Source organism: Nesoenas mayeri (assembly GCF_963082525.1).
Source record: "Nesoenas mayeri genome assembly, chromosome: W".
Classification (NCBI taxonomy): domain Eukaryota; kingdom Metazoa; phylum Chordata; class Aves; order Columbiformes; family Columbidae; genus Nesoenas; species Nesoenas mayeri.
In genome coordinates, this window is record NC_137553.1 from 13179079 (window position 1) to 13323257 (window position 144179).

At 41.7% G+C, this 144179-nt stretch overlaps 1 protein-coding gene across 4 annotated transcripts; it reads right to left on the reverse strand.

Annotated features, from left to right (window-relative positions):
• Positions 1–34288: 34288 nt before the first annotated feature.
• LOC308051387 (chromodomain-helicase-DNA-binding protein 1-like) lies at positions 34289–110396 on the reverse strand (the record flags this gene model as incomplete). 4 transcript variants are annotated; one of them, XM_080361815.1, is made up of 36 exons in its annotated part: positions 34289–34652; positions 34851–35061; positions 36647–36704; positions 36912–37008; positions 39834–40012; positions 47144–47284; positions 47714–47965; positions 50412–50537; positions 50897–51019; positions 52812–52962; positions 53686–53817; positions 54254–54391; positions 55132–55173; positions 56975–57135; positions 57300–57476; positions 58497–58592; positions 58683–58779; positions 59042–59190; positions 59864–60013; positions 63382–63453; positions 63733–63885; positions 65571–65733; positions 65901–66089; positions 67169–67359; positions 68206–68295; positions 68980–69196; positions 69290–69417; positions 69887–70065; positions 70326–70426; positions 71357–71582; positions 77465–77724; positions 78014–78163; positions 80392–80459; positions 81795–81860; positions 84014–84221; positions 110344–110396. In XM_080361815.1, 36 exons carry the CDS (start codon positions 110394–110396, stop codon positions 34289–34291), a joined length of 5358 nt encoding a protein of 1785 aa, XP_080217941.1. The 4 variants fall into 4 exon arrangements, with proteins under 4 accessions (XP_080217941.1, XP_080217940.1, XP_080217939.1 ...); XM_080361814.1 differs by having other exon boundaries at positions 47714–47959; positions 81795–81896; XM_080361813.1 differs by having other exon boundaries at positions 81795–81896.
• Positions 110397–144179: the final 33783 nt, after the last annotated feature.

Sequence of the window (144179 nt, forward strand, 5' to 3'; positions counted from 1 at the left end):
TCGTCATGTAGATGCTCATGTGCCTAAAAGTCGAGCCACCGAGGAACATCTAAACAACCAACAAGCAGATCAAGCTGCTAAGATTAAAGTAGCTGAGGTGGACTTGGACTGGCAACATAAAGGTGAACTTTTCCTAGCTCGGTGGGCCCATGATGCTTCAGGGCATCAAGGTAGAGATGCAACATATAAATGGGCTCGCGATCGAGGGGTGGATTTAACTATGGACACTATTTCACAGGTTATTCATGAATGTGAAACTTGCGCCGAAATCAAATAAGCAAAACGGTTAAAGCCTGTATGGTATGGGGGGCGATGGTTAAAGTATAAGTATGGAGAAGCTTGGCAGATTGATTATATTACACTTCCACAAACACGTCAAGGTAAGCGTTATGTACTTACAATGGTGGAAGCAACTCCTGGATGGTTGGAAACATATGCCGTACCTCATGCTACAAGCCCGAAATACTATCTTGGGCCTTGAAAAGCAAGTCCTTTGGCAACACGGTACGCCAGAAAGAATTGAATCAGACAATGGTACTCATTTCAAAAACAGTCTTATAGACAATTGGGCCAAAGAACATGGTATTGAGTGGGTATATCATATTCCATATCATGCACCAGCCTCTGGGAAGATTGAAAGGTACAATGGTTTGCTAAAAACTACACTAAAGACACTTGGTGGTGGAACCTTTAAAAACTGGGATTCACATTTAGCAAAAGACACTTGGTTGGTCAACACTAGGGGATCAACCAATCGAGCTGGGCCTGCCCAATCAGAAATTCTACAGACTGTAGAAGGAGATAAAGTCCCTGTAGTACACATGAAAAACATGTTAGGAAAGGCAGTCTGGGTTACTCCTGCCTCAGGCAAAGGCAAGCCCATTCGTGGGATTGTTTTTGCCCAGGGACCTGGCAGAACCTGGTGGGTGATGCTTAAGGATGGAGAAGTTCGGTGTGTACCTCAAGGGGATTTGATTTTAGGTGAAAATATTCAATACTGAACTGCAGGATGTGAATTGCCATACTAACAGTATTTAATAAGTGTCTTCCAGATCAAGACAGTGATGATGAAACCAGAGCTAGCTTTTTCGAGTGGCACCTGACAACTTCTTCGAAGTTGATGTTTTTAACCCACAAACAGTGGTCATGAGATGCACTAGTACCATTTTTCCTGCCCTGGGAGACTGTTGTGATAAAATGAACTTAATGAACTTTTCAAAGGATGGTCCACTGATTAAGATTAATTACTTCTGCGTATATATGTACATATGTGTATATATATATAGTAGTAGTGATTAATTAGATTGTGTTGATAGATTGTATTGATAAGGTTTAAGTATTCAGTGAATGGCATATTATAAGGGGTGGAATGTCCTGGTTTTGTTAAAGACAAGTTTCTCTTTCAGTGAATTTTTCCTGTCAGCTAAAGCCTTCATATTAACTGCATTTTCCTGGAGAACCAGACACATGTTTTGGTAAACCTAGCAATGGAATGCAAACTTATTGATAAGCACGGATGGACATCTCGCGAGAGGGGCGACGAGAAACAAGTGACCAAGAAACTGACCAACTGTGTATAACATTCCATTCACGTGAATACTTCATATAAAAGTGGGAGATTACGAGGATCTCGTCCCTTTTCCCTATGGCCGACATTAGGAGAGGACCTTGCTAGTCATCCCTGCGAACTGAGGCCTAGTGAGAGACTGAATCCAACTCCGGTTGGCTGCAGAGTCTAATCCAGGACTTTGGGTGCCGGTTCTGCAGTTGCTGAGACTTTCAAGATTGGTTTTGTATATTTTGTATTATTTTCTCTATTCTTATTAGTAGCATTAGTAAAACATCTTTAATTTTTTCCAACTCTCTTCTCTCTGTCCTTCTTTTTCTCTCCCGATCGCCTGTCCTGAGTGGAAGGGGGGAGAGGGAGGGGCAAAAGGGGGAAGTGGGGGGGGAGAAGGGGTTAACAATACATTTGCCAGGGTTTTATTGTCACCCCGCAATCATAACCCTCGACACAATGGATAGGACATGAGGAGGTGGGATGGGAAATCTACCTTAGTCCTAGAGGCACAGGTACATGAGTTGAAAGGGAAGACAAGCACAAGAGGACATTATGCCAGGAAAAATGCTGCTCCAGTTTCCAGCGTGCAGTTCCCCAGACAGAGTAGAAGAGCTGACCTTGCTTCTGACCCTCTTGAAGGCACTTCTGGTACATTCTTACAAGGAGGAAGCAATGAGTACCATGACTGGGACTAGGGGAGCCCTGCATCCAGCCAGGTGGAGGAGAGGGATAACCGAGTTTATTGGACTGTGGACTTGATGGCCTGGAACATCAGAGCCGCAGGAGTACAGGGCTCTGGTAGATACCGAGGCCCAGTGTACTCTGATTCCAGTGAACTATGAAGGGACAGAACCCATCAGCATTTCTGGGGTGACTGGGGGATCCCAACAGCTAACTGTATTAGATGCTGAGGTGAGCCTGACTGGAAAGGAGTGGCAAAAGCACCCCATTGTGACTGGCCCAGATGCTCCGTGTATTCTTGGTATAGACTACCTCAGAAGAGGGTATTTTAAGGACCCAAAAGGGTACTAATGGGCTTTTGGCATAACTGCCTTGGAAACAGAGGACATTAGACAGCTGTCTACCTTGCCCGGTCTCTGAGGACCCTTCTGTTGTAGGATTGCTGAGGGTTGATGACCAGCGGGTGTCAATTGCTAAAATGACAGTGCACTGGTGGTAATATTGCATTGACTGAGATTCTTCAATTCCCATCCATAACCTGATTTGTCAACTGGAGATCCAATGAGTGATCAGTAAGACTCACTCACCCTTTAGCAGTCCCATATGGCCAGTGAGGAAGCCCAGTGGAGACTAACAGTGGATTATCATGGCCTGATTGAAGTCACACCACCATTGAGTGCTGCTGTGCTGAACATGCTAGAGATGCAATATGAGCTAGAGTCAAAGACAGCCAAATGCTATGCCACAATCAATATTGCTAATGCATTTTTCTCTTTTCCTCTTACAGTAGAGTGGCAGGCCACAGTTTGCTTTCACCTGGAGGGGCATCCAGTACACCTGGAATCGACTGCCCCAGGGGTGGAAGCATAGCTCCACCATTTGCCGTGGACTGATCCAGACTCCACTGGAACAAGGTAAAGCTTCAGAACACCTGCAGTACATTGATGACATCATCCTGTGGGGCGACACAGCAGCAGAAGTTTTTGAGAAAGGTGAGAGGATAATCCAGATTCTCTTGCAAGCTGGTTTTGCTATAAAACAAGGTAAGTTTGAGGGACCTGCACGGGACATCTGGTTTTTAGGTGTAAGATGACAGGACGGATATTGTCAAATTCCGGTGGATGTGGTCAACAAAATAGCTGCTATATGTCTGCACTAACTAGTAAAAAGGAAACACAGACTTTCTTGGGGGTTGTGGGATTTTGGAAAATGCACATTCCAAATTACAGATTGTGAGCCCTCTCTATCAGGTGATCCGGAAGAAGAATGACTTCGAGTGGGACCCTGAGCAGCAGCAGGCTTTTGAACAAATTAAGTGGGAGATAGTCCATGCCACGGCTCTTGGGCCAGTTCGGGCAGGACAAGATGTTAAAAATGTGCTCTACACTGCAGCTGTGGAGAATGGCCCTATCTGGAGCCTTTGGCAGAAAGCACCAGGGGAGACTCAAGGTCATCCCCTGGGATTTTGGAATCAGGGATACAGAGGGTCCGAGGCCCGCTACACTCCAACTGAAAAGGAGATATTAGCAGCATACAAAGGGGTTCAAGCTGCTTCTGAAGTGATTGGTACTAAAGCACTGCTCCTCCTTTCACCTTGACTGCCTGTGTTGGGCTGAAGGTTCAAAGGAAAGGTCTCTTCTACTCATCATGCAGCTGACACCACGTGGAGTAAGTGGGTTGCACTGATCATGCAACGAGCTCGAATGGGAAACTTTGATCACCCGGGGATCTTAGAGGTCATCACGGACTGGCCAGAGGGCAAGGATTTCAGAGTATTGCCAGAAGGGAAGGTGATGCGTGCTGAAGAGGCCCCACTGTATAATAAGCTACCTCAGGATGAGAAGCATTATGCCTTGTTTACTGATGGGTCATGTCATAATGTGGGAAAGCATCGGATGTGAAAATCTGCTGTGTGGAGTCCCACGCAGCGAGTTGCAGAGGCCACTGAGGGACAAGGTGAATGGAGTGAGTTTGCAGAGATAAAAGCGATCCAGTTGGCTTTGGGCATTGCTGAAAGAGAAAAGTGGCCAGTGCTTTATCTCTATACCATTCATGGATGGCGACAAATGCCCTGTGGGGTGGTTGCAGCAATGGAACAGGAACAACTGACAGCGCAGAGGCAAACCCATCTGGGCTGCTGAATTGTGGCAAGATATTGCCGGCCAATTAAAGAATCTGCCTGTAAAGTGCACCACATAGATGCCCATGTGCCTAAAAGTCAGTCCACCAAAGAACATCAAAACAACCATCAGGCAGATTGAGCTGCCAAGATTAAGGTGTCTCAGGTAGATTTGGACTTGAAACACAAAGGTGAATTATTCATAGCTCAGTGGGCCCATGATGCCTCAGGCCGTCAGGGAAGAGATGCAACATATAGGTGGGCTCATGATCAAGGAGTGGACTTGACCATGGACACTATTGCAAAGGCTATTCACCACTGTGAAATGTGCTACAATCAAGCAAGCCAAGCGGTTAAAGGCTGTGTGGTATGGGGGGTGATGGCTGAAGTTTAAATATGGGGACACCTGGCAGATTGACTATGTTACACTCCCACAAATTCGACACAGTAAGCATTATGTGCTTACAATGGTGGAAGCAACTGCTGGATGGCTGGAAACATAGGCTGTGCCCCATGCCACTGCCCAGAACACTATCCTGGACCTTGAAAAGCATGTCCTATGGTGATATAGCACCCCAGAGAGAAATGAGTCAGACAATGGGACTCATTTCTGGAACAACCTCATAGACACTGGGCCAAAGAGTACGGCATTGAGTGGCTATATCACATCCTGTACCATGCACCAGATGCCAGAAAAATTGAGTGGTACAATGGACTATTAAAAACTACACTATGGGTGGTGGAACTTTTAGAAATTGGGATTCAAATTTGGCAAAGGCCACCTGGTTGATTAACACCAGTGTATCTACCAGTTGTGCTGGCCTTGCCCAGTCAAAGCCTCCACACACTGCGGAAAGGGATAAAATCCCTGTGATGCAAATGAAGAGCATGTTGGGGAAAACAGTCTGGGTTACCCCTGCCCTGGGCAAAGGTAAGCCAATCCGTGGGATTGCTTTTCTCAGGGACCTGGGTGCACTTGGTGGGTCATGTTAGAAGATGGAGGAGTCCAGTGTATACCTCAGGGGGATTTGATGCTAGGTGAGAATGCTCCCATTATATGAATTGTATGATGGTAATTACTGCATTATACTGTACATAAGATTAACAATATTCAGTAAGTGTCTTTCAGGTTAATGAAGAATAAACTTCAACAAAACTCAGTGGAATGTGGCAGTGATGGAAACAAAGCTTGCTCCAACAAATGGTGTCCAGCCACCTGCTCGAGGTCAGCGCCTCTGGCACACAGGCCGTGAACATGAAACATTCCAGATGCAGCATGCATCAGTACAACACTCCAACATGACACTCCATCTTTCCTGCCTCTCCTAATGGAATCAAAACTCATGGACTCAATGAAGATTTCAAAGGAATGAGACTACACCATGAACGAAGGGAGAAAATATCCGTGTGTGTGTATATGTATTTAAGGTGGTAGAAATTAGTCAAAATATGTGGGTACATCTGAGACCTCTATATGGTATAGAATAAGGGGTAGAATGTGCTGGATGGTAAGGATGGGGTTAATTTCTACGCTGCCAGGACATCTGGGTATTCTATACTATATCTGGTCTTTCTCTCTCTGGGGGTTCCGGTATGGGGAGGTGGCAAGCCAGGGGGCTTGTTTTCTCCTTGCTGCCCTGTTAAATTGTTTTTTCATCCCAACCCATGAGTTTTTGCCTTTATTTTTGCGGGATTTTTTGGTTTTTTTTGGTTGGTTGGTTGGTTTGGTTTTGTTTGTTTGGTTTTGTTTTGTTCTCCTTTTAATTCTCCTCTTCATCCCACTGGAGGCAGAGGAGGGATGAGTGAGCAGCACATGGTTTTAGCTGCCAGTTGCGGGGAGACTGGGGCTAAACTACAAGAGGCAGAGCAGCAGTTTGAGCGGAATGGCGAGTGGCAAGGGCGAGCAGGGACAACCCTGCCACTTCAGAGGATGCGACTCGCTAGCAAGGAGCTAAGTACAGCAGGAGGCATGGTATCCACCCGGAGAAGAGCAGTGCCTTCAGCTTCCCTCACCGTCCCTCTGGCTGCAAGAACTGATACAGCCATCCAAACTGAGCTTGGGGGGAAGATGCAGCTGTCCAGGTCCCAGGCTGCAGAGTGTGCCCAAGTTTCTGCTCACTCGGGGACTGATGGCAGCAGTGAGTTCACCTGTGGGTGATGTGCCCAAGTGAAGAAGTTGTTCAGCCTGGTGACAGAGCTTTGAGAGGAGGTGTCCAGGCTGAGGAGCATCAAAGAGCAAGAAAAGGAGATTGGCTGGTGGACTCACAGTCTACCATCCCTGATGCGGGAGCAGAAACCAACCATGGCACCAGATACAAAGGACCCCTACCTTCTCACCACCAGGCTGTAAGGGGCGACTCAGAAGATGGAGGAGAATGGAAACAGGTTACTGCTCAAGGCAGCAGGTGAACACACCCTCAGCCTGCCCCACTTTCCCAGGTGCCTGTATACAACAGGTATGAGGCCCTGGAATTGGATGGGCAAGCAGGTGATGCTGCTGTTGAAGACCCTTCTGGGAAGGAGGAGTCCTCTAAGCAACCCACGCCCCACATGAAACCCAGCAAATCCATTAAAAACTTACCATATAAAGAGAAAAAGAAGGGTAATTGTCATAGGCGACTCCCTTCTTTAGGGAGTAGAGGGCCCGATATCCCAACCCACAGTGAAATCTTCTGCCTCCCTGGGGTCAGGGTAAGAGATGTGGCTCAACAACTCCCCAGGCTGGTAAGGTCCTCTGACTATTACTTGCTATTGGTTTTTAATGTTGTGAGAGTCGGTCCGAAGATGGAGCAGTATTTGCCTGAACATCGCCATCAAGAACTTAGAGAACTGAAGCTGAGACTGAAAGAACAGATGGACAATGACTTGGAGAGAGGCCCGACGAGAAGCATTGTGTTGCACTGTTTCTCTGATACAGGGTGGCTCCTGCTAATAATGGCTGTTGTGTGGGCTTTGCCTGCTTCTCCAGCCAAAACAGCCCCCGCCTCCTTAAAGCTATTGTTATGAGGGTCTATTCGACCCAGAAACAATAGCCACCATCCAGAAGAACGTGTTCTCACCTGCTGCCTTAGTTACATGTGTCCCTCACCTGTTCCCTCAAACAATGGCTAACGAAAAGGAGCATGCCCAGAAGCTCACCAAGGGTCCTGAGGTCACCCAATGGACCAGAGAAAGACCCCTGAATGCTGGACATGTAAGCATTGGCAAAAGAAAGCATGAATCTTTCGAGCCTGCGCATTGCGAGCCCGGGCTGCGAAAACAATGGGAACAAGGGGGGGTGAAGAAGCATAAAAGGTGACTCCAGAATGGACACCATTGAAGATCTTCCCACCAGAGGATCCTGAACCATGACAGAGGACCGACCAGACTCCATGGGACCCAGAGACCAGAGGAACGCTTCTGGAACTGGACTGGTGATAAATGCAACCTCTTTTCTCATGTTTTCCTTTACTTTTCCCTGTTTCTTTCCCCTTTCTCTTATTCTCTCTCTCTATCGCATGCCACTTTACGGGCAAATTAATAAAGTAACGCTGCTTGATTGAATCATAACCCCTTGGCATTTTGGTCGCCTTAATTTTGTGCTCTGAGATCAAGTTAAAAGAGCCATCACGAGTCCATCGCTGAACGGACCGTGACATTTAATTGGCGATGAGGATGGGATTCTGGGAAAACAGAGGGGTGTAGGTAGTGTGTGATCTGCACCAGGGGAAGGATGTTTCATCTCAGCCACACCTAAGCCTTACACTGATTTATCAGTGATAAGTCCTTAGAACGCAAGGGAGGCAATTCAGATTTTCCGCACACCATACATGCCTTGGCGTAAAGCACCCCAAACTCGTGTTGAGGGTTCTGTTTCCCGGAATCTAACACAAAAGATCTCAAAGTGCAAAAGGGGTGTTGTTCTCATGATGATGAGTGTTGTCTGCTAGGGAGAGTGAAGGGGCAATCTTGTGTGTCTGTGTGGTTAAGTTTGGTCCTCCCATAGCAGATTTCTAATCCTCTTCAACCACTTGGGAAACAGAAGGGTGACGCAGTTGTTGCTGTGGTTTTCGTAACTAAGTTGTGCCTTCCTAGAGTGTGTACTGCCCCTTCATAGTAAAAATGACCGAAAAAGCTGACAGTCAAGATCTTTGGTTAGCAAAAGACCAGGACTTGTTCTATACGCTTTTAGCAAAGTATGGAGCCCGACCCTCCATACCCAGAGAAGATTGGGCTCATGACAATTGGACTAATTTGCAAAATGTAGTGGACCGAGTGATTTCTTTGCAGACCAAGTCTAAGTTTAGATCAAATAAGGATAAAACTGTTGTCTGTGCTGTTCTAGGAGCCAGCCTAGTAGCAGCGATTGAAGATCGCTTTATGCGATGCAGCAACGAAAGTAAAATAATAGAATCACTTGAAAATCTGGTGCAGGTTTTACAAAAAACAACCTCTAATTTAGAACAACAGTTATTAGAAAAGGAGAGGGAAGAAAACCACTCATTGAAAGCCACTCTGAAGGAAAACACGGGGAGGTGGAGGGAGTGGGAGTTAGAGGAGAAAAATATCCGACACATAAGTCAAATCTACCCTCAGAAAGAATTGAAGGACTCGGGAAAACGTTATGATGAATTCCCACATGTGAGACCCTTAGTTAAAACAGAATACTTTTATGCAAATGAGGAGGACACTGACCCTCACATTACAAGTAAGCAAACACCTTACACTGCCATGGAGCTGGCCAAACTTAAAAAAGAATATGGTCGCCTCCCTAAAGAATCTGAAACCGAATACGTGTGGCATGTATCCCTGACTGGGGGAGACCAAATTCAGTTAAGTGAACAAGAAGCAAATGGATACGGGGGGCATGGAGTCTTCTTAACAACCGGTGACAGACGTGCCCCATGGTCTCTAACCCAGCGAGCTGCTTACTGGGCTGGAGGGCTGAACCCCTTAGATCGCCCTTAGCGATTACTGGCACACCTGATCAATTGCTAGAAAGTGTAGACAAAGCAGCCTGTTTGCAAATGATACATGAAAGGAAATTAATTTCTGAATGTTGTTCCCCAATGATGTTGCCATGATGACTCCCTTAATAAGGGGACTTCCAGAGTCACTAAAATCTACTGGAATCAACCTTCAAAGGACAATCACACTAATGAGCCCAGTAGAGAGACTGGAAAATGCGACTAGGAACCAGGGTAACAGAAGCGGGAGCCAGAGGGAAGGAACTAATACTAACATGGATGCCTCTTTCACCCCTCCCCCGGCTTCCCCCCAACAACCAAATACTCAGAAGGTGTGGACGTGGGGGGAAGTAGCACAAGAATTGATAGATTACAATAGGAAATATGGCCCAGTAAAAATCCTAGAAGAGAGGTTGAGAGGAATCTGTAACATCAAAAAGCTGCTCCTCTCCGCCAATGCTGCTGCTGTTACTGGTATCCCAAAAAAAGAACATCCATGCAATAAAATGACAAAGGGAGAACAGCCTAGAGCCTGACAACAATGATGGGTTTTGGGAATTAAAAAGGAAGTTCCCAGAGACATAATGGAAGGCTTATCCCTTGATAAACTCAGTAAACTAGTATCAAGGTGGCGAAATCCAAAAGAGCCTTCACAGAATGTAAAAGAAATCCTACCTGTTGTGCCTTCAGCTCCCTCCCCTGCCGAGGATAAAAGTCTCTCCCAGAATCAGGAAAACTAGAACCTCCATTCCCTAGTAGTGGGCAGGGGAATGGAGGATGGATTTATATCCGACAGCTCACACATACCAAAGGGGGAGATTTGTTAATCACAGCTTTAGTGGGCCCTAAGCGTGCACCTGTAACTTCTTTAACACCGGTGCACAGATTTCTGCTCTAAGCAAAGTTGATGATGATAGGTGTGGAGTTTTTCTCAAAGCGACGTTTCTGTGTCCTTAACGCTTTAGGGTCAGCAGAAGTTATGAAAGTTGCTTGGGTAAAATTCTTGTTGCCAGGAAATGAGAACACAGTCACTATTAAGATGGTGATTGATGATATTCCCTATAGTTTGCTAGGTATGGATATCCTCAAAGGCAGACAGTGGGAAGATTCAGAAGGATTCTTGTGGACTTTTGGAATGCCGCCATTGTTACATCTAAGGCTATTGCAAGTTGCACCGGCACTCCCGCATAGTCAGGTTACAAATGTAAAACAATACCTGTTGCCCCTTGAGGGCTTGAGGAGATGCTTGGCAGTGAGATTCCTCAGACTGCACCACAAGGTAAAGGGCACAATCAACCACACTTGAAGTGCTTCTACACTAATGCATGCAGCATGAGGAAAAAGCAAGATGAACTAGAAGCCTTGGCCCAGTACCAGGGACATGATATAATTGGCATTAGTGAAACCTGGTGGGATGAATCCTGTGACTGGTGTGCCATAAGTAATGGCTACAGGGTATTCAGAAGGGATAGACAGGGTAGGAGAGGCGAGGGGGTGGCACTGTGTGTAGCGGAGGGACTGGATTGCATGGAGCTGGCAGTTGGCGATGGCAAAGCTGAGAGTCTCTGTGTAGTGGTTAAGGGTCAGACAAATAAAGCAGGTGTCATCCTGGGTGTCTACTATAGGCCACCTGGCCAGGATGATGACACTGATGACTTATTCTTTAAGGAACTAAGTGAAGCCTCCAAACCATCTGCCCTTGTCCTTGTGGGAGACTTCAACTTGCCAGATATCAACTGGGAATATCACACAGCTGGCGCCAACAGGTCCAGAAGATTCCCGAAGCATCTGGAAGATAACTTCTTGGTGCAGGTACTAAGGGAACCAACCAGGAAAGGTGCCTTCCTAGATTTGATTCTTACTAACAGAGCGGATCTCGTGGGAGAAGTGGCGACTGGTGGCTCCCTTGGCCACAGCAACTGTGAAGCAGTCAGTTTCAAGATATTTGCTAATAGGAGGACAACTGCCAGCAAGACCCTAACACTAGATATGAGGACAACAGTCTTCAGGCTGCTCAGAGAACTACTTAGTAAAATTCCCTGGGAAGAAGCTTTGAAGGCATTGGGGACCATCAGTGTTGGTCATCTTTTAAATACCACCTACTAAAAGCACAAGACCAGGCAATTCCAAAATGCCAAAAATCTAGCAGGTGAGGAAAAAAGCCAGCTTGGTTGAGCAGGGATCTTCTTCTTGAAATACAGTGAAAAAAGAAATTACATGGTCAGTAGAAGCAAGGTCAGGCAACATGGGAGGACTACAGATATGCTTCTCATCATTGCAGGGAGGAAATTTGTGCTGCCAAAGCTCAATTAGAATTGAAGCTGGCCAGTACTGTGAAGGACAATAAAAAAGGCTTTTTAAAATATACAAAAGGCAAACTAGAAATACCATTGGCCCATTACTTGATGAGCATGGTCACCTTATTGACAGGGACATAGACAATGAAAAAGGTTATTAGGAAGGCACTGGAGAGAGACTCGAACTCTCGTGGGTTACTCTGAGCAGTATTTATTGTAGAAGATTCACAGGAACAGCAGGGTTGGATCACCTCCTCAGAGAGTGACAACCATACAGTAATACAGCTAGTCATTATATAGGGGTCTAACAGGTATTATGCAACTAAGCAAAATTTATCACTGTCTATCACTGTCGATGTCTTCAGGTTCCTTCTGTCCCAGTGGTCTGCAGGTTTCACTTCTTCTTTCATGTTCCACTTCGGCAAGTACCGAACGAAAAGTCCTCGGGTTGCAGGGCTAGCTTTGAAGTTCTACCTGTCTCATTTGTTATCCATAGTTCATCAGTCTAGTACAGAAATCAGCAAACCTAAGAATAGCATTTATCAATGTCTAAGGGTACAAAGCAAGCATAAGGTAACCACGCTCGTGGTTCTGGGCAAGGGCTATACAGGAGACAAGCTGACTTGCAGCCTTAGCAGTACAGCTTATAACACTGATATAGGCCTAAAATCCTAATTCCCTACTTTCCTACAACAGTCAAAGCTGAGACATTTAATGCTTTCTTTGCCCTGTTCAACACTGATGATGGACTTGGGGGCCCCTATAACCCTGGGCTGGAAAACCATGGCTGTGAGAACGATAAACTCCCAAAAAATCCGGAACTTGTACAGGATTTGCTACTCCAGCCAGATCCCTACAAGTTGATGGGGCCTGATGGGATTCATCCAAGGGTGCTTAAAGATCTGGCTGACATTATAGCAATACCTCTTTCCGTGATCTTTCAGTGCTCCTGGGAATCTGGGGAGGTCCCAGATGACTGGAAGCTGGCAAACAATGTCCCAATCTACAAGAAAGGCAACAGGGATGACCCTGGCAACTACAGGCCTGTCAGCCTCACTTCTGTGTCTGGCAAAATCATGGAGAAGATTGTTCTGGGAGTTATCGAAAAACATCTGAATGACAATGCAGTCATTGGTCCCAGCCAGCACGGGTTCAGGAGGGGAAAGTGATGATTGACAAACTTAATTTTGTTCTACGACAAGGTTACCCACCTAGTTGACCAGGGGAAGCCTGTTGATGTGATCTTTTTGGATTTCAGTAAAGCCTTTGATACTGTGTCTCACAGTATTCTCCTGGACAAGATGTCCAGCATACAGCTGGATAAACACACAATACAGTGGGTGAGCAATTGGCTGACAGGGTGGGCTCAAAGGATTCTTGTAAATTTGGTTATATTGGGCTGGCAACCAGTCACTAGTGGGGTCCCACAGGGATCCATCTTAGGGCCAGGACTTTTCAATGTCTTTATACATGACTTAGACTCAGGACTTGGGGGATTACTTAGTAAGTTTGCTGATGACACTCTCAAGGGCAGAGAGGCCCTGCGGAGGGATCTGGACAAATTGGAGAACTGGGTAATCACCAACCACATGAAGCTCAACAAGGGCAAGTGCTGGATTTTGTACCTGGGACACGGCAAACCTGGCTGTACATACAGACTAGGGGACGAGATGCTGGAAAGCAGTTCTGCAGAGAGGGATCTGGGAGTTCTGGTCAATGGCAAGTTGAACATGAGCCAACAGTGTGCACTGGCAGCCAAGAGGGCCAACCATGTCCTGGGGTGCATCAAGCACAGTATTGTCAGTTGCTCAAGAGAGGTGATTATCCATCTCTAATCTGCACCAGTGCGGCCTCACCTGGAGTATTGTGTACAGTTCAAGGCACCACAGTATTAAAAATATGTTAAACTACTGGAGAGTGTCCAGAAGAGGGTTACAAAGTTGGTAAAGGGTTTGAAGAGGAAGCTGTATGAGGAGCGGCTAAAGTAATTTGGTTTGTTCGGCTTGGAGAAGAGGAGACTGAGAGGAGACCTCATTGTGGTCTACAACTATCTCATAAGGCAAAATTAGCCAATGATATGTTACTATTGCAGCCTGTAACCAATAGCAAAAAGACACATGAGCTGATAAAGACTAAATAAAATGTGTTTGTGGCAGTAAATGCAGACTGCTGTTTGTACATAAGAACTTTGTCTATGTCGTTTGTCTGTCTCAGTCGTGACATATGGTGACTCCAACGTGATTCAAACATGCCATTGTGATATTGAGTGAAGACAAGGACAGCAGCAGAGCCATGATGGCTGGTGTTAAGCCATGGACATGGATCCTGGTGTAGCTGAGAGAGCAGCGGAGAGAGCTGCCATAGATCCAGATCACTGAAGAGTCACCGAGACCTGCAGTGTTAGGTGAACCACTGGTAACATGGGAGGGAACCTCTCTAAAGAAGAGGGTATTATATTATCTACATGGAAGTTGCTTCTGAAAAAGCGAGGTATTAGCTTTCTGGAATTAACATTATGAAAGATGTTACTATGGGGCAAGACACAAGATTTGGAGGCTAAGACGGTGACAGCATTTAGTGGGTCACAATGGATGGACTTGGGAAATAAACTGTTTGATAGCACTACCCAAGAGTCCAAACAAACGACTGAACTGTTAACGACACGGCACTTGTTGCTAGAGACTTTGAGAGGATTAAAAGAGCAATGGGAACAGGCAGAGACAGCAGAGGGGGATGGCTTCCCTGGGCTAGATTTGGAAGAAAAAATGAAAATGTGCACTGTTCCGAACCCCCCTGTTACTAATGATTCTCCAGCACCATTTGAGTCTGCATTATCTGATTACTCGGATAAGGGTCCACAGCATTTTTTTGAAAAGTTAAAAGGAAAAGGAGTATGTGTATGTGTTGCCCCGAGATCAGATAAAAACCATGAAAGACTTAAGCAATATTAGATCTATGCAATTTAACAGCTCTAGATCATTTAGGATGGAACGATGGGGATTCGTTGAAAGGGATGGGTATCCCCCAACTCTTGGAAGAGACACTAATTGGCACACCACAATTACAGGCACGATTAGTTTCTGAAATCCTGAGGCAGTCAGCAGACCCTGCATATCAAGCTATGAGAGAGGTGCCTGAAACCAACAAAGCAGCCAAACGCAGTCATTGATCCCAGCCAGCATGGGTTCAGGAGCGGAAAGTCATGATTGACAAACTTAATTTTGTTCTACAACAAAGTTAGCCACCTAGTTGACCAGGGGAAGCCTGAGAAGCTAAGAGGAGACTGAGAGGAGACCTCATCGTGGTCTACAACTTTCTCATAAGAGCAGGAGGAAGGGTAGGCGCCAAACTCTTCTCTTTAGCGACCAGTAACAGAACCCGAGGAAATGGCAGGAAGATGTGCCAGGGGAAGTTTACGTTAGTGATTAGGAAAAAGTTCTTCACTGTCAAGGTTTGATTGCAGGATAACAGTAAACCGTGGCAGATGTTTAATTAACCCCCTTTCCACCCCCCAGTCCCCCTTTAGCCCCCCCTCTCCCCTCTTCCCACTAAGGACAGTCAATTAGAAGGCAAAAGAAGGACAGAGGAGAAAGAGGTGGAAAAAATTAAAAATTTTTTACTAATGCTACTAATAAAATAGAGAAAATAATGCAAAATATACAAAACCAATCTTGAAAGTCCCAGCAAAGATCAGCACTGCTCCAGCAGCAGCAGAGCCTGCACCCAGAAGTCCTGGACTGGACTCTGCAGCAAACTGGAACTGGATTCAATCTGTCACTAGGCCTCAGTTGGCAGGGACGACTCACAAGGTCCTCTCCTAATGTCGGCCATTGGGACAAAGGGACAAGATCCTCGTGACCTCCCACTTTTATATGATGTATCACATGAATGGGATGGAATACTTGGTCAGTTTCAGTTGGTCAGTTTCAGTCACCTGTTTCAGTTCACTACTCCTCATTGCCTCTCACGGGATGTGCATCTTTATCTGCGACCTTGCATTCCATTGCTATGTCTACCAAAACATGTATCTAGCTTTCAGAAAAGTGCAGTTAGTAAGAAGACTTTAGCTGACAGGAACATTCACTAAAAGAGAAACTTGTTTTTTAACAAAACCAGGGCATTCACCCAGAGGGTGGTGGAGCACTTGAACAAGCTCCCCAGGGAGGTAGTCAGGGCACCAAGCTTGACCATATTCAAGAAGAGACTGGAAAACACTCTCAGATACATGGTGTGAACTGTGGGGTTGTCATATGCAGAGACAGGAGTTGGACTCGATGATCCTTGTGGGTCCCTTCCAACTCAAGACATTCTATGATTCTACATGTTGTCCCCAAAACAGCGTTCTTTCCTGGTGCACAATTGAGCCAAATTTTAGCAAACAGAGGCGAGATATTATTTATTACAGAGATGCTCAAGTCTGGACGCTGGAATAAAGCCAGCACATCAGAAAGAAAAGTTACAGCCAGTATATACAAAATCTTATTACCCTCAAGGCAGTCCTAAAGAGCCAATTGTTTACACGTTTGCATATTGGTTACATAATCATTTTAGTGTATGAGCAACGTTCACCTAAAGGACACTTTATCCAACAGTCTCAAGATATGTGTTAACACAAGACTCAACTAATTGTGCAGGCTCCAGAATGTCTAAAGCTGCAAGGTCATTAGTCTCTGTATTTTCTGATTAGGTGTTTTGCAAGTCACTCTTTGACAGAGGAGTAGACCGACTTAAACTGAGAGGATTTACATATCTTTAGGCTAGCAACTGACAGCAGGATTCATTCTTTTAAGTGGTAATGACAACAATTCCCTTTAGGACTTATTTCTATACATCTATCAAATAAGTCCCACCTTTTCTAAACTCTTCGCAACACCTAGTCACACATTGCAACATAACATACAAACATACAAATATAACAATTGCTGATACAGTCATTACAATCAACTTCTTAATCCACATCTGTAAATCAGGAATCCAGGACATCGATCATGTCCAACTTCTTGAAATCCATAAGAGGTATTGCCTTTCTGTACCTCATGCAAGACTGCAGTATGTTTCCAAATCTCCCCTAGCTCAGTTGTGATTGTTTTAGATTGATAACATTCAAACGAAGCATTTTCCCAAAAGTGGTCCCAAGATATATTAATAGGAAGGGGAATTCCTAATATAGGAACCCCTTTACTCGAATTTTAGAGGAAATGTGTGCATACACAGCAACTGGTCTTGTTAGCTCTTTGCATGGTCTTCTGTATCATCATAAAATGTACATTTTGGGTCTCTGGATTCTCCTGATTTAACAGTCTGTGAACTTATTCTACCATACAACAGGCAAAGACTTATGTAACTGTAATAGATGTTTAAACAGAAATCTACAAAGAAAATAGGCTAATATTAACGCTACAGTCAATACTAATAAACCTCTTTGAATACAATTAAATTCTGTATAAGATTCTATTTCAGTCCAAGTGCAGTTCAATAAGTTTTTTTTAAGTTTTGGTGTTAAAGGAATGATGCTTCAGGGCATCAAGGTAGAGATGCAACATATAAATGGGCTCGCGATCAAGGGGTGGATTTAACTATGGACACTATTTCACAGGTTATTCATGAATGTGAAACTTGCACTGAAATCAAACAAGCTAAAAGGTTAAAGCCTGTATGATATGGGCGGGGCAACGGTTAAAGTATAATTATGGAGAGGCTTGGCAGATTGATTATATTACACTTCCACAAACACGTCAAGGTAAGTACTATGTACTTACAATGGTGGAAGCAACCACCGGATGGTTGGAAATATATGCCGTACCTCATGCTACAGCCCAAAATACTATCTTGGGCCTTGAAAAGCAAGTCCTTTGGTGACACAGCATGCCAGAAAGAATTGAATCAGACAATGGTACTCATTTCCAAAACAGTATTATAGACAATTGGGCCAAAGAATATGGTATTGAGTGGGTATATCATATTCCATATCATGCATCAGCCTCTGGGAAAATTGAAAGGTATAATGGTTTGTTAAAAACTACACTAAAGGCACTTGGTGGTGAAACCTTTAAAAACTGGGATTCACATTTAGCAAAAGCCACTTGGTTGGTCAACACCAGGGGATCAACCAATCGAGCTGGGCCTGCCCAATCAGAAATTCTTCGTACTGTAAAAGGAGATAAAGTCCCTGTAGTACACATGAAAAATATGTTAGGAAAGACAGTCTGGGTTACTCCTGCCTCAGGCAAAGGCAAGCCCATTCGTGGGATTGTTTTTGCCCAGGGACCTGGCAGCACCTGGTGGGTGATGCTTAAGGATGGAGAAGTTCAGTGTCTACCTAAAGGGGATTTGATTTTAGGTGAAAATATTCAATACTGAACTGCGTGATGTGAATTACCATACTAACAGTGTTTAATAAGTGTCTTTCATATCAAGACAGTGATGATGAAACCAGAGCTAGCTTTTTCGAGTGGCACCTGACAACTTCTTCGAAGTTGATGTCTTTTAACCCACAAACAGTGGTCATGAGATGCACTAGATGTAGCATTTTTCCTGCCCTGGGAGACTGTAGTGACAAATGAACTTAATGAACTTTTTCAAAGGATGGTCCATGGATTAAGAGAATGATGAATGACTCCTGTGTATATATGTACATATGTATATATATATAATAGTAGTGATTAATTAGATTGTATTGATAGATTGTATTAATTAGATTGTATTGATAAGTTCTAAGTATGCCGTGAATGGCATGTTATAAGGGGTGGAATGTCCTGGTTTTGGTAAAAACAAGTTTCTCTTTTAGTGAATTTGCCTGTGAGCTAAAGCTTTCATATTAACTGCTTTCCTGAAAAGCCAGATACATGTTTTGGTAGACACAGCAATGGAATGCGAGGTCATTGATAAGGATGGATGGATGTACATCTTGCAAGAGGGGCAACGAGAAACAGGTGACCAGAAACTGACCAACAGAGTATAACATCCCATTCAAGTGAATGCTTCATATAGAAGTGGGAGATCACAAGGATCTCGTCCCTTTTTCTTATGGCCGACATTAGGAGAGGACCTTGCTAGTCATCCGTGCGAACTGAGGCCTAGTAACAGACTGAATCCAGCTCTGGTTGGCTGCAGAGTCCAGTCCAGGACTTCGGGTGCCGGACCTATAATCTGACGGAGCAGTTGCCAGGACTTTCAAGATTTTTTTTGTATATTTTGTATTATTTTCCTCTTATTTTATCAGTAGCATTAGTAAAACATTTTTAATTTTTCCATCTCTCTTCTCTCTGTCCTTCTTTCCCTCCCAATTGCCTGTCCTTAGTGGGAAGGGGGGAGAGGGAGGGGCTGAAGGGGGAAGGGAGGGGAGAGGAGGTTAACAATATATCTGCCACGGTTTTATTGTCACCCCGCAATCAAAACCTCGACACCAGGCCTGACTAACGGAGACCTCTTGGCCTCTGAAAGCCTCACCACACCTGACCTCCTTGTCCTGGTCTGAACACTGTAACTTTCAGCATCTGATTTGTCTTTAAAATATACTTGGAGAAAACAGCATGGCTACCTACACGCAGACTAAGCCCTTGTCGCCTCCCAGAGCAGCTCTAAGTGAAAAAAAAAAAAAAAAAAAAAAGTAGGAATCAGGGAACAAAGAGGAAAAAATAGATTGTGAGTGGGATTATAGTTGGTAAGGCATATAACCTTAATTTTGGCTTTTAATTATCACAGTGTTTGCATTTTCTAATGAATGACACAAGTTATATAATATATGCCTTTGCATAGGAACCAGGGCTGTGTTTTCTAATAAGTGCATTTTATCTTTTAGGCTGTCCTTTGATGTGTCCCTTGCTAGCTCTGTACATTTTGCAGTCCTGTACTATACAAGTGTTTTATTGAAATCAGAACAGTTATAACAGGTGAACTTGCCAAAATCAGCCCCTTAAATACTCTATAGCCAAATGATCAAGGTATTTGCCTAGAAAGTAAGAGAACTGTGTTTGCTACAATTGCCACTCTAAATTATGTAAAGGAGGTGTTTAAACAAAGGTTTCCTGCCTTCTCAGGTGCCTGCAATAACCACTATGCTATTGGATATTTGTTCTTATCACTTCCTGTGTTTTGTATCGAGTGTGTGAGTGTGTGTGGAGGAGGGCGTGGAGGAGGGAGAGAGAAATAGAGAGGGAGGAATCTCAGTAAGAACGGTCGAACAACAAATGGCTTAATATGATAACTGCTTTAATAAGACAGAAAAATAAGAGATATATAGTAGCAAGTAAATCTTGCATCCCTTCAGATGCTGGACACCCCACATTCATGCAGCATTGGACTTAGCCCAGATGGATTTTCCCATGGCGTGCTTCATAGAACAGATTCTGTTCATGGAGAGAAGCTCTCCTGTTTTTTGTCCTTTGAGCTAATTTCATTACAAAAAACCCAACTCTGTTCCTCAAAGTTGTTCTCATGAGAAATTCTTGCTGCACTGTTAGATAAAGGTGAGGCCACACAGGCGATGGAATCACCAAGTGAGAGCTGCCTGCAAGCTCCTCTGTTGCGGCCAAGAGATTTGTGCAGCACAACACAGGTCTGAAAGCCATGCTACATATGCAACACAGCGTAGCACAGACCTGGGCCTACTCGACTTAACTGCATTGTTGATTACTAGCTCCTAAAGGTGCAATGCTATCCCAGTCAGGATCGCTACAACCTCCCTTATTGTCTATTGGTCAGGTTCGTCTCTGTATTTTCTTGTTTATGCCTCCTTTAACAAATACCCTTAAAGAAGCAGTCGCTCCTTCCACATACCCTTACAGGATGGAGTCAACTTCACAGCAGAAACTGCTAGACCAATAGACCACTATGATCATGCACATGCCCCTTGGTCAACAGACAGGGCCCTTGACCAGTTAGATGCTTTGGTTGAAAGAAGTTTCTGGACTCCTACCATAAATAACCCAGATTCAACTAAGGTATAAATTGAGCCCACCAGAGACCTCATTTTGAGTTAGTCTTCTTCAGGGCAGCAGGTCTGCAGTGGAAGGCTCTCCTCCTTAGACTGGGACACCATCTAAGGAAAGTTCCTCGAGGATTGAGACACCTTGGCTTATTGATAAGCATTTATATTTCTGGGTACCCTTAAGAGTCCTCACTTATTATGAGTGGGAAGATGCACATTTTGAATCAATATTCTAGACTTTTGGGATCCCTTGAGTCTGAATCGGCTGTGTAGTAATTGAACTCCTAACCGGTATCCAAATCTGTGTTTTATGTTGTCAGAATGTCTGATGCTGGGATACTGTGGCCAACAGTCAGGAATTAGAAGGTCTAGCAGGTCAGGAAGTAGAAGGTCCCTTGCAAGGGACCAGGGAACTGACAAAGAAATTGGAAGAGAAGCAATAATCTGCAGCCTCTGGAGGTAACTCTTGTCAAGTAATGTCTGGTGCACACAGGACATGTGAACAAGGTTTGTCTGAAATGCACCAGCACCCTGGCGATGATGGACTGGCCAGACCTCGAGATACCAACTGTGGAGAATGTCTCACTGGCTTTGGCAATTGAAAGAGAATGTCCCTTCTCATCCTGTGGGCCTGCATCTCAGCCATCAGGGGTGCTCCTTCTGCTGGAAGGAAAGGGAGGCCCAAGCTCATGCTGCATGGCACTCTCTGGTTCTTCCTGTGTGACCCGGAGAGGACATGAAGAAGTGGGATGGTGAGCCTGCCTCTAAGCTAAAAGCCCACATACATCAACGAGAGGGAAGAGAGCTGCTAAGAAGGGGCCATCCAGGAAGGCTTTCACTCCAGTTGCTGTTGGTAGAAAGCAACCAGCAATCCCTGCGCCCCCCCCCCCCCCCCCATATATATAGAAGAAGGGCCAGGAATTCCTCTCCTCCTGATTTTGATGAAGGGACTTCTGGTCTGACACTGCAGGGGTCAGATGACAGTGTGGATTCAATGGCCTGGCACATTGGACCCATGGAAGTATGAGGCTTTGGTCGACACCGGTGTACATAATGGCATCAGGGTACAAGGGGGATGGAACCCATTTGTATTTCTGGAGTGACAGGGAGATCCCAACAATTTTCCAACAGTGTTGGAGGATGAGGTGAGCCTAACAGGGGACAAGTGGCAAAAGCATCCCACTGTGACCAGCCCTGTGTATCCTTGGCGTAGAGAGGGTGCTTCAAGGACCCAAAAGGGTAATGCTGGGCTTCTGGTGTAACCACCGTGGATACAGAGAAGATTAAACAGCTGCCTACCTTGCTTGGCCTCCCAGAGGATCTCTCTGTTGTGGGGTTACTGTGTGTTGAATAACAGCAGGTAACAATTGAACAGCAAGTGATGATTACTACCTCGACAGTGCACCGACAGCAATATTGCACCAACCAAGACTCCCTGGTTCCCGTCCATAAGCTGATTCATCAACTATAGAGCTAAGGAGTGATCAGCAAGACTCGATTATCCTTTAATAGTCCCATATGCCCAGTGCAAAAGTCTGATGGAGGGTGGAGCTTAAACAGCAGACTATCATGGCCTAGACTAAGTCATGCCACCACTAAGTGCTGCTGTACCAGATATATTAGAGCTCCAATATGAACTGGAGTGAAAAACAGTCAAGTGGTGTGCTACAATTTTCATTGCAAATACTTTTTTTCTCAATTCCTTTAGTAGAAGAGCTCAGGCTACAGTTTGCTTTCACATGGTAGAGGGGTGTCCAATATGCCTGGAACTGACTGCCCCAGGGGTAGAAGCTCAGTTCTACCATTTGCCATTGGCTGATCCAGACTGCACTGGAATAGGGTGAAGCCCATGAACATCTACAATACATCCACAACATTATAGTCTGGGGCATAGCATCACCTGGAGCCTCTGGCAGAAAACATCAGGAGAAATCTGAGGACAACCTCTAAGACTTTGGAGCCATGAATATTGAGAATCAGAAGCCCACTACACCCTGACTGAAAGAGAGATACTAGCAGCATATGAGTAGGTTCAAGCTACTTCAGAAGTTGTTAATACAGAAGCATGGTTCCTCTTGGTACTACAATTGCTTGTGCTATGCTGGATGTGGAACATCCCCTCTATGCATCATGCAACCAATGCTACATGGATGTCCTGGTTTTGTTAAAAAACAAGTTTCTCTTTCAGTGAATTTTGCCTGTCAGCTAAAGCCTTCATATTAACTGCATTTTCCTGGAGAACCAGACACATGTTTTGGTAAAACCTAGCAATGGAATGCAAACTTATTGATAAGCATGGATGGACATCTCGCGAGAGGGGCGACGAGGAACAACTGACCAACTGTGTATAACATTCCATTCACGTGAATACTTCATATAAAAGTGGGAGATTACGAGGATCTCGTCCCTTTTCCCTATGGCCGACATTAGGAGAGGACCTTGCTAGTCATCCCTGCGAACTGAGGCCTAGTGAGAGACTGAATCCAACTCCGGTTGGCTGCAGAGTCTAATCCAGGACTTTGGGTGCCGGTTCTGCAGTTGCTGAGACTTTCAAGATTGGTTTTGTATATTTTGTATTATTTTCTCTATTCTTATTAGTAGCATTAGTAAAACATCTTTAATTTTTTCCAACTCTCTTCTCTCTGTCCTTCTTTTTTCCTCCCAATCGCCTGTCCTGAGTGGAAGGGGGGAGAGGGAGGGGCAAAAAGGGGGAAGTGTGGGGGAGAGGGGGTTAACAATACATCTGCCAGGGTTTTATTGTCACCCCGCAATCTTAACCCTCGACAATGGATTAAGTGGATAGCACTGATAATGCAGCAGGCTCAAATGGGGAATCCCATTTGCCCAGGAATCCTGGAAGAGATCATGGACTGGCCAGAAAGCAGAGATTTTGGAGCATCACCTGAGGAGGTGGCTCGTGCCCAAGAGGCACCACCATATAATGAGTTATCAGAAGATGAAAGGCATTATGCTCTGTTTACCAATGGATCCTGTAATGCTGTAGGAAACTATCAGAGTGGAATGCTGCTGTTTGAAGTCCAACATGATGAGTTGCAGAAACTGTCAAAAGAAAAGGCAAGTTGAGTTAGTTTGCAGAAGTGAAAGCCATCTAGCTGGCCCTAAAGATTTCTGAACAAGAAAAGTGGCCAGTACTCTATCTTTATATTGATTCATGGGTGGTGGCAAATGCCCTGTGAGGGTGGCTACAGCAGTGGAAGAAGACCAACTGGCAGTGCAGAGATAAACCTGTTTGAGCTGCTGCTTTGTGGCAAGACATCACTGCCGAGGTAGAAAACATTGCTGTAAAAGTATAGCATGTAGAGGCTCACATGCCTGAGACCCACCCTACAGAAGAACATCAAAACAACAAGCAGGTAGACCAGTTTGCCAGAACTGAGGTGGACTTGGACTGGGAATGTAAGGGTTAGTTCAGTGGGCCCATGAAACACTGGGACATCTAGGGGGAGATCAAATTTTTAGGCTCATGGTATCATTTTAAAATGTGCCAAAGTGACTTTCTTTGGTGGTTTATTCCCCCTAAGACAATTAGGCATTTCTCATCCTGAATAAAGAGCATATCCACTGCTGACCCTTTTTGCCTCTCTCCCTTGCCCACAGAGTAAGCATTCAGTCTGTCCTGACAAAAAAGGAGAAATGCAATTCTTTCATGCTTAATTTATTTATTTTGCACATAACTTTGAATATAGGGATTAGAGTAGCATCTATAGGCTTTGGCTGAAACAGCTACCCATGGGACTGCATCCCTGATTCTTAATGAAGCTTTTCCCTGCCTGCCCCTTCCATTTTAGCCTCCAAAGTTTTGTTTTGAGCTTGTGGCACTCACCATTAATGAAATTTTATTATGGAGGATCAAAACATTTCTCATAACTTCCTTACCCTGAATTTGTTGTTCTGTCAAGGAACCAGTGGAGCTGAAGTTATCACTTCATCTCTAGCTTTTTAGCAATGCCTTCCCACTCTCATCCCTGCAAATATAATTCAAGCAAACAGATATACATCCCACAAGAAACATTTCACTGCACAGTAAGAAGAGCTTTGTGTTTTTCACTTTCCTGCACTTACAGATTTTCTACCTGGATTATAAGCAAATCACAACATATATATGTTTCTACACATTAAAAATGCCTAGCCCATTTCTGTGTTTACATAAAGAAATGTCTTGCCAAAGTCACAAAGGAGAATAAAAATATCAAAATGGAGATCTGGAAATCTAGCGGCAAATGAAAATGCCTGCAAAACTGAACCCTTAAGACAAATGAATGTAGAAATGCATGGTCTTGGCTATAGAAAGGAGATAGCACTGAGCTGCTCCATCCTTTGAAGTCAGGGGATTGTGTGGGCATGTGATCAGAAGCAGAAATTTAGAAAGGCAACAAATCTTAATATAGAAAATTGAGGTTCTTCAGGTACTACTGGTTTAGGCAACAGCTGTGTGAAGGCTCTGAGGACTGCAGTGTTAGATTTAGCTGTCTTAAATTCTTCAATAGTTAAAGGCTGTAGTCCCCATAAATTAACAAGTTCTTATTTTTGCAGATGGGGTGAAATTTTGCAACTTAATACTCAATATATGCCATTATTTGGCTGGTAAAATTAGTTGCTGTACTTTTTCACTATGCCATTTTAGAGATATTGTATATTGCTGGCAGGATTCAATTAGAAGATGTTAGACTGAAATGAAAACAATGTGAGTTCAATACATGAACTCTAAAATGTGAAACGTTATCATTAAAAATGTTACTATTCTCAAAGGAACAATCAAAATATTTATTTTGTTAATGTTTATGACCACATATAGCTTAAATAAAGTAAAAGAATTACTATCTTATAATACACATATCCTGAGACATTAATATGATATTCCTGGAAACGTATTTTCCTTTCTTCACATATTTAACAAATTCTGAATTGGCTTAAGCCAAAATAATTTATTTTCTTGTCTTAAAATTAAAGTTTCCTGTTTAAATAACATTTTCCAATATTTACCTTGTTCATTTTGGTTTATATCACTTTATTTCCCCTACTTGCACATCTTTCACTCATCTACTAAAGCTATTTCTAAAAGTGCAAGCCAAACAACATGCAGTAAAGAACAGACAGACATTTAAGACTGTGGTTCAGAGAGTATAATTCTTGGTGGCATTGTGGTGGGTTGAACTTGGCTGGTTGCCAGGTACCCACCAAGCCATTCTGTCACTCCCCCTCAATCCACAGGACAGGGGGAGAAAATATAATTAAAAGTTCTTGGGTCAAGATAGGACGGGGAGTGATCAGCCAGCAATTACCATCATGGGCAAAACAGACTAGACTTGGGGAAGTTAATTTAATTTATTGCCAGTTAAGAGAGTAGGATGGTCAGAAGCAAAACCAAAACTAAACACACCTTCCCCCTGCTCCTCCCTTCTTTCCTGGCTCAACTTCACTCCTGACTTCTCTACCTCCTCCCACCAAGCAGCAGAGTGGGATGGGGAAAGGGTTTTGCAGTCACTTGATAATGTTTTGTCACTGCTGCTCCTTCCTTTCTCATGCTTTTCCCCTGCTCCAGGGTGGGGTACATCCCACAGGATACAGTCCTTCATGAACTTCTCCAACATGGGTCCTTCCCACGGGCTGCAGTTCTTCACAAACTGCTTCAGCATGGCTGCTTTCCACAGGGTGAAGCCCTTCAGGAACTGATTGCTCCAGCATGAGGTCCTCCACAGGTTGCAGGTGGATATCTACTCCACCACGGACCTCCATGGGCTGCAGGGGGACAACCTGCCTCACCATGGTCTTCACCATGGGCTGCAGGGGAATCTCTGCTCCAGAGTCTGGAGAACCTCCTCCTACTTCATCAACCTTGGTGTCTGCAAGGCTGTTTCTCTCACATTTTTCTTACCTTGGTATGTAAATAATAGCTCTTATATTAAAGCCTGCATTCTGATAAATTGGAGTATATGAAACAGAGCAAATTAAAGACAGGTTGTCAGCCTTCAACCTGAATTTCCTTGTTTTTGACAGTCTATTAGATCTTTACAGTGTGTGCTTGGCACTTTAAAATCAAACCAAATATATCTATACCTTTCTTAAGCTGTTTTTTCAAACATGAGACAAAATGCTGTACATGGAAACTGAGAGAAGCAAAATTATTCTTCCCATGAAACAGTTAATTCACTATAATTGTCAACACACCACTCCTAAAACATTATCAAATCATGTTCCATTTCATTGCTCTTCACAGTATGTTTATTCACCTGCTTTAACCATTTTCAGGATTGAGGCCCAATAATGTAATCAGCAGGCACTTAAAAAAAAAAAAAAGGCAGAATACCTTCTAAACAACAGTTGTACTCTTTAGCCTCATCACACTCCCTGCCCTGTCAGCAGTACATTGTAGTCAGCAGAGTGAGTGAACTGGACTGTTTGGCAGCTGTCAGGAGGTCCAGGAAGCAAGGTGTGTTTTTTCAGGTACTGAGAAATAACTAGTCAGGTTTTGCCCTGATTGCTAACTGATCTTTTGTTTCAAATGTAGACCAACAAATTTTTCCAAGAGGTGATGGCAAATGACTACTCTTCCTTGCATGAATTTGATTTAAGTTATTATCATGTCAGGTCTGTTAATTTAAATTCTTTTAGGATTCTGCAAAACTTGTAAATTAAAATGTTTAAATTGAGGTTAAGAAGAGCCAAAGGTTGAAACCTCATCCACTGAACCACCTGAGACCCACATCTCCCATCTATAAGTACAATCAGCCCCAAGTGTGCTCTATCAAATCAACACACAATTTTCTTAGCATCTCTGTCATTGTGAGACTTGGAGACTTGGCCTTCTTGGCACATCTTCCTCTAGAGAAAGCAGTGTGGTGAGATACTCAGATTGCAGATGGATTTGAAAAACCTTAGTCAAAATGTACCTTTGTGCCAAATCAAATTTTCTCAGCTGGGGCTGACCCTGATTATGGCACCACATCTATAAAGTGAAGCATTCTAACAATATAAGATGTTTTTTGTTAGGAGAAGCCTTGTTTTGCACCAGGAGGTGCTGGTTCAGTAAGAAAGGCGCTCAGACTGTTAAGTATCATTTAAAATGCTATTCATTAGAGCTAACGCTATAAAGGAGAAGAGAGTATAGATAAGTTTACATCTCTTCAGATGCTGGGAACTCCAAGTTGTGCAGCATCAAATGGGCCTCTGATCAGGGCACAGTGCACTGTGCAAACTCCATCTGTGCAAAAGTTTTCTGTTTTGCTTCTCTGAGCTCTTATTGGATTTTCTTACAATAAAACAACTCCATCATTTCTACTGGCCAACAAAAGAATGTTCACATGAAAATTTGTTGCTGCAGCTCTAGATAAAGGCAAGGTCTGGTACCAAGTGGGAGCTGCTTGCAGGCTCCTCTGTTGCAATGAGCTGGCTGTGGTTATCCTGCGGCCAAGGGATACAGACAGCACAACACAGGCTAGGAAGTCAAGCTGTACATGCAGCACAACACAGCACAGACCTGGGCCTACTCAGGTTAACAGTTATGTGGATCACTGACTCCTTGAGGTCTTCCCACCAGGATCACTACAGAAACTGTAAAGCAAGAATTCATCCTTGATGTTTATTAATTCAACATTGAATTTCATTGGTATTAATAAAAACAAAAGCATGAAAGGAGACAAGCTGTTTTGTAGAAAGTACTAGAAAACAATGTATCAAAATAGAGATTTTTTTTTTAAATTTTGCATCTTAAACAGGCATGGATTGTCTTTGTATTTGCTCTGAAGTACCTAACTCCATAGTGGGTAATGCTAATAAAATTAACTAAATTATAATCATCTCCTAAAATCAGTAAGACATTATCGGTGCACTCCAGAAATGTGGATTACTTGTGACCTGCTGTGTTGCCCTTCCAGTAGATATCAAAGGCTTGCAAACATTAGGCTTTTTCCTTTTGTCTGAAGAAGGCCTCATCTACTACTGCTTCCTGATCAGGCAGTCTGCCAATACCCACCCCAGTGTCACATATGTTGGTCTGCCCACTAATCCTGATTGAAAAGCTCTTTCATCTATCTCTAGGCAGAGCTCCAGGTAACCCTGCTCCTCCCTCACAACTCTCACTCCTTGCCTTCCCAGCCTGTCCTGCCTGAAGAGCCAGTATCCAGCCATTTCAGCACTCCAGTCCTGTGAGCTATCCCACCATCTCTCTGTGATCCCAGTGAGATTATACACCTGCAAGTGCATACAGGCCTCTAATGGTTCCTCCTTGTTTCCTATGCTGGTGCATTAATGTACAGACAATTCAGAGAGGCTGATTTTTCCCAGAAAGGGTGTGAGCTTTCCCCATCATGCTGTCATCTTGATAAAGGGAACTAACAAACTAACATTTTAAGGGTTAACCACATGAGTGCCTAGTTTAGAGCTTTATGTAACCAATTATATTAAGAAAAACAGGGACTTATTGATTGCAAAGATAAGGAGTCTTACAGCACCCAGCTGTATCCTTGAGGAGATGAGATAATGAAGATTTTCAGCAAAAGGGGGGCACCAATCTAGTTTCAACTGACTTGGCAGTTTGGGTTCCAGCCAATTCAGCATACTAAGCCAAAGGTAAAAAGTTCATCCTGAGGAAGCTGAAGGAGCCTTCATCCAAAGACCCCCAAAGACCTCTTCTCAAGACCACCAGGTAGCACTGCACAGGCACAACAGGGAGGGGCCAAGGTCCTGGAACTCATTTTAATAAGAACCACCTTCTTGGGAAAGGTTATGAATATGTATAGGCATTCCTGGGGTTTCCATGAATATGTAACACCTTGCTGTATTTAAACACACCTCCTATTGTTAGAAAGCACGCATAAGATTAAAGGAGCGATCCTTCACGTGCCCGACATTGAATAAACATACCTGCTTTATAACCTTGCAAGTTGTAAAATTTTATGACTTTATAGGTTGTAACGTTGTTTCCGTGTGTCACTCTCAGCATGTCCTTATTTTTGCACATACACCTAAGGTCAGCTTCCCTTGTGCCCTGTTTTGTTGTTGTCACAGTGTCTTTGCACTTTTAGCTTGCCAACCCAGGCCATCGCCTCCTTGTTTGATTGCAGGTCATTAGTGCTCAAATAATCTGCAAGTCCTGTACTTGACAGTACTGAGTCTCTCAGAAACCAGAGGCTCTTTAAGTGTATCCTGGATATCAGGGCATCCACAATGAAGATCAAAATGAGGAAAATACTGAGTGACTGAACAGGTAAATGGTGATGCCAACACAAGAGTAGATGAGCTAATGGTAATTTATCTGTCCTTAAAATAGTCATAACAGCAATGCATTTTTTAATGCACTTTTTCAGACAGACCACGACCTACTCTTTTTAGGTAGTATTGGGAATGGCAGATTAGAAATATTTAACAGAATTAAGATGGAAGTTTTAGACTTTCATGTCCAAAGAAGAGCAATGAAGCTGGTGAAGGGTCTAGAGAAGTCTTATGGGATGCAGCTGAGGGAACTGGAGCTGTTTAGCCTGCCCGTTTAGCAGTGTTAGGGCAATGGTTGGACTTGATGGTCTTAAAAATCTTTTTCAACCTAAATGATTCTATGCATGGTAGCTGATACAACTGAATCTTTATCAGCAGCATGAGTTCTCCTGGAGCCACCAGAACTCTTACTTCCTAAAACCTCTTGTAAAGAACAACACTATGATCTGAAATGAGTCTTCTTGTCAAATGGATACTTCGGAATTGGACACACTCCTTAACGACTTACCATTATAAAAGAACTAATTAAAGAATCTGCAAATCTGCATGCATGCATGGAAAGTGAATTATAAAAGGCTTATTTGCAGAGGATATGGTGCATATCTTACTATTTAGGAGGATCTCATAACAGTCAGTCTCATAAGCCATGGAAAACACCTCTACCATCAAACTTGATTCCCCTGTGCATTCGGTTTAGTCTTAAACAGCTATTACATAACATGATTAAAGTTGACACAGCCTAAATATACTAATTAGCAAAGATTCTAACTAAAGCCACCAAGTATGTTCTATCTTGCTTATCTGTGAAAGATCCGCGATGCCTTTGACAAAAGTGGATGCAGATTAACCGTGTCACATAGACATGACCGGCCACAATACCACGCAAATTTAGCTACAGTGATGGTGAAGGAGACTTAGTGGGAATGCTGGAAAAGCAGCACAGCAAGCTGTAGGCAATCCAAGAGATTCCTGGAGTACATTGAGGATAATTTCCTAAGCCAGGTAATAGACAGCCCTACCAGGGGGATGTGACACTGGACCTGATGGTCACCAATGCAAGTGAGCTAATTGATGACATCAAGACTGGAGGCAGCCTGGGCTGCAGTGATCATGTGCTTGTGGAGTTCATGGTCCTGAGGGATGTGGGATGGGTGAACAGTAAAGTCAGGACTCTGAATTTTAGGAAAGCAAACTTCCAGCTCTTCAAGGAGTTAGTCAACAGGACCCCCTGGGAAACTCCCCTCAGGGACAAGGGAACAGAAGAGAGATGGCAGATCTTTAAGGACACTTTCCGTAGAGCACAAGAGCTATTGATTCCCCAGGTGTAAAAAATCAAGTAAGGAGGGCAAGAGGCTGGCATGGCTGAGTCGAGACCTGCTGGTCAAACTAAAGGGCAAGAAGGAAATGCTCAGGCAAAAGAAGCAGGGACAGGTATCCTGGGAAGAGTATAGGGACACCGCCCAGTTGTGCAGAGATGAGGTTAGGAAGGCCAAGGTGCAGCTGGAGCTAAACTTGGCAAGGGATGCAAAGAATAACAAGAAGGGCTTCTACAGGTATGTCAACCAGAAAAGGAAGGTCAAAGAACACGTACCCTCATGATGAGCAAGACTGGCGAACTGGTAACAATGGATGAGGAGAAGGCTGAGGTACTCAATAACTTTTTTGCCTCAGTCTTCGATGGCAAGCTCTCTTCCCACACCTCTCAAGTGGATGAACTGCAAGACAGGGACTGGGGGAGAAAGTTCCTTCCACTGTAAGAGAATATCAGTTCATGACCACTTGAGGAACCTGAACATACATAAATCTATGGGATCTGACAAGATGCATCCCAGAGTCCTGAGGCAACTGGCTGATGTAGTTGCCAAGCCACTCCCCATGATATTTGAAAACTCCTGACAGTCAGGTGAAGTCCCTGGTGACTGGACAAAGGGAAACATCGCACGCATGACCTTTGAAGGTCCCTTCCAACCCAAACTATTCTATGATTCTGTTGATGTGTTATCATAGTGGATCCAAGATTCCAGCTTGCTACCCAAACTGTAAGAGGTAGGCAGTGCTGGTGGATGCTCCAACTTCTAGATTTTATTAGTAAATATGGACTGTCTTAGTCTATGTCCAGGCCTTAGCTTATTAAACTATTGTGCTTGTACAATCAAGAAGCTTGCATAAACATGATAGGGCAGGACTATTGTGTGAATTGGTATACTGCTTCTTATAGAACTTGCTTAGAAACCACTTATATAGATCTTGCTTAGCATAACTCACTTAGCATAAATAAGCTGTGAACTTTCACCTAGATATGTCAAACTTTTTACCTAGTTAAGAAAAGAAGGGCCTCAGAGTCGTTTCAAGCCAGAAGATAAGGGAGCTATGATTGTCAGAAGGAGCTGCATCTCCAAAGATAAGTAAAGGAATGGAACAGCACGTCTAGAGGAGACAAGAAACAGCAGAATGTGAGAACTTACTAATGTTTTGGCTATTGCCAAGAAGAACAAAGACTTTTTTCAACTTTCCAGCTGTAGGTGAAAATAGTAGCTGACAGGACAGCACCTCTATTGACATACAGACTGGTGAGTGAAAGACAAACAACCATCCACAGAGATAAGAAACGGCCCATCTGATGAAAATGAAGGGAACCAATGAAGAACAGGGAGACCCCAAACCCTAGTTTTACGATTGGCCCAAATTGGCGTGTGAGGAGTGGGAAACATAGATTGTAAGGGTATAATTGCCCAAGGATTTCTTTGTTTGGGCTCCCTCTCCAGAGGCACCCAGCTTGAGCTGCTCTCTACCACTGTACCTTTCAAATAAATTACTTAAGAGGAATTTCTGGGATTCATGCCTGAGACTCTGCTTTGAGAAACCTAGGGTGAAGAAACTTCCTTAACAATTTTCACCATTGGAAGAGGAATATGCATAGCACATATGCACAACCTTACTAGGCACTACTAGCTAAAAAAAGCAGAATTCAAACCCCTCCTAACTCTGGGAAGATGAAGAGCTAAGAAATGAAGAAACATTAATTATCTGAGTTGCAGTCTACATTAAATTAGCATAAATGTATTTGGCTAAATGATATTAACTTAGAATATGCAGCAGCTGTGCCTACTGTGAGATTATAACAGACAGGTACTCTAAAGAGGTTTTGTTTCAATTTTAATGTTTTCATGTAAGCCTGGTTAATTGGAAAAAAAAAATGCTCAACACTTTGCAAGATGAGAAAAATTGGAGTAACATATTAGCTCCAACCACATGATGCTAGGGTAGACATTTCTCTTCCCTAATTTTGTTGTGTATTAAAATTTTGTACTTAGAGTTTAATACTTTCATGGTTAAATGAGAAAGGTACACTGCAGAAAAAAAACAGCAGAAAACAAGAGCCCATATATCCTTTTAAATTTAATTTGTCAGACAGAAATTATCTATGTACAGTCAGTGTGTTCTATTAATAGAAAGCCATTCAAATCTAAAATATTATTTGGCTGCACAGCACATTTGTCATTATTGCCCATTTTAAGAGGGAAACAAATCTATTTCCAATAACTTTTGGGTGATTTGGATTCAGAAATTTTCAGATATTGAACATTCCTCCTTTAAAACCAATGGCTAGGAAAAAACCTTCCAGATCACAGTTTAGTTGAATATTTCCCACCATTTCATTACAACAAATCCCAATATTGACAGTTTAATAGAAAAAAACAAAACATGTATCTGAAGCATCCAATAAAAAGGGGTTATTAAATGGAATAAAAATGTTCCCTTTCCCCATTTTTTGTATTCTGAACAGACATTTCATAAAGATATTTTATGAAAAAGTGTTAGTATACTGACTTTATTTCATACTTGTGACAAGAAGTCTTGAGTTGGTGGGGAAAGGAACAAGTTAAAAAAGAAAGCTCATTTAATAAGTTTGCAATAATTTTCAGCCATTTATTTTATTTTGTAAAAAGGCATTATTACAACTGATCACAAACAGGAGAAATCCTGGCTATTTTACAGTTATAGGTACAGACCTTAAATATTCAAGCTTGTGATGAAAAGCGGCAAGGTGGTTGCAATGCAAACAAATAGCTTTGGAAAGTGAACAAAAGTCCTCGAGAATTCTTTACTAAGAAAACAAACCAAACCAAACCAAACTCCTCATTCCTTCCTGAAACATGATCACAGGTCAGTGTCTAAAACATAATTTGCAAACATAATTTAAACTGCATTCAACCTAAAAACAGTTTTATGAGATCCAGTCTGAATGGGGCAGCATTGAGGTCCCTGTAAAAGTAAACATTTTCTATTTCTTTTTTGGGGGAGGGGGGGAAGTGCCACAACATTTGCAGCACAGTGCAGCATAAACTTTAAATACAAAAATATTTTTCTATTGTTGGGATAATAGACCTTGCATCCTGGAAAGAAGTAACAATACTGCTACTGACAGAATATTCAGTCCATATCTTTCAAGTCACATAAGGCAATTACTGTGTTAGATTACTGTATATGGCTAAAAGAAGGTCCAGCAAATGTAATTTCTTGTTATGTTTTCCGGCTACTCCATGTATGTTCAGGTGTACTTTTATGATCTGTCGAGTGTTCAAATGGAGATCTGTGTCCTAAAGGAGATCTTGAACCGTAAGGAGACCTCTCATCTAATGGTGACCTTGGGCCACTACCAGAAGCTCTGTGGTCCATTTGCCAGTCTGAGTGGTACCTATAATCTCTGGAAGATTTATGATGGCTGTACTCTGAATTGGAACGGTGATCTGAATGTATCCTGTGGTCTGAATGAGAACGGTGATCTGAATGAGGCCGACTGTCTTTTAAACTTCCTTCCAGTTTTGACCTGTGATCTCTGCTCCTGTGGTCATCCAACTTTCTATGTTTACTATCACTATAGTATCTGAAAAGATTTACTTATATTAGTATTACTGAACACATAGTAAGAAATACAATTATGCCAATTCAACAGAACTGCATTAGAGAAATTTCTTTGCAATTCTGCATTACTCAGAAAAGATACTTTGGTGCTTACTACAAGCATACTGCAAAACGAGGAAGGGAATTCTTAACAGATTTTACAATTGTTGAAGCAATTTACCTGCTGTCTTGTTTATAGTGATCCCAGTCTCTGTGGTCTTTTCCATTGCTGAAGGCTGAATAGGACCTTTTCCTAGGGTCACTTTTCTTATAAGCATCTCCCTGATGCCTGTCCTTATGATGATCATGGTATTGTGATAAATGTCTATCAGAAGAATAACTGTCCCTGCTACTGTCATCATGGTTTGTATTCTCTTTCAGTCTTTCAGCATCTGTTTAATAAAGCAGAGGTTATAAGGAAGTCCCACACACTATACATTTTTTTCTTCACCGATTCAAACAGCACTTCTATCTGTCAGATTTAAAGCAATGCGAAAGTGGCATTATAATTTGACAGAAACAAGATCTAAATAACTGAAATACAAACACACTAATGTGAGTGAATTGAGAGAAACCTCAGAAGTAAATAGAATGCAAGGAAGCTAGAAATATAGATATGTAGGGCTGAGAAACTAAAATTTTCTAGCTTATAGGCTGAATGAAGAGGATCAGTGTGGTCCAAATGAGCAGTGAGTAGAGACTAGGTGCCTTTAGTGCAGCAATTTTAAACAGAATGGTAGGAAGTTCCTTTCTAAAGAGAGATAGCCCTAACATGAACATCAGTTTTAGAGGTACACCTTGTTAATAAAAGGTTTTTAGTGGTATTCCTAAAATACATTATACTCATTTTAAACCCATGATAACATACTCAAGGTTTTACATAATATGATATTAAAACAAGTATTACAAGAAGGCAACTGTGGGAGAATAAAGTATTATTGACAACAAAAGACATCCCATATAACTGACTGCTAACCATGACTTCAAGGAATATCTTATGATAGTGTGCCCTGGCAGCCAAGAAGGCCAACCGTGTCCTGGGGTGCATCAAGCACAGCATTGCCAGCCGCTCGAGGGAGGTGATTGTCCCGCTCTACTCTGCACTGGTGTGGGCCTCACCTGGAGTAATGTGTGCAGTTCCAGGCACCACAGTATAAAAAAGATATTAAGCTACTGAAGAGTGTCCAGAAGAGGGTTACGAAGTTGGTGAAGGGTTTGGAGGAAGCCGTATGAGGAGTGGCTAAAGTCATTTGTTTTTTCAGCCTGGAGAAGAGGAGACTAAGGAGACCTCATCGTGGTCTACAGCTTCCTCACAAGGGGAGAAGGAAGGGTAGGTGCCAAACTCTTCTCTTTCATGACCAATGACAGAACCCGAGGGAATGGCAGGAAGATGTGCCAGGGACGGTTTAGGTTGGACATTAGGTAAAAGTTCTTCACCCAGAGGGTGGTGGAGCACTGGAACAGGCTCCCCAGGGAGGTAGTCACAGCCCAAAGCCTAACAGTATTTCAAGAAGAGACTAGACAAAGCCCTCAGACACATGGTGTGAACTGTGGGGTTGTCATATGCAGAGACAGGAGTTGGACTTGATGATCCTTGTGGGTTCCTTCCAACTCAGGACATTCTATGATAGGGTGACATTACAACTGCTACAAACAGGTATAGAGCCTCCAAGACGTTTACAAGTGTTGAGTTGGCCTCTCTCCCTCCTCAAAATTAAATGCAAAAAAGTGTTTTGTTTTTGGTTTTTAATTGATTTATTTACTTTAAAAGAATGGACAAATAACTTGCTAATAAAATCAGTAAGTACCAATTTCAATCCATGCTCAGTTGAATTTCATCAGCAAACTACTGAAGTTATGCTAAGTCAGCATATCTCTATGATATCCAGCAGTATGGGAGTTCTAGGAGACAGTTTTAAGCTTATTTCATTTTACATTTAAGATATCCAGCACAATAGTATGCTCGAGATTTGTTACCTGGATTTCTAATTACATGTGTATTCACGTTGCTGCTAATATTCTGGTCACTGTGTTGCTAAAAGAGACAAGTACAAAAATTGTCATTGATAAATCCTGAAGTTGTATCTGAATTCTTCAGAAAATATCCTAAGAAAACAGACTATTTTATTATGAACAGTAAAATACACTTCAAATGTATTGAGTGTACTCAATTGATACTTAATAAAACAGTTATAAAACGTAGAATACATATTTGTATATTTAGAGAGTCTGAAAGTATTACCTGAGATTCTTGTCGTTTTTTGATTGCATGTTTATACAGCTTGTGCAGCTTTCTAGCATCAAATTCTGTAAACTTAGAAACAAAAATCCACAAGTTTCTGAGGAAAAAGAAAAAGAGGTTATAATTCTTCCATATATTAGTTTTTATTGTATCATACAACAGGACATGGACTTTAAAGAAATTATTGTAACAGTACTTCAGGAAACTGAAATCATTGTAAAGGCTGTTACTGTGCTGGTTTTGGCTAGGGCAGAGTTAATTTTCTTCATAGCTAGTATGGGGTAATGTTTTGGATTTGTGCTGGAAACAGTGTTTATAACACAGGGATGTTTTAGTTATTGTTGAGCAGTGCTTATACAGAGTCAATGCCTTTTCTGCTCCTCATATCACTCTGCCAGTGAGTAGGCTGGAGGTGCACAAAAATTTGGGAGGAGACACAGCTGGGACACCTGACCCCAACTGACCAAAAGGATATTCCATATCATATGAAATTATGCTCAGCAATAAAAATAGGGGGGAGGTTGTTGGGGAGGGGCACTGCTCAGGGACTGGCTATGCATCAGTTGGTTGGTGGTGAGCAATTGTTTTTATTTGCATCACTTGTCTTTTTTGGGTTTTATTTCTCTCTCTTTGTTATTCTCCTTTTCATTACAAATTATTGTGATTGTGATTGTGATTGTTATTATTATTATTATTATTATTATTATTATTATTATTATTATTATTATTATATTTCAATTATTAAACTGTTCTTATCTCAACCCACAAGTTTTCTCACTTTTACCCTTCTAATTCTCTTCCACCCATCATGCTGGGGAGGGAGTAAGCAAGTGACTGTGTGGTGCTTAGTTGCACCACTGGGGTTAAAGCACGACAGTTACACAGAATATTACCTAGCTGCACAGCAAACATTACTTGGCTGTATTTCAAATATTTGAGAAATTAATTCCTTTAATAATTTGTCATTTTGTAATATTTATCACAATGACTGCAGAATGCAAAGTGCATGAAGTAGTATTAATAGAAATTCTGTTAATAGAATGATTTGTGCAATTGCATAACAATGTATTTTTCCATTTGTTGTGAAAGTCTTCTGAAAAACTGTTTGAAATATGTCAGAAAACGTGAGCATTTACTACTTAGTAAAGATTCTTCCAAACTTGAAATCTCTTGCAGTACAAGAAATTTGACCTACATGCCTCATTTCTTACAGATATCAGGGATAGGATTTTTCCACAGATTTCCAAAGCCTAGTCAAAGCTTTTGAAACCACATGAGACATGTGAAAGAGGATGGAAGTAGCATGGCAAAAACTTTGATCCTAATCTATGCTATGAAAGAAGAAAACAAATAAACTCTTTTGTTGTCAAGAAGCCAAACCCTAAAGACAGCATTTGCTTCACAGACACCATATCTAAAGTCTAGGTTTATTTTAGCAAAGTTTACAGGTGGAGTGCTTAAAAGACTACAGAATACTAATTAGTGTTTCGTTCAGTAACATCTCAAGTGTGTACGCTCAAAAAGCATCTATCTGCTCTTTCCCTGTGATGATTTAAACATTATAGTTTTGGCCTAGAGGTTTGCAAAAGAAGACACAACCAGCCAATGGTGTGCCGAATTACACCTGTATAAGAAATATAGAATGAATACCTTGACTAAATACTATGTATTATTACAGACAAAATACATATTTTAATAATCTATGCATGGTACTGTAGCATTATTAAGAATTAATATTATAGTAGCCCTACTACGAATTTCCACTTAAAGAAATAAGTTTACAAAGGTGTCTTTACGACATGGATATTGGTTTTGTATTTCAGTTCACAGAAATCACAGAAGCACAGAATGGTGAGGGTTAGAAGGGACCTCTGGAGATCATCTGGTCCAACCCACCTGCTCAGGCAGGTTCACCTACAGGAGATCGCACAGGAATGCGTCCAGGCGAGTTTTGAATGTCTCCAGAGAAGGAGACTCCACAACCTCTCTGGGCAGCCTGTTCCAGTGCTCTGTCACCCTCAAGTAAAGAAGTTTCTCCTCATGTTTAGATGGAACCTCCTATGCTTCAGTCTATGCCTGTTGCCACTCACCCTATTGTTGGGTACCACTGAAAAGAGTCTGGTCCCATCAATCACCTTAATATTTTGAAGTAAAGTGCAAAGAGCAAAAATATTTTATGTTAACAGTCTGCAAGGAAATTAAACAGTTGGCCAAGTGTCATATATCTAAGTGCAGGATAGATTTGCAATCATAAAGGATTAAAATGCACATTATGATAAAACTAACTCAAATTGTATTAAGAACCTAAAACCAAAATATAACAAGCTTATAAACCAACATTTTTCTTATTTTTTTTCTGAAGTTATCACCTCACAGATGCATAAGAACTTAAAATTCTTCTTTCATTTTGAAATGCATCTTTGAGTATGTTATAATAAGTGTTTTTAATAAAATCATAGTATCTGATTTCTTTTTAGAGTATATTTTTTAAAGAATAAAGGATTCTGCAACTTAAAATCATCGTCAACACACAAATTTATAATGGCCTATTTTTAACATGAAAAAAACAAACCAAACCAAACCAAACCAAATTCCAAAGTTGAAAAAGCCAGATTCTTTAATGATAAGAACTCTTTTCCACTAAACATTAAATATACTCTAAATACAGTTATTTTCTGTTTGCTTTTGGTTTCAAGAAGATGACTCGACCTACTGGACAAAATACATTGCTATGCAAGTATGGAGCAGTGAATCCATTAAAAGCTAGAGCCATTTATAATCATGTTTTTATAAGTCCTTAATATAGCAGAAAAATACAAGAAAGGTAGAATAAGAAACAAGAGAAATATTGAAAAACTATTGTGCTTAATAGAAGCTATTATGGATTTTCCTTTTTCAAGAAAATCATGCAGAATAACTTACTTTCTCCACTGTTTTATTTGTTCAGGATTTGTGTATTCCTTTAGACATTCAGTAATGTGGTCCCCAATTTTGATTAGGCACTGTCTAGTATGCTCCAGCTGTTCCCTTTCAGAGAGGCCTTTCTCCGGTCTATCCAGTTGTTTCAGTGCTGCTTTGACAGGCCTCATTCTTTCTTTGCACTATAAAATGTAAAAAAGGAATACATTAATTCAATGGAAAAATAAAAAGATAATAAAAATTGTAAAACATGGCCTACCCTTACTGTGCTATGTATATAGGCAAAGACAGTACTGTTGTAAGCCAAATGAAAAACAAGTCTTTGCTCACAGCTCTTTTAGCTTTACTACAATGTTTCATTTGGAAAAAGTAGTATTTTAAATCCAGTTGAAAATTTACTCCTATATGAAAGCATTTGATTGTACGTAACAAATAATAAAGTAAGCACTAATTTAATGTAAAAGATTTTCTGAGAGAAAGGAATTATTATAACTAGGTTTTACAATCAACGTTAGGACCTTGAAAGCTATACAAACTTAGTATCAAGATTAAGTATGAGAATGTTTAACATAATTTAAGTAGATCCTTTCTGCAACAATTAAACTTGGCATTCAATATAGGATCAGCATTCCTTCTCTGAGCAGTTTTTAAGCCTGACTTCTGTGCAGATACTGACAGAAGCTGAGCTATCTGGGATAAAGCTAGTTTAGGTGTGCCAAAATTAGTAACAGTAATGACAACACAGACATGCCCATAGATATATTTCATATAGGCAGTCTTGATTTTTCACACTAATTCAAATGTGCTACTATTATAGTAAATGCAGATAAACCAGTTAGCATGTTTGAAATTACAGATACTTGCTTGGAAATACCACTCAGCCACAATAGCAAGGTAGGTAGATGAAGTGGATATTTCTAGCTGTCACAAGGTAGACAAGAAGTCAAATGAGTTAGCCTCAACAACCCACAGCAGTAATTTCCATTTGAAAAGCTGAACAAGCTAATTAAATTGCATCTGACCATGGCATAATCATAAATATATGTGGGGGACTATGGTGGGTCCGTACATCCCCTGACTGAGGGTATGGAGACAGAAGCAAAATTAACCAATGATATGTTGTTATTGCAGCCTGTAACCAATAGCAAAAAGACACATGTGCTGATAAAGAAAAATGTCTGCTGTAATAAAGTTAGACTGCTGTTTGTACATAAGAACTTTGTCTGTGTCATTTGTCCGTCCCAACAGCAACATTTGGTGACCCTGACGTGATATTGCATGAAAAAGAGGATGGCGAAAAAAGCCATGACGGCTGGAGGAGAGCCGTGGGGACGGAGCCCAGTGCAGCTGAGAGCAGTGGGAAGAGCTGCTATTGATCCAGATTGTGAATAAGACACCTGGAAAGGTAAGCCACTGGGAACATGGGAGGGAACCTCTCTAAAGAAGGTGTTATATTATCTACATGGAAGTTGCTTCTGAAGAAGAGGGGCGTTAGCCTTCTGGAACTGACTTAACAAAAAATGTTACTATGGGGCAAAATAAAAGGTTTTAAAGCTAACTCTGTGACAGCATTTAGTGTGTCACAATGGAAGGACTTGGGTAATAAAATAAGCGCTATCCAAGGATCCAAAGAAACAACTGAACTGTTAACGACATGGCACTTGCTGCTAGACTTTGAGAGGACTAAAAGAGCAATGGGAGCAGGCAGAGACAGCAGGTGGCTTCCCTGGGCTAGATTTGGAAGAAAAAAAGAAAATGTGCACTGTTCCGAGTCCCCCTGTTACTAATGATCCTCCAGCACTGTTCAAGTCCGCGTTATCTGATGACTTGGATGAGGATGAGGGTTCACAGCATTCTCTTGAAAAGTTAAAAGGAAAAGAAAAGGAGTATGTGTACGTGTTGCCCCGAGATCAGATAAAAACCATGAAAGACTCAAGCAAAATTAGACCTATGCAAAGTAACAGCTCTAGATCATTTAGGACGAAACGATGAGGATCTGTTGAAAGGGGAGGGTATCCCCCAAATCTAGGAAGAGACACTAATCGGCACACCTTGCATATCATGCTATGATGAAGGTGCCTGAAACCAACAAAGCAGCCAAATCATTTACAACTATTAATCAGGGTCCCAATGAGAATTACATGCAATTTATTGACCACCTTCAAGAGGACATCAATAAGCAGGTTGAAAACTTAGAAGCTAAGGAATCACTAGTGTTGAAATTAGCAGTAAAGAATGCTAATGCTTACTATCAACGTGTTATCTGCGAGCTTTACAGTACATATTACGTGCTTCTATGTATTGCCTGTCTGAAAATCAAGCAGCTTGTCAGGAATGTGAGTTAATTGTTTTACTGGTTACTGTTACAGTTGTTTCTTTGTGGTAATGTTTGTGTAAGTGCGCCGTAAACCTTCTCCCCACTTTTCCCACTCACGCTGCAAGCAGCTCTGTGCTTCCCCCTCCTCCCTCCCTCTTCTCATGGTTTTTGCTTACGAGATGGGGTCGGAAATGACTGTTTTCAGTCGTGTTCCTAAGAAATCAGTATTTGGAGGTGTTTTAAAAGATAGGAAAGCACTTGGAAATATGAGGAAAGAGGATCTTATGAAATATTGTAATCAGTGGTGGCTGCTATATAAGTTAGATGACTGGAAAATCTGGCCGGAGAATAGAACCTTTAAGTATAACACTTTGTTGCAATTAGTGTTGTTTTTAAAGTGAGAAGAGCAAAAAACAAACAAACAAACAAACCAACCAACCAACCAACCAACCCAAAACAACTCTACAAGAGATCATTAAATCACTGCAGACAGTTTTACAGGCGTAATGGCAACAAGTAGAGAGAGAATTAACTGATAACACAGGAATTACAGAAAACTTGCAGAACTCTGCAAGATGCTTTTCATTATTAACCTGTTTTATTTGTAGGTATCTGTTTAATCATATTGCAGTTTCATAAGTCTTTGCCTGTTATATGGTACAGACTGCTAAATCATGAGAATCCATGGACTCAAAATGTACATTTTGTGATAATACAGAAGACTATGAGCAATTTAGTTCTTTACTGCGTGAATGTGATAATAAGATTTTGTCCAGCATCCAGACTTGTGCAACTCTGTGACAGGCTGTGTCTCATCTCAGTGTACTAAATTTGGCTCTTCTGTATGCACACCAGGTAAAGAATCCTGGTTTTGGGATAACAGTTGTAGCACACCAGATGAGACGCTAATAAAAGCCTTGCCCAGTCCGGCTTGCTGCTGCGGTGGGGGGGCGGGTGCTGATTGGGCTCCAGTGCGCACTGACCTGTTTTGTCAGGGAGACCCAACGGCACCTCCACCTGGCTGAGCAGTAAGCAGTTCAAAGGTGCAATGCTAAAATCAAGATATTGTCTTGAATTACTGTAATTGTGATCCATTTGCATATTTGAACTTGCTATCTTGTTTGCATATCTGAACTCAATATTTTAGTTTGCATATAGTAATGTTGTTCTGCAGAACCTTGGAAAAAATTGGATGAAGTACAGTACTGTAAGTTAATCTGCTCTTGCTGTTATCTAATAATTTTGAGACGAGAAAAGAATTTAAGTTGTTAAACTCTGATTTGCATTGAATTTATGTGATAGTTGGAGATTAAAAAAAAAAAACAAAAACAAACAACCCCCCCACACACACAAAAAAAAAACCCCAGCAAACTAAATGCTATGATGGATGTGAACTTGGAAGAGACTGTATTTAAAAGTTGCTAGAATATGAACTGACTTGGATCTAGGAAAATAGAAATAATGGATTGATGTTTAATATGCTGTTTTTTGACATCTGTAAGAAATTGCAAAAGGTAAATGGGGCTAAGGAATGTAACTATTGCTGAGCTAATTGGAATTGCATATAGAGTGTATTATGGCTGGAATGAAATGGAAAAACAAAAAAGCAAAATATCCCAGGCCTGTGCTATACAGCTTGAACATAAATTCCAGGCCTGTGTCAAGCTGCAAGATAAACTCAGCTCATTGTAACCAAGGAGTCTGCCAGAGCCTGGCAGCTCCCACTTAGCACCAGCGATTACGCCACCTGCATGGCCTTGCCTGTATCTAAACTGCAGTAAGAAAAAAAAAAAAAAAAAAAAAAAAATAGAAAAACTTGTCTGCCCGCTGCTAAAGTGACGAAAGGGGGGCTTTATTTCCCCCCATCCCCCCCACAGCAATTTTGCTGCTGAAGAACTGTAATACTGAATGAAGGAGTCTGAGGGTGAAATTTAATAGACTTATTCTATGGTAACTAGTTGTAAGAGACTTCTCAGTAAATTCACCGCGCTAGTTTTTGAGGTCATGGGAAAGAAAGCAAGAAAGGTCGTTTTTTGAAACCAATGGAATGCCAAATTTGGAACAAAGTTTTACCAGATGAATTCTTGTATTTGCCAGAAAACCCTATACCTATTTTGGGTCAAGATTTGTTAAGTAAATTGTAAGCTCAAATAACGTTTTCTGACAATTCTTTTTAGTTGCATGTCCTACAAGAAGCTGCTTGGAAGGTGCAGATCTGCTTGCTGCAAGTGAGAAATATCTAAGGAAATTTTGGATGCTGTATTTCCACTAGTATGGGCAGCCAAAGTATCAGTAAAGCCAGCACTACACTGATAGAACTCAAAAAGGACTTCGATCCGGTAAGAAAAAACAATATCCAATAAACATGAAAGTCAAAATGGTGTTAGAGACTTTGATGAACAGCCCCACAATTTGCCAGCTTGTTGTACCGCTGTGCATCCTACACGTGAAGCATTCACAGAGGCCATAATATATCATTACATGGATGACATCTTAGTTTGTGCTGAACAATCTGATGTGAACAATCTGTGCAGAGTGTGGTGACACTTAGTTCAAGATCTCAAATTTTATGGTTTACAAGTTGCAGAGGAAAAAGTGCAGACTGTGCCTCCTTGGAAATATTTAGGCTGGATTCTCAAGAACAATTAGACAATATAACATATACTTTACACCTTTTGAATCATGCTATGCCTCCCTTCTCTATCACAGCAGTGGAAAAACACTTCTGGGCTCCAGATTCACTGTCTCAGAGACTAAAGGTTTTGTATCAGGATCCACTGCACAACAGTCAATAGCAAGGGCCTGTAGAGTTAATCACCTGGGGAAGGGGTATGCTTGTGTTCTTCTTCCAACAGGACCGAAGTGGCTTCCTGCGAAATATGTTAAACCTTACTATGAGCTGGAAAAACGGTGCAGAACCCAATGCCAGAGATGCAATGTCTTTCCCTGCAGCAGAGGGCAACAAAGAAACAAAAGACACCAAAGGAAGAGGCCAGTGCTGTTACCTGGGGGCAGCTAAAGAAGTTACAACAAACCGCAAGTATTATGATGGCAGCAGCAGGCCCCTCACTCCAATTAATACCTTCTTAGCCTATTTGGCTATCATCTCCTGCAACAGTGCAGTAACAATGACACACACTGGGTAGGGTGGTGTATGGATACCACCAGAAGGTCAGTTGCTGGAAAACAAGGATTGGATTAAATTTAATGAAATGCGACAGTGTTTCGTTGAGACCCCTCCTGTATGTATTTCTAAGAAACCAAATAAGAACTGTTTGTCAGAGAAGTTTCACTTGTTTTATCAGTGATGGGGGATGGAGAGGTCGTTCAGACCAATTTGGATTTTGTTTCCATTCTGGGTCTTAACATGCAAGGTATCTAAAGTAACCACAGAAGATGTTTTGAGTTCGTACTGGGCCCCCTGTAAATTAGAGGCACCAGCATATCAGAATGGTACAGATTTACCTAAAACTGACTTTTGAGTGCCTCCATGACACAGATAAAGGAGTCAAACTTCTTTCTATAAAGACAGTTTCTGCTGAGATTGGAGAGCAGTTATCTAAGGGGAAGAATAAAACTCGACAACTCTTCACACCTCTGCAATAAATATATGTGAAGCAGCCTTGTTGTGGATAGGAGATGGACAGAACACTGGCTACCAGAATAAAACTGCATTGCGATTGGGAATATACCCAAAAGAATTTATGTGTAACACCGTTAAAATGGAATTATAGGGTTTATGAGTGGACTCAAGTGACAAATATACCTTCCAGAACAGAGGGCCTGGCCAAAAAAAAGTTCTATATTGTTACTTCCACTAAGGAAGAGAGGCAAGTCTGTATATTCACAATCAAAAATATGAGGGGTTTTGGAGAACATCACCATCACTGTGTCAATATCTAGGGACAACTCAAAAATCAGTGAAACTGTTCATGCCATTAAGTAATTAAGCAGCTACATTACATATTGTACTAACCACAGCTTAATGCAGCCTTTAAAAAGACAGTTTACAAAGTACACTGGTTAAGTGTAGAGGTAAACAGAGAAGCATAATTGTATATTGGAATAGAATGATTTTCAGTCACATAGCCACACACAATATATCCTGGAAATTATGGATGAGTCACTTATAACATTTAGATAAACAAACAAACAAACAAAAACCACATAGAAAAAAACAACAAACAAAACCAAACCAACCAAACCACCAAAAAACCACATACATAAAATGGTCAGTACCATACTGATGAGAAAACAAGATAATTTGCCTCTCAGCCAGCACCACAGTAGACCCAGTAAACCTGTCTGACAGTAACAGACAACTGTTGAGACATGAATGATAAAACATCGACAGCAGAAAAGTAGCTGCTCAAAGTAAATCCTTAGTATCTTTCCAAAGGCCCCAATTGACCTATAAAACTTTACATAGATTGAGTTTACCTACCTTTTTTCTTCCAATATTGATTCTATTGTGGTCAAAATTAGTGATATAACTGAAATTCTTTTGGCATCAGAGATATTCTCTGGCAAGATATTTCTAAGGACTTTATGATTTTTACTTCTTCTGTCTAATGCAGGAAGTCTGTAATACTTCAAGAGCAACTCTGAAACTTAATTTCTCTTGTTAGCTTATGAAGAACAAAGGGGTATTTGATAAGGCCAAGCCAGAGACTACAGCAGCTGCATTAAAATTCATTCATTTCTGTCCTTTAAGAAGCAGTATCCATGCATTATTCTTGAGAATGGATCTTCACATTCTGCATTTTAAAACTAGAGCTAGACAAATACTCTTCACTATAATGCATAAATGCAATAAAATAAAACTGCTGGCCTGAAAACTTTAGTACAGCATCAAAAACCTTTCACTGATCTTAGATTTTACTGGCAATAGGTATCTATCTGTGTTATAATACCTAATAGCAGAATCAAGAACATCAGAAATTGTGTTCATTTAGAATGTCAAGCATAAACACTAAGTTATCAACAAGGGACTTACCACACTGAATGTCTTCTGATCCAGTTCTTCAGATTCTTCAGATATAGGAACTGGTTCACTAGTTGCAGTAATATGAACTGGAATATCCAACAATGAAACTTTTTTATTTTTTTCTTTATTTTCAGATTTGATTTCATTTACCTAAGAACAAAACATGAAAATGTATCTGATAAGCAAACCTTATTTTTGGGCTGGAATTATCCTGTCATTAGGCAATCACTGTAATGACTGCATTTTCTTAAATAATAATAATAAAAAAATTCTGACATTCAATGACAGTACCTTTTATTTTCTGTCTCTGAGGGATGGAGAAAGAGAACGGACAAGTTACTTGTACCACTTGCACTCTCAGTCCTACTAAGCTATGTATCTTTAAAGAGGTAATTTCCCATTTCATTTGCCTGTCCTTGTGGTTACAAGTGGTAAAAATAAAACTTCAAATGATGCAAAAGATTTTAATGAAATGACAACTGTTAAGTGAATGATCCAAACTGCCTTTTCAACCCAAAACCATTCACAAAAACCTGGTGGCCTTTTCTAGTGGTATATAAAAAAAATAAACCTAGTTACCTTTTCTTCCTTTATTTCTTTTTCTTTCTGTGTGGAATCTTTTACTTTGTTTTCTCTCTTTTCTTTAATATTTTTTAAGTCTTTCTTATCCTCTTTTTCTTTTTTGTCCCTTTTCAAATCCCTCTTATTTTCTTTTGTCTCTCTTTTTTCTTCAGCTTCTTTCTTTATACCAATATCTGGCTCAGGCTTTTCTGCATTTTCTTCTTCTGCTTTTATTTTTTTATGTGGATGTTTCACTGAAACAATCTCATTCTGCAATACACAAACGTATATGTCATATCAAATTGAGTTCCTAACTATACAAGTTTTGTAACTTTCAGATTAAAATGTACTTTTAATCTGTGTGTGATTTCTTTAGACTTTGGTTTAACACCTATCAAATGGAGCTGGATGAAGTTGTGAAACCAACATGAGGACTATTCATGTCATGCAGGGAGAAAACTAGAAGGACCAAAGCCCAATTAGAGCTTAATTTGTCTACTGACGTAAAAGGCAACAAAAATGTTTCTGTAAGTCGATGAGCAACAAAATGAGGGCTAAGGATAAACTCCATCATTTAGTGGATGCAGGGAGACACATAGTGACAGAGGATGAGGGAAAGGCTGAGGTCCTTAATGCCATCTTTGCCTCAGTCTTTAACAGTAAGACCAGTTGTGCTCCAGGTACACAGCCCCTTGAGCCAGAAGACAGGGACAGGGAGCAGAATGAAGCCCCCATAATCCAAGGGGAAATGGTTAGCGACCTGCTACACCACTTAGACATGCACAAGTCTATGGGGCCAGATTGGCTCCACCTAATGGTTTTGAGGGAGTTGGTGGAAGTGCTCACAAAGCCATTTTCAATCATTTATCAGCAGTCCTGGCTAAGTGGGGAGGTCCCAGCTGACAGGAGATTAGCAAATATGACACCTATCTACAAGAAGAGCCAGAAGGAGAATCCAGGGAACTACAGGCCTGTCAGCCTGATCTCGGTATCAGGGAAGGTTATGGAGCAGATCATCCTGAGTGCCATCACATGGCATGTACAAGAAAACCAGGCGAACAGGCCCAATCAGCATGGGTTTATGAAAGGCAGGTCCTGCTTGACTAACCTGATCTCCTACTATAACAAGGTGACCTGGTTAGTGGATGAGGCTGTGGATATTGTCTACCTATACTTTAGTAAAGCCTTTGACACTGTTTCCTACAGCATTCTCCTGGAGAAACTGGCTGTTCATGGCTTGGATGGGCATACTTTTTGCTGGATAAAAACTGGCTGGATGGCCAGGCCCAAAGAGTTGTAGTGAATGGAGTTAAATCCAGTTGGCGAACAGTCATGAGTGGTGTTCGCCAGGGCTCAGTATTTGGGCCAGTTCTGTTTAATATCTTTATCAATGATCTGGATGAGGGGATCGAGTGCACCCTTTGTAAGTTTGCAGACGACACCAAATTGGGCAGAAATGTTGATCTGCTTGAGGGTAGGAGGGCTCTACAGAGGGATTTGGACAGGCTGGATTGATACCTGGTGAAGCAGTCGAGTCACCATCCCTGGAGGTGTTTAAAAGATGCACAGATGAGGCTCTTATGGACATCGTTTAGAGGTGGACTTGGCAGTGCTAGTTTAATAGTTGAACTCAATGACCTTAAAGGTCTTTTCCAACCAAAACGATTTTATGATTTTATGATTTCCTTGATGTGACACAAAACATGTACTGATTGGGTAGAAGTAATCGGGGGGGTGAGAGATTAAGTCCATTTAACTATCATATCTCCAAAGAAGTCTGCCCCTGTAAAAGGTAGTTTAGCTGCAAAGAGCTAAAAACAATAAGGAAGTAGGCATCACAAGACCGAGCTGATTTTTCAGGGCATGGTGATGATAAAAGACCTCAGTTCTGGTTAGCTTTGTTCTAGTAACTTTTTACTGACCACAAATTCACAATCACAAGAGAAGAGAACAGAGTTCCAACTTTCTCTTTTCCAGAGGTGTTCTGAAGAATCTGGTGTTCTTTTAGCTACCTTCAGAGTCTCAAGATTAGGTGCAACATGGCCCCTAAACTTCATCTGTGTGTGTGTGGGGGGGGGGCTTTCTTCTCTCTAATGGTTTCTGCTGTGTGGTAGATTTAAACAAATGACTCAACAAAAACAGAGGCCTAAAGGAATACATCACAGGTAATAAAAACATAACAAAGTTGAGTAGTCTATTAGAATAATGAAAGCCCTGACATACATAGAAACATTCACTTGCATGTCTCAAAACATCATTTATTCATACTGTTTTTTTCTAACCAAGCTTTATTTTTTTTTTTCCTGAGCCTGAAGAAAAGTTGCTACCTGAAGAATCATCATCAGTAGCAATAATGGATTAGTCAGAAACATAAGTTTTATATTCAGATGCTACATTAAAAATTGCATTTCTAGCAGATAAAATGCTCAAGTCTTTAAAGAACACTGAAATTGCACAATGTCACTTGTAATTGGGCGACAACACTATTTTATATGATAATTTTGAAAACTAATCATAATGGCTGAGGTACAGGTTTATCATTAAATTAAAATAAATATAATCTTTCATGTGATGATATTGATGCAATATTAACTGCCACAGAAGGAGGATGCCATTCAAGTACTTCAATTTTATTAAGTCAAACAGAAGATCAAATAGAAAGTGTTACTAATACATATAACTGAATAGCCATCTTTACCATATGAATCGTCTTTACCTCATTATCCTCATCATCTTCATCAGACTTTTCTGATGAGGAGTCACTTTTTATTTCTTCTTTAATTTTTGCAGCCTTTGTTGCTCTCTTCTTCTTAGTTCTTGTTTTCCTCCTCTTTGAATTGCCCTGAATGCAAATTAGTATCTTTATTATGTCAACTGACAAGTGTGTTTATACCATAGTTGCAGAAAAATATTTGGTTTTTTATGTTAAAGAAAGCATTCATTTTATTTATTGTCTCTAATGACCATCACTTTTCTCAGGACTGGAGACCAAGCTTAATGCAACAGTAGAGAATATATACAAATAAGAGAGAATAAAACAATATTAAACTTGCAATTCATTCCTTGAGTTAGTCTCATATAATATGATTAGCAGTAGAGAAAAATTACACAAAGCAAAGAGTGGAACTAAGAATAAAACAAGTATCAGCTGACATGCCCATAAGCATATTATCTTGCTACTGAATACCAAGCTTTACTTACTGCACCAGTAAGTCTTTGCGCTTCTTTTCTTGCAAGGTCTTTATTCAGTAATTTAATGAGGTAATCTGCACGGGTCTGTAACTGCTTGGCCTGCGGTTTCTTATCTGGATCATCAGGTAAAATCTGAGGACAGCAATGGTAGTATCAACTATGAGTACACATTATCAAATTAGGAAACTGCTAGTCTGGAGCACTGGGAACAGAAAAAGCTGAATAAAAAAAAAAATAAAAAAACAATCCACTCCAACTATACCTGACCAATATGCCAGCATGCTTCAAGGAATGGAGAATTTATTAAAGGTTTTATTTTTTCCCAAACAAACAACTAATGTAGTCTTGGAAATGGTCTCACAAAGTTTAGAGTAAACTCAATAAACTAGCTTCAGATTTTCTATTTCCACTCTCATAGCTTATCTAAAAATTCAGAGCTCCTGTACCGCTGTCATTCACAGACCTCTGAGTTCTGCCTTGTGCTTCTAAATGCATTAACTCATTACCATAGAATATTTCAGAAGCCAAACATATAAATGAGTGGTTTCATAAAACAAGTAAATTAATGGAAGTCGGGCAGGATATTATTAAACAGATTTGTATACAACTCTGGTTCCTCAAATCCCAAACCTACAGGTTGTTGGCAATGTCACTGAGTTTGCTTCACTCCAGTCTTTCCCTAAATGTTTCTCACTACTTCTAAGCCATCATTGTGCTACTTCTAATCTGACTAGTATAGCTGTTCTCACGCTGCAAATAAAAGACAGTTTCAAGCAAAGAAACCAGGGAAAATCAAAACAAAACCCCAAAACAAACTTCCCTCCAAAAGATCAAGAATAAAATTAACACAACTAGAGCATTTAAACTAGGGAAGCAAAAGATGGAAGAGAAAGGATTCACAGAATCACAGAACATTAGGAATTGGAAGGGACCTCGAAAGATCATCTAGTCCAATCCCCTGCTAGAGCAGGAACACCTAGAGGAGGCTACACAGGAAGGTGTCCAGGCAGGTTTGAATGTCTGCAGAGAAGGAGACTCCACAACCTCCCTGGGCAGCCTGTTCCAGGCTCTGTCACCTTCACTGTGAAGAAGTTTCTTCTCATATTTAAGTGGAACCTCCTGTGTTCCAGTTTGCACCCACTGCCCCTTGTCCTAACATTGGTTGTCACCGAGAAGAGCCTGGCTCCATCCTTGTGACACTCACCCTTCACATATTTATAAACATTAATGAGGTCACCCCTCAGTCTCCTCTTCTCCAAACTAAAGAGACCCAGCTCCCTCAGCCTTTCCTCATACAGGAGATGCTCCACTCCCTTAATCATCTTTGTGGCTCTGCGATGGACTCTCTCAAGCAGTTCCCTGTCCTTCTCGAACTGAGGGGCCCAGAACTAGACACAATATTCCAGATGCAGTCTCACCAGGGCAGAGTAGAGGAGGAGGAGAACCTCTCTTGACCTACTAACCACACCCCTTCTTATACACCCCAAGATGCCATTAGCCTTCTTGGCCACAAGGGCACAGTGCTGGCTCATGGTCATCCTGCTGTCCACCAGGACCCCCAGGTCCCTTTCCCCTACACTGCTCACTAACAGGTCATTCCCCAACTTATACTGGAACCTGGGGCTGTTCCTGCCCAGATGCAAGACTCTACACTTGCCCTTGTTATATTTCATTAAATTTTTCCTTGACAAGTGACAGAGATCCAAATACATGGAAATACAGAAACATAACAGAGTCTGAGAAGGTATACTTAATACTGAATACACAAAAACTTGAAATCTAATAATTTACCAAAGCATACAGAAGAATACAACTGACCTAACTTCTGTGCAATTTCAGTTATAAAATAAGCTCTTTCAGTAACTATTCTTATTAGCATTTTTACCTAAACAAAGTCCTTGATGAAATTTTGCAGATGACATACCTTCTGTGTTAAACTGAGATCAGGATCCATTTTTATCATTTCCCAGCTGCCATAGCCATATTCATAGATACCTATTAACAGATTGGAATCATCTTCCTTATCCCAATCTATATCAAAATGAGCTGCCTTGGTGTGGCATGGGATGACATATCTAGTAGAAATAAATTAAAAACATAAATAAGCGATCTTCTCAAACTTAGCAAGGGAGAGGGATACATGCCACACATCACTGAGATCCTAGTATATTTAGGTAAGTAATCCAGATACTTATCAGGTTTTTTTTTTTTACAATTTCTATAAAATATTTATTGAAATCAGTACTGAAGCATGTTTTAAAGCAGATCGAGTTTAAGATATAAAGAACAACAGACATCTATCTGTGGCCATGGATTGAGTCAGAACTGGCTAACCATGAAGATAAGCTTAAAATATTACTCAGGTGTAACTGTTAACTGAATAAGCAGATAGTCTAAGGACTATGATACACAAGGTAGCAAGCTAAAGAGTTCAGAGGGCTAAGCAACTACAAACAATTACCATCTGCTCCACTTTGACAAATATTGCTTTCTCTCAGGCAGAGGTGACACAAAGCAGCTCCTCAACAAGCCTAAAAATCTAGTCTGGAATAATTAAGTGTAACTGAACCCAGTACCCAATGAATATAGTTCAGAAGCCAAAGCAAATACTGGCTTCTCAGGAGAGGGAAGAAAGAATAAAGAAAGGATGCAGAAGAGATTGCTGCTGCCAGTTCTTAGAGGGAATGGAGACACACTGACGTCTTAGCATGCTTAGAGTCTGGATTGCTTAAATATATGCATAAAAGCCTTGAATAACTTTCTACATTATGGTTTCATTTAGAAAAAGAAAAAATTACCTTTTCCTTTCTTCTGGATCTGAAGGAATGGATTTGTGCAATGGTGCCAATTCTTCTTCATGAGAGATGACTAGCTTTGCATTCACCTGCACTCCTGATATTCGGAATGTTGGGCCTTTAGCTTTCCCAAGTCTACCTCCTTAAAATAAAGGACCAAATTATTAAAATATTTAGCCTTCATGTGCATCTTATGGACAAACATAAAGAAAAAAAGGAAGTTTGATGCTGTAGCAGCAGACATTCTGTTATAGCAAATGACTTTTTCTTAACCAAACGCTTTAATTAAACTCCAGAATCTCAAGGTCTTCCAGATAATAAAAGCAGATTAATTTTAAATTTCCTGGTAAAGCAAAAACATGCTGCATTCTACTGCAACAACTCACTCAGGGAAAGAGGGGAAAACACAAATCCAAAAAGTCTTCCTACTATAATCCTTTTTTCTATATCACTTGGCATGCTAACATTTTGTTAATGTTTTCCCCTAACAAAATTGGTTTTTTATAATCAGAGTGCAAGAATTATTCAGATCTCTTGAAACTTTTTATTCCTCTCCACCTCCCCCAAACACACTTTACCTGCTCTTTCTTGTCCAAATGAATTGTCCTTTAAAGCCTTAATGCATCCATTATGTACAAGTTCTCCCAGACGTCTAAGGTCCGTCTCGGATTTATCAACTAGCTCAGCATCTCTAGCTATAGCATCTAACCTGTAAGAAAACAAATATGTTTTTATAGCTCTAAAACTTTAGTATTATGAATGACTCCTTCAGATTTTGAAAGTACAGAAGTGACTATGTAAGTTATCATTCACCCACACTTGCTATGCTGTGTACAATTTTGATCCATGCAGTTAAAAGCAGCTATAGAAAAGATCACAGGAACTCTAATAAAGGGTGTTTTGCATAGAGGACAATACAACATGAACTATAAAGGACCCTAACTATACAGTTTTGAGTTACATTACCACACATTCTTTTAAATAGAAAAGGAACTATTATATATATAATAAGATCATACAAATATAAATACTATTAAAGAAAATGAAGGTGGGAATTATTCTCAAAATATAGAGCAATACAGAAAACTTAAAATAAGAACTGACAATGAGAAAAATGCAAAATTGGCAGTTAGTCTGTTGAAAGCCTATGGCTTTACCCACTCTATCAAACAAGAAAATTGAATGATTGTCACTAATGCAGAGTAAACAAGACAGTAAGTAAAGTATAAAGAAAAACAAGCAGTCTTGCAAAATTTAAAGATTTGTCAAACTGTCTAGTTACATGCATACCATGTATGAAGAAAGGACAAAAAATAATTTAAATTCATGTTATAGTCAAGGCAAAAGTTTAGGCATGCTATTTTGTCTTCAGATTTCTTGGTGTCTTGTTCTAATTTTAATGAAAACAAGGTTCCAAGTTGCTATACAGATATAATCAAATAAGCTTACCTTTCAAGTGGGCCACCAAATTTCTTGTAACTTTTGATAAACCTAGTAACAGAAAATAATTTTGCAGTAAAAAAACATAAGCTCAACTACACTGGTTTTAAAAATGTATTTGTAAAGTCTTAGTGCAAAGCTATGTGGATAAAGCAAAGAAAATAAGAACTAGAGACTAGGACAGCTTAGTATATCAAGATAACCCACATTTAAAGCCAGAGTTCTATTTGGTTTAATAACTGATGTAAATAAAACAGTAGAAGTTACAATTTATTTCAAAAATTACTAATTAGTTTCACAAGACAAACGATTCAGCAATGTGATGTGTCTAATCATAAAAATCAAATGTGGCTTTATAGTAAATAGAGAATTCAGACACTATGTTAGGCCTCTCATAATAAAGAGGAGCTAGCTGGAATTTTAATGTGATTTTAAGACTTAGGAAAAGATAACATGAAAGATAAAGGAATGCAAGCACAAGAATGTGCCTGACAAAAGCAGCAAATGAAATGAAAAGGAAACAAGGATCTTTAAGGTTATTTATATAATCAAAAATATTTTATAAGCTTTACAGTATTTTAGAGAAACATAAATAATTAAATTACAGAAGCAAAGCAGCATTTCACAAACCAATCAAAGTAAAGCAAAAGAATTTCTCCTCCTTCCACCAAAGAAGCATTTTTACCACCAAATATTGATGGGACCAGCTGTACAGATTCACTTATGTCCTAGTTTTCGCTGAGATAAAGTTAATTTTCTTCAGAGCACCATACCTGCTAGTAAGTTTTGGATTTGTGACCAAAATAGTGTTGATAACACGGGGATGTTGTAGTTACTGCTGAGCAGTGCTTACAAAGAGTCAATATCTTTTCTGCTTCTCACACTGCCCAGTCAGCGAGTAGGCTGGGAGCGCACAAAAAGCTGGGAGGGGACACAGCTGGGACAGCTGACCCCAACTGACCAAAGGGATATTCAATATAATATGACGTTATACTCAGCAATAAAAACTGTGGGGAAGAAGGAGGGAGAGGGGATGTTCATTATGGCATCTGTCTTCCCAAGTAACTGTTACGCATGATGAAGCCCCGCTTTCCGGAAAATGGGTAAATACCTGCCTGGTAATGTGAAGTAATGAATAAATTCCTTATTCCTTGTTCTGCTTTGCTTGCACATGCAATTTCTGCTTAGCCTATTAAACTGGCTTCATCTCAACACGAGTTTTCTCATTTTTACCCTTGTGATTCTCTCCCCACTCCCTTTGGAGGAGACTGAGCAAGCAGCTGTGTGGTGTTTAGCTGCCTACCAAGATTAAACCACCATATCTTATCAAAATTGATTTTGTATTTTTTTTAGTTTTACAAAGCACCATATAACATTATTCAATTACAATGGCAAGATATCTTAAATAAAACAAAACTTGCTGAACCTCTTGTAGGTATTTCCACAAAAATGTGAGTATCCTTTCTTCAACTATAGTTTTTAGGTTAAATGATGGGAAGTAGAATATTTTGTTTGTGGGGTAAAAAAAAAAGCTCACCCATTTTAGAAATCGGTTTTTGAAATCATTGTCTTCAGGGGATGTAGGAAGAATAATACATATTAAAAGACTGTAAAACAATTGAGAACATTTTTCAAACCCAATGTAATTCCTCACCAAAATAGGTTTAAATTCTGGATATAACACTTCCTTATGTCAGCACCTCAAACTACAAAGAGTAAAGGCTTAAATGACTAGAATAAAATTTTTCAACTACATTCAGGAAAAACAGACTGTTTTCCATATTTTCAAACTCTAAAATTATAAAAAAATATGTTTTGTCCCTTTAAGCATGCATGTCCTCCCACGTCTTACCGCCTAATCTCCGCGTCACTAAATCCTTTAATATTTTCTCGAGGAATAGTTCGTGGTCGTCCACGTTTTTTTGGTCGTTTTCTTTCTGAGATGGAGTCACTATCAGATCCAGAATATCTTCTGCTTCTACTGCATTTCCCTTCGCTTCCATTAAAGCTGATCTGGAATTTCAGATTAAGTAGTTCAAAGCTATGTGACTAAAACATTTTAATAATGTGCTATCTAGCCTGTCAAAAATGGGGGGTGAAAAGTACAAGTTAAAACAACAGTAATGAAAAAACAAACAAACACAACAACAAGTTAGTTGGTCAAAACCCAGAGATACCTGTTTTGCACAGTTTCTCATCCTTGGGAGCATATATATTTCTTCAAGCTCTTTTTGTCTTTCCTCCTCTTCTATTCGTCGTCGCTGGACTTCTGGAATGATTTCTTCCCAGTTTCTTAAATTTTGTTCCGGTTCCAACTCAATGTCATCTTCATCCATATTGGAAAAGTTAGCCACCTTATGTATAGGAACATAAGTATTTTCACCAAAACAATGCATGATTTTATTTAAACAAAGAGTCAATAATTGATATTTTAGGAAAACTTAGTTCAGAATGGCATATTATATTTATTTATATATACAAAGTGTACACGTAAAATGCTTAATGAAACACTGTCTTTAATGAAAGTATTTTCATATATGAAAAATACACACTCCATGCAACATGGCTGAATATAAAGGTGAGAATATTTTTCTTCTTTTACAAGTTGAGTAATATAGAAACACTATGAAATGCCTCCCCAATAGCTGTGGTTATTTAATTTCCTTCAAAGCAGAAAGCAAGTCTAACTGAATTCCTGAGTTAACATGAAACTATAATAATGTAGAGCCAACCAAACATTCATAAACTGTAGAAATCACAAGATGTTGGAAATGAATGATTAGCAGGGAAGTGATTTAGTACTCTACTGATCTAAAAAAGTCCTGCCCTGCTTTAAAGAAAAAACAAGTAAAACCACACCACACACACCAAACCTAAACAAGAACAAAAAGTTACACAAAAAAAAACCCCAAACCAAACCCAAACCATCACACACAATTTGGATGCACTTAATATTTTAAGTGTTATCCAGTAAAGCATATTTACCATTCATGTTTACAGGGGGATCAAAGGAATTTCTAAAAGTCATCAACTAAGAAATCCAAACTTCATTCTCTGTTTTTAAAAGTACCACAGGTTCTTAACAGCATAAAGCATTACATTAAAAACAGTCTTCCCCAGTTTTCTAATAATTAAATCAAAGACTAATATATTTGTAAATATATTTCTTGTTTTGTTAGCAAAATACATTATGCATTTTTAAATGTTTGCACTGTCAGTAATTATCCTATATAGGTGAAAGACCAAAGAGTTGACTTATTGTTGCACCTGTTTCATAAGAATGAAGAAAAGATTAATAGGTACACAAAAGAAGAAGAAATAGTATTTATAGAGGAAAGTATAATTAAGGGAAGAGGGAGGGAACAGAGTGATACCTTGAACTGTGAAAGCAACTCATCTCCTACAGTTAGTGGTCCTGGCTCATTTTCTCGAGTTTCAGCCCTCTTCAGGATTTCATCTATATCCATTTCCTGAAAAAGAAATTTCTCTTTACAACAAAACAATTCATATGTATTTTTAGTTTCTCTGTCCATCAATTGTAGATCCACTGTTCCATTTACCTGAGGTTCCTCTTCTTCCCCTTCAGGTTCTTTAAAAAGTTCCTCAGCACCAAACTTCAAAATTGCTGATAACTCTTCTTTATTAAAAGGTGTTGAGCTGAAATACAGAAAGTTTCAGATAAACACTTTTTCAAATTACTATAACCATGAGTCAATCAAACGTAATTTTGACCTAAATAAAAGTCATATTTAATATGTAAAAAAATATTCAAAGACAATATAATTTGCAGTCTTTACTTACATAACTTCTTACCACATATTTTTTGCCTTTTATTAACCAAGTGAAATGACTTGCATTTTTACTTAAATAGTCAGGTATACTTCGGCATAAGTTAATATGAAAGAATAAACAAATATACCTGGAAGGAGTAGAGCCTGTATGTAGCACAGTTTTCCCTGTAGTGTCCATTCTCTGAATTACTAAGTGATCTAACACCATCTTTTTCTTGGCTCTTTCAAGAATATCTTCTTCTACTGATCCTTTTGTGACTAGCCGATAAATATTAACCTATGCATGTTATAAAAAAGGCTTTATTTACATGCTCACAAATTACACATGAAAACAATATTCAGATGAAGTTAACAAAAAACCCTTGAGCAACAACAGGGAGAAATTTTAGTCATGATTATAAATCTTCTAAATCTTATTGAACTAGTATTTCGTATATGAAACAAGTCAATCGTGTTACCATAGTCTCTACATAAATTATTTTTTTAAAAAAAATGAAAGAAATTCTTAGACCTCTTCTCTCTAAACTTCTGTGATTAGGCACAAGCATTGCCACAAGGAAAAGTGTTATATCTGATTGCTACTTGAAGTCTTCTGCAAGAAAGAAACCCAAAGAGAACTATGAAGTATTTAACTTTAAGTAAAACAGATGCTCCTGAAGTATAACAGTTACTTTCTAGAATTACATGATGCCAATGAAAATGGGACAAGTCCACAACTCTTCTCTCTACCCATCCATATACTACAGCTGCTGTGCAATCTCACCATATAGGGAGATTTTAAGATTTATTTTTAAAAGGCAAATTAGTATTATTAACATTTTTAGACATTCTTGGCAGGTATTAATTATTCGCAAAATACATGAGGACTGCAATGGCCCAGACAGACAGCTTATGGCTACCATATGAAACCCGCCTTCAGGTTTGGAGCTTAAAAAGACAAGTGTGCATACCTGTTTCTTCTGTCCAATCCTATGAGCTCTAGCCTGTGCTTGCAGATCATTCTGTGGATTCCAGTCAGAATCAAATATAACTACAGTGTCAGCAGATGCCAAGTTTATACCTAACCCTCCAGCTCTGGTAGAGAGCAAAAAGCAGAAGTCCTGAAATTACAAAATAAGAAATAGCTTTATATATATTAGCTATAATATTCTTCAATGAACCAATATGACACTTCTTTATATGCTGTGTGGAGCAGATTATGAACTCATACACTTTTTAAAGTATATCATAAACATATGTTAGACTTGTAATACAATAAGGTGCTTGTCATGGTTAGAGTCAATATATTACTATTAGAATAGACTAGACTAGACTATTACAGTCGGAAGGGACATACAATGATCATCTAGTCCATCTAGCCTGATCACTTCAAGGCTGATCAAAAGTTAAAGCTTATTATTAAGGGCATTGTCTAAATGCCTCTTAAACACTGGCAAGCATGGGGCATCGACCACCTCTCTAGTAAGCCTGTTCCAGTGTTTGACCACCCTCTTGGTAAAGAAATGCTTCCTAATGTCCAGTCTGAACATCCCCTGGTGCAGCTTTGAATCATTTCCATGTGTCCTATCACTGGACACCAGAGAGTAGAGATCAGCACCTCGCTCTCCACTTCTCCTCCTCAGGAAGCTGCAGAGAGCAATGAGGTTGACCCTCAGCCTCCTTTTCTCCAAACTATTAATAGACAAGCCCAGAGTCCTTAGCCGCTCCTCATAAGACATTCCTTCCAGCCCTTTCACCAGCTTTGTTGCCCTCCACTGGACACATTCAAGGACCTTAACATCCTTCTTAAATTGTCATGCCCAGAACTACACAGTACGCAAGGTGAGGCTGCACCAAGGCTGAATACAGAGGGATAATCACCTCTTCTGACTGGTTGGTTATGCTGTGTTTAATGCATCCCAGGATGTGGTTTGCCCTCTTGGCTGCCAGGGCACACTACTGACTCTTATTGAGCCTACTATCAACCAGCACCCCCAGACCCCTTTCTGCAGGGCTGCTCTCCAGCTACTTCTCCCTAGTCTATACCTGTGCCCACCATTACTTCATTCCAGGTACAGAATCTGGCATTTTGACTTGTTAAATTTGTTGCCATTAATCATTGCCCAATGATCCAATCTACCTAGATCCCCCTGAAAGGCCTCTTGCCCCTCAAGAGAGTCAACAGCACCTCCCAGTTTAGTATCATCAGCAAACTGGTGGTGCCTTCAACTCTTTCTTCCAGGCCATTGATAAAAATATTGAACAGAACCGGCCCTAGAATCAAGCACTGAGGAACACCACTGGTGACTGGTCGCCAATCAGATGCAGTCCCATTCACTATAACCCTTTGAGCTCTGCCCTTTGGCCAGTTCTTCACACAGTGCACCATGAATCCACTCATCTCACAGTTGGACAATGTGTCCAGAAGGATGCTGTGAAGGACAGTAGCAAAAACCTTACTAAAATCCAGAAAAACTACATCCACTGCCTTCCCTTCATCCATTAGGCTGGTGACCTTATCAAATTAGGTTGGTGCAAAAGGAATTGCGGTTTTTGCATTGTTGAAATTTGCTGTTTGATATTGGAATACATTCTTAAATAAATGTGGTTACGTTATACATTATTTTAATATACTTTTCTCGCTTTATGTTTTTTTTGCTCATTACTTGCTGATGATTTTATATTTATTTTAGACTATGGAAATGTTGTTAGACAAAAAGCAAATTCCAGCAATTTTCTTATTCGAGTTCAAAATGGGTCATAAAGCAGTGGAGACTATTCGCAACATCAACAACGCATTTGGCCCAGGAACTGCTAATGAACGTACAGTGCAGTCGTGGTTCAAGAAGTTTCACAAAGGAGACGAGCCTTGAAGATGAGGAGCATAGCGGCCGGCCATCAGAGGTTGACAACAACCAATTGAGAGCAATCATCAAAGCTGATCCTCTTACAACTACACGAGAAGTTGCCAAAGAACTCAACGTCGACCATTCTACGGTCGTTCAGCATTTGAAGCAAATTGGAAAGGTGAAAAAGCTCGATAAGTGGGTGCCTCATAAGCTGACCAAAACCCAAAAAAATTGTCATTTCAAAGTGTCATCTTCTCTTATTCTGCGCAACAACAATGAACCATTTCTCGATCAGATTGTGATGTGTGACGAAAAGTGGATTTTATACAACAACAGGTGATGACCAGCTTAGTGGCTGGACCAAGAAGAAGCTCCAAAGCACTTCCCAAAGCCAAACTTGCACCAAAAAAGGTCATGGTCACTGGTGGTTTGCTGCTGGTCTGATCCACTACAGTTTTCTGAATCCCAGTGAAACCATTACATCTGAGAAAGATGCTCAGCAAATCAATGAGATGCACTGAAAACTGCAATGCCTGCAGCTGGCATTGGTCAACACAAAGGGCCCAATTCTTCTCCACAACTGCCCGATTGCACGTCGCATAACCAATGCTTCAAAAGTTTAATGAATTGGGCTATGAATTTTTGCCTCATCTACCATATTCACCTGACCTCTCACCAACTGACTACCACTTCTTCAAGCATCTTGACAACTTTTTGCAGGGAAAATGCTTCCACAACCAGCAGGATGCAGAAAATGCTTTCCAAGAGTTCGTCAAATCCCGAAGCATGGATTTTCATAGGAATAAACAAATTTATTTCTTGTTGGCAAAAATGTGTTGATTGCAATGGTTTCTATTGTGATTAATAAAATGTGTTTGAGCCTAGTTATAATGATTTAAAATTCACGGTCCAAAATTGCAATTACTTTTGCACCAACCTAACAGAAACTTAAACCTGAACTAACTTCTGTATTTAACAAATATCTCAAATTTATGTTATGAAATGAAGTCCTTCCTCCTCAACCACAGCAGAAACATAAGCTCAGCAGCAACTGACAGATGTTATGCTTCTATTACTGAAAAACTCTGTCAGTGTAGGACAAAAGACCTAAGATTATCAAAGGTATGGAATGGCTTCCATAGTAGAAAATCTAAATAACCTAGGAATCTTAAGTGGTACACAAACAATGGCTAGAAATTATTTCTTCCATTTTTTCCAGGGCAAGAAAATAAGAGCCAAAAAATGAAGTTAGTAGAAGCCAGATTTAAAGCTATTAAACTCAGTTCTGCCCATTGCCTAAGTTGGTTTTTGATGTCAAAAGCTTGTGTAAAAGTTCAGTGCTGTAATAATTGAAGGATTAAGTCCTATGTAACAAAATAAATTATCCAGTTTTTATATAGTACTTAAAATTACTAAAAATATAACTGTGTAGTTTTATTAGTTAAAGACCATTTTAATAAATTCTGTTTCCTCCTTTTTATTTTTTTTTTAATTCTTTTGGTGTTTGTTTTTTGAGGATTTTTTGTTGTTGTTGTGGGTTTTGTTTGTTAAGAGTTGCAAACCTTATAGTCTAGGCAATAGAAACGGGAGGAAAATAAAGCTGAGTAGATTAAAAAATCAACAACCCACTAATACCATACCTCTGATCCTTCTGCATTAAAATGATCCAGTGCTTGTTTCCTCAATTCCCCTTTTATTGATCCATCAAGTCTCTAAAGAGATTGAATAATACAGTTAAAAAGGAATTCCTTCTATATTCTAATCAGAGCAACTTGAATTCTCAATTGTCAAAACAACTGAGGGGGTGGGGTGGAATAAAAGTAATGTAAACACTTCATCTTTCTAATTCATCAGTTTAACTTCAAAATACTCTTTAGCATGCATTAATTGCCAGTCTTTTCCTGTATGTAAAATTAAACTTTCATAAATCTACAAAAAGGATAAAGTGGTAAAGATCAAGGCTTCTTGGCTACTACCAGAAAAATTCTCACCTGAAAGGGAAATTGACGATACTTCAAATACTCTGCTAGTATGTCTAGCATCCTCACCATCTGAGAGAAAATCAGTACTCTGTTGCCACGTTCTCGTAGACGAATCAGTAACTTGTCAAGAAGGATTAGTTTCCCGCTGCTACGTATTAAATGCTACAAGAAAATGTGCATTGCAAAATAAGTTCACTTCAACAATAATATACACTGCAGATGGTTAGACATTCATTAACTGAACATGAAAGTTTAATAAGTATTTAGTCAGTCCCGATCTTGTATAAACTCATTATAAAAGCATTAAGCACTCTAACTTAAATCAACAGGATAACTGACTAGCATGTTTTTCAAATAAATGCATTTCTCAGCTCTGGCTCATAGAACAGCATCTTAACATTTCATTAAAATATTAAGTAAATATACTGTGCTATGAGTTAGAGCAGTTGCAGTGTAGACTCAAGTTCTTTTCAACCAAATAAAAAACAACAAAGAGACTACCTTAGTACTACTTGCTCCTCACTTTCTGTCTTTTGAACAGAAATAAGCATTGCTACTTGATCCTCTAAGCTTTTTTAAACAATGCCTAATCAGTCAAGTTTCTCAGGCAAGAAAAAAGTGAGAGGTATCTTGTTTGTAGAGGTCAACAGGCTTTAGCTAGGTTACAATGTTAAGCCTTCTCAGCTCCAGTGGAAACAACTAGAACAGAAATTCAGGTGCATGTCAAATTTAACGTTGAAAACATTAGGGTTCTTTATCTGAAGAGGCTCAGGATAGAATTTTAGGAAATAAAAAAAATTGAGTTATGTGCTTTTATTCTTTATGCCAGAAATGAGAAGGATGCATCATTAGAGCTAACAAAGCTTATTCAAATGAGCCAAGGAAATCATGATTACAAGTACGCAATTATTAGCAATAATGGCTGAACAGTTCTGATGAGTTTAATTATAAATCTAGGTAGTTAGAGTGTGCCAAGTTGCAAATGAAACATCCTTTAGCTTTGATAAGCACTTTATTATAAAAAATAGCTTGTGCAGTGACCGTTTGTGATTTCAAACTATTAGTTTTGGGAAAGTATTTAAATTATGAACTTCAAAGCTTACAGAAAAAAACCCTGATCTTTAGAACCATTTATGTTGTTATAGACTGCATCAATCAGTCCTTTTATTTGTTGCTGTGGTTCTCAACAGTTTTAGTACAAAGATTAGTTAACCTTTACAAAAACACCCCAAACTATAAACCCACAACACAATCACAGACCATCTTTGGTAGTGATGCTATAACTGTTTTCATTCATAATAACAAAACAACCAGACTAAGCTTTGGATGTTTATTACTTTTATTTCCTTTCACTTTGGTTGTTTGAAGGCATGCAGAGAACAGTGTTTGATTGCAAAAAAGCTTAAAGAGATTCTGCAGATTACTTTCTCCTATCACATGGATTGTTAGTGCACTGCCAGTCACATGCATTTGCATTTATATTCTATTTACCTGTTTATTTAACTGCTCTATTTTAATCTGGGTTTAAAATAAGTCTTCAGTTTTTTCAGTCTGAAAATACACAGACTATTTCAAACTATTTCCTTTTTATTTTGATCATAATTCAAGACAGAGATATTTTATTTAGTACTGATCTCTCTATTACTCAGTTCTAGTTAAGAAACAAACAAATAAAATAATCAATTCACTTACCTGTAAAACCTGGGATGCACATTTAATAAAGAATTTGTTCTTTTTTAATGTACTTTAGTAAGAACTAATAAACTTCCAGAACACTATAAAATTAATGTGTGCATATTAGAGATGTAAAAACATTTTTAAAAATTAAAAAAAAAAAGAGGTATTACCTGTAAGGCCTCCTGTTTATTATAGAATTCATTATCATCTGGTGGTTTAATGAGGTAGCAATGGTTACAACACTTCTTCAGTTCCATCATGATGTTCAAAAAGCCTGAGGTACTGCCTTTTGAACCTTTACTCAGGGCTTTATAATTCCTGGTTAAAATCCACCTATGATATAGAATGTGCAGTTGAAGTAATTTCTAACCATTTGTGGAAATATGAAGGATGTAAGCTCTCAAAATATCAGTTCAAATTGCAATGTGAGAACTATTACACTTCAGTAATTTTCATATAGATATATCATTAAAATAGCAGGAATTTTAAAATGTCATTACTTGTAATATTGCTTCTGCAATGCACTCATTTCCATCCTCAAAATTTGTTCAACTTTAGCAGGTAAAGACTTTTCTACATCTTTTTTAACTCTTCTGAGTAGAAATGGTTCAAGTTCTTTGTGAAGACTTGCATAACCAAACTCTCTCCCTTTGCCATGCTCCTCTTCAAAATCTTCCCAGGAAGAAAACCTTCAAGAAAGAATAAGGGTAAAATAGTGACATACCATGAATGCAGATACACAAAGACCATAAATATACCACATGTGCACAAACTCGTATGGACTTCTTCCCCAATCTCTTCTGTTTTATTAAATAAGTTTCCGAATTTGCATCTCACAAGAAATTCCAAATATTTTGTCTGCAAATAGGAGAGTGGAAATTTCCAAACTTCTGCAGAATGAAAATTCAAAACAAACTACTGAATTTTAATTTCTCCAGTGAAAATCCAACATTTTATTTTTCTATATGAAAACCCAGGTAGAAGGCTGCAAAAATTCCATTATATTTCTCAAGAGCAGAATGAAAAAACAATTGTATAGCTGGAGGAAGTGCAATAGAACTGACCACTTCACATACCTTTTGCAGCTTGTATGGACTAGCTGAAATGTGATTATTCTCTGGTATGTGCTAACAGACTAAGAGAATGTACTTTGTGATCAAATGAAGGAATAGGTGTCACATAACAATCTTTGCTTGTAAGGTTCTGAAGAAGTCAGTGCAATGCATAGCTCTGAAACTAATTGGAGCTACAGTGCTTTGTATTTACAAGATATCTGAAAGGAACATGTGCTCTTATTTATCCCAGATATAAACAGAGGTCAGTATAGAATGTCAATACAGTAAACCTGTTCTATGCAAACCATAAAGGCAAATTGGCTGCCTGACTGAACTACTTGACTGAACTACTGGATATCGGACACTTGTTTTCATTCACGGTACTAACACAGAAAAGAAGACATCCTCAGTCCCATTCTGTTTCCCTAGAGTAAATCCATGTGATTTTCCTATTAGATTAAGATGAAGTGTCTTTTCAGGGTTCTGAGCCATACATCAATCCACCTTTTTTGTGGACTGCTAAAACAGAAACAGTGACAACTACTACCAAAACGATTTATCAGAGCAGCATGAAAAATATGTGCATCTATTTTATATAAAATATTTAAACTCTTTCACAATGCAGTTCTTTATTGATTCTCCAATCACTACAATATTCCGCTGTAAGAAACTTGATCACAAAAAAAAAACAAAACAAAAAACATGTTCCTTACTTTTCTGGCATGATGAAGTGCAGCAAAGACCAAAGCTCTTTGAGGGAGTTTTGCAGAGGGGTTCCAGTAATAAGAAGACGATGATTAGACTTAAAGTCTATTAAAGTCTTGTACAGAAGGGAATCATCATTTTTTAAACGATGAGCTTCATCAACTCCTATAAATACCCAATTCAGACCACCAAGGAATGACTTAAAGAAATGGGGGGGGAAACATTATACAAGTTAATATGAAATTTCTGACATTTTACATGAGGTTATATATACACCATCACTCCTTTTATTTTAATAATAGATACCTATATGTTTTTAGTATTAATTATGTTTTTTATGTTTGCTAGATTCAACAAAAGGCTATGAAGGCATCCCAAGTTTAAAAGGAAAGTATAAACCAAGTTTATACTTGGAGAGGAAGAAGGCAAAAAAAATGATCTATACATTTTCAACTGACAAAAAAACCCCTCCACTATTGACTCTCTTCTTTCCAGCATGTACAAACAAATGAAATAGAAAGCCAACAAACAGAACTTTTACAATTAGAATTTCCATATGCTATTAGGATTAACAGTAACTCTAAGTGCTACCATCATGAGGAGAGCAGTAATATACGTATACATAAAACTGCACAAGCAAATACTAAGATAAAACATGGGATTTCAGAGTTGCGAATCACAGGTGTTTGGGGCTAGGGTTTGTTTTGTTTTTTCAGTTCCTGGATGATAGTCTAACAGAAAAGTAGAGATTTTGAGATGTGAAGAAATTAATACAGTAATGTGAAGCTCAAGCAAACTGAAGAAAAATGAGTTTTACCCACTTGATATGGGGAGAGTGGGAGGTGGGAAGAGAGGGAGCAGAAAGCCTCACCACACACATATAAAATCTAAAAGTGCTTAAAGAAAACTTCAGTCACACTTCCAAGAGTAAAGCTGTCATACTACCCATCCATTTAATGGCCCAGAACCCAAATATGTCCCAAATCTAAAGGAGTTTTACATTCTACAAATGATTTTATCTCCCTGAAAAAGTAAGTGTGATTACCTTATCCTTCAGCAAAATTTCATAAGTTGTTAGAAGTATATTAAATTTTAATCGCTTGGTCTGTGGATGCATCCATTCATGAGTTCTTATCTACAAGAAGAACCAAGTGAACTATAAGCTAGAGAAAAATGGTCTCATTGATCGGGATGACTTCAGGTACTATAGCAATATAGACGTTAAGTGACATAAAAGAATCAGATCACAAAAAAGAAACATAACATGCGAAGCTTTTTTTAAGTTATTAAATGGTAGTGGGGGTGTTTTTTGGTTGGTGCTTTTTTGTGGGTTTTTTTGTGTGCGTGTGTTTTGTGGTGGGTTTATTGTGTTTGGTTTTTGTTTGTTTTTTTTTGTTTTGTTTTGTTTGTTGGTTTTAGTTTAGTTTTGGTTTGGTGTGTGTGTTTGTCTTGTTTTGTTTTTTTAACTTTAATGGATAAGGTGACTTACATTCTTCCTTTCAGAAAATGAATAAAGATTATGTCTGTCTGGCTTAAATATTTATTTTATGCACCTAAATAATCACATGACAAAAGACAATTTATTTTAAAATGCAAGGTTGCATTTTTAGTCCTTTTTATTATTAAGCAGGAATGAAATTTTTCACATACATTTATATCAGATCAAAATTTATGCTTTTAATTTGCATTTTAAACACATACAATTTTCCAATAAGTTTGCTCATTCCTAATCAATATATTGGAGATTAGCATAAGACAGGAACATGAAGCGAGTCTTGTTTACCACTAATCTTTTTCAGTGATACAAAGAAATACTCACCATATTTCTGCTAGTTATATCTCCTAAGTAAACCACAGCATTCATCTGAGGAGCCCAAGTTTGAATCTCTCTTTGCCAAGATGTCAAGGTAGAAAGTGGTACGACTAGCAAGAAAGGCCCATACAGTTGATGTTCGTGAAACAGGTAGTTCAGAAAAGAAATTGTTTGTATTGTTTTACCCAGACCCATTTCATCTGCAAGAATACAACTATTCCCTCTAAAAAAACAAAAACAATAACAAAAATAAATAAATAAATTTATAAATGCTTTCAAATTAAAACCAGTAAGACTAATTTAAGACTATACTTACTTGCACCATGAGTGAGCAAGCCAGTTCAGTCCATTTAACTGATAATCTCTTAATTCTAAACTGTCATGTCCTCCAATATAAGATGGTTGCTTCTTTAGTGCAACAAATCTTGGCCTCTGTTTTAGAATCTGTCAAAAACAAATTAAGCATCAGTCCTACTAGTAAGTGAAGTTACCAAAATGTCTTCTTATAGAAACAAAGTAGCAGTAGGAATTTGGTCACCAAGTCTAGTCTTTATTCATCACAGACATCTAGGCCATATAACAATATCAAACCACTTGCAAGCTAAAATTAGTTTGACTCCTGATTTAAATTCCACAACAAAAATGACATGAACTCATTCACAAAGCTTATTTTTAAAACAAATTAAAGTACTAAACAATTCCATCTTTGAATGGCAATAAAATAAGTAGGGAACAAATATCTACAAAAGGCTATTCTTAATAGTGATACTTGCTGTATATATAAATATAGCTATCATTATTATAGTTCTGGACAACATTCAAAAAATATTTTATAATATGAATCTTTTTTGTGGATGTGTAAAACACATCAAATTTTTTATTATCACAACTGAAACTGAAATTACACACTCACCTTGCAGTCTTTAAATGGAGTGGTCTTGGATTGATTTCTGCTAAAATACTCATCAATACACGTCTGAAATTTTTTGGCAATGAGAGCACCATCTTCCCAGCTACATTCTGAGTAAGGCAGACCCTGCCATTTGCAATAGTAATCTGGATAACCAGCTGCTGATTTCTGATTTGAATGAGCTGCAGAAATGCATGAGAGATACCAGATCAATATTTTCCTTCTGTATTTTAAGAAAGTACTAATTTTACATGATAAGACAAAATGAACTAGTTTCACAGCAAAGACAATATGACAACTTTTCTCTTCATCAGAGATTTTCTTTTGCCTTAAGTTGTTAGGGATATCAATAACCTACATTTCTTAATTATAAATTCAACATGCAAGCAATAAACTTGCAATATTCTTAACACTGTTTTCCATCTAGAAGTTTGTCACATACCAATTATCCTTTCCACTATTTGATATTGTTTATGTAGATCATCTGTAAGTTCCTGCTGGCAGTTATAATATTCCACGTCTTCCGGGGAAGCATTTTTCAGCCTGAAATGGGAATTTATTTGCAGCACTTATTACATTGTATAGTTCTAAAACTAAGAAAATATGGCAATTTTAAAGCTCTGAACGTAAGCACCATAGGAATGCTGCTTAGAGAGCTTCTTTGAAGAAGCTACAACTCAAAAAATTCCTGTTATAAAATTGTTGCATCTGGCCTAGGTACCTCATCGCTGATGACAAAGAAAGCTTATCAAGACACATAACTATCAGCTAATGGCTTGTACTAGACGTGGATCATTTACAATATCTGTTCTCAAGAATGAGGAGTGTACTTCACATGGTATTTTCACAGAACAACACTGATGGTTCACTATAAGAATCTATCTTATGAGTAGGAATCACTAAAAATCCCACCACTATTCATAGATTGTATTAAACATATTAACAAAATGCAATAGAAAACATAGCAGGATAGTAAGGATTTTTTTCCACTTCTTGGTTCTGAGGCTTTGACCAAGAAAACTAAATGCTGTAATGTTTTGAGTGCTTTAGCCATTTCTGGATTTTTTTTTAATTTCTGCAGCAATTCCTGAAGAATTCTGATCAAAATACAATCAATGACAAAATTAGTAAAAGGTAAGATTAAAAAACAAGAACAGAAAACCCACCACCCATCTTAAAACTTCATTTATAACAGACACATTAAAATCTAGGTGCAGAAGCTGCTTCCTTAAAGGCTTGATTTTACAAGATGTGCAAGCATTCTCACTTGCTCAGGTCAAGTTGGTATGCTCAGAATCTTACAGGATCATAAGGTGTTACAGAAGCTTCTACTTTAAAGCTTTTGTATCCTGTTGTATAGGCACTTAAAACTATGCTGTCACAAAGATGTAACAGAACTCACAGAAACACAATAAAACATCTATATTGTTACAAAAAAATATGCGACATGGAAATAGTTATAAAAATACTCACCAGCGTTTTGTTTCCTGATCCTTTTTCTTATAGTTGTCCAGTTTCTTCATTCCTTTAACATTTTGTTGCTTCAGCGTTTCCTCAGTTTCCCAAGTATTGTGGATATGTGACCAGCCTTTCCATTTAATAAGATACTGTACTTCTCCTAGCTCCTTTGACTTTTCAAATCCAGTATTTGGGTCACCATCTGCCTCAACTGCATAGATGGTGGTTGCAGCACCAGTGGCTGATAAAGAAACCACACCAAAAGGCTTGATTAAGCATGCACTGCCATAAATTAACCAGTAAAAAACATACTGCAGAAAGCAATTTGTGATGCTCTTGAGTATATAACTTGACTCATATTGACAACTCTTATGCCACTCCTCTTATTTGAAGAACTATGATATAGCCATGTTAACACGCGTACAAGTATACTAATGAGATTCAAAAAAGCAACCAAAAAACTCTGCATCTAACCTAAAGTATCTCATGAGAATTTCCTCAGCATTCCTAGTTTTTCTAGTGATCCCCAGAGAATGCTCCATTAACACTGCTTGCTGTCATCTTTGCTATATCCTTCTCATTTCCAAGAACATAATGGATACTTGACATTGTGCTTAATCAGTCATGAGACTTGAATAGTCTAGTATTCAATTATTACTATGGTTGCTATAAATCCAATGCACAGAATCACAAAATCATTTAGGGTGGAAAAGACCCTTAAGATCATCAAGTACAACTGAAACCTAACACTGCCAAGTCAACCACTAAACCATGTCCCTAAGCACCACATCTACATGTCTTTTAAATATAATACCTCCAGGTGACTCAACCACTTCCCTGGGCAGCCTGTTCCAATGCTTGACAACCCTTTCCATGAAGAAATGTTTCCTAATATCCAGTCTAAACCTCCCCTGGCACAACCTGAGGCCATTTACTCTTGTCCTATCACTTGTTACAAGGGAGAAGAGACTAACACCCTCCTTGCTATGACCTCCATTCAGGTAGTTGTAGAGAGCGATAAGGTCTCTCCTCAGTCTCCTTTTCTCCAGGCTAAACAGCTCCAGTTCCCTCAGCTGCTCCTCATAAGACTTGTTCTCTAGACCATTCACCAGTTTCAGTGCCAAATTCAAAGAATGGCTGAGGCTGGATGGAACCTCTGGAAGTCATCTGGTCCAACCCCCATGTTCAAACAAGGTCACCTAGAGCCAGTTGCCTAAGACCATGTCCAAATGGCTTTTGAATATCTCCAAGGAGGGAAACTCCACCACCTCTCTGGACAACCTGTTCCAGTGCTCAGTCACCTTCGAGGTCAAAAAAAAGTCTTTCCTGATGTTCGGATGGACCCTCCTGTGTTTCAGTTTGTGCCCACAGCCTCTTGTCCTGTCACTGGACACCAATGGAAAGAGCCTGGCTCTGTCCTCTTTGCACCCTCCCTTCAGGTGCATATGCATTGATGAGATTCCCCCTGAGCCTTCTTTTCTCTGTCCCAGCTCTCTCAGCTTTTCCTCATAGGTGAGATGCTCCAGTTCCTTCATAATCTTCATGGCCCTTCATTGGGCTCTCTCCAGTAGTGCCATCAGTCTCCTGTACTGGGGAGCACAATACTGGACAGAACACTCCAAGTATGGCCTCACCAGTGTCCCACAGGAGCCCCAGGGCCCCTTCTGCAAAGCTGTTTCCCAGCTGGGCAGCCCCCCAGCATGTACTACATGGGACTGTTCTCCCCAGGTGCAGGACTTGATGAACTGCATGAGGTTCCTGTCAGCCCATTTCCCCAGCCTGTCAAGGTCCCTCTGGATGGCAGCACCACCCTCTGGCATACCAGCCTCTACTCCTAATTTGGTGTCATCTGCAAACATACTGATGATACACTCTGCCCTATCATCCAGATCATTAATAAAGATGTTGAACAGGATCAGACCCAGTATCAACCACTGGGTTACACTGCTAGTTACTGGCCTCCAACTAGACTTTGTACCACTGATTGCCACCCTCTGGGCCGGGCCATTCAGCATTTTCAAACCACCTCCCTCACTGCCAGCTCATCCAGTCCATACATCAACAGCTTGTCCATGAGAATCTTATGGGAGAGTGTCAAAGGCCTTCCTTAAGTCCAGTTAGACAATATTCACTGCTCTCTCCTCATCTACCTTCATCGCGGAAGGTTATTGGGTTGGTTAAGAGTGACTTCCCCTTGGTGAAGCCATGCTGACTGTTCCTGATGACCTTCTTGTCTTTCATGTGCCTGGAAATGGTTTCCAGGATTAGCTGCTTCATCACCTTCTCAGGGATCGAGGTGAGGCTGATCGGCCTGTAGTTCCCTGGGTCCTCCTTCTTGCAGATAGGAATGACATGCAAACTGGTAACAACAGCTGAGGAGAAGGCTGAGGTACTCAACAACCTTTTGTCTCAGTCTTCACTGGAAATCTCTCTTCCCACACCTCTCAAGTGGATGGACCTCAAGGCAGGAACTGGGGGAGCAAAGTCCCTCCCACTGTAAGAGAAGATCTGGATCTAGACCACCTGAGGAACCTGAACATAGATAAATCTATGGGATCTAACAAGGTGCATCCCAGAGTCCTGAGGGAATTGTCTGATGTAGTTGCCAAGCCACTCTCCATGATATTTGAGAAGTCATGGCAGTCAGGTAAAGTCCCCAGTGACTGGAAAAATGGAAACATTACACCCATTTTTAAAAAGGGTAGAAAGCAGGAGCCCCTGAAACTACCGACCTGTCAGCTTCACTTCTGTGCCTAGGAAGATCATGGAACAGATCCTCTTAGAAGCTATGCTAAGGCACATGGAGGACAGGGAGGTGATTCAAGACAGCCAGCATGGCTTCACCAAGGGCAAGTCTTGCCTGAGCAACCTAGCTGCCTTCTGTGGAAGGCATCCACATCAGTGGACAAAGGAAGAGCTACAAGTGTCATCTATCTGGACTTTTCTAAGGCCTTTGACACAGGCCCCCACAACATCCTGCTCTCTAAATTAGACATATATGGATTTGATGGAAGGGATGTTCAGTGGATAAGGAATTGGCTGGATGGTTGCATCCGGAGGGTAATGGTCAATGGTGCAATGTCCAGATGGAGATCAGTGATGACCAGTCTCCCCTCAAGGGTCTATACTGGGACCAGTCCTGTTTAATATCCTCATTAGTTACATAGACACTGGGATTGAGTGCACTCTCAGCAAATTTGAAGATGGCACCAAGCTGAGTGGTGCGGTTGATATGACTGAAGGATGGGATGCCATCCAGAGGGACCTGGACAAGCTTGAGAAGTGGGCCCATGTGAACCTCATGAGGTTCAATAAGGCCAAGTGCAAGGTCCTGCACCTGGTTCGGGGCAACTCCCACTATCAATACAGGCTGGGGAACGAAGGGATTGAGAGCAGCCCTGATGAGAAGGACTTGAAGGTACTGGTGGATGGAAAGCTGGACATGAGCCAGCAAATGTGCACTTGCAGCCCAGAAGGCCAACTGTATCCTGGGCTGCATCAAAAGAAGTATGGCCAGCAGGTCGAGGGAGATGATTCTGCCCCTCTGCTCTGGTGAGGTCCCACCTGGAGTACTGCACCTAGCTCTGGAGTCCTCAGTGCAAGAAAGATATGGACCTGTTGGAATGGGTCCAGAGGAGGGCCACAAAAATGATCAGAGGGATGGAAAACCTCTCCTTTGAGAAAAGGATGAGAGAGTTGGGGTTGTTCAGCCTGGAGAAGGTTCCTAGGAGACCTTATTGCAGTCTTTCAATACTTAAAGGAGGCTTATCAGAAAGACAGGGACAGATTTTTTATCAGGGCCTGATGTGATAGGACAGGGGGTAATGGTTTTAAACTGAAAGAAGGCAGATTCAGAATTGATATAAGGAAGAAAATTTTTACAATGAGGGTGGTGAAACACTGGAACAGAATGCCCAGAGAGGTGGTAGATACCCCATCCCTGGAAACATTCAAGGTCAGGTTGGATGGAGCTCTAAGCAACCTGACCTAATTGAAGATGTCCCCACTCATTGCAGAGGGGATTGGACTAGATGACCTTCAAAAGGTCCCTTCCGACTCAAACCATTCTAGGACATTGGCTTTCCTCCAGTCCTCAGGCACTTCTCCCAGTTGCCATGATCAATCAAAAATTATAGAGTAGCCTCACAATGACATCTGGCAGCTCCCTCAGCACTTGTGGGTGCATCCCATCAGGCCACATGTCTAGTATGCCTAAGTATTCCCTGATCTGATCCTTTTCCACCAAGGGTATATCTTCCTTGCTCCAGACTTTCCCCCAGTCTCTGGGCCCAGGGATTCCTGAAGGCTGGTCTTTTTAGTAAAGGCTGAGGTGAAGAAGGCATTCAGTACCTCAGCTTTTTCCATGTCCTGTGTTATCAGGACCCCACCCTCTTCAGTAGCATGCCCATATTGTCCCTAGTCTTCTTTTTGTCACCTATATACTTATAGAGGCCCTTCCTGTTGCCTTTGATAATCCTCGCTAGATTCAGTTCCAGGTGGGGTTTGGCTTTCCTAACTGTGTCTCTGCATGCTTGGAGAGTGTCTTTGTATTCCTCCCAGGTTACCGGTCCCTGCTTCCACATTCCGTATACTTCCTTTTTGGTTTTGAGTTTTTCCAGAAGCTCCCCGTTTATCCATGCAGGCCTACTGGCATTTTTGCCTGACTTCCTGCTCATTGGAATGGGTTGCTCTTGAACTATTTCTTCCTAAACTCATTTTAATACTTCTCTCCCCCATCTTTGGAATTATGTGAGGTAAGTTTTAATTAAATACAGTCAGTATTACAGCTGAAGCACACTAGCAACAGGAAACAGGCTCATGTCTGTGCGGAGAGCCAAATAAGGAAGTGGACCCAACCAGATGCAGGGGACAGATATAGCAACAGAGTGTGGCAATAGCAAAGAACAGCACAAGCAGTAAAAACATCTGGGCATACCGAATACAAGAAGCCTAGTCCAAAAGGCTTTTAACACAGCAGTCACACTGTGCATTGGAGTAAGGGGCTAGAGTAAGAATACACTGGAATTTAGGACAGCATGGAAAAAGAAAGTTGAGAGGAGAGTGCAAGCTCTGAGATAGGTCAGAAACTCTATAGAGATTAGGTATAACTAATGGAAAAAAGCAGATCTGAAATGTGAGTAGCTGTCCTATCCAGTCCACTTTTTCTCCACTCCTCGTATACAATTTATAGCTATCAGGTATCAATAAACTGTACAAATAGTGATGTAACAGTATGGTATGCATTTATGCGATATGAAGTTATATTCCACTGTGCTGGTTTTGGCTGGGATAGAATTAATTTTCTTCAGATAGCATGGGACTACGTTTTGGATTTGTGCTGAAAACAATGTTGAAAATACAGGGATGTTTTAGTTACTGCTGAGCAATGCTTACACAGCATCAAGGCTTTTTCAGCCTCTCACACCACCTGTGGTGGTTGCAACACATAACACATATTAACATTCCATTCTGCAATACTACCCCACCAGGGAGTAGGCTGGGAGTACACATGAAGTTGGGAGGGGATGTACCTGGGACAGCTGATCCCAAATGACCAAAGGTATATTCCATATCATATGACATCATGCTCAGCATATAAAGCTGGGGAAAGAAGAAGGAAGGGGGGGGGGGGGGGTGTTTGGAGTTATGGTGTTTGTCTTCCCAAGTAACCATTATACGTGGAGCCCTGCTTTCCTGGAGATGGCTAAACACCTGCCTGCCGATGGGAAGTAGTGGATGAATTCCTTGTGTGCACAGCTTTTGCTTTACTTATTAAACTGTCTTTATATCAGTCCATGAGTTTTCTCTTTTACTCTTCTGATTCTCTCCCCCTATCCTGCCATGGGGGGAATGAGCGAGCAGCTGTGTGGTGCTTAGTTGCCAGGTGGGGTTAAACCACAACATCCACTTCATTTTTTCTTTTTGCATTAATTAGTTATTTAAGTTCTTCTATGTTTTACTTTATAGGGCTTACAAAAGAAACATCCTTATGAGTATGAAAACCAAAATAAGATTACTTCCTGGTATTTTTAAACTTATTCTTTACAAATATCTGAGAACAACTGCTGTTTACATTGCACCACAATGCACTGCAGCATCTTAAGAACATTGATTAAAAAATACCTCCTTTTCGGCCAATTCGACTATCCATAAACTTCTCTATAGTTTCAAATTCATCTTCTTCAGGCTGTGGGACATCTTCTCCACAAACTTCCAACAAGTCATCAGAATCTGTCTTGGTTTCTTCAGCTTCTTTGTAACTAACATTGACTGTTGCCTGGCGACGAGATCCTCTCTTGTCATAGTCATAGTCATCATCATCCGATGAATCAAGCTGCCTCTTTTTCTGTCCTGCAATCTTTTTGCTGCTTTTTGCCTCAGTTCTTGAAGACAATAAGATACAACACAACAGTGGGTTTTCAACACAGACAATTATAAGCCGTGTTTGTTTCTGAATATATATATTACATGACTGCTCAGTTACATCACTTTCGGTTTGAGTGTAAGAGGTATTCAACACAAACCACTGGTATGACATCATCGTTTGTAGCTTAAAAAAAGTCTTCAAGTTCTGCAATAAATATTAATATTTTAATTTGCCTGTGTAGTAGTATAAGACTTGATTACAAATTAGAAATAGTACCAGAGTATCTAAAATGCAAGACTTCATACCTGCTTGGAGGTTTCTGGCTTTTGACTTTCTTTTTTGGCTCATAGTCAGATTCACTGTCTTCACAACTGCTTTTCTCTCTATCTTCCTCTGATTCAGAATCAGAACCAGTTCCTGATACTGACCCTGACCCAGACATTTGCCAGTCTTCACTGTATATGTTGAGAGACAAAACAGTAATTGACATTAGTTTTTTGTGTTTGTTTGTTTTTAAATCAGGTATCCACCACAGGTTTGATGCTTTAATTTCAACATTCTTCACAGAAATAAAAATGTTATAATAGTCATTTCAGCTGGAAGGACAGAAACTTATCATGAATGGATAACAGGTAATACCCAATGGCTTCAAAGAGAGTTGAAATAAGTTGAATTAACCAAAATTCTGGATTTCTGCATAAGTTACAGCTTCAATAACTGAATTAATTTGACATCAATAAACCTGAAGATCTTAACAAGACTTTAGCTGGAAAGATATATATTTACTGGAACTTACCTATGCTCAAGTCATAAAACCCCATAGCATTACATTTTGCAGAATCTAAAATTCTCTAATAGCTATGTTACTTGTGCCTCATGTGAATAACTAGCAACTTCAACACAGGAACTAAAAATAATGAAGAATCAGATTTGAGAAACACACAAAAGACTTGAACCATGGCAATCTGAGAGCCATTGCTTCCCAAAAGCCCCCACTGAGCTTCCAAATCAGTGCTTCACACCCGTGCAAGATAGTAAGAGTAAGCCACTTGTGACTCCCAATGGCAGTATCTCTGTGCTCCTGCTTAGCTAAGATCTTTGACTTTGCAACAGGAAAGATGTACGCACTGATCAGCAGTATCTTACCTCAGACACTGTTTGTACAGAGAAATAGAATCTTAACAGCTTGTCTGTCATGCATTTTTGAAAGATTACTAAATCTTTATACTTCCACCTATTATCAGGTTTAGGGGTCTTTGACCAAGATACTTAAACAATACTAATGGCCTTCAAAGGCGGAATATTACTCAAACACCTTTTCATTAAATTTCAGGTCAGGAAGCCTAAGAATCAGTGCTTTGACACTTCTTTCACTGAAATATGCATTAGTCCTAGAAGTTACGTTTTCATTGTGATCAATACATCTGTGTGTCTTGGAAATGTTACAGAATCATCTGTCTCCTGAAAAGATTGTTTTTCTGCAAGCAGCAAATTAAAAAACACCCAAACAACAACCCTCCCAAAATAAAAACAAAAAACCCTACCCCAAACCAACCAACTTCCCCACCCTATGCAAACCCACAACCTGCATTTATTTGGAGATACAGACAATATATAAACCACAATATTCTAGGGCTTGGATCCTCTACTAAGTTATATATAGAGAAATCTGATCTGCATGTCAGATAACAACTGCAAACATACTTGTTCAAAACTGAAGCATTGGATATATGAGGTTATTTGGTTATTAGTTTCTAAACTTAAATATCTTTCCTGTGACAGAGTATGTTATTAGGTATAATCACATGCTTAAGTAACAGAAGACTGTAAATAACAATTCACCACTAGAGAAGTAATACTTTGCATAGCAAGCTTTTTTGCCCCCCTCCCCATTTCTTGAAGATATTATATTGGCAACCCCGAATATTGAGATGATTCAATTAACTAGAGAAGAGGAATGAGAGAATGATCCAATTTCTATACACTCTTTGTTAAAACAACAACAAACCACACAAACAAAAACAACAAAGAAAACGCACACACACACACAAAACCAACAACCACCCCCCCACACACACACCAAAACCACAAACTCAAATACCACAAAACCTCAAATACAAACAAAAACACCCCCCCCCCCGGTCACTACCAATGAGAAGGTAAGAATGTATAGCCTTTTTCACAAACTTTTTGATGTACAGCTTAAAATCAGCTCTATTTCAGCTTAGCTTTATTGACTAGCCAAGACAATTTATTATTGTCAAGCATGTAATAATTTTTTTTGGTTTTGCCTCTAAAGTGTTTAAAAATTTGGCATGAACTACAGGATTCCAACTTAAATTTTATCTGACACAACCTACTTAAGTAGTTTCCTATTTCTTCAATAATTTTCAGGGATGACCTTCAGCTCAAAAATATGCCGCGTTTAAGATTACTTCAAAACTGAAAAGTGATGATGAATATTTTACAATAACACTGTAGTAATACAATCTCTTTTGCTCAGAAATGAATAGTGATATATATGTTCCTTTAAGAGTATTTATTTTAAAATATTCCAAAACTTTAATCAAAACTGAGAAGCACAAGATCATGTGTTTCAACTGCAGAGAAGTGAAGCCTGGGTAATTATAAGCATTATGTCCCCATAACAAAAAATTATGCTATTTGTGAAAAAACATCTTACTCTCTATGTGTTTTTTTCTTGGTTTCATTGGAAGAATCATCTGCAGAATCTTCACTGCTCAATGAATCCTGCAGATGAAGATAAGAAAATATAAGACTCATTACCACAAAAAAAAGAAGTATTTGTAGTATTAAAAAGATAACTCAGCTCCCACTTTCAAACTGAAGTATTATTCTTCATGTCTTATCCTCTTCATCCCCCTCAGTGTACCCACTGATACTGAATAAGATCAAGATTGCTATTGATTTTGTATTTCTCCATCTATGAATATAACATCTGCAGAACTCTCGAAAACACTACAAAAAACCTATCTTAAAATATAATCATTGTGCCTACATGTAGTCATATTTTAGACTACTGCATTTTAATAAATCAAGATGAAGTTTCTATCAAAAGCCTAATAAAATCTCCTGCCCTTTGAGAGCTCTCTCACCTTTCATATCCTTTCACATTTAAACACCACTAAGAAAATTTTGAGAATAGCATGTATGTTTCTCCTCTCTTCAGTCCTAAACAAAAAATAATAAATAAATCGATGAACCCTCTTAAAATTATTTTCCTAAAACCAATCTCAGAGATTAAATTTAGATAATTTTTATCCTGTAAAAGAGTCTTCAGAAAAAGAGTACTTAGCAACAGCTCTAAACTAATATTTTAAGTATTAATATATATGATTAACTCCTTTGTTTAGTTCTAACAACGAGCAGCTAAATCTGACTAAAAAAAGACATCCAGAGTAATGATTAAAGACTTGTGATCACAATGCTTTTTTTTTTTTTGAAGGAAATATGAAGGAAATATGAAAGTCTACTTTTAAATAAATTCTAATTCACAGTCACTAGTGTCCTTAAAAGATATTCCTGCTTCACAAAATCATCTTTGGTTTAGCCTATGGTTTAGGTTTTTAAAATCTCTAAAACTGAAGTATGGTTCTTAAAATACAAGAATTCTTTTATAACTGTTACAAAAGTTGAAAAAAATCTAGCTTTCTTCTCCATATAGCATTTTTGAAATCTGCAGCAGCTACCTCTAAATAGAAACAATAGTAGAACAGTCTTTTAGTATTTTTAACTGTCTTTATGGAACTCAGAAGGCAGAAATACAATGAAAGTTAATACTACGTGACTTGAAAATTTTGTCCATACATCACAGAATATCTAGCTAAAAATATCAATCTAAACTGCTATCATTTTGGCACAACTCACCTGAAAATATGCAACTAAATATTTTATCCCCTCTGTTTCCTTATAAAAAGTTGTTTGAACATTACTTTTTGTAGACTAAACCCAAACTTTTTAAACACACACACACTTAGAACTTGGTTCTACATAATTTTATTCTAACATATGGAGTAACATAACATGCATGTTTACATTTTATTTACTAACTTATATGTTATTCACCTCTTCTGAACCACTGTCTGATGAGGCTGCATTCTGCTGTTGTTGCTTCTTGAGCACTGCTGATTTCTGCACAGCAAGTATACTTGGACTGGACTTCCAAAACTGAATTGGAATTCAAATACAAGAGTCATTTAAACCTACTGAAACATTAAAGTTTACCACATACTTACTTTTTTAAGATGAGCAGCATCACTATTAATTCTATTAATAATTTAAAAAACTCACTATAAAATACCACATGTATTTATAATATTGGATAGCATTTTAAAGTAGCGACACTTCTGCAGAAAGGAATGTTATATGAGAATTGCTGGCAAAAATTTTACAGTAAGTATAACAAGAGTTGTGCAGGCCTCTGTATTATTAAGATAACTTTTTTTTTAAGTAAATTTGTAAACTGATCTATTTAAGTCCTTTCAAGCCACTTAGCTGATATATTTTTGCTTCATATGGAAATACCAAAGTATATAGAATGATAGAATATCTTGAGTTGGAAGGGACCCATAAGGATCATTGAGTCCAACTCCTTGCTCCGCGCAGGACTACCTAAAATTAAATCATATGACTAAGAGCATCGTCCAGACACTCCTTGAACTCTGACAGGCTTGGTGCTGTGACCACTTCCCTGGGGAGCCTGTTCCAGTGACCTACCTCCTCCTCAGTGAAGAACTTTTTCCTATTGTCCAATCTGAACTTCCCCTGATGCAGCTTTCCTCATGTCCTATCACACTGTTCACCAGAGAAAGATCAGCACCTCTCCCTCTGCTGCCCCTCTTGAGAAAGTTGTAGACTGTGATGAGGTCACCCCTCAGCCTTCTCCAAGCTGAACAAACCAAGTGACCTCAGCCATTCCTCAAGTCTTGCCTTTGAGACCTTTCACCATCTTGGTTGCCCTCCTCTGGACACACTAGTAGTTTCATGTCCTTCTTATATTGAGGTGCCCAACACTGCACGCTATACTCAAGGAGGGGCCGCACCAGTGCAGTGTAGAGTGGGACAATCACCTCTCTCAGACAGCTAGCTATGCTGTGCTTGATGCACCCCAGGACATGACTGGCCCTTTTGACTGCCCAGGTGCACTGCTGACTCATATTCAACTTGCCATCAACCCAAACCCCCAGATCTCTTTCTGCAGGGCTGCTCTCCAGCCTCTCATCTCTTATTTTATACGTATAAACCCATCCCAGGTGCTCTTGTTAAGTTTCATATGGTTGTTGATTGCCCAGCTCTCTAGTTTATCCAGATCTCTCTGTAAGGCCTCTCTACCCTTAAAGGAGTCCACAACTCCTCCTAATTTAGTATCATTGGAAAACTTACTTAATGTACATTCAGTTCCTGTGCCCAGATCATTTATAAAAACATTGAAAACAACTGGGCCTAATATTGAGCCCTGAGGAACCCCAGTGTTAACTGGCTGCCATCCTGATGTAACTCCATTTCCTGTGACTCTTTGAGCCCGAACCATCAACCAATTGTTCACCCAACATATTATGGACTTGTCTAGCTGTGTGCTGGACATTTTGTCCAGAAGGATACTGTAAAAGACATTATCAAAACAGCAACAAAAAATATATAAAAAAAACCAAACAAACAAAAAAAAAACCAGCAACAAAAACAAACACCAAGCCACCACACATACACAAAAAAAATCCTTAATAGCCTTTGAATCTTACAGTAGGAAATATTTTATTACCTTTCATATATATCATATATCATCCAAAATAAGGCCTTATTACACAGTGAAACAAAGGAGAGTTTAGGTAACTTTCATCCATTGCATTTAAGAGATTTCTAAACATCGCTTATTTTTTTTTTTCTAAATTTGGTAGACTTTTTCCCCATACAGAAGACAAGCCATATCTAAGACTGAAATTGTTGCACAGTCATTTATTGATATGAAGAAACTAAGCATTAGAGAGACAACTTATTTTAGAAATAACATTATGTGTGGCTTTTTCTTCAAAAATATGCAATAAGTTAATAGGTGCTTCTGTGTGATAAAACTCTGGTAATTATCTAATTGTAGGTATTTACAGATATGAGAATTTAAGAGCCCAATGTTTGTTATGAGAGCTAAGCATGTGCATTCACCCAATCAAGTTAAAATTCTAAGTAAAAATTAGGGGGGGTTGGTTTGTTTAAATTAAAACTGCTCTTGTAACTACTCTGCACAAAGTGTTTTTTCCCCACAAAGGGTTAATTTATATGTTTTGTTTTACCTCAGATCCATCAACTTTTGGTGGTGGTTTAGCTTGAACTTGTTTCTTCTCTCTAGATGTGTCAGACTCTGATTCCAATTGACTGCCTGACTCTGAACCAGACTCAGAGTCACTGCTACCTGATTGACTGCTACTTCCATCACTACTGCTTCCAGAGCTTGAACCAGATCCAGAAGCTGATGCCGACCCAGAATCATCATCTGATTGGCTGCAATTAGAAGTTAACAGGATATTACACAATGGATAACTAAATAGGATTTTTTTTAAAGTCACATTAAAAAGACTCTAGCTTTAACTATAAATCAGTTGTTAGGTTAGTCCAGACACATGGATATCATACAAATGAATGCACTGAATTAAATAAATTAGAAATGAAAATTCAGTTTAATCAGATACTTTTCACTAAATTAAGAGAGAGAGAGAAGAAGCGAGAGAGAGGGAGAAGCAAGAGAGTAGCGAGAGACGGGGGGGGGGGAGGGAGGAGGAGAGAGAGAGAAGCAGGAGGGAGAGCAAAGAAGCATGAGAGAGGCAAGAAGAGAGAGAAGAGCATGAGAGAGAGAAGCGTGTGTGAGAGAGAAGTTCAAGAAGTGGGAGCAAGTGAGAAGTGAGAGCAAGAAGCGAGAGTGAAGCACAAAGCTAGAGTGTGGGAATACAATGGAAGATTGGCGAGGACAATAATTGTAAATAGGCTCAAGCAACTGCAGCTGGGGTGTAGAATAACACATATATCACACTAATTGTTCTTTAGCCTTGTGTGCTTGATGATATAGAACCTCTCTGTTTAGATAACATAGGCCTGTGAAAGACTTAGATGCACCTTATCGAACATCCTTGAAATTCCTGCTCTGCTTCAGGCAAAGATCAAAGCAGCGTGGTAAACTGCGCCTGCATGAATCCCAGCAGGCTCGATGATCTAGCAAGGACTGAGCTTTGCAGTGCCTGCATTCCCACTTGTGTACCTCTGCCCAGGTGCTTAGGTGCTTTTTCGGGGATCCCCTGGTTATAGCGAGGTAATGAAAATAAATTTACTCTTTGCATTTCATCCATGGTTTGTGGCTTTTCCTGCGACCTGCCTATGTCAGCTCACACAGAGAGCGTTAATCATTTATATAAAGGAGTCAAACAAGGGCATTTCTCACCCACCCAAATCCTTACTTAGCTCTATCAAGCCCCACATATTTTTGTGTATACACACACACGATTGTTTTAAGTCTTTTTAGATCAACAGTGTATGTGTTCCCCAATTTTTTTTTTGAGCATGCATTTCTTCAAAGCAAATATAAACTCAGTTTTGCTTCCCTAGTTTTACTCTTTTTCATAAAAACAACAGGGTAAGAAAGTATCTTTAAGGAAGTACTTGCAAACTACACTTTATGTTGTGATTTGGACCAACTATATACAAAATATGACCAAACACTTTATTAAGTTGTTTATAAAAGTAACTGGAAAACCAGAAGTGTGTTGTCAAACACAGTAAAAATCCATGCAGACTATCTTAATACTGTTAGAATAACAGCAGTAAAATTCCCCACAGAAACTCTGAATGTGTCACTGATTATATGACTTGTGCCAAGTCATATAATAAGTGATCTTAGCACATTCTTGAGCCACTGGATTATTGCAACTGTACATTCATTTCACACTAGATTTAACATATTTAAATAGAATAATATTTAAAGTTAAACATTTATTTCATGACAAAACAAAACACACACACACAAAACAACCACCCAACCAACAAAACAACAACAACAGAAAACAACCAACCAAAAAAAAACCACAACCAACTTTTCCAAACATCAGAGCAGGGAGAACATGGATATTTTTACTTCTACCACTGAGGTCACTGTAGTCTAAGAACCAGAAGAGAACAAGTTTATGCCAAAGCAAATCACTAGCTGTCACATATTTCCAGGTGCAGACTGTGTCCTTGTTTTTCCTGTACTTCAGCCAAATCTTACAAAAAAAAACTTTTTAAAAAAATTCCTTCTTTCACGAAGTGTAAAACTGATATGTCAGTATTTCAAACTATGACATTCAACTGACTTTTTTTAAAATAGGAACTTAATACTAGGATCTTTCAAATTCAATTTTACACTAACATAGGAGTCTGAAAAGGCTTAAGAACAAGTAACTCAGGTTAGTCACTCCCTCTATCAAACTCACTGCCTCTGCTCTCTCAGAGATTTTTTTTTCTTAAACCTAGAAGAAAAATATATTTATATACACACATATACAAAACTAAAATGGAAAACTGTGAACAGGGCGTGCAAACAGGGATCAAGAGGGCATCGCAGTTTGTTCAGCAGTTCACACAGAAGGGTGTGTGAGAAGGGCTGTGCACCCTGCTTGTAAGCCCAGGGAAGTGCTCTAGGTCTCTGCCAGGATGGAGGGCACTCGCCACAGAGTTAAAAACAGTGTTCCTGCAGAGAAAGCCCCTGAGATGTCTGATGCTTCCACCCAGGCAGAACTACTAAGGAAGGAGACTTCAGCACAGATGGTAGGTTGCAATGAGTGCCCAGACCCTTCTCCTGAAGAAAAGATAAGTACCTGCAAAAGATGTGCACAGGTTGATGATCTATTGTGTCAGGTGGCCGAAGTTGCAGGAAAACAGTTAAAAGGCTGTGCAGTCAGTATTAGAGGGGCTGTGACAGAGATAAGTGGTTTCAGAACCATGCTCCTGTGGCAGACACCACGAAGAATGAGGCACCTTGGACCCTGGTGACCCACAAAAGCAGGACTCTGCTTCAGTCCCCACCTTCCAGCATTATAACCAAAACCAGATATGAAGCTTTAACAACTGTAGACACCCACAAGCAAGGTCTGCAAGGAGAAACTGTACCAGCAGCACACTGTGGATACCATCAAAAGAAATGACAGGTGCTTGTAGTGGGTAACTCTGTTAAGGGGCACTGAGGCACCCATCTACCAGCTTGACAGGGAATTATGTGAGTTGTGCTGCCTTCCAGGAGCTAAGATCCGAGATGTTGCTGAGAGGGTGCCGCAACTTGTCAAGAGCATAGACTACTATCCATTGCTACTCTTTCATGTGAGCACAAATGACACTGAAAGCTGGAATCTGGGCAGAATCAAGGAAAAAGCCCTGAGGGTGCAAGCAAAAAGTATTGGTCCCCAAGTTATCTTTTCTTCCATTTTACCAGTTAGAGAAAAGGGGGCAGCCAGAAATAGACATATAATGCAAATCAACCTCTGGCTTCATGGCTGGTGCTGTAGTGAGGGTTTTGGCTTTTATGACAATGGGACATTCTTCCATGACTATAGCCTGTTAGGGAGGGATGGGTTCCACCTGTATAGAAGAGGCAAATGAATCTTTGGAAGCAGGCTGGCCAACTTGGTGAGGCACGCTTTAAACTGAAGGACTCGGGGGGTGGGGTCCAAAGTGGCAATGCTCACACCATTGCAACCAACTGGGGAATAAGCCAGGCCAAATAGAGCAGTGACAAATCTTCCTTAGCTGCTTCTCAAGATGAGAACCAGAAGACCAACCACCTCAAGTGTATGTATACCAATACACACAGCCTAGGGAACAAACAGGAGGAACTGGAGCTTCATGTCCAGTCAGAAAGTTATGATATCATAGGAATAACTGAAACATGGTGGGACAACTCACATGACTAGAGGATCGTGATGGACAGCTATAGTCTGTTTCGTAAACACAGGCAGGAAAGAAGACAAGGAGAAGGAGTCACACTCTATGTTAAGATGAACCTGTATGTATAGAAGTCAACTACGGCGATTGTGGAAGCCCTACTGAATGCCTCAGAGTCAGGATCAGAGGGGTCATCTCCAATGAGGATCTTACAGTAGGTATCTGCTACCGACCTCCAAACCAAGACGATGAAGCAATATTTGGGTTACTTAAGCAAGCTTTGGGTCAGCGGAACTTATGGGGGACTTCAACTACCCAGACATTTGTTGGAAGAACAGTACAGCAGCTCACATGTCATCCATCAAGTTCCTGGAATACATAGAGGACTGCTTCCTCATACAAATGTTAGATGTGCCAACCAGGAATGAGGCACTGCTGGACTTGCTACTCACAAACCAAGAAAACCTGCTTTGTAATATCTTGGTTAGTGATAGCCTTGACTGCAGCAATCACAATGTTGTGGAGTTTGGGATCCTGCTGAGCACACTGAAAGTTAGTACTAAGACAAAGGTTTTAGATTTCAGAAGAACAAACTTCAGCTTGCTCAGAGCTCAGTTGGGAGGGATTCTGTGGGAAGCTTCTGTGGAGAATAAAGGAGCTAGTGAGTGCTGGGAGTTTTTCAAGAACGCTCTCCTGGAAGCACAAAAACAGTTCATCTCCTTTAAAAGTAACAGAATGTCGTGGTTTAACCTGGCAAGCAGCTAAACACCACACGCAGCCATTCACATACTCTCCCACCACCACAGTGGGATGGGGGAGACAATTGGAAAAAAGATAAACCTTGTGGGTTAAGATAAAGACAGTTTAATAGGACAGAAAGGGAAATAATAATAATAACAACAATAATAAAAGAATACATAAAAGAAGTGATGCACAATGCAATTGCTCACCACCCATTAGCTGATATCCAATCAGTTCCTGAGTAACAGTTCCCCCAGCCAGCTTCCTCCACAATATATACTGAGCATGTCGTCATATGGTATCAAATATCCCTTTGGCCAGTTTGGGTCATCTGTCCTGGCTGTGCCCTCTCCCAGCTTCTTGTGCACCTGGCACAGCGTGAGAAGCTGAAAAGTCCTTAACTGCTTAGCAACAACTAAAACATCAGTGTATTACCAACATTATTCTCATTCTGAATCCAAAACACAGCACTATAGCAGCTACTAGGAAGAAAACTAACTCTATCCCAGACAAAACCAGGACAGCGAAGTAGGTGGACCAAGAGACCCCCTTGGCTTAACTGCAAGCTTCTGAGTCTGCTCAAAACTAAGAGGAGTACCAGAGGTGGAAAAGCAGATGAATACCTATTGAGAACTACAAGGGCATTGCCAGGGCATGCAGAGATACAGTTAGAAAAGCAAAAGCTCAGCTCAAATTGAAATTGGCCAGAGATGTCAAAAACCAAAAGAAAGGGTTCTTCAGGTGCGTAAACAAGCAGAAACAGAAAGAATTGGCCCACTGTTAAACAGCAGAGGTGAAATAGTCACCAACAACACTGAAAAGGCAGAGGTTCTCAACACTTTCTTTACCTCTGTCTTTACCAGCACTGTTGGACCCCAGGCCTTGGGAACAGAAATCCAGGTTGATGCTAATGCAGACCCACCGTTAGTGAAGGAAGAGTTGGTATGTAAACTATTACAGGAGCTTGACCCCTACAAATCAATGGGCCATTACAGTATCCACCCGAGCGTGTTAATAGAGCTGGCTGACGTCATTGCAAGGTCGCTCTCCCTAATCTTTGAGAAATAATGGAGATTAGGGGACATTCCAGAAGACTGGAAGAAGGCTAATGTCACGTATAACGTGGGATCACCTATGACCCTCTACCACATAATTCAGATTAAACCCTAGTAATTCAGATGCTAACCCTAGGAGGAAGGATGGAATACATAGTTACACACATGCATATGCTAAAAACAAACAAACAAACAAACAAACAAACAAAACAAACTTACATCTGTCATCTCCTTGCAAACAGATGGGGAATCAAGGAAGAAACAACTTCAAAATTTCACTTTAAATGCTCCTACATTTACTCTGAATTTCAGCAATTTTCACACAATTTAAAAAATGGTACAAAGCAGCAGTATGAACTATCACAGCTGAAGCCAAGCAACTTGAAAACACAGTTTTGGTCCTTAAACAATATATTTGCCTGCTGGTGAATGATGCTCCACAAGAATAACTTATTTTGACATTGCTATTAACACTCTCTCCAACTTTCCCCCAACAGAGCACCCCCTTAGTGGTGTTAGTGCAGTTTGTAGAAAGAACAGATTCAGCTTTTAAAAAACATCCTACCAACTTAGGAAACTAACTAAATACATTTCAAATGAAAAGGGTTTTTTGTTGTTTTCAATTTTAGTACATGGACACACATTTCATCATGACACCACAGTTGCTTTTACAAGTGCTTAAAATGCTAAAAACCAAACAAACACGACAAAAAAATCCACGAAACCAAAAAAAACCCACACAAACCACCACAGAACTCATTACACTGCTACATCTACCAGTATCACTGTAATTTTACAGAACTTGCTTGCCATAGTTTTAAAAAAATCTAATTGTTTATTTTTGAAGCTTGTAGGAAAAGACATACAAGATATAGAAGTTTCATACACATTTCTAGCAGCTCAGATGACATTTTCTTGATCCACTAAAACGAATACTGTAACAGCTACTATAGGGCAAAACCAATAATAATAAACTTGAGAAAACTTGAAAGACAAACAATCTCTCACCCCGACAACTTCTATTAGCAGCATGCCAGAAGTGGTTTAATCTTTCTTGAGGTTGAAAAGGAAAGGAAATACAGTTTAAGACAACATGTACATTTTCTAGAAATAATCATTGCTAATCAAGCTACAAGTGAGAGCATTTCAGACTATACCAAAATTTGACTTTTAAAAGAGTTGTTCCATTAGGGGAAAGAGAAAACACACACCCCCACCAAAACACAACATACTTTCATGACAGCAAGATTGTTTCCTTTCATCCTTTTATTAAAAGAAGTAGAACCTATAATAAAGGAATTTAAAATGTAAATTCATCAAAATAATAACATCCTTGTCACATTTTCTTTTCCTCCTTTGCCTATGGGCTTCTTTGATTTTCCCTGCATTATCTGTGGTGTAGTATACAAGCAATTCCTACTAAGCTTAAGAGCTTTAAATATTATCTGATGCTGTCCAGCTAGGGTCCATAATTTGTCTAACTTTTCTCACAATGAGTAATACCTATTAACACAAAATAGCTCCACTGACCTCTACAAGATTAATCACTTGAACTGGCACTACTAATTATTGAGATTCTGGTATTGTGTCTCTAGTGTTAGAATGCAAGGAACATAAAAAGTCAAATATTTCTTCAACCAAAAACTCAGAATACTGTAATCATTACCTGCTACCTAATGCTGTTACATAAATATCATCTCAGGAACAGCAATTTTGATCCTCTGCTCTCCAGAGTTCCTCTTACATAAGAGGATAAGCAAAGCGCTTTATTTCTTGCCCTCTTCCTGTACAATCCAGGGTCAGTGCCTTTTCTTTAGATGCTTTTATTTGAAACAGTTCAGCAAAAGGTGAAAGAAGACACCATGCTCATCCTGTTCTGGACATCTGAAGTAGCCTCAAAGAGAGGATATGGGTACAAAACAACCAGCCTTTTTTCCCCTCTTTCAAAAAAGCCTGCTTGAAACTGGAAAGTAGGAGACAATCTTCAGGCACCTAAGCCTAAATTAGAAACTTCCAGTTTTTCCCTCACCCTTTCTGAGTATATTCAAGAGACTGGGAAAAAAACATATGTACCTTACACATAATGAGAAAAAGAAACAGTGTACAAAACTTAATTTTCAGTTAACTGTTCGCCTGCATTTGTCAATTTACCCTATCCCACTTTGTCACATTATGTCCTCCCTTTACTCTGCTCTTGCATTGCTGACCTCTTCTAATCAACTCTTTCCTGAGGTATAATTTGCTTTTTTTTTCCCCATCCAGCTCCGCCTCTGCTGGAGTGACACCAGCTCCACATCGAGCATTCGAGATTGGTTTTGTATATTTTGTATATATTCTCTATTTATTAGTAGCATTAGTGAAACTCTTTAAAACCTTCAAACTCAAAGTCTAAGTCTCTCTTCCTTCCTCCTTATCTTTCCTATCATCTTTCCAATCTAAAGGAAAGGGGTGGCGGGAGGTAAAGGGGGTAACAGGGAGCATCTGCCACAGTTTATTGCCACCTTGCCTTAAACCTTGGCAGCCTTTGACACCATTTCCCGCATCATTCTCCTGCAGAAACTGGCTGCTCATGACTTGGACAGGCATACTCTTCGCTGGGTAAAAAACTGTCTGGATGGCCAGGCCCAAAGAGTGGTGGTGAATGGAGTTAAATCCAGCTGGTGGCTGGTCACAAGTGGGCTCAGTATCGGGGCCAGTTCTGTTTATATCTTTATAGATGATCTGGATGAGGGATTCAAGTGCACCCTCAGTAAGTTTGTAGATGACACAAAATTGGGTGAGAGTGTTGATCTGCTTGAGGGTAAAAAGGCTATTCAGAGGGATCTGGACTGGCTGGATGTATGGGTCAAGGTCAGTTGTGTAAGGTTCAACAAGGGTAAGTGCCAGGTCCTGCAGTTGGGTCACAACAGCCCCATGCAACGCTACAGGCTCGGGGAAGAGTAGCTGGAAAGCTGCCTGGTGGAAAAGGACTTGGGGGTGTTGGTCAACAGCCAGCTGAATATGAGCCAGCAGCGTGCCCAGGTGGCCAAGAATGCCAACAGCATCCTGGTTTGTATCAGAAATAGTGTGGCCAGCAGGACTAGGGAAGCGTTTGTCCCTTTGTATTTGGCACCGGTGAGGCCACACCTGGAATATTGTGTTCAGTTTTGGACCCTTCACTACAATAAAGATATTGAAAGATATTTGACACTGGAGTGCGTCCAAAGAAGGGCAATGGAGCTGGTGAGGGATCTAAAGAACAAGACTTATGAGGAGCAGCTGAGGGAACTGGAGCTGTTTAGCCTGGAGAAAAGGCGACTGAGGAGAGACCTTATAGCTCTCTACAACTACCTGAAAGGAGATTGTAGCAAGGAGGGTGTCAGTCTCTTCTCCCTAGTAACAAGTGCTAGGACAAGAGGAAACAGCCTCAAGTTGTGCCAGGGGAAGTTTAGATTGGATATTAGGAAACATTTCTTCACAGAAAGGGTTGTCAAGCATTGGAACAGGCTGCCCAGGGAAGTGGTTGAGTCACCATCTCTGGAGGTATTTAAAAGATGTAGAAGTGGCATTTAGGGTCATGGTTTAGTAGTGGACTTGGCAGCGTTAGGGTAATGGTTGGACTTGATGGTCTTAAAAATCTTTTTCAGCCTAAATGAATCCATGATTCTATAATTGCTTCATTAAAAAGGATATATTCTGCAAAATTGTCTATAGAGTAAGAGTATAGAGTAGACGGGGGAATAGAGTGTACTATCAGCAAGTTTGCTGATGACACTAAGCTGGGAGGAGTGGCTGACACGCCAGAAGGCTGTGCTGCCATCCAGCGAGACCTGGACAGGCTGGAGAGTTGGGCGGGGAATAACCTAATGAAATTTAACAAGGAAAAGTGTAGAGTCCTGCATCTGGGCAGGAACAACCCCAGGTTCCAGTATAGGTTGGGAAATTACATATTAGAGAGCAGTGTAGGGGAAAGGGACCTGGGGGTCCTGGTGGACAACAGGATGACCATGAGCCAGCACTGTGCCCTTGTGGCCAGGAAGGCCAATGGCATCCTGGGGTGTATTAGAAGGGGGGTGGTTAGTAGATCAAGAGAGGTCCTCCTTCCCCTCTACTCTGCCCTGGTGAGACCACATCTGGAATACTGTGTCCAGTTCTGGGCCCCTCAGTTCAACAAGGACAGGGAACTGCTGGAGAGGGTCCAGCGTAGGGCAACCAAGATGATTAAGGGAGTGGAGCACCTCCCTTATGAGGAAAGGCTGAGGGAGCTGGGTCTCTTTAGTTTGGAGAAGAGGAGACTGAGGGGTGACCTTATTAATGTTTATAAATATATAAAGGGTGAGTGCCATGAGGATGGAGCCAGGCTCTTCTCGGTGGCAAACAATGATAGGACAAGGGGTAATGGGATCAAGCTGGAACACAAGAGGTTCCACTTAAATTTGAGAAAAAACTTCTTCTCAGTAAGGGTGACAGAGCACTGGAACAGGCTGCCCAGGGAGGTTGTGGAGTCTCCTTCTCTGGAGACATTCAAGACCCACCTGGACATGTTCCTGTGCCACCTCACCTAGGCGTTCCTGCTCCAGCAGGGGGATTGGACTAGATGATCTTCTGAGGTCCCTTCCAATCCCAAACATACTGTGATACTGTGAAGATGTGACTGTACATAAATTAAGTATATTTGTAATAGCTTATTTTAGCTATCTAAATTAACAACAGCTGTGAAAATATGACCACATTAGCATAAATTAATAATTGCAGTGTGTGCTAGGGAAACTTCGCAGCACTACTGTCAAGATTATAACATCACCTGTTGTGGCATCTGCTTCCTTTTGCAGATGCTGTCATGTCCCACCAAGATAGGGGGAGAGGTGACTCAGATTTGCCAGTCCCCTTGGTTGGAATAGAGTAAACACGATATCTAAGGTCCGTAAACAAAGACTTTTATTTTGCAGCTCGGCTCAATTGGTAATTTAGTGGCAGAAAGATTTATGACACGTTCCATACCTTACGTTACTTATTACTTACTAAAAGGAAAGCAAAAGAATAAAGGGAGAGAGAGAAAAGAGGAAAAGAGAGACAGAGATATCACCACCCTTTGGCTCCCACAACATGCATGATGGGGTTTGTAGTCTTAGATCCAGCCATGTGTATTGTAGTAAGTCCTCCGGTGCTTGGCTTGGTTCCCACAATGAGAATGATGGGCGGAGTAGTCCTCAAGTGGTGGACGCACTGCCAGTGCTGGTACACGTGCACCTTTTATAGTCAAATTCCCACCTCTCAATTGCCTGCTTGTGTAATCCTTGATCTTCTGCCCAGGCATCACTGGCGTGTGATTGCAAAAGGTGGAAGGGTCCCAAAGGGTCTCGGGCAGTCTTGAAGGGTCTCTAAGGGTCTTGAGTGGTCTGGAGCCTTCTCCCTTAGTGCCATGCCAGGCCTATCAGAACATGGAAATGCGTGCCCTTTGGCATGCCCCTGTGGCAGCTGGCCTTTTGCCTGCATCTTGTCGTTTTCATACAAATCACAACTCACCTTACTGTGCTGTCCTATCTCCTGCAGCTCACTGTTGCAGAACTGTTTTTGCCACAATGTTTGAGACATTATACTTTCAGTCTCTCATAGACTCATAGAATCATAGAATATCAGGTTGGAAGGGACCACAAGGATCATCCGGTCCAATCTTTCTTGGCAAAAGCACTATCTAGACAAGATGGCCCAGCACCCTGTCCAGCTGAATCTTAAAAGTGTACAATGTTGGGGAATGCACCACTTCCTGGGGGAGGTTATTCCAATGGCTGATTGTTCTCATTGTGAACATTTTCTCTCTTGTGTCCAATCAGAATCTCCCCAGGAGTAACTTGTATTCATTACCCCTCGTCTTGTCCATGGAACTCCTTGTATAAAGGGAGTCTCCACCTTCGTTGTAGTCACCCTTTAAATACTGGAACATGGTGATGAGGTCTCCCCTAAGCCTTCTTTTCTCAAGGCTGAACAAACACGGTTCTCTCAGCCTTTCCTCATATGGCAGCTTCCCAGTCCTATGATCATCTTTGTGGCCCTTCTCTGGACCCTCTCCAGCCTGTCCACATTGTGTTTTTATAGCAGGGACCAAAACTGAACACAGTATTCCAGGTGTGGCCTGACAAGCACTGGGTAGAGTGGGATAATGACTTCTTTGCCTCTGCTGGTGGTGCCCTTGCTAATGCAGCCCAGCATCCTGTTGGCCTTCTTTGTCACAGCAGCACACTGTTCACTCATATTGAGCTTTCTGTCTACCAGGACCCCCAGGTCCCTTTTCACAGAGCTGCTCCCCAGCCAGGTAGATCCCCACCTATGCTGCACTCTTGGGTTATGTTTTCCCAGGTGCAAGACCTTACACTTGTCCTTTTTGAACTTCACAAGGTTCTTGTTAGCTCACTCTTCCAGCTTATCCAGGTCTTCCTGCAGGGTGGCTCTCCCTTCCAAAGCGTCTGCTTCCCCACTCGGTTTGGTGTCATTGGCAAACTTCATCAGGGTACACTTGATCCCATCATTCAGATCACTTATGAAGATGTTAAACAGTGTTGGGCCCAATATCGATCCCTAGGGAACCCCACTCATGACAGGTTGCCAGTTTGAAAAGGAGCCATTTACCACCACCCTCTGGTTATGGCCAGTCAGCCAGTTCCACAGCCACTGCAGAGACCACTTGTCTAGACCATCCTTCTGCAGTTACATCCAACCCAGCATATTAGATGTCTATGGAGAACTGCATGGTTTCTAGAAGGCTCTGGAATGCAAGATGCTACTTTATATTAATTAAGCAATCACAGAATCACAGAATGTTAGGGATTGGAAGGGACCTCGAAAGATCATCCAGTCCAATTCCCCTACCGGAGCAGGAACACCTAGATGAGGTTACACAGGAAGGCATCCAGGCGGGTTTTGAATGTCTCCGGAGTAGGAGACTCCACAATATAATGCATGTACTTTCTTCTTACACATTTATGTTGGCATTTTTATGTGGCATTGTTTATATTTCCATACCTTGGGCACCATTTATTGGAATTGTTTAGTAATTGCACCCACCCTATGGGGAAGATGGACGGGGGAACTTTCCCCTGCTTTTTCACCTCCCTTTTCTCTTTCATCTTAGGTATAACAGCTTTTGAGAACTTTGAATACCCTGGGGATATTCAAGCTAGCATGCTCTTATTGCTATGTCTCCTGAATGTGTCTCAGGTCATGTACAGGGTTACAAAAAGATTTCTTAAGAATATCACCCAGAGATTTGCCCCAAGGCTGGATGGTCATGGGTGGCACTGCATGTGGGAGAATATGGGCGGGTATCTAGAGAATTTCTCACCTCCAGTGGTTTGGAGTTTCACTCCTGAACAACTACAAGACCCTGATGAAGTGATAGAATATTTAAAAGGAAAATGCTGTGGCTCTTCCAAAGAAGCACCGCTTACCGCATTGCGCTGGGCCCTGGCCAGTATCTACCAAACACTGCTCAACACCGTGCAGCACCCCCAGGGGGAAGAGAGAGAAAACAGACAAAGAGGCACTGTGGCTACTCCCACCTTCATGCCAAACAATGCAGTTACTCAAACCCCAATGGCAGGCACCATGGCTACTCAAACCCAGGCGACAGGCACTGTGGCTACTCAAACCCAGGTGACAGGTGCTGCAGCTGAACCAGAGAACCAACCCATGTCTGAATCTGTTGTCGCTATACAGAAAAAGAAATACACAAAAATTCAGTTTGCTTAGTGAGGGAGGATGACGACCCAGCCCCATCACAAGAACAGGAGGAGAAGGCAGAACCAGAGATAATCACCAGATGAGATGCAAGATATGCTGCAAGATATCCAAAAATATTTCAGCCACCAGGATGGTGAGCAAATTCTTGCCTGGCTGCTCCATGCTGGGATAGTGGGACCAGTAGCTTGGAATTAGAGGATAGGAAAGCCAAGCAGCTGGGATCCCTGTCTAAGGAAGGGGGCATTGACAAGGCAATTGGGAAAAAGACACAAAACCTCAGTCTCTGGAGGTGACCTCTGTCAGGTGACTTCTCTTCAAGGAAGATGTCACATGTCACCCAGGCAAGTGGACCACCATGGAGAAAGATATCCAGTACTTGAGGGAATTAGCCATGCTGGAGGTGATTCATAATGATCCAATAATGAGGGTTTACCCACAGATCCAGATGAAGTCCAATGCACACAACCTATGTGGTGGAAGTTCCTGTGGAGTACACTGTTGGAGCGAATAAAGGACCCTGCACTCTGATTCAATGTGAATCACGCTAGAGCCATTTATTACAGAAACAAGCCTCCTTATATATGCAACTATTCTCTGATCACGCGTCCACGCTCCAAGCATGCATTCACTAATTGGATATCATCTATGTTCACGAGCTGTCCACATGCTGGAGTCTCACTGCTGACAGGTCCGTTGATTTACGTCATGTTGAGGCCCTGTTATTGTAGAACTGCCTCCCTCCCACGGCGGGTCCTGTTTTCAGCTTTCCGAGGTGGCCTTGAAATTCCTTTGGGCCTGGCTAGTTCAGTAACAAATCTCCATCTAACAGAAACCCATCCACAATTCCCCCTTTTTGTTCTTGAACCAGCCAGGCCTGTGGAGAGTTTTGGGCTGTATGCTGTGAACAAGCCAGGGCTTGTTGTGGCTGTGGTGCACTAGGACCATGCGGAAATATACAGAAGCTGGTCTGCCCTCGACCCAGGCTGCAGGAGGGCGCAGTCCTGGTCGCTGCGCATGTGTGTGTGTGTGTGGGGGGGGGGAGAATGACTGCATGTGTAACCAATCATAGCCTGTGCTTGCCGCATGGCCTTTTGGGTATAGAGTATATAAGGGTTGGAAAAACGTGGTCTTGGGGACATTGATATTCAGTGTTGTTAAGAGTTCATTAAAGGGTATTGATGTTAAATTCATATTGAATTAGATTCTTTACTCTCGCGGCCCGCCCGTTGTGCTCAAAGAGGTCCTGCCGGCAATTTTGCATTCTCCACGTTGTCTCACGACAAATGGTAGCAGAGGATGGTTCGCAAAGCAGGATCTCCGGAGCACAATTTACTGCGGTAAGCAGCATTCCTAAAGACGGAGCCAAGCCGGGTTGTAGGAGAGTGTGCTTTGTCCGGAAGTAAAAGACAAGCACCAGACGAGCTGGCCACTCGCCTTCTACTTTAAGACCGTTTGCCTAAAAGCACAAAATTTGGAGCTCGAGGCAAATAACGGCACTGTCGACGAGTATACTCTCTAAGAGAGGCATCGAATCGTCACAGGAAAACCTAGTCACATTGATTTTTTTAGCTCAGAAGTGGGGACACTCTGGAGAAATTCCACTTTCGTTTTCCCCAACGAAGTGGGACGCCATGTGGGATAAGTCTATCAGAGGGGAAGAAGAGAAAGAAATTAAAGCACCGAGAGAATTGTGGAGAAACGTGTTAGAATCTTTAGAAGTAATGAAGTCCGAACAAAGCGCTGCCCTGAGATCCGCGAGGGCGCTTGTCCCAGAACAAACCTGGACTGATAAAACTTGCCGGCCAAAAGAAAAGAGGGGCCTGTGGGCTACTCTGTGGGGTCTGCCTGCCGTTCGGGGTGGTCGAGGGGTCCCGGCTCAGCCAATACTCTCGCAATCCGATCTGCGGCGGGAGTTGGAAACTTTGCCGTCCGTAAACAAAGAACCGGAAGTTTCCTTTTCTGAGTCTCTGGGGCAATGTGACAAGAAACCGGAAATGCAACTAGGGGACTGTCCGGATGCGGTAGGCCCTGAGTGCCGCCCTCCGCCTACAGCCCCACCTCTGCCCTACCCCGAGCCAGACACGCCCCCCTCTAAGGCCATCGCGTCAGCCGGGCCGGGCCCGGCCGGGCCGCGTGGGCCGGGGCCGCCCCACGACGTGCCTCCACAAACACCTGTGAAAGTTTCTTGTGAGCCTTCTTCTACATCATTGGGCTCACCCCAAGTAGTAGAGCAGTTACTGCAAGAGATTACCAGCAAGCTTGAACAACTTGACTTGCGAATGTCAGATGTAGAGAAAAATAAGAGACAAACAGAGTTTCAAAAACCAGCTTGCCTTCCACAAACAATGCAACCAAGAGTACCTATAGATTCTACTGACTAACCACAGCCCCGACCTGGCAGATGGTCAGGGATCATCAAAGATGCCATCCTAGAAGGTGATTGGTCTCCAGCAAAATTAGCCCTACCGGTAATTCAGAATATGAACACCCAGACAGCGGCATGGGAACCACATGAATGGAAAATTTTACAGCAAGCAAAACAAACAATCACCAACTATGGTATACGTTCAGAAGCGACCAGACAAATACTGCATTGGATTTTTACCGCTGACTTATTGTGTCCCATGGACTGCCAAAATTTAATGCGCTTATTAATAACTCTGGCACAATTCCTCCTGTGGGAATCGGCCTGGTATCAACGAGCGCAGCAAGAAACAGCCAAACACACCAGTCCAAATGACCCATTAACCAATGTGGTACCCGATGCCTATATGGGTCGTGGACAGTATGCTACAACAGAAGTCCAACTAAGTTCACTGGAAAGCTGCACAACTTGCCCTAGGTGCTTTCTTAACCTTACCAGGACCCTTAGCTCCCTCATTCAGTGGAATACGCCAAGGCACTACAGAAAATTTCTTGCATTTTATTGACCGGCTACATGAAGGATGAATGCAAAACCCGGACTTGTCAGAAGAAATGAAAAATCAAATGTTTCGGTTGCTAGCTTTCGATAATGCAAATTCAAAGACTAAGCAAATATTAGCAACTCTGCCACCAGGATCTTCAGTAGAAAAATGCTAACGCAAGTAGCCAGATCAGAAGAACACCAAAGTGCGGAAGTGATGGCTGCCGCTTTTGAAGGGGTCATGCAGAGATCTCTTCGACAAGTTAGCCAGCAAGTCTCATCTACAATACAACCAGTTGTAGCAGCAGTTCAGCGATCTAAGACTTTCTGATGGACCAATTTCCCTTCTTATTAGCAATTTAGAACATCCATGTGCAATCATCTGCCAGTGGCAAAACAAAGACGGGGAATTCCCCATAGATCTTGCTACAGATTCTGCCTTTTGTGCCACTGTCAGATTGAAAACAGAAAATGATTTACGATTATTAGAATATATATTAAGAATGAACAGCGTGCTCTCAGGATGGGATTTCTACATTAAAAAGTATAGTTTCATGTATGTTGGCAAACCAACGTAAGATCTAGAGCAGGGGTGTCAAACTCATTTTCACTGGGCGCCACATCAGCCCCGCAGTTGCCTTCAAAGGGCCAAATGTAATTTTAGGACTGTCTCTAGAGAGATCATCTTCCAGGATATGTAGTTAAAAAAGCTTCTCACATGCCCAGCCCGTGAGTCAAATAGTTGCATTTGTACAGCAGCATATGTCAAATTTGACTTGGTATGAAAGTTTGACACAACTAAGAAGTTATTAGGTTGGTGCAAAAGGAACTGTGGATTTTGCCATTTGATATTGGAATACATTCTTAAGTAAATGTGGTCATGTTATACATAATTTTCATGTGCTTGTCTCACTTTATGTTTTTTTGCTAATGACATTACTTGCTGTTGATTTTATATTTAGACTATGGAAATTATGTTAGACAAAAGCGAATTCAAGCGATTTTCTTATTCGAGTTCAAAAGGGGTCACAAAGCAGCAGAGACAACTTGCAACATCAGCAATGCATTTGGCCCAGGAACTGCTAACGAATGCACAGTGCAGTGGTGATTCAAGAAGTTTCACAAAGGAGACAAGAGCTTTGAAGATGAGGAGTGTAGTGGCCAGCCATCAGAAGTTGACAACAACCAATTGAGAGCAGTCATCGAAGCTGATCCTCTTACAACTACACGAGAAGTTGCCAAAGAACTCAACGTCGACCATTCTACGGTTGTTCAGCATTTGAAGCAAATTGGAAAGGTGAAAAAGCTCGATAAGTGGGTGCCTCATAAGCTGACCAAAAACCAAAAAAATTGTCATTTCAAAGTGTCATCTTCTCTTATTCTGCGCAACAACAATGAACCATTTCTCGATCGGATTGTGACGTGTGACGAAAAGTGGATTTTATAGGACAACCGGCTCAGTAGTTGGACCAAGAAGAAGCTCCAAAGCACTTCCCAAAGCCAAAGTTGCACCAGAAAAAGGTCATGGTCACTGTTTGGTGGTATGCTACTGGTCTGATCCACTACAGCATTCTGAATCCCAGCGAAACCATTACATCTGAGAAGGATGCTCAGCAAATCAATGAGATGCACCAAAAACTGCAACATCTGCAGCCGGCATCGGTCAACAGAAAGGGCCTAATTCTTCTCCACGACGCCCGACCGCACGTCACACAAGCAACACTTCAGAAGTTGAACAAATTGGGCTACAAAGTTTTGCCTCATCCACCATATTCACCTGACCTCTTGCCAACCAACTACCACTTCTTCAAGCATCTCGACAACTTTTTGCAGGGAAAATGCTTCCACAACCAGCAGGATACAGAAAATGCTCTCCAAGAGTTCGTCGAATCCCCAAGCTACAGGAATAAACAAATTTATTTATTGTTGGCAAAAATGTGTTGACTGCAATGGTTCCTATTTTGTTTAATAAAGATGTGTTTGAGCCTAGTTATAATTATTTAAAATTTACGGTCAAAAACTACAATTACTTTTGCACCAACCTAATAGTCTGTACTACATTTTACGGACACTGTCTCTGGATATTCTCAATATATTCAAGAGCAATTTGAGAGATACAAAAAAGCAATATTTATTTTCAAACTATTGTGCAAGAAAAGCAAGGTAGATTACTGAGAGTATCAAGAGATAATTGTTGCATGTTGCACCTGTTAGTTTTTCAAACCTCAATAAATATCTACGGAATAAAATCAGAGTACGCTTCGGGGAGATGACAGGAGAAGACAGACTTAAAGAAAAACATCACCGATAAACATTAAAAGCAAGTATATGTCACAGAGTCACTAGTTCTGTTCAGTAATTTTAGGTTTAGCTTCACTAGCTTACCTCTTAAAACAAGGTCCCCCTAATCAGAACACACAACTAGAAACAGTCAACTAAATTATACAAGGCACTAGGAAGAGAAACTTCAAGACAAAAAGCTACATAAGCCATGCTGCAAAAGCACTGTTAAAGCATTTAGACTCCTGTATAAGGTCTAGGTTGATAAAGGACCCAAGAGAGGACAATTTATCACTGCTGATTTAGAGGGCATTCATTACATTAAACTGCCTTAACAATCTTCCAATTTAAAACCAACATGAAACAGAATATCAATTTGAGCAAAATAAAAGTTTGACCCATTAAAACCAGAAAACATTAATTTCTGCAACATCTTTGAAAAGCATCTGAGATGACAGTTCACCGTTATTTTAATAAACCAGAAGTACAAGGAAGGTCATGCATTTGAATATGAAGAGCCCCTTCCAGAATGAATAGAAGTAACAGACACTAAATGCCAAACTCTTAAAACTGAAAGTTCATAGGTAAGTTTATTTAGGCAAATACAATGCAAGTGGGCTACCAAGAAGTGTTATTTCCCATCCTCATCTATTCTGAAGCATGAACTCGATTCCCTTTTCCTGACTTCAGCTGACAAATTCATTTCTTGCCAATTAAAAATAAAGTAGGATGGCGAGACACAAAGACAAAACTAAAACACCTTCCTCCCCCCAACCCCTTTCTTCCCAAGCCCACTTTCACTCCTTCATTCCCAACATTCTACCTCCTCCCCCACCCCTGGCTCATCTGCTGCTCCTTCCTCCTCACACTTTCCATAGAATCACAGAATAGTTTGGGTTGGAAGGGACCTTTAAATGTCATCTAGTCCAAACCCCCTGCAATGAGCAGAAACATCTTTTCCCCTGCTCCAATGTGAGGTCCCTCTCACAGGATAGTCCTCTCCACAGGGTACAGTCCTTCAGGAATAGACTGCTCCAGCATAGGACCTCCAGGGGCTGCAGTTCCTGATAGAAAACCTACTTCTGCATGGGCTCCTCTCCAAAGGCCACAGTTCCTGCCAGGAGCCTGCTCCAGTGTGTGCTCTCTACAGGCTGCAGCTCCCTTCAGGGCACATCTACCTGCTCTGGCGTGGGGTCCTCCATGGGCTTCAGGGTGGATATCTGCTCTGGAGCAGTTTTCTCTACAGGCTGTAAGGGAATCTCTGCTCTGATGCCTGGAGCACCTCCTCCCACTTCTTCACTAACCTTGGTGTCTGCAGAGCTGTTTCTCTTGCATTTTCCCCCCTCATTCCTCCCTCTCACACACACTCTGCTGTACAGCATTTTACTCTTTCTTAAATGTTATCACAGAGGCACCAGCAGCTTCTCTGATTTGCTCATGTTTGGCTTTTGTCCAGCACAGGGGCAGCCCCTGGTCTCTTCTGATGGAGACTGCAGAGGCAGTCTCCTCACTACCAACACCTTGCCATATAAACCATACAACTCTCTCTATACATACACACTTTTTACTTCCCCCCCCCCTCCCTTTGTATTACCTTCTACCAAAAAGAAACCAATAGATGAGAATACTTCTGCAATTATGCTTGGAGAATCTTTGTTTTAACTCCCACTTAGGTTTCTCGAAAGCAGGAACTTAGAATACTGGCGTTTAATTTATCTTTTTAATCTTCTGTGGAAAAATATGAGTTTATACAGCAAATTCAAGCCTGCTGACTGGCTTTACTTAACTATCTTTTGTGGTCCACAGACTATTAAATCAACAAGGAGATTAAATCCACAGAAAATAGAGTCTTGTATCAACATCAGCTTTCAAGAACATAAACAATGGTGAGGGACCTTGGTGCAAGAAGCCACTTTCTGCTTACTGGAAAAAGGAAGTACAATGCACCCCAGCCAGCTACTTTCCAGATAAGCTTTATTGAGCACATCCTTTTTTTACCTACAGAGAAGTAAGGTCTGCTCAATGCTCCATGTCTTGTTCTACAGTAAACATAGGAAGAGCAAAGAGATGGGAAAACCAGACTGCTATTCAATTGGCACCAATGTTTCACTTCTGCATTCCCTGTTCTACTTGGAGCTTGTGTTGCAGTTCAGCTATAACTGCTCTTCCCTGCTCATTAAGCTTTCTTAATGCTAGCTAGCTAATATAAATTTACTCCTATTCAAGTTTGCAACACAATGCTTTCAAGAACACTACACAAAAATGCTTTTCTTAAATTTAAGAGTCAGTTTCTCAGAGCATTGCTATAAAGTTTCTGTGCTTATACTTACTTGCTATCCAGATAATGTTATCTGTAATAATTCAGCTAGAACTACTGAAAACATTCCAGAGCCGTGATTTCAAATAAATACAAAACTGGAGAGCAGACTCCACTGCAATTATCACACAGAAATTCTAACTTCAAGCAGCAAGATTAGATTATAGAGTTTATGTCAGTCTACAACCTTCACCATGCTTGGCACTAGCACAGATTTATAGTTTCAGAGGTTGCTAACATGGTCAAGGAAAGTCCAAACAGTGCAACAACAAGTTAATCGTGAAAATACAAGAGATTAACTCTTACTTGTGGCCAAACAGAACTTCAGCACCTGCAGCAATTAAAAAATTTAAACAGTGGAAAGGAACACAGGAGCATGGCAAATGGGCCATTTCTTTCCCACATGCTTCAGAAATGCTTCTTCACAGCCAGTCACAGGGAACAGGAGACAGCTACAATTCTTTACCGCGGTGCTAGCCAAGTGTACACAATCTAAGCTTTCCAGTTAGCCCCTTCTCCAGCCCTCCTATTGCTGAGAATACTACAGGCTTTCGACAACTTCAGCAATTCATGGTAAGAGTTTATTTAAAACAATATAAAGCAGTATCCATGAGGCTGTGTATTTCTGTAAAGCCAGCCCTGATCCACTGATTCTCTTTACTTTTCAAAGTAGCGACAGTGGCTCCCCTAGATCTGGCTATATTTAATTGTGATCGGGACTGTCACCCCAGAGCAACAACCATGGAAGCTTACACACACAGAGGGAAACATCACAGAATCACAGAATGTTAGGGATTGGAAGGGACCTCGAATGATCATCTAGTCCAAACCCCCTGCCGGAGCAGGAACACCTAGGCCAGGTTACACAGGAAGGCATCCAGGCGGGTTTTGAATGCATCCAGAGAAGGAGACTCCACAACCTCCCTGGGCAGCCTGTTCCAGGCTCTGTCACCTTCACTGTGAAGAAGTTTCTTCTCATATTTAAGTGGAACCTCCTGTGTTCCACTTTGTACCCATTGCCCCTTGTCCTATCATTGGTTGTCACCGAGAAGAGCCTGGCTCCATCCTCGTGATGCTCACCCTTTACATATTTATACACATTAATGAGGTCACCCCTCAGTCTCCTCCAAGCTAAAGAGACCCAGCTCCCTCAGCCTTTCCTCATAAGGGAGATGCTCCACTCCCTTAATCATCTTTGTGGCTCTGCGCTGGACTCTCTCCAGCAGTTCCCTGTCCTTCTTGAACTGAGGGGCCCGGAACTAGACACGATATTCCAGATGCAGTCTCACCAGGGCAGAGTAGAGGGGGAGGAGAACCTCTCTTGACCTACTGACCACACCCCTTCTAACACACCCCAGGATGCCATTGGCCGTCTTGGCCACAAGGGCACAGTGCTGGCTCATGGTCATCCTGCTGTCCACCAGGACCCCCAGGTCCCTTTCCCCTACACTGCTCACTAACAGGTCGTTCCCCAACTTACACTGGAACCTGGGGTTGTTCCTGCCCAGATGCAAAACTCTACACTTGCCCTTGTTATATGTCATTACATTTTTCCCCACCCAACTCTCCAGCCTGTCTAGGTCTCTCTGGATGGCAGCACAGCCTTCTGGCGTCTCAGCCACCCCTCCCAGTTTGGTGTCATCAGCAAACTTGCTGACAATGCACTCTGTTCCCTCATCCAAGTAATTTATGAATATATTGAATAGTACTGGTCCCAGTACTGATCCTTGAGGGACTCCACTAAATACAGGCCTCCAACTAGACTCTGCCCCATTGACCACAACTCTATGGCTTCTTTCCTTCAGCCAGTTCGCAGTCCACCTCACTACCTGATCATCCAGACCTTACTTCCTCAGTTTAGCAGCAAGGAGGCTGTGGGAGACTGTGTCAAATGCTTTACTGAAATCAAGGTAGACCGCATTCACTGCTTTGCCATCATCTATCCACCTCGTTATGTCCTCATAAAAGGCTATGAGGTTGGTTAAGCATGACTTCCTCTTAGTGAAGCCATGCTGACTACCCCTAATGACACTCATCCTTGATATGCCTTGAAATGGCACCAAGGATAAGTTGTTCCATCACCTTTCCAGGGATGGAGGTGAGGCTGACTGGTCTGACTGATGGGTCCTCCTCCTTGCCCTTTCTGAAGACTGGAGTGACACTTGCTTTCTTCCAGTCCTCAGGCACCTCTCCCGTTTTCCACGACTTAACAAAGATGATGGAGAATGGCCTAGCAATAACTTCAGCCAGCTCCCTCAGCACCCACTGTTGGAAAGTAAAATGTGGGAAAACAAGATGTGCGGTTCCGGCCACCTGGACGATAAAGGAAGATCAGTACTAACATGACCATCCGGATGGTCGAAGACATAATACTAACATAATAATATATAAAAGGCCTTGGGCAGATTACTTTGAAGTATCTTTCTCATAATTGTAAAAAGTTTCAGCCCAGACTCGTGAGAATGGTATCTCGGGCCGGATAACCGCCCCCAAGTGTCTGGGATGCGTGAATGTCCTTGGGCCTGGTCTGTGAATGAGTGGAAAAACAAGTGAGACAAACATCACATGAGTTTAGTGTGTTTTTAATAACAATTAGTGGAAAAACACCTTGTGTAAACATCTTAGTCCATGCTTGTATCTGTAAATCCTATAAAATGGTAAATGGTGAATAAAGAAGCTAGCCTAGGCCTAAGTCAGCTCTCTGCTAGGCTCTCTGCGCTCCTTCCTGAACAAGACCTCTGCCTCTGCGTGAATTTCTGTCTGCGTCCCGGTATGCGTCGTCTCTAATCGCCACACCCACAGGTGCATCCCATCTGGACTCATGGATTTATGGATATCCAGATTGCTTAATTGTTCCCTAACCCAGTCCTCATCAGTCGAGGCAGACTCCTCCATTGTCCTGACTTCCTCTGGTGCCTCAGGGGTACGGGGCTCCTCAGGACAGCCTCCAGCAGTGTAGACAGAGACAAAGAAGGCATTCAGTAACTCTGCCTTCTCTGTATCTTCTGTCTCCAGGGCACCCACCTCGTTCGTCAGTGGGCCTACATTGCCTCTGGTGTTAGTTTTATCTGACACGTATTTGAAGAAGTTATTTCTGCTGTCCTTGACCCATCTCGCCAGGTTTAATTCTTAGGAGGCCTTAGTTTTCCTAGTTACCTCCCTACATCCTCTGACAACAGCCTTATATTCTTCCCAAGTGGCCAGCCCTTCCTTCCATCATCTGTAAACTCTTCCACTTGAGTTTGCCCAGCAGTCCCCGGTTTAACCAAGCAGGTCTCCTGGCTCCCTTCCTTGACTTCCTTTGTGTCGGAATACTCTGATCTTGAGCTTGGTAGAAGCAGTCCCTGAATGCTAACCAACTATCTTGGTCCCCTTTACCTTCAAATACCCTTGCCCATGGGATTTCTCCTAGCAATTGTTTGCCCTGCTGAAGTCCAGGGTTGCAATTCTGCTTGGTATTCTGTTCCTGCCACATGAGATCCTGAACTCCAACATTTCATGGTCGCTGAAACCAAGACAGCCCTCAAACTTTACTGCTTCAACCAGAATGGCCTTGATACCTTTGTAAAGTGTCATATTTTTCAAGTTACATACTTTTCAAAGATTCATTGTTGTTATTACCAACTGTATCACAAATGCTGCTGCCTAGATTTGTCACTGTATCTGCCTTCATATCTCCTTTTCCACCTACTTTTGAAAGTTTGACTTTCTCTGAAGTTTCTTCCCAGCAGCAATTCTCAGTTACTTTCTCAAATTGGTTTGTTTCTCTTCCTAGCATTTGGAATGGAACAGGATCACTAAAAGCCTAGTAATGATAATTTTTCCATCAATATTAGCTATTTTGTTACTGATTTTATTTCCATTCTGTAGAATTCATGTTTCCAGACCATTTGAAGACTGAATGCAGCTTCAGTTACAGTTAGATATCTGTCTGCAGTCATAACTAGCTTAAGGAATTTCCTCCAAATGAAAATCATTTCGAGTTCTGGAAAACTTGAAGAAGGAGGTGAGGGGACAAACAGATGACACAACACCAACAAAGAAAAACAAACCACGACAAGAACAGGGGCAAGTCATACTAAGACAACCCATAAGCATCAAACACCTTTCACAGTACTTATTTTAATAATGAAAATAGGTTGGACAGAAAAAATGCTTAATTCTTTAATGCTGAAAGCCTTCACCCATCATTTACAAAGACAGACTTTCCTGATAGCAAATGGCAAGCGTACAAATAGGTTTTCCAAGATCTGTCTGTAAATTAGGCTAAAGTGTTAATGACTGATATAAGTCATGGGGAAAACAAAATTAACATTTTAAAACTTTTTAGTTTTGTTGTCATTGTTTTGTCATTTTTTTTAATGTAAGTAACCGGGAATATTTTGCCACTTACTAGAAGAAACCCCAAATTTGTTTCCTAACTAGACACTACCATCTTTACTGGAAGCAGAATTCTAACAACAACAAAAACAGCTTACAAATTATTCACAAGATTCAAAGCTTACTGACTTTCTAGAATATTTCCAGGTATAACATAGAAGACTGACATAAAAAAATACACAGAAGTTGTTAAAGCTTCTTTAGTTTTACTACTCACAGGTTTCCTAGAGATTTGCACCTAATATCACCTAAACACTTCTCTCTTCCCCCTTCCCACCCCATTACTCACTGTACTACATGCAAGCTTAATGGCCAGCATGTGCTGAATGATCAATTGGCCATTATGTTGTTCTTGGAGTTCTTCACTTGGGGTAATAATTTAATAATCTCCTCTACCCAAATGGCTGTTTTCATAAAGCCTGCAGAACTCAAGTTTTCTTTATGACCTCTGACAGATGGAATCAACTAACAGGTTCAATAGGATGTGATCAGAAAGGAGACAGACAGGTAGACTGACAGCATGATCACAACCACTTTTATTTGCAAGTTTGCCTTGCCTTCTTAAATCTGCAACATTCATCATATACCCAGTTTTAGAAATATTAACTTCCAAGCGCAGTAGATACATGTTAAACTTAGCAGTGTTCTAGAATAAGAATTTAATTCCACCCCTACAAGTTCACTGTTATCCTCATCTTGCAGCAAGAAAGTTCTATCCAGGCTTTACCAACCAAGTGAACCCTCTACACATCCTAGAACACCAGCAATCGACATTAGAGGAGTGTTTTTTGTCGTTTTCTTTTTTTTTTTTTTTAATTAAAAAAATGTCTGGGGAAACTGTACTTTCACTTTGTAAAACAAACATTAAGTTAATGCTTTCCATTACACCACTTTGACAACTCAACAAAACAAGGAAGCCTCACTAGAACTTTAGAGATAGCCTAGTTCATGGTTTATACAGCACATATTATGCATGCCTGCCCTTGCACTTCATAGACATGAGTTTTACTTTAACATTTCAATCTAACCTGTTTCAGCTTTTGATGCTTCAGACAATTTTTGAGGAAAAAGAGTAATGGATGCTGATAGAGCTTAAATAGTATTTAAATTGTATTTTATGTAAGGTATATACACGATTGTTACAGTTATTAAATGAAGCTAACTGATTCTAACAAGCAGGTTAAGCATCTGTAAAAAAGCATGGCTGGTCCTCCTAAATAATGGCCTACTTGCTCACTAGGAAGCTTTGTCACAAAGTTAAAATGTAAACCAGTTCTAATAAACAAAATACAGAAGAATATGTAGCCAAGGACTGAAAGTGCTTACCTTGACTCTCCACTACTGTTTCTTACAATGTCTTCATCACTGTGCCCATTCATTGTAAATATTAAGAAGTTTGAAAGGTAAATATAAGTCCACTCAGGTTAGAATCTACTTCTTGGTACTCTGTTTTCCAGGTGACTTGTTGACTCAACTGTTCTCTGCAGGTATTGAAGATTTTTCACAAAATACCTGAAGTAGTAAGGGAAAATATTGACATAATTTGAAATATTTGATGGTTGCAACTGAAAGATACTGAAAATAACCTGTCCTGTCACAACAACACTGAAATGGTGTATCTATCACATTTGACATCTTTTTAACTGAAAAATAGCTTTTGGTATGCCACAGTACTATCTTAAGAACAACCAGATCTAACTTTTAAAGGAAAAAAGCCTCCCAAAAAATGATAAATATAAATTATGGATATTAATGCTCTAAGATCTGATCAGCAAAATTATTTCATGCACAAAGCAAACATATCAGAAGCATTTCCAAACATGGACATAATGTTTACATCCAGTTGGAGGTAGAGGCAGGAAAATGAAGATTATACCATTTTAAAAAACTGGCTCAACTATATCAAGCTAACAGGATCTCATAGATGGATTGATCATTATTTCATATACATGAACATCTTCAATCAGATCTCTACCGTGTCAGATGCACCTAGAAAAAGTTTAGGCTCACTTTAAACGGAGTGCAAGTACGAAATCACTGATAATCAGCTGAAGAGCAGCGCCTCTCACAGATTTAGTGGTGTGAAAGCGATTAGGGGCTCGCCTGCAGGTTGCCTGCCTCGAGGTGCTCTCCTCTAATACAGCCCGACCTACAGCTCATGATGGAGGCGGGGGCCGCCTCGTTCCGGGATGGAAAAAGCCCTGCGCTCAGGCACCATCTCAGACACCAGGGCCACTCCAGCCAGCAAACAAAGGCGATGATGGAAGAAAAGTGATAGGAAAGAGCCCTGGGTAACCCCAGAGAGGCCGCGAAGCGAAGCTGGGACCCCGCGGCGACGAGCCAGGCAGCTTGGTGGTTCCTCGCGGATCGGCCGCTGCTGCCCAACGGAAGCCAAGCTCCGCGCTGTCTGCCCTCCCGCGCCCAGGATGCGAATACCCTACCGCCTCCGGGACCGTCACTCCCTGGGCCCCAGGAAACATCTTTAGTGGCCACGAAACTCTCTCCTTGTTGCCCAATCCCTGCTCGGCGACGATCCTCCCCGACCACCCGCACCGCGCTGTTGCGGCCTTCCGTGACAGACCACTCCCAAGTCGAACCCAGGCCAGGGCTGCCTCCCTACCTCCCGCGGGTTCACCTCCAGCCCCTGAAGACGGCCCTCTGCTGGTGCCGCTCCTGGCCAAGGCTCCCTAGCAGTATTCTAAAGACGGTCGCTGTCCTCCGTGCTCGCTTCTCCCAGCCCCCCCCCTCCCCCATGGCCAAAGAGGAGCGAAGGCCGCACTCCTGCCTCCCAGCCAGTTCGTCACAGGCTCCCCCCGCAGGAGCCAGCGGAAGAGGCTCAATCCCGGCTGCCCGCCTCAGCTCTCACAGCTCCCTCCCTCTTCGTAAAACAGCGAGCGGGCCCAAGAGTCCAGCCCCGCACTGGGCATCCAACCCCTTATTTTCAATGCCAGTCACCTCCCCATCCCATCTTCGAGAGTGACAGCCACTGCACAACTCTGGACCAGGGAAAGGGAAAGGAGTCATGGCGGGCCTCTGCCTACCTGCGTGTGTGCGCCCGGCCCGGCTTCCCTAGGGCTGCCTTGTTCCGAGACGGCGCTACACCCTACGAAGAGGTCGGAGGCTGGTCCTGCGGCCGCCACAGGGCCTGGGCCGCCGGCTCCTTACAGCCCCACGCGGCGGGCTCGCTTGCAGCCCCCACCGGCTTGAACAATAGGGCCCCAACCGGGCAGGGAGAAGCCTGGGGTGTAGGTGCTGTGTTGCTCTGCCGCCGTTCTTAAGTCCTCCCGACCACCGCCATCACGCTGCCACTCTGCTCGACCTCCTCCTTCTCCCTCAGTCGGATGGAAACCCTGGGCGTGATGTCAGTCCTGCGCCCTGGGACAGAGCGGGGAGAAGGAGGAGGAGCAACAGCCGGGAGGGGACAGCGCCGCCGGGCCATGGCGGCAGGAAGAGCCGCTTGGAGGGGGTGGCGGAGGTAAAGCAGCCTCCTTGCCGCGCCGGATACTGCTGGGGCCGGGAATAGCAGGCGCCCGCACGCCGCAGCAGCAGCGAAGGGGCGCTGGGGCCGGTGCCGCTCCTGGTGCCCGCTGCAGCTCCTGTGTGAGAGGGCAGGGCGCGGCTCGGCCTGAGGAGCTCCCCCCCGTGCAGCGTGGCAGGGAACCTGGCCTAGGCCACATGTTACTGTTTAGTGGGGTGTGGGGTTTTTTTGTTACAGGTTTTTCCTGACTAAAATCAGAGCCCCCTAACAAACACATGCATTTTTTAGTCTTCCTATGCAGTTACAAGTGGCATTAGGGCACATTTAGGAAGGCTTGGCATGTAGCTGCACAGAGGACACTTGCCTCCATAAGGAAAGCATCCCCCAGCTGTAGGCAGAGCACTCCTTTCTTGCTCTCAATATCTAACTTGAGTTGTTTCAAAGTGATTAATGAGAAAACTGTTTGTGTTTAAGATGGTTCATGTTGAAAAAAAAAAAAATCATGTAAATCGTCCTACTGCTGGAGTCTACATGTTCCCAGAGTGGCAAAAGAAATTAGTGGTTGCTGAGTGAAAGACTATGCTCTGAGTAACACAATTACACAGCCAAATGTGTTGGAAAAAGGAAGTGATTTACTTGCTTTCTCCTCTTTGGACTCCCGCATATGCAATTACACTCCATCATGCTGGGGAGGATTGTGGGGTCATTACTAACCAGGATGTGGTACCACACTTGGAATTTTCTTCAGCACCCTGCAAGAGTAAAATAAGTTGAAATTAACATGAAAACACAGGTTTCTCATGAAGGAAGGAAAGGCTTGAAAGAAGAGAGTCACTGTGTGAGTATACCAGAGCAAAGTGGCTACAGTAGCTGTCAAATCAGTTCATACTTGAAGAGTTATGTTGGCCAGGAGCCAGCATCTGAGCCATAGTCAGTCAGCTAGATATTTTAGCCTAGCATTTATCTCATGGCTGCCCCTCACAGGGTGAGCAAATCTGGGCAGCCAAGGCACCTGCCACCTCCTCAGGAGGGCTGCAGGGGTTTCCCATGGCTGCTCCTTCAGTGCACCAAGTGTTGGGATCATCTGTTAAACACAGCAACTCCATCTCCATTTTGGAACCAGACTGAAGCAGCAGAGGCTAGGTGAGGCACTTCCACTAGTCCATGTCTCAAGCACCATAGGTAAATAGCTCAAAATCTCAGGAGTTAAAGAAAGAGAGAATAAATGGGGTTTTGCCCCTTAGATTTAAAAAAAAAAAAAGCATAAGAAGGAGTTCAGACAAGAAAACAGCCTCAAAGCCTACAAAAGAGCTCTATTAGACTATGTTCCTTCTTGAAGTGCTTAAGTTTGCCAAAGTCAGCTTAAGGGAGAATACTTCATTGTGATAAACAAAGATACCACAAAATCAATGGACTATAAACTCAAGAATATAAATTAAAATAGCTGCTTTAAATTAAATTAGAAATGAAAATTTTTATTTAAATTAAGGTAATTAACACTGAAACACTTCACCAAGGTGTACTGGATGAGGTTGGGATGGAGTTAATTTTCTTTGTAGCAGCCTCCATGTAACTGTGTTTTGGATTTGTGACTAAGACAGTGTTGATAACACACCAGTATTTAGGGTATTGTTGAACAATGCTTGCACAGCACAAGGCTTTCTCTTTTTCCCACTCTGCCCCTGTGTCCTGTTTTTTTAAAAACAAGACCAGTTCTCTTTTAGTGATTTTTCCTTTCAGCTAAGTTCTTGTAGGTGACTGTATTTTCTGAGTTTTAACCTGCATATTTTTCCTCAGATGCTGTACTCAGTGCTGATAAGAAGACCAACAGAATGCTGAAGAAGCTCAGGTTTAGATTTATTACTATGGTAGCCAAGAAAGACTGATAAGTTTTCCCATGTTCCGTTGTGAGAGGGGCGTGTGTCACGGAATATTACCCCGAAGGACAACAGGGTCCAAAGCAGCCTTTATTAAACTGGTGAAACAGGGTTTTAATATTCCAAAGTGACTTAAATACAGGTTCGAATATCAGCTGGAAACTTATTTAGGGGCGGCAACCACTACAGCAGGCGGTCCACAGAGTGCATGCACGTGGCTTCACTCAAAACAATGCCGAAGTCGCCCCTGAGTCCCGGAGAAGCACACACTTGCTCAAGCCTATCCGTAATTATTTTAAAGAGATAATTTAAAGTATGTGTGCAAACGTGCACAGAAAGTATGAATATACTCACAATCCTGCGAGAAGTTTTACTCACGGCCGTGGCGGCGAGGCAAGTGGAGACTCCGTTCCGGGGAGCTGGGGGGGCCGTGGCTCCTGGCAGCAGTGGCTAAGCTCGTTCTCTGAGAAAACTCCAACCAAAGGGAAGTTTTCGACGAGTGTCCCATTTTAAGAGCTTGACCTGACTGCAGTCATTCCTCCTATTCTCAGAAGCCCCCCAAAAACATCCCCCGCCCACACGGCTTTTGCCCCTAACGACTCTGGTATGGGTGCTCTGGGGCCAGACAAAGAAGCTGTTAGGCCCATGGCAGCCAGGAGAGAGGGGGATGTGCCCACTCCTCCATACTGAAGGAGGGAGGGGGAGAGTGGGGGCAGAAGAGGGAGAGAGAGGCGAGGGGGGGTTGCATTCTGCCACAGCGTGTTTGAGGAGGGGTGGATGGAACAGGTGACTAGAACTGACCAACTGAGGATCAACTGAGTATCCCATCCCATAATCATCATACCCCCTATATAAGAGGGTGATCATGAGGGTCACTCTCTCTTCGACCATGGCCAGCATCTAGAGGGGACCTTGTCTGTCTGCCTGTGATCTACAGGCCTCAGGCCCTGCATCCCTGCAACCAGGTTCCGGTTTGCTGTGAAGTCCCGCCCATGACTTCTGCGGACCTGAGCTGCAGCTGCTGGAGCCACGCCAGCTCCACACACCCAGCTCCGCCTCTGCTGGAGTGACACCAGCTCCACATCGAGCATTCGAGATTGGTTTTGTATATTTTGTATATATTCTCTATTTATTAGTAGCATTAGTGAAACTCTTTATAACCTTCAAACTCAAAGTCTAAGTCTCTCTTCCTTCCTCCTTATCTTTCCTATCATCTTTCCAATCTAAAGGAAAGGGGTGGCGGGAGGTAAAGGGGGTAACAGGGAGCATCTGCCACAGTTTATTGCCACCTTGCCTTAAACCTTGGCAGCCTTTGACACCATTTCCCGCATCATTCTCCTGCAGAAACTGGCTGCTCATGACTTGGACAGGCATACTCTTCGCTGGGTAAAAAACTGTCTGGATGGCCAGGCCCAAAGAGTGGTGGTGAATGGAGTTAAATCCAGCTGGTGGCTGGTCACAAGTGGGCTCAGTATCGGGGCCAGTTCTGTTTATATCTTTATAGATGATCTGGATGAGGGATTCAAGTGCACCCTCAGTAAGTTTGTAGATGACACAAAATTGGGTGAGAGTGTTGATCTGCTTGAGGGTAAAAAGGCTATTCAGAGGGATCTGGACTGGCTGGATGTATGGGTCAAGGTCAGTTGTGTAAGGTTCAACAAGGGTAAGTGCCAGGTCCTGCAGTTGGGTCACAACAGCCCCATGCAACGCTACAGGCTCGGGGAAGAGTAGCTGGAAAGCTGCCTGGTGGAAAAGGACTTGGGGGTGTTGGTCAACAGCCAGCTGAATATGAGCCAGCAGCGTGCCCAGGTGGCCAAGAATGCCAACAGCATCCTGGTTTGTATCAGAAATAGTGTGGCCAGCAGGACTAGGGAAGCGTTTGTCCCTTTGTATTTGGCACCGGTGAGGCCACACCTGGAATATTGTGTTCAGTTTTGGACCCTTCACTACAATAAAGATATTGAAAGATATTTGACACTGGAGTGCGTCCAAAGAAGGGCAATGGAGCTGGTGAGGGATCTAAAGAACAAGACTTATGAGGAGCAGCTGAGGGAACTGGAGCTGTTTAGCCTGGAGAAAAGGCGACTGAGGAGAGACCTTATAGCTCTCTACAACTACCTGAAAGGAGATTGTAGCAAGGAGGGTGTCAGTCTCTTCTCCCTAGTAACAAGTGCTAGGACAAGAGGAAACAGCCTCAAGTTGTGCCAGGGGAAGTTTAGATTGGATATTAGGAAACATTTCTTCACAGAAAGGGTTGTCAAGCATTGGAACAGGCTGCCCAGGGAAGTGGTTGAGTCACCATCTCTGGAGGTATTTAAAAGATGTAGAAGTGGCATTTAGGGTCATGGTTTAGTAGTGGACTTGGCAGCGTTAGGGTAATGGTTGGACTTGATGGTCTTAAAAATCTTTTTCAGCCTAAATGAATCCATGATTCTATAATTGCTTCATTAAAAAGGATATATTCTGCAAAATTGTCTATAGAGTAAGAGTATAGAGTAGACGGGGGAATAGAGTGTACTATCAGCAAGTTTGCTGATGACACTAAGCTGGGAGGAGTGGCTGACACGCCAGAAGGCTGTGCTGCCATCCAGCGAGACCTGGACAGGCTGGAGAGTTGGGCGGGGAATAACCTAATGAAATTTAACAAGGAAAAGTGTAGAGTCCTGCATCTGGGCAGGAACAACCCCAGGTTCCAGTATAGGTTGGGAAATTACATATTAGAGAGCAGTGTAGGGGAAAGGGACCTGGGGGTCCTGGTGGACAACAGGATGACCATGAGCCAGCACTGTGCCCTTGTGGCCAGGAAGGCCAATGGCATCCTGGGGTGTATTAGAAGGGGGGTGGTTAGTAGATCAAGAGAGGTCCTCCTTCCCCTCTACTCTGCCCTGGTGAGACCACATCTGGAATACTGTGTCCAGTTCTGGGCCCCTCAGTTCAACAAGGACAGGGAACTGCTGGAGAGGGTCCAGCGTAGGGCAACCAAGATGATTAAGGGAGTGGAGCACCTCCCTTATGAGGAAAGGCTGAGGGAGCTGGGTCTCTTTAGTTTGGAGAAGAGGAGACTGAGGGGTGACCTTATTAATGTTTATAAATATATAAAGGGTGAGTGCCATGAGGATGGAGCCAGGCTCTTCTCGGTGGCAAACAATGATAGGACAAGGGGTAATGGGATCAAGCTGGAACACAAGAGGTTCCACTTAAATTTGAGAAAAAACTTCTTCTCAGTAAGGGTGACAGAGCACTGGAACAGGCTGCCCAGGGAGGTTGTGGAGTCTCCTTCTCTGGAGACATTCAAGACCCACCTGGACATGTTCCTGTGCCACCTCACCTAGGCGTTCCTGCTCCAGCAGGGGGATTGGACTAGATGATCTTCTGAGGTCCCTTCCAATCCCAAACATACTGTGATACTGTGAAGATGTGACTGTACATAAATTAAGTATATTTGTAATAGCTTATTTTAGCTATCTAAATTAACAACAGCTGTGAAAATATGACCACATTAGCATAAATTAATAATTGCAGTGTGTGCTAGGGAAACTTCGCAGCACTACTGTCAAGATTATAACATCACCTGTTGTGGCATCTGCTTCCTTTTGCAGATGCTGTCATGTCCCACCAAGATAGGGGGAGAGGTGACTCAGATTTGCCAGTCCCCTTGGTTGGAATAGAGTAAACACGATATCTAAGGTCCGTAAACAAAGACTTTTATTTTGCAGCTCGGCTCAATTGGTAATTTAGTGGCAGAAAGATTTATGACACGTTCCATACCTTACGTTACTTATTACTTACTAAAAGGAAAGCAAAAGAATAAAGGGAGAGAGAGAAAAGAGGAAAAGAGAGACAGAGATATCACCACCCTTTGGCTCCCACAACATGCATGATGGGGTTTGTAGTCTTAGATCCAGCCATGTGTATTGTAGTAAGTCCTCCGGTGCTTGGCTTGGTTCCCACAATGAGAATGATGGGCGGAGTAGTCCTCAAGTGGTGGACGCACTGCCAGTGCTGGTACACGTGCACCTTTTATAGTCAAATTCCCACCTCTCAATTGCCTGCTTGTGTAATCCTTGATCTTCTGCCCAGGCATCACTGGCGTGTGATTGCAAAAGGTGGAAGGGTCCCAAAGGGTCTCGGGCAGTCTTGAAGGGTCTCTAAGGGTCTTGAGTGGTCTGGAGCCTTCTCCCTTAGTGCCATGCCAGGCCTATCAGAACATGGAAATGCGTGCCCTTTGGCATGCCCCTGTGGCAGCTGGCCTTTTGCCTGCATCTTGTCGTTTTCATACAAATCACAACTCACCTTACTGTGCTGTCCTATCTCCTGCAGCTCACTGTTGCAGAACTGTTTTTGCCACAATGTTTGAGACATTATACTTTCAGTCTCTCATAGACTCATAGAATCATAGAATATCAGGTTGGAAGGGACCACAAGGATCATCCGGTCCAATCTTTCTTGGCAAAAGCACTATCTAGACAAGATGGCCCAGCACCCTGTCCAGCTGAATCTTAAAAGTGTACAATGTTGGGGAATGCACCACTTCCTGGGGGAGGTTATTCCAATGGCTGATTGTTCTCATTGTGAACATTTTCTCTCTTGTGTCCAATCAGAATCTCCCCAGGAGTAACTTGTATTCATTACCCCTCGTCTTGTCCATGGAACTCCTTGTATAAAGGGAGTCTCCACCTTCGTTGTAGTCACCCTTTAAATACTGGAACATGGTGATGAGGTCTCCCCTAAGCCTTCTTTTCTCAAGGCTGAACAAACACGGTTCTCTCAGCCTTTCCTCATATGGCAGCTTCCCAGTCCTATGATCATCTTTGTGGCCCTTCTCTGGACCCTCTCCAGCCTGTCCACATTGTGTTTTTATAGCAGGGACCAAAACTGAACACAGTATTCCAGGTGTGGCCTGACAAGCACTGGGTAGAGTGGGATAATGACTTCTTTGCCTCTGCTGGTGGTGCCCTTGCTAATGCAGCCCAGCATCCTGTTGGCCTTCTTTGTCACAGCAGCACACTGTTCACTCATATTGAGCTTTCTGTCTACCAGGACCCCCAGGTCCCTTTTCACAGAGCTGCTCCCCAGCCAGGTAGATCCCCACCTATGCTGCACTCTTGGGTTATGTTTTCCCAGGTGCAAGACCTTACACTTGTCCTTTTTGAACTTCACAAGGTTCTTGTTAGCTCACTCTTCCAGCTTATCCAGGTCTTCCTGCAGGGTGGCTCTCCCTTCCAAAGCGTCTGCTTCCCCACTCGGTTTGGTGTCATTGGCAAACTTCATCAGGGTACACTTGATCCCATCATTCAGATCACTTATGAAGATGTTAAACAGTGTTGGGCCCAATATCGATCCCTAGGGAACCCCACTCATGACAGGTTGCCAGTTTGAAAAGGAGCCATTTACCACCACCCTCTGGTTATGGCCAGTCAGCCAGTTCCACAGCCACTGCAGAGACCACTTGTCTAGACCATCCTTCTGCAGTTACATCCAACCCAGCATATTAGATGTCTATGGAGAACTGCATGGTTTCTAGAAGGCTCTGGAATGCAAGATGCTACTTTATATTAATTAAGCAATCACAGAATCACAGAATGTTAGGGATTGGAAGGGACCTCGAAAGATCATCCAGTCCAATTCCCCTACCGGAGCAGGAACACCTAGATGAGGTTACACAGGAAGGCATCCAGGCGGGTTTTGAATGTCTCCGGAGTAGGAGACTCCACAATATAATGCATGTACTTTCTTCTTACACATTTATGTTGGCATTTTTATGTGGCATTGTTTATATTTCCATACCTTGGGCACCATTTATTGGAATTGTTTAGTAATTGCACCCACCCTATGGGGAAGATGGACGGGGGAACTTTCCCCTGCTTTTTCACCTCCCTTTTCTCTTTCATCTTAGGTATAACAGCTTTTGAGAACTTTGAATACCCTGGGGATATTCAAGCTAGCATGCTCTTATTGCTATGTCTCCTGAATGTGTCTCAGGTCATGTACAGGGTTACAAAAAGATTTCTTAAGAATATCACCCAGAGATTTGCCCCAAGGCTGGATGGTCATGGGTGGCACTGCATGTGGGAGAATATGGGCGGGTATCTAGAGAATTTCTCACCTCCAGTGGTTTGGAGTTTCACTCCTGAACAACTACAAGACCCTGATGAAGTGATAGAATATTTAAAAGGAAAATGCTGTGGCTCTTCCAAAGAAGCACCGCTTACCGCATTGCGCTGGGCCCTGGCCAGTATCTACCAAACACTGCTCAACACCGTGCAGCACCCCCAGGGGGAAGAGAGAGAAAACAGACAAAGAGGCACTGTGGCTACTCCCACCTTCATGCCAAACAATGCAGTTACTCAAACCCCAATGGCAGGCACCATGGCTACTCAAACCCAGGCGACAGGCACTGTGGCTACTCAAACCCAGGTGACAGGTGCTGCAGCTGAACCAGAGAACCAACCCATGTCTGAATCTGTTGTCGCTATACAGAAAAAGAAATACACAAAAATTCAGTTTGCTTAGTGAGGGAGGATGACGACCCAGCCCCATCACAAGAACAGGAGGAGAAGGCAGAACCAGAGATAATCACCAGATGAGATGCAAGATATGCTGCAAGATATCCAAAAATATTTCAGCCACCAGGATGGTGAGCAAATTCTTGCCTGGCTGCTCCATGCTGGGATAATGGGACCAGTAGCTTGGAATTAGAGGATAGGAAAGCCAAGCAGCTGGGATCCCTGTCTAAGGAAGGGGGCATTGACAAGGCAATTGGGAAAAAGACACAAAACCTCAGTCTCTGGAGGTGACCTCTGTCAGGTGACTTCTCTTCAAGGAAGATGTCACATGTCACCCAGGCAAGTGGACCACCATGGAGAAAGATATCCAGTACTTGAGGGAATTAGCCATGCTGGAGGTGATTCATAATGATCCAATAATGAGGGTTTACCCACAGATCCAGATGAAGTCCAATGCACACAACCTATGTGGTGGAAGTTCCTGTGGAGTACACTGTTGGAGCGAATAAAGGACCCTGCACTCTGATTCAATGTGAATCACGCTAGAGCCATTTATTACAGAAACAAGCCTCCTTATATATGCAACTATTCTCTGATCACGCGTCCACGCTCCAAGCATGCATTCACTAATTGGATATCATCTATGTTCACGAGCTGTCCACATGCTGGAGTCTCACTGCTGACAGGTCCGTTGATTTACGTCATGTTGAGGCCCTGTTATTGTAGAACTGCCTCCCTCCCACGGCGGGTCCTGTTTTCAGCTTTCCGAGGTGGCCTTGAAATTCCTTTGGGCCTGGCTAGTTCAGTAACAAATCTCCATCTAACAGAAACCCATCCACAATTCCCCCTTTTTGTTCTTGAACCAGCCAGGCCTGTGGAGAGTTTTGGGCTGTATGCTGTGAACAAGCCAGGGCTTGTTGTGGCTGTGGTGCACTAGGACCATGCGGAAATATACAGAAGCTGGTCTGCCCTCGACCCAGGCTGCAGGAGGGCGCAGTCCTGGTCGCTGCGCATGTGTGTGTGTGTGTGGGGGGGGGGAGAATGACTGCATGTGTAACCAATCATAGCCTGTGCTTGCCGCATGGCCTTTTGGGTATAGAGTATATAAGGGTTGGAAAAACGTGGTCTTGGGGACATTGATATTCAGTGTTGTTAAGAGTTCATTAAAGGGTATTGATGTTAAATTCATATTGAATTAGATTCTTTACTCTCGCGGCCCGCCCGTTGTGCTCAAAGAGGTCCTGCCGGCAATTTTGCATTCTCCACGTTGTCTCACGACAAATGGTAGCAGAGGATGGTTCGCAAAGCAGGATCTCCGGAGCACAATTTACTGCGGTAAGCAGCATTCCTAAAGACGGAGCCAAGCCGGGTTGTAGGAGAGTGTGCTTTGTCCGGAAGTAAAAGACAAGCACCAGACGAGCTGGCCACTCGCCTTCTACTTTAAGACCGTTTGCCTAAAAGCACAAAATTTGGAGCTCGAGGCAAATAACGGCACTGTCGACGAGTATACTCTCTAAGAGAGGCATCGAATCGTCACAGGAAAACCTAGTCACATTGATTTTTTTAGCTCAGAAGTGGGGACACTCTGGAGAAATTCCACTTTCGTTTTCCCCAACGAAGTGGGACGCCATGTGGGATAAGTCTATCAGAGGGGAAGAAGAGAAAGAAATTAAAGCACCGAGAGAATTGTGGAGAAACGTGTTAGAATCTTTAGAAGTAATGAAGTCCGAACAAAGCGCTGCCCTGAGATCCGCGAGGGCGCTTGTCCCAGAACAAACCTGGACTGATAAAACTTGCCGGCCAAAAGAAAAGAGGGGCCTGTGGGCTACTCTGTGGGGTCTGCCTGCCGTTCGGGGTGGTCGAGGGGTCCCGGCTCAGCCAATACTCTCGCAATCCGATCTGCGGCGGGAGTTGGAAACTTTGCCGTCCGTAAACAAAGAACCGGAAGTTTCCTTTTCTGAGTCTCTGGGGCAATGTGACAAGAAACCGGAAATGCAACTAGGGGACTGTCCGGATGCGGTAGGCCCTGAGTGCCGCCCTCCGCCTACAGCCCCACCTCTGCCCTACCCCGAGCCAGACACGCCCCCCTCTAAGGCCATCGCGTCAGCCGGGCCGGGCCCGGCCGGGCCGCGTGGGCCGGGGCCGCCCCACGACGTGCCTCCACAAACACCTGTGAAAGTTTCTTGTGAGCCTTCTTCTACATCATTGGGCTCACCCCAAGTAGTAGAGCAGTTACTGCAAGAGATTACCAGCAAGCTTGAACAACTTGACTTGCGAATGTCAGATGTAGAGAAAAATAAGAGACAAACAGAGTTTCAAAAACCAGCTTGCCTTCCACAAACAATGCAACCAAGAGTACCTATAGATTCTACTGACTAACCACAGCCCCGACCTGGCAGATGGTCAGGGATCATCAAAGATGCCATCCTAGAAGGTGATTGGTCTCCAGCAAAATTAGCCCTACCGGTAATTCAGAATATGAACACCCAGACAGCGGCATGGGAACCACATGAATGGAAAATTTTACAGCAAGCAAAACAAACAATCACCAACTATGGTATACGTTCAGAAGCGACCAGACAAATACTGCATTGGATTTTTACCGCTGACTTATTGTGTCCCATGGACTGCCAAAATTTAATGCGCTTATTAATAACTCTGGCACAATTCCTCCTGTGGGAATCGGCCTGGTATCAACGAGCGCAGCAAGAAACAGCCAAACACACCAGTCCAAATGACCCATTAACCAATGTGGTACCCGATGCCTATATGGGTCGTGGACAGTATGCTACAACAGAAGTCCAACTAAGTTCACTGGAAAGCTGCACAACTTGCCCTAGGTGCTTTCTTAACCTTACCAGGACCCTTAGCTCCCTCATTCAGTGGAATACGCCAAGGCACTACAGAAAATTTCTTGCATTTTATTGACCGGCTACATGAAGGATGAATGCAAAACCCGGACTTGTCAGAAGAAATGAAAAATCAAATGTTTCGGTTGCTAGCTTTCGATAATGCAAATTCAAAGACTAAGCAAATATTAGCAACTCTGCCACCAGGATCTTCAGTAGAAAAATGCTAACGCAAGTAGCCAGATCAGAAGAACACCAAAGTGCGGAAGTGATGGCTGCCGCTTTTGAAGGGGTCATGCAGAGATCTCTTCGACAAGTTAGCCAGCAAGTCTCATCTACAATACAACCAGTTGTAGCAGCAGTTCAGCGATCTAAGACTTTCTGATGGACCAATTTCCCTTCTTATTAGCAATTTAGAACATCCATGTGCAATCATCTGCCAGTGGCAAAACAAAGACGGGGAATTCCCCATAGATCTTGCTACAGATTCTGCCTTTTGTGCCACTGTCAGATTGAAAACAGAAAATGATTTACGATTATTAGAATATATATTAAGAATGAACAGCGTGCTCTCAGGATGGGATTTCTACATTAAAAAGTATAGTTTCATGTATGTTGGCAAACCAACGTAAGATCTAGAGCAGGGGTGTCAAACTCATTTTCACTGGGCGCCACATCAGCCCCGCAGTTGCCTTCAAAGGGCCAAATGTAATTTTAGGACTGTCTCTAGAGAGATCATCTTCCAGGATATGTAGTTAAAAAAGCTTCTCACATGCCCAGCCCGTGAGTCAAATAGTTGCATTTGTACAGCAGCATATGTCAAATTTGACTTGGTATGAAAGTTTGACACAACTAAGAAGTTATTAGGTTGGTGCAAAAGGAACTGTGGATTTTGCCATTTGATATTGGAATACATTCTTAAGTAAATGTGGTCATGTTATACATAATTTTCATGTGCTTGTCTCACTTTATGTTTTTTTGCTAATGACATTACTTGCTGTTGATTTTATATTTAGACTATGGAAATTATGTTAGACAAAAGCGAATTCAAGCGATTTTCTTATTCGAGTTCAAAAGGGGTCACAAAGCAGCAGAGACAACTTGCAACATCAGCAATGCATTTGGCCCAGGAACTGCTAACGAATGCACAGTGCAGTGGTGATTCAAGAAGTTTCACAAAGGAGACAAGAGCTTTGAAGATGAGGAGTGTAGTGGCCAGCCATCAGAAGTTGACAACAACCAATTGAGAGCAGTCATCGAAGCTGATCCTCTTACAACTACACGAGAAGTTGCCAAAGAACTCAACGTCGACCATTCTACGGTTGTTCAGCATTTGAAGCAAATTGGAAAGGTGAAAAAGCTCGATAAGTGGGTGCCTCATAAGCTGACCAAAAACCAAAAAAATTGTCATTTCAAAGTGTCATCTTCTCTTATTCTGCGCAACAACAATGAACCATTTCTCGATCGGATTGTGACGTGTGACGAAAAGTGGATTTTATAGGACAACCGGCTCAGTAGTTGGACCAAGAAGAAGCTCCAAAGCACTTCCCAAAGCCAAAGTTGCACCAGAAAAAGGTCATGGTCACTGTTTGGTGGTATGCTACTGGTCTGATCCACTACAGCATTCTGAATCCCAGCGAAACCATTACATCTGAGAAGGATGCTCAGCAAATCAATGAGATGCACCAAAAACTGCAACATCTGCAGCCGGCATCGGTCAACAGAAAGGGCCTAATTCTTCTCCACGACGCCCGACCGCACGTCACACAAGCAACACTTCAGAAGTTGAACAAATTGGGCTACAAAGTTTTGCCTCATCCACCATATTCACCTGACCTCTTGCCAACCAACTACCACTTCTTCAAGCATCTCGACAACTTTTTGCAGGGAAAATGCTTCCACAACCAGCAGGATACAGAAAATGCTCTCCAAGAGTTCGTCGAATCCCCAAGCTACAGGAATAAACAAATTTATTTATTGTTGGCAAAAATGTGTTGACTGCAATGGTTCCTATTTTGTTTAATAAAGATGTGTTTGAGCCTAGTTATAATTATTTAAAATTTACGGTCAAAAACTACAATTACTTTTGCACCAACCTAATAGTCTGTACTACATTTTACGGACACTGTCTCTGGATATTCTCAATATATTCAAGAGCAATTTGAGAGATACAAAAAAGCAATATTTATTTTCAAACTATTGTGCAAGAAAAGCAAGGTAGATTACTGAGAGTATCAAGAGATAATTGTTGCATGTTGCACCTGTTAGTTTTTCAAACCTCAATAAATATCTACGGAATAAAATCAGAGTACGCTTCGGGGAGATGACAGGAGAAGACAGACTTAAAGAAAAACATCACCGATAAACATTAAAAGCAAGTATATGTCACAGAGTCACTAGTTCTGTTCAGTAATTTTAGGTTTAGCTTCACTAGCTTACCTCTTAAAACAAGGTCCCCCTAATCAGAACACACAACTAGAAACAGTCAACTAAATTATACAAGGCACTAGGAAGAGAAACTTCAAGACAAAAAGCTACATAAGCCATGCTGCAAAAGCACTGTTAAAGCATTTAGACTCCTGTATAAGGTCTAGGTTGATAAAGGACCCAAGAGAGGACAATTTATCACTGCTGATTTAGAGGGCATTCATTACATTAAACTGCCTTAACAATCTTCCAATTTAAAACCAACATGAAACAGAATATCAATTTGAGCAAAATAAAAGTTTGACCCATTAAAACCAGAAAACATTAATTTCTGCAACATCTTTGAAAAGCATCTGAGATGACAGTTCACCGTTATTTTAATAAACCAGAAGTACAAGGAAGGTCATGCATTTGAATATGAAGAGCCCCTTCCAGAATGAATAGAAGTAACAGACACTAAATGCCAAACTCTTAAAACTGAAAGTTCATAGGTAAGTTTATTTAGGCAAATACAATGCAAGTGGGCTACCAAGAAGTGTTATTTCCCATCCTCATCTATTCTGAAGCATGAACTCGATTCCCTTTTCCTGACTTCAGCTGACAAATTCATTTCTTGCCAATTAAAAATAAAGTAGGATGGCGAGACACAAAGACAAAACTAAAACACCTTCCTCCCCCCAACCCCTTTCTTCCCAAGCCCACTTTCACTCCTTCATTCCCAACATTCTACCTCCTCCCCCACCCCTGGCTCATCTGCTGCTCCTTCCTCCTCACACTTTCCATAGAATCACAGAATAGTTTGGGTTGGAAGGGACCTTTAAATGTCATCTAGTCCAAACCCCCTGCAATGAGCAGAAACATCTTTTCCCCTGCTCCAATGTGAGGTCCCTCTCACAGGATAGTCCTCTCCACAGGGTACAGTCCTTCAGGAATAGACTGCTCCAGCATAGGACCTCCAGGGGCTGCAGTTCCTGATAGAAAACCTACTTCTGCATGGGCTCCTCTCCAAAGGCCACAGTTCCTGCCAGGAGCCTGCTCCAGTGTGTGCTCTCTACAGGCTGCAGCTCCCTTCAGGGCACATCTACCTGCTCTGGCGTGGGGTCCTCCATGGGCTTCAGGGTGGATATCTGCTCTGGAGCAGTTTTCTCTACAGACTGTAAGGGAATCTCTGCTCTGATGCCTGGAGCACCTCCTCCCACTTCTTCACTAACCTTGGTGTCTGCAGAGCTGTTTCTCTTGCATTTTCCCCCCTCATTCCTCCCTCTCACACACACTCTGCTGTACAGCATTTTACTCTTTCTTAAATGTTATCACAGAGGCACCAGCAGCTTCTCTGATTTGCTCATGTTTGGCTTTTGTCCAGCACAGGGGCAGCCCCTGGTCTCTTCTGATGGAGACTGCAGAGGCAGTCTCCTCACTACCAACACCTTGCCATATAAACCATACAACTCTCTCTATACATACACACTTTTTACTTCCCCCCCCCCTCCCTTTGTATTACCTTCTACCAAAAAGAAACCAATAGATGAGAATACTTCTGCAATTATGCTTGGAGAATCTTTGTTTTAACTCCCACTTAGGTTTCTCGAAAGCAGGAACTTAGAATACTGGCGTTTAATTTATCTTTTTAATCTTCTGTGGAAAAATATGAGTTTATACAGCAAATTCAAGCCTGCTGACTGGCTTTACTTAACTATCTTTTGTGGTCCACAGACTATTAAATCAACAAGGAGATTAAATCCACAGAAAATAGAGTCTTGTATCAACATCAGCTTTCAAGAACATAAACAATGGTGAGGGACCTTGGTGCAAGAAGCCACTTTCTGCTTACTGGAAAAAGGAAGTACAATGCACCCCAGCCAGCTACTTTCCAGATAAGCTTTATTGAGCACATCCTTTTTTTACCTACAGAGAAGTAAGGTCTGCTCAATGCTCCATGTCTTGTTCTACAGTAAACATAGGAAGAGCAAAGAGATGGGAAAACCAGACTGCTATTCAATTGGCACCAATGTTTCACTTCTGCATTCCCTGTTCTACTTGGAGCTTGTGTTGCAGTTCAGCTATAACTGCTCTTCCCTGCTCATTAAGCTTTCTTAATGCTAGCTAGCTAATATAAATTTACTCCTATTCAAGTTTGCAACACAATGCTTTCAAGAACACTACACAAAAATGCTTTTCTTAAATTTAAGAGTCAGTTTCTCAGAGCATTGCTATAAAGTTTCTGTGCTTATACTTACTTGCTATCCAGATAATGTTATCTGTAATAATTCAGCTAGAACTACTGAAAACATTCCAGAGCCGTGATTTCAAATAAATACAAAACTGGAGAGCAGACTCCACTGCAATTATCACACAGAAATTCTAACTTCAAGCAGCAAGATTAGATTATAGAGTTTATGTCAGTCTACAACCTTCACCATGCTTGGCACTAGCACAGATTTATAGTTTCAGAGGTTGCTAACATGGTCAAGGAAAGTCCAAACAGTGCAACAACAAGTTAATCGTGAAAATACAAGAGATTAACTCTTACTTGTGGCCAAACAGAACTTCAGCACCTGCAGCAATTAAAAAATTTAAACAGTGGAAAGGAACACAGGAGCATGGCAAATGGGCCATTTCTTTCCCACATGCTTCAGAAATGCTTCTTCACAGCCAGTCACAGGGAACAGGAGACAGCTACAATTCTTTACCGCGGTGCTAGCCAAGTGTACACAATCTAAGCTTTCCAGTTAGCCCCTTCTCCAGCCCTCCTATTGCTGAGAATACTACAGGCTTTCGACAACTTCAGCAATTCATGGTAAGAGTTTATTTAAAACAATATAAAGCAGTATCCATGAGGCTGTGTATTTCTGTAAAGCCAGCCCTGATCCACTGATTCTCTTTACTTTTCAAAGTAGCGACAGTGGCTCCCCTAGATCTGGCTATATTTAATTGTGATCGGGACTGTCACCCCAGAGCAACAACCATGGAAGCTTACACACACAGAGGGAAACATCACAGAATCACAGAATGTTAGGGATTGGAAGGGACCTCGAATGATCATCTAGTCCAAACCCCCTGCCGGAGCAGGAACACCTAGGCCAGGTTACACAGGAAGGCATCCAGGCGGGTTTTGAATGCATCCAGAGAAGGAGACTCCACAACCTCCCTGGGCAGCCTGTTCCAGGCTCTGTCACCTTCACTGTGAAGAAGTTTCTTCTCATATTTAAGTGGAACCTCCTGTGTTCCACTTTGTACCCATTGCTCCTTGTCCTATCATTGGTTGTCACCGAGAAGAGCCTGGCTCCATCCTCGTGATGCTCACCCTTTACATATTTATACACATTAATGAGGTCACCCCTCAGTCTCCTCCAAGCTAAAGAGACCCAGCTCCCTCAGCCTTTCCTCATAAGGGAGATGCTCCACTCCCTTAATCATCTTTGTGGCTCTGCGCTGGACTCTCTCCAGCAGTTCCCTGTCCTTCTTGAACTGAGGGGCCCGGAACTAGACACGATATTCCAGATGCAGTCTCACCAGGGCAGAGTAGAGGGGGAGGAGAACCTCTCTTGACCTACTGACCACACCCCTTCTAACACACCCCAGGATGCCATTGGCCGTCTTGGCCACAAGGGCACAGTGCTGGCTCATGGTCATCCTGCTGTCCACCAGGACCCCCAGGTCCCTTTCCCCTACACTGCTCACTAACAGGTCGTTCCCCAACTTACACTGGAACCTGGGGTTGTTCCTGCCCAGATGCAAAACTCTACACTTGCCCTTGTTATATGTCATTACATTTTTCCCCACCCAACTCTCCAGCCTGTCTAGGTCTCTCTGGATGGCAGCACAGCCTTCTGGCGTCTCAGCCACCCCTCCCAGTTTGGTGTCATCAGCAAACTTGCTGACAATGCACTCTGTTCCCTCATCCAAGTAATTTATGAATATATTGAATAGTACTGGTCCCAGTACTGATCCTTGAGGGACTCCACTAAATACAGGCCTCCAACTAGACTCTGCCCCATTGACCACAACTCTATGGCTTCTTTCCTTCAGCCAGTTCGCAGTCCACCTCACTACCTGATCATCCAGACCTTACTTCCTCAGTTTAGCAGCAAGGAGGCTGTGGGAGACTGTGTCAAATGCTTTACTGAAATCAAGGTAGACCGCATTCACTGCTTTGCCATCATCTATCCACCTCGTTATGTCCTCATAAAAGGCTATGAGGTTGGTTAAGCATGACTTCCTCTTAGTGAAGCCATGCTGACTACCCCTAATGACACTCATCCTTGATATGCCTTGAAATGGCACCAAGGATAAGTTGTTCCATCACCTTTCCAGGGATGGAGGTGAGGCTGACTGGTCTGACTGATGGGTCCTCCTCCTTGCCCTTTCTGAAGACTGGAGTGACACTTGCTTTCTTCCAGTCCTCAGGCACCTCTCCCGTTTTCCACGACTTAACAAAGATGATGGAGAATGGCCTAGCAATAACTTCAGCCAGCTCCCTCAGCACCCACTGTTGGAAAGTAAAATGTGGGAAAACAAGATGTGCGGTTCCGGCCACCTGGACGATAAAGGAAGATCAGTACTAACATGACCATCCGGATGGTCGAAGACATAATACTAACATAATAATATATAAAAGGCCTTGGGCAGATTACTTTGAAGTATCTTTCTCATAATTGTAAAAAGTTTCAGCCCAGACTCGTGAGAATGGTATCTCGGGCCGGATAACCGCCCCCAAGTGTCTGGGATGCGTGAATGTCCTTGGGCCTGGTCTGTGAATGAGTGGAAAAACAAGTGAGACAAACATCACATGAGTTTAGTGTGTTTTTAATAACAATTAGTGGAAAAACACCTTGTGTAAACATCTTAGTCCATGCTTGTATCTGTAAATCCTATAAAATGGTAAATGGTGAATAAAGAAGCTAGCCTAGGCCTAAGTCAGCTCTCTGCTAGGCTCTCTGCGCTCCTTCCTGAACAAGACCTCTGCCTCTGCGTGAATTTCTGTCTGCGTCCCGGTATGCGTCGTCTCTAATCGCCACACCCACAGGTGCATCCCATCTGGACTCATGGATTTATGGATATCCAGATTGCTTAATTGTTCCCTAACCCAGTCCTCATCAGTCGAGGCAGACTCCTCCATTGTCCTGACTTCCTCTGGTGCCTCAGGGGTACGGGGCTCCTCAGGACAGCCTCCAGCAGTGTAGACAGAGACAAAGAAGGCATTCAGTAACTCTGCCTTCTCTGTATCTTCTGTCTCCAGGGCACCCACCTCGTTCGTCAGTGGGCCTACATTGCCTCTGGTGTTAGTTTTATCTGACACGTATTTGAAGAAGTTATTTCTGCTGTCCTTGACCCATCTCGCCAGGTTTAATTCTTAGGAGGCCTTAGTTTTCCTAGTTACCTCCCTACATCCTCTGACAACAGCCTTATATTCTTCCCAAGTGGCCAGCCCTTCCTTCCATCATCTGTAAACTCTTCCACTTGAGTTTGCCCAGCAGTCCCCGGTTTAACCAAGCAGGTCTCCTGGCTCCCTTCCTTGACTTCCTTTGTGTCGGAATACTCTGATCTTGAGCTTGGTAGAAGCAGTCCCTGAATGCTAACCAACTATCTTGGTCCCCTTTACCTTCAAATACCCTTGCCCATGGGATTTCTCCTAGCAATTGTTTGCCCTGCTGAAGTCCAGGGTTGCAATTCTGCTTGGTATTCTGTTCCTGCCACATGAGATCCTGAACTCCAACATTTCATGGTCGCTGAAACCAAGACAGCCCTCAAACTTTACTGCTTCAACCAGAATGGCCTTGATACCTTTGTAAAGTGTCATATTTTTCAAGTTACATACTTTTCAAAGATTCATTGTTGTTATTACCAACTGTATCACAAATGCTGCTGCCTAGATTTGTCACTGTATCTGCCTTCATATCTCCTTTTCCACCTACTTTTGAAAGTTTGACTTTCTCTGAAGTTTCTTCCCAGCAGCAATTCTCAGTTACTTTCTCAAATTGGTTTGTTTCTCTTCCTAGCATTTGGAATGGAACAGGATCACTAAAAGCCTAGTAATGATAATTTTTCCATCAATATTAGCTATTTTGTTACTGATTTTATTTCCATTCTGTAGAATTCATGTTTCCAGACCATTTGAAGACTGAATGCAGCTTCAGTTACAGTTAGATATCTGTCTGCAGTCATAACTAGCTTAAGGAATTTCCTCCAAATGAAAATCATTTCGAGTTCTGGAAAACTTGAAGAAGGAGGTGAGGGGACAAACAGATGACACAACACCAACAAAGACCAACAGCTTAACTTTGATATGTCTCCTAAAGTTTTACCAGCTGCTAGATTAGGGAGGAAAAGTGCAGTAGATACTATGGTAGAAATATCTCATAATTTTACCTCATCTTTGCATTAATTATCTATGAACTATCTGCGAACTTACTGATGTTAAAGACTCGCAGGTTCTGCAGCAATTTACATTTAGGCATGCCAAAAGCTGTGCTGTTAAGAAAATCATCTAGTGCAATTTACAAGGACATAGATCGTAAACAAAAAATCAGAATTAAATTTCACAAATGGTACATATATGACAAAAGGACCATGGCCTATTAAGACTTAAATTCATTCCCTGCATTTTCTTGATCAGAGTGACAATTGATATATAACAGTCGGTATATCAGTCTGTTAGCAATCTCATCATACTGTCCCATAATAGCCAGAGGTTGTTTCTATGTTGTAGCTATAAACAGACAAATCTGCAAGTCAAATCGAATGCAATCAGTCTGTAAGGTTGCCATAAATTTATTCATCAAGGTTTCTAACTTCATTTTGGCTGTTATATTTATTGGATATAAAACAATATCCAATAAATATGACAGCCAAAATGGAGTTAGATCCCTTACTGGATTGAAGTCCTATTTCAGCTATATCAGTGTAGTGTTTGCTTTATTGAAACATTGGCTGTTCATACTAGTGGAAATACAGCATTCAAAATTTCCTTGGAGATTCCTCACTTGAAGTAAGCAGATCTGCACCATCCAAGCAGCTTCTTGTAGGACATGCAATTAAACAGAATTCTCAGAAAACGTTATTTGAGATTACAATTTACTTAACAAATCTTGAACTAAGAGAGGTATAGGGCTTTCTAGCAAATACAAGAATTCATCTGGTAAAACTTTATTCCAAATTTAGCATTCCATTGGTCTCAAAAAATGGCCTTTCTTTCATTCTCTCCCATGATCTCAAAAACTAGCACAGTGAATTTACTAAGAAGTCTTCCACAACTAGTTACCACAGAATAAATCTATTAACAAATGTTTTGTTTAATTTCCCAGTTTCATTAGAACTATGGATCCGCTAGGGATGCCTTTAAATTTCACCCTCAGACTGCTCCATTCAGTATTACAACATCGCTTCAGTGGGGGGGAGAGAAAACCCCCATTTCACCGCCTTGAAAGCGATCAGCCAGGTTTTTCAATTTTTTTTTCCCTTCTCTTCTTGCTACAGTTTAGATATAATCAAGGCCACGCAGTTGGCGTAATCGCTGGTACGAAGTAGGAGGCTCTGGCAAACTCCTCAATTACGATGAGCTGAGTTTATGTTGCAGCTTGACAGAGGCCTGAAATTTATGTTCAAGTACAGGCCTGGCATATTTTTCTCTTTTGTTTTCCCATTTCATTCCAACCATAATACACTTTATACACTATTCCAACTAGCTCAGCAATAGTTACATTCCTTAGCTCCATTTGCCTTTTAAAATTTACAGATGTCAGAACCCAGCATATTAAACATCAATGCATTATTTTCATTTTCCTAAATCCAAATCAGTTCATATTCTAGCAACTTTTAAATACAACCTCATACAATACCAAGTTCACATGCATCATAGCATTTAGTTTTCTTTTCCATACCTCCAACAAACACATAAATTTAATGCGAATTAGAGTTTAACAACTTAAATTCTTTTCTGGTCTCAAAATTATTAGATAACAACATAAGCAATTACTCTAATGTGTAAGGATGCATCCTAAGGGGGAGCAAGGTGGTGTTTTAGCAGCGGAACTGGTTCCCATTTTGTAATTATCTCCCCAAACAAAATTCTTTTGGTACCAAATATACATACATGCAAACTAAAATCCTGAGCTCAGATATGAAAACCAAACACCACGTTCAAATATGCAGATGGATCATATTTACACTTATTCAAGACAATATCTCAATTTTTGCATTGCACCTTTGAGCCGCTTACTGCTCAGCCAGGTGGAGGCATTGCTGGGTCTCCCTGACAAAACAAGTCAGTGCACGCTGGAGCCCAATCGGCACCCGCCCCCCTGCTGCCGCAGCAATCTGGACTGGGCAAGGCTTTTATTAGCATCTCATCTGGTGCGCTACAATTGTTATCCCAAAAACAGGATTTTTTACTTTACTTGGTGTGCATACAAAAGAGCCAAATTTAGTACACCAAGATGAGACATGGCCTATCACAGAGTTGCACAAGTCTGAATACTGGAATAAAGCTAGCATGCTAGAAAGAAAAGTAACAGCTACTACACACAAAAATTTTACCATCACATTCACGCAGTAAAGAACTAAATTACTCGTGGTCTTATGTATTATCACAAAACACACATTTCGAGTCAACGGATTCTCATGATTTAACAGTCTGTGAACTTATCGTACCATATAACAGGCAAAGACTTACCAAACTGTAATATGCTTAAACAGATACCCACAAAGAAAACAGGTTAATAAGGAAAGCATCTTGCAGACTTCAGCAAGTTTTCTGACCTGTGTTTTATCAGTTAACTCTCTCTCAGCTTGTTAAAGTTCAAACCGCCCCGCCTGTAAAACTGTCTGAAATGATCTAATGATGTCTCGTAGAGTTTTATTTTTGTCCTGCTTTTCTCACCTTAAAAACAACATTAATTGCAACAAAGTGTTATACTTCAAGATTCTATTCTCCGGACACTTTTCCCAGTCATTTAACTTATACAGCAGCCACCATTAATTTCAATATTGAACAAGACCATCTTTACACCTTTTTCAAAGTGCTTTCCTGTGTTCTAAAACACCTCCCAATACCGATTACTCTCTCACAGAGAGAATATCAGGAGGAGCTTCACTCTTCCCTCCCTCTGTCCCAGCCACTCACCTTTTCTGGTGATTTCTTTGACAAATTTGTCTGCGGAACGTCCGTACGTCTCCACTCGGTTCTTAGTTCAGCTGATTCGCCTCCAGCTGGGCTGCTCCAGGCTTTTCCCTGATTTCAGTGAGACGCCGTTCAGAGCATCACGTCAGGGTCACCATTTGTTGGAGCGAATAAAGGACCCTGCACTCCGATTCAATGTGAATCACTCTAGAGCCATCACATTGAATCACAATGTGAATCACTCTAGAAACAATCCTCCTTATATATGCAACTATTCTCTGATCATGCGTCCACGTTCCAAGCATGCATTCACTAATTGGATATCATCGCACTGGAGTCTTACTGCTGATAGGTCCATTGATTTACGTCATGTTGAAGCCCTGTTATTGTAGAACTGCCTCCCTCCTACGGCAGGTCCTGTTTTCAGCTTTTTGAGGTGGCCTTTAAATTCCTTTGGGCCTGGATACTTCAATAACAAATCTCCATCTAACAGAAACCCATCCACAGTACACCATCGTTCTGTGCCAGCTCATTGTCAGTAATGTCCTGGAAAGAAGGCGAGGGACAAACAGTGGATGAATTGGCCAGCCAACTCCAGCGATATGAAGGAAGTCTATCTTCCTCCCTGCGGGTCTGCATCTCACCTGTGGAGAAACTGCCAGACATATTAGCTGACAAATTGTCCCAAGAATTCCAGCATTTTGAAGACAAGTTCTGCTCCTCACCTGTGCAGCCTAGGATCTCAGCTACTCAGAATGAGCGTTTTTTGGATCAAGAGAGAGAATACAAAGAGAGGGCATACAAAATGGGGCACTCTGTGGTTTTTCCCACGTGACCATGGAGAAGACATGAGAAGGTGGGATGGGACACCTACCTCAGTCCTAGAGGCATGGGTACATGAGTTTCAAGGAAAAACAAACACAAGAGGGGATTCTTCCAGGAAAAATGCTGCTCCACTTTCCAGCGGGCAGTTCCTCAGACAGAGTACAAGGGCTGTTATTGCTTCTGATCCTCTTGAAGGGGCTTCTGATTAATTTTTGCAGAAGTAATGAATACTGTGACCAGGACTAGAGGGGCCCTGCCTCCAGCCAGGTAGAGGAGATGAACAACTGGGTTTATTGGACTGTATGGATATGATGGCCTGGCACATCATACAAGATTGCAAGGCTCTAGCGGACACTGGGGCCCAATGTACTTTAATTCCATCAAACTATGAAGGGGCAGAACCCATCAGCATTTCTGGAGTGACTAGGGGATCCCAACAATTGACTGTATTAGACACTGAAGTGAGTCTTACTGGGAAGGACTTGCAAAAGCACCCCATTGTCTCTGGCCCAGATGCTCCATGCATCCTTGGTATAGACTACCATCTCAGGAGAGGGCATTTTAAGGACCCAAAAGGGTACTGGTGAGCTTTTGGCATAGCAGCCATGGAGACAGAGGACATTAAACAGCTGTCTACCTTGCCCGGTCTCTCGGAGGACCCTTCTGTTGTAGGGTTGCTGAGGGTCTAAGAACAGCAGGTGCTGATTGCTACCACAACGATACACCGACGGCAATATCGCGCTAACTGAGACTCCTTGATTCCCCTCCATAAGTTGATTCGTCAACTGGAGAGCCAAGGAGTGATCAGCAAGACTCGCTCCCCCTTTAACAGTCCCATATGACCAGCGAGGAAGTCCAATGGACAGTGGGCTATCATGGTCTGAATAAAGTCTCACCATCATTAAGTGCTGCCCTGCTGGACATGCTAGAGCTGCAATACAAACTGGAGTCAAAGGCAGCCAAGTGGTATGCGATAACTGACATTGCTAATGCATGGAAACTCAGCTCTACCACTTGCCATGGACTGATCCAGACTGCACTGGAACAGGGCAAAGCTCTGGAACACCTGCAGTACATTGATGACATCATTGTGTGGGGCAACAGCAAAAGAAGTTTTTGAGAAAGGGGAGAGAATAATCCAAAGTCTTCTGCAAGCCAGTTTTGCTATAAAACAAAGATCAAGGGACCTGCACAGGAGATCCAGTTTTTAGGAGTAAGATGGCAGCTATATCTCCACCAGCTAAGAAAAAGGAAACACAAACTTTCTTGGGCATTGTGTGGTTTTGGAGAATGCACATTCGAAGCTACAGTCAGATTGTGAGCCCTCTCTATCAAGTGACCTGGAAGAAGAGTGATTTCCTGAGATATTTGGCTTTGCTTGACAGTTTGAATCATTGCCAAATTCAAAATCTCAATTCTTTTATCTTGAATTTCACTTTACCTCATTTGAATATTATTATTGCTTTCAATTGTTTTAATAGGTCATCTTAGTAACAGTTTCAGAGACCCAGGCATATATGAGAACTTATGAATTCTAATTTGTTTTCATAATTTATATTTGATTGCCTCTAAAAGAAAGCTTTCTCTTGTTGGCCAGTAGCTCCCACTACAGTTACAAAATCTTTATCTAATGGTATCAGTTCCTGATTCAAAACCGAATAAGATGCTCCAGTATCAATTACAAATTCAATTTCTTTTCCCTGTTTTCCTCTTCTCTCTCCAAAGCTTCATCACCTGCCACCTCGGAAGGTGGAGGCACATAATCTTCAATTCTACCCCCCTCCCATGGGGGCACATAATATTCTGTCCTATCCTCCCCTCTCATCAGTGGTCTTTTCTGTCTTATTCTACACACTGAACAACATCCTGTAAGCTTCCCCTGTACTTTGTTTGGCTCCTTTTTCAATGTTAAAACAAAAGGATCCTGTGGTGCCAAATTATTACCACATCCTTTTTGCCACTCTGAGTGATTTCACAAAGTGAAAAATATATCAGCATACATCACTTGACACCTTTTTCCTTCTCTCTTCAACAATATCATTAAAGTACCATAACTCAAAGTTTCATTAAGAGGTCACTTTTCCTCATCATCTAATTTATACAATGGACACTGATTAGAATATTTCATCAAGGTTTCTCTATTCACATTATCACCAGGCGATTCCTCAATTTCTTTCCTGTGAGCTAAAACACACCCTAACAAGCTCTTTTGTAGAATATCACTATGCTGTCCTCCCATAATGCTTAATACAGAACAACACAGCTCATAACAAATACAAACTAGGAGTATTAATACATATATCAATACTCCACAGACAATACTAAAAGCTATCCACAACATACAGTCCTCACAATTTGTACTCCAAGTCTATCCACTGTCTCCAAAACTTAAAGTTAACACCCAACAATTCAGGCACACAGCTGAAATCTATATAATACTCAGCAGTACAATTAGGACACTTTACAACATAGATGGGTTCACAACACTCACACTCTTTACAAGTTAAAACCACAGCAGCTTCTACTGTATTTTTACATATTAAAGTGCATAACTATGAACAAAACTACAACATGCTTTACAGCTGTATACAGAGCCAGCTTTACACCACAACTTCAGCAGAGGAAGTTTTTACACCACAACTACCACAACAGAGTGAGTTTTCCATACAAACCACTCTGCCGCAACTTGTGGCGACCCCGTCGCCACTACTGTATACCGTTAAGGTGCTAGCAACCCAGTATATGCTATCCTGCATATGACTTATGGATAGTCATCTGACTACTTTATCTTTCTTTTGCTTTTTGAAAATAATGCCTTCTTACCAGAGGTCCTTGCCTGTCCCTGCGGCGATCCGACTGAGACGAGGAGTCTCTCCAGAGAAATCTCTGGGGCACGCCAAGAGAGTCCTTGACTCAACGGGTCATGCAGCCGGGCAGAGGAGATACTCCTGGCTGGCTCGCCAACTGAAATGGAGAAATTAACTTAAGAGCAGAGTCAATTATACTGTTTAGTGGCATTCTTTATTTTATCAGCGCTGGGGAACACTGAGGATCATCCTGCATAAGTTCTCCAGCGACTGGATGCTCTTGCATTGCTTATATTCACATAATTAATACATATGCATTACAATTTTTGAAAATTTTGACATACCATACATCTATACTAAGAAATAACTGATGATGTTAGTTATAAGTGTTTAGCTTCTTACTTACAATACATCTATTAATTATTAGTCAAATATACACTAGGCACTCTGCTTCTAAACAATGTATTACTTAATCTTCTGTCTCCCTCTTGTCATGCAGAAGGATCTAAAACCTGGTGGTCAGAAAGCATTTATCTCATGTCAATTGATTACATGAATTTGGCAGCTTCTCTTCAGCATCAGTTGCATAATGTGTAGAGGGGACCCTTTCTTTGGACATCTAGTTCAGCACAGGAGATCGTGGTGTCAAGAGGAGCTGTTCTGTACTGACTAGTTCTGAAGCAGCTCAAACTCCTTCATACACTGCTAGTATCTCCTTTTCAGTCAGGGTATAGTGGGCCTCAGATCCTCAATACTCCTGACTTCAAAACCCTAGAGATTGACCTCGGGTCTTTCTGGGCACTTTCTGCCAGAGGCTCCAGGTGGGGCCATGCTCCTCGGCTGCAGTGTAGAGCATGTTTCCCACATCTTGTCCTGTCCAGACTGTCATGGTCTGTCTGGATCTCTCAAATTTACAAGACAAAGTACTCTGTGATTTAAACTTTATTTCATGAGCTCATTAAGAAATACAATAAACAAACATGACAAAGTGGGGCTCAATCCTCTTTTTCCTAGACAAGACATAAGGTTTCACAATGTATAACCTGTAACTATTAATATCATGCACCTACGACCAAAAGAAAAGAATTAGTTACCTAGCCAACAGTGAGAGTCCTCATCCTTCCTCCTCCATCACAGTTTGGGTGTCCCCTTTATCACACCAGGAAGCATAAAAGCCTCAGCAGTACAACTGCTGTTGGATCCACTTCAAAAGGTTTTGGGGTAAGGTGATATTTTATACCTTCTGGCTTGGAGGTTTGGTCTATACCATTTCCATGAGATAGAAGATTCTGACTAAACTGCCAGACAAAAGATAATGGCTTCAGGAGACAGTAATTTGTAGGTGATCAAGGCTACATAATGGGCCTTTAACTCTTTCTGGCCAGCTGTCCTGCCTGCATGGTGCTTTGACCTAATGGTGTTGCTCCCAGCACACATTAGGCCTAAGCATGAGCTGGATTAGCTAAAATCTAAGCAGGAGCTGAGTGAACAGTCACACCAGACTGGCCCCAGGGCTACCGCACAAACTATCTCCTGTTTGATTTGCTAAACACTTATTGCTGCTCAGAGCCCCACTCAAAATGATGCTTCTTTCGGGTTGCTGACTGCAACCATGATTATGCATTCTCCAGAATCCCACACCACCTAGAAAAGCTTTTTCCTTTTTTTTGTTAGTTGATGGGTATATAGTTGTTACCTTAGTGAACATATCCATAGGGATGTGATGATGTCCATCTTGCCATTTTATTCCCAAGATCTGGATCTCCTGTGCAGGTCCTTTGACCTTTGTTTTTCTTATGGCAAAAACAACTTTCAGAAGGATCTGGATTATTCTTTTCTCCTTCTCAAACACTTCCTCTGCTGTGTTGTCCCACGCTATGATGTTATCAATGTATAGCAGATGTTCAGGGGCTTCACCCTGTTCCAGGGCAGTCTGGATCAGCCCATGACAAATAGTAGGGATGTGCTTCCACACCTGGTGGCAATCAGTTCCAGGTGTGTTGGACACCTCTCCACCTCATGAAAGCAAACTGTGTCCAGCACTCTGCTGCCAAAGGAATCAAGGAAAACACATTGGACATACCAATTTTGTCATACCACTTAGCAACCTTTTACTCCAGGTTGCACTGGAAGTCTAGCTTATCTGCTATGGCAACTGCCATAGTAGCAGTCGATACTCGCTGTTGGATGCTCAGCAACCCCGCAACAAGTGGATCGTCTAAGAGGCTGGGCAAGGTAGACAGCTGTTTAATTTTCCCTATATCCATGGTGACTACACCAACCCCCCCCTGTTAGCTCTCTATCTAGCTTTCAGAAAAGTGTAGTTAGTAAGAAGACTTTAGTTGAAAGGAAAAATTCACTAAAAGAGAAACTTTTCTTGTTTTTAACAAAACCAGGACACATATTTATAGAATAAAGTGGTTATCTCGTAGTCAAATTGCATACAGTAGGAAAGGTATGCACGAGACTCTCTGCGTCCAAAACTCGTTGGTGTTCAACATATCATTCTGCTTCCTTGTGGGTTTCCTAGAAGGAGATTTTAGCTTGGCTACAGCTCAGGCCTTTACCTCCTCTGGAGCCTGGGCCAAACTGCTGCTGGTTTGGCTGGCGGTGGGGGGGGTGGCGAGTGCATCTGCCACAGCTGGTCAAAATAGGATGCTTTTGCCATAAGTTCCCTGTTAGATCATGGGCTTCCAGGTTGGAGGAAGGTGCACTGTCCCACTTCCTCATGTCCTGACCATGGTTGTGCAGATGGAAACACAGGGTGTCATGCATCATGTGCCTTTGGTTCCCTTTCCCTTGAACAGCTTCTGTGACGACTCTGTGCAGCACCCTTGATAGTTGAGACACAGACCTGTAGGGGCATGGTGGAATGGAGATTCTCCTTGAATTGCCCAAGCTGGTGGGACAGTTTGTCCACAGTTGGTGCCTCAATGTCCAGCCAGTCCGTCATTGCCAGGGTGTACTGGGTTTGTGTGGCAAGGTTTTGGTAGTGAGTGGGCTACAGGGGTGGCTTCTGTGAGAAACTGATAGAACTTCCCCCATATCCGATGGAGCCAATGCCAGCCGGCTCCAAGACAGACCCACCGCTGGCCAAGACTGAGCCAATCAGTGATGGTGGCAGTACCTCTGTGATAACATATTTAAGAAGGGGAAAAAAATGCTGTACAACAGCAACTGCAGCTGGAGAGAGGAGTGAGAATACATGAGAGAAACAACTCTGCAGACACCAAGGTCAGTGAAGAAGGAGGGGGAGGAGGTGCTCCAGGTGCCATAGCAGAGATTCCCCTGCAGCCCATGGTGAAGACCATAGTGAGGCAGGCTGTCCCCCTGCAGCCCATGGAGGTCTGTGGTAGAGCAGATATCCACCTGCAGCCTATGGAGGACCCCATACTGGAGCAGGTGGATGCCTGAAGGAGGCTATGACCCTGTGGGAAGCCTATGCTGGAGCAGGCTCCTGGCAGGACCTGTGACCCTGTGGAAAGACAAGCCCATGTTGGAGCAGGTTTGCTGGCAGGACTTGTGACCCTGTGGGGGACCCATGCTGGGGCACTTTGATCCTGAAGGACTGCACCCCATGGAAGGGACACATGCTGAAGCAGTTTGTGAAGAACTGCAGGCCATGGGAAGGACTCATTGGAAAAGTTTGTGGAGGACTGTCTCACATGGGAGGGACCCCATGCTGGAGAAGGGGAAGAGTGTGAGGAGTCCTCCTCCTGAGGAGGAAGGGGTGGCAGAGACATGTGATGAACTGACTGCAACCTCCATACCCTGTCCCCCTGCACCACTCTGCTTGGTGGGAGGGAGGAAGTAGAGAATTCAGGAGTTAAGTTGAGCCTGGGAAGAAGGGAGGGGTGAGGAGAAGGTCTTTTAAGATTTGGCTTTATTTCTCATTACCCTACTCTGATTTGATTGGTAATAAATTAAACTAATTTCCCCATGTCAAGTAACTGCTGAGTGATTCTTCCCTGTCCTTGTCTCGACACATGAGCCTTTTGATATATTTTCTCTCCTCTGTCCAGTTGAGGAGGGGAGGGATAGAGATGCTTTGGTGGGCACTTGACATCCAGCCAGGGTCAACCCACCACACAAGAGTGTTTGCATGTGATGTGGGTGCATTGTACACAAACTTCTGTTACATGGACCACACGTACTAGACATCATCTGGATCTTTGGATGCCTGGTTGTCCTGGTTTTGTTAAAAACAAGTTTCTCTTTCAGTGAATTTTGCCTGTCAGCTAAAGCCTTCATATTAACTGCATTTTCCTGGAGAACCAGACACATGTTTTGGTAAACCTAGCAATGGAATGCAAACTTATTGATAAGCATGGATGGATATCTTGCGAGAGGGGTGACGAGAAACAAGTTACCAAGAAACTGACCAACTGTGTATAACATTCCATTCACGTGAATACTTCATATAAAAGTGGGAGATCACGAGGATCTCGTCCCTTTTTCCCTATGGCCAACATTAGGAGAGGACCTTGCTAGTCGTCCCTGTGAATTGAGGCCTAGTGAGAGACTGAATCCAGCTCTGGTTGGCTGCAGAGTCTAATCCAGGACTTTGGGTGCCAGTTCTGCAGTTGCTGAGACTTTCAAGATTGGTTTTGTATATTTTGTATTATTTTCTCTATTCTTATTAGTAGCATTAGTAAAACATCTTTAATTTTTTCCAACTCTCTTCTCTCTGTTCTTCTTTCCCTCCCGATCGCCTGTCCTGAGTGGAAGGGGGGAGAGAGAGGGGCAAAAGAGGGAAGTGAGGGGGGAGAGGGGGTTAACAATACATCTGCCAGGGTTTTATTGTCACCCCGCAATCTTAACCCTCGACACTGATTTTGCCTGGAGCACTGTAGACCACCTCCACCACCACTAATTCCTTCACATACTAGATACCTTCCTCAATGGTGGTCCACTTGCCTGGGGAGTTTTTAAGAATTGTACTGAGGGGATCTCTTGCCTTCACACTTGACAGGAGGTGCTTCCAGAGGCTATGAATTGCTATTCCTCTTCTGATTGCTTTATTGATTCCCTGGTCCTCAGTGAGAAATCCCACCTGCTAGGCTTCCTTGAACTCAAATTGCTGACTGTGGACCCCATTATCCCAGCACTGGAGCAATCATAGGGCAATCCACTCTCCTGGCATGTGGCTGCAATATTTCCACATAGCTCACAGCTTGCTCAGGGCAATGAAGTTGGTGAAGGGTCTAGAGAACAAGTCTTACGAAGAGTGACTGAGGGAACTGGGGTTGTTTAGCCTGAAGAAAAGGAGGCTGAG